The following is a 122,834-nucleotide window of genomic DNA, read 5'->3' as shown; positions in this document are numbered from 1 at the left end:
TTGTTGGTAGGGAATGTTTTGAGTGGAATGTCTCTGATGATAATGACTGCAATAAGCGTGGACAGACTTCTCGCCCTGTTGTTGGGACTGAGATACAGACAAGTTGTAACTTTAAAACGAACTTACGTGATCGTTGTTACCTTATGGGTTGTGTCCGCTGTCTTTTTAGCAGCGCAACTTAGGAATCGCCTGATAACCATATGGTATGGTATTATACTTACATCACTGTGTCTAGTAACCTCGGTCTTTTCTTACACAAAGATTTTCTTTACTCTCTGCCATCATCAACATCAAGTACAAGATCATGTTCAACAACCGAACCAAGCAAATCAACTGAACATAGCGCGATACAAAAAGGCAGTGTCCACTGCATTATGGCTGCAACTGACGCTGGTGGCTTGTTATCACCCTATTGTGTAGTAGCGGCTTTGGTGACAAATGGTGGATTATCTTCAACTCCTTTTTTATGCGCTTGGAGCTATACAACCACTTTAGTTTTCTTAAACTCGTCATTAAACCCGATTCTTTACTGTTGGAAGCTAGAAGAAGTTAGACAAGCAGTGAAGGACACAATCAGGCAAGTGCTTTGCTATTGCTTTCCGACTATAGACCAAAACGGTGAAACGACAAAATAGTCCAAGAACTTAGAACTTTTTCCGGAGGTTGTTATTAATACCAGGTATGTATTTCTAAAGCATTAAGATATCCAAAAGAGAATTTCATTTTTGTAAATTAAAGTTTTGTTCCAAATGACGACTTGTACTTTTACCTTTGTAAATAAAGAGAATAAAAACAAAAGATAAAATTCTTCCACTTGTTAACTGCATGACCTAGTTAAGCACACTTTGATTAATTAAGATAAAAATGTAGTCAGCGCTAGCAGGTTTTGATGTTTCTTTTTGCTCATAACACAGTTATAAAGCCTGGAGCTCTTTTAAGGTGGCTGTGTACTGATTCTGAGACGAAAATGAATACTTTCCTATCGAACTAAGTCGGGAAAAACGATTGCGGCGTATTGTCGGTTGCGAAGAAACAAAATAATTGAGGTCTTGATTTTTTGCAGTCACTGCCTCGAGTTCAGCCCTACGAGAGTTTTTCCATGATTCGTCTTCAGCTTTAGTTTCATAATTCAACGTACATTCACAAATAATAAACTAAGGATATATAGGTTATAGAACAAATTAGGAATTTATAGGATGAATTATCGACACCGAAGCGTAAGTTTTACAAAATTATAAATCATTCCTTGAGGCAGATACTAAAATTTAATTCGTACCATCAAAATGTTTGAATGTTGTGTCCGAGTTCAAGATGGCGCATATGTCTGCAGCTACGAGGGCAAAATGATTTAATTGCTAGCATACAAAAATTCTGAAGCAAACATCGCTCTTTCCGGAGACAGCCCGTCTGTCTTTAATATTAAGTGGCAGTCCCGCTAAAAGCGGTCCACTCGACTTCGGGTCCAAAAATAATTTTCCTTCATTTTTTGTCAGTGAAAACCGTTTGACACATATAGAAAAAAGGCAATTTATTATTTTCCAATTCCTTATTTTTCCTTTGCTACGAGCCAAAATTGAATTTTGGCCGAACTGAGGTTGCCGACCGTGATCAGAAAGGTAAAATTCACCGATTTTGTGAAGCGTGCTACGTCGCCAAAAATGCAGCTCACGGAATTTCGTTTTCATACGAATTTTAAGGTACATTCATTACTTTGACTGACGAAATATGGAAACTTTTCGAAAAATTCTAAGCTTACCAGCGAGGCTGGAAGATACCCTGCTTCGAGGCCTTTGATCACCTACTAAAATTTAGCCAAATTTGACGGGGAAAATCTCAAAAGTTGGGTCTAAATGAAGCCTACAAAGCACATCACAGTAAATTTCATACCTTAATAAGCCGTTCTATAAGTTCAAACCGGTGGGTATCTCCTTGGAGTGCACGCGAGAACAGATTAAAATCTGCCACAGTCAGTGTGTTTACACAGCCATCGCTCGTGTAAAAGCTCATTTGTACAACCTTAGCACCCGGTGAAAATACATCTTCTTCCGTTCAGGTTCGTTTGTTGACTTTCTGAGTAGTGGCAAAAAGCTTCCTTTAATACTTGTGTACACTCTAGATCCAGTTTTGAGGTGAAGGTTGCGTTAAAGTTGATCAATTCTCAAGACTTGCGAGACTCCAAAAGTAAATAATGGCGCCGGTCTGCAGAAATTAACCGTAGCCGTCGTCCTGACCCTTCAATAAATTCTGCAGCAGAGGTAGCACTAGGAGAAGAAGAAAATCGTAAGTTTTCATTTACCGTCTAATGGCAACTGAATCCTGTACTACTGCCAAGACTACTGGGAGCTTGAGGGCTATATGCGGCGTCGACAAAACCTGGATCGGACCGGACCGGATCACGGATCGGATCACGGACCGGATCACGGATCGGATCACGGATCGGATCACGGATCGGATCACGGATCGGATCACGGGGGATACTCCCTTATATGGGCTATATAGGTATCTGTATGTGAGGCCCCAAAGGGTAGAGTTTTTCAGCCGTTTGGGTCATAAATAGGGTATCGATTTTGGCCATTTTGGTTATAAATTGGGTATGGTCTTAGCACTCTAGTCTTGAATTGGATATATTTCTTAGCAGAAGCTACTTTTTCATCATTATCAATAGGACCTTCAACAAAGGCCTTCATAACGTATGTTTATGGCAACTATGTCAGCCGTAACGGTCATAAATAGGCTATCGAATCTTAAGTCAGGTCATATATAGGGTAGCAAAAAACGCAGATTTTGGCCATAAAGAGGGTAAGGGTTTGAGAAGGGGGCCGCACACCCCTACTCAACTTTTCTGGAAGTACCTCCCCCCCCCCATCCTGGGCCAATTACCAGGGGCCGAAGGTAATTCCCTACCCCGCGCGCGCCGATCGTTAGATTTGGCAAGATTTTCTCATTCAATATTGATAATGAAAAAGCCACCCACTAAATTTTTGGACTAGTGCAATCTTTCAGTATGACCGAACGACGACAATCATTGCACCTTTTCAATTTTTGTCATCTTTCCTCGGAAAATATAAGGAGTTGCTAATACATGAGGGCGGAGGAAGCAGACATGGACCTAAAATTCACTTTTCCTTTCCCGTTATCAGCCGTTCGTTTTTCATAGAAAACACAATGGAAGAAAATCAAAAGATGGGACCAAGAAACCTTCCTAAAAACGTCCATATCGAAGTGCGTGCAGACGTTGAGAGGCCGATTTCTCACTTTGTGTTTATAGGACTACTACCCTTCCCATTTTTTCTGACGACACCAGAATTATTGGCCATAAAAATAGTTTGTCTTTGATTTCTCTGCCTCGCGAAACATATGGTTAAGTGATGAGACATGCACTCTTACTGGTATGGGACTCAAGCGAGGATGTGGACTTTGAACGTAATTGTCCTAAAATGCGATAGGCTTCTTATTAAAGGTGTTATATCGCATCCGGCATACATCAGTGTTACATCCTCATGGTGTCTGTAAAAATCATAATAGCCGAGAGAAAATACATATGTGATAACATTTCTACATATATCATGTATCGCGACCATTAACATACTTGAATCAAAAGAATTGTTAGTACGGACTTATATTCATAACCATCACTGAATAGGACCTAGCAGCAATTAAACAAAAGATGCAATTAAACCCTTTCGCCCGTAGTTCAGCCCACACCACTGGCCGTACATTTTTTTTTTACAACAGAGAAGGCTTGTGTGACAGTTACACTGTGACTTGTCGACGCTGCACTGAGATTGACGAGCTACTGAATCTATTTATACCATTCTTTCAACATGTCCTTTAGCTTACAAGTTCATTAAAAAAGACTTCCGCTCTCTGGCTTTGAGGGGAATTTCAAAATGATCTCACATGGCCTTGAGCATCGTGATATTGAATCCCATGGTCGAAGCTTATCGTTTAAAATCAAGGGCCCCTGCTCAGGGATGGAGGAGCGTATTTTGAATCGGGGGAGGGGTGGGGGGGGGGGCTTACAAGCGAGCGCCATAGGCGCTTACTTGTAGAGGGTCTGGAAATATTTGTAAAATTATTATTTCAAGTATTTTTTTGCTTGAAATTGGGGTGGATAAAGCCCCCTCCCAGCTCCCCCGGATCCGACGTCCCTGCTGCTGTTGAAAGAAGTTGATAATTATACCCCATTTATGGCCAAAACGACTGAAAAACCAGACCCTTTGGGACCGCCCATACCTACATAGCCAACATAAGGGAGTACTTCTCTGGCACCAACGCTTGAGTCCCATACCAGTAAGAGTGCATGTCTCATCACTTAACCATATGTTTCGCGAGGCGGAGAAATCAAAGACAAACTATTTTTATGGCCAATAATTCTGGTGTCGTCAGAAAAAATGGGAAGGGTAGTAGTCCTATAAACACAAAGTGAGAAATCGGCCTCTCAACGTCTGCACGCACTTCGATATGGACGTTTTTTGGAAGGTTTCTTGGTCCCATCTTTTGATTTTCTTCCATTGTGTTTTCTATGAAAAACGAACGGCTGATAACGGGAAAGGAAAAGTGAATTTTAGGTCCATGTCTGCTTCCTCCGCCCTCATGTATTAGAAACTCCTTATATTTTCCGAGGAAAGGTAGATAAAAATTGAAAAGGTGCAATGATTGTCGTCGTTCGGTCATACTGAAAAGATTGCACTAGTCCAAAAAATTAATGGGTGGCTTTTTCATTAACAATATTGAAATGAGAAAATCTTGCCAAATCTAATGATCCGCGCGCGCGGGGTAGGAGATTTGCCCTCAGCCCCTGGTAATTGACCCAGGATGGGGGGGGGGGGTACTTCCAGAAAAGTTGAGTAGGGGTGTGCGGCCCCCTTCTCAAACCCTTACCCTCTTTATGACCAAAATCTGCGTTTTTTGCTACCCTATTTATGACCTGACTTAAAATTCGATAGCCTATTTATGACCGTTGCGGCTGACACAGTTGCCGTAAACGTACGTCATGAAGGGCTTTTGTTGAGGGTCCTATTGATAATGATGAAAAAGTAGCTTCTGCTAAGAAACATACCCAATTCAAGACTAGAGTGCTAAAACCATACCCAATTTATAACCAAAATGGCCAAAATCGATACCCTATTTATGACCCAAACGGCTGAAAAACCCTACTCTTTGGGGCCTCACATACAGATACCTATATAGCCCATATAAGGGAGTATCCCCCTCCCGGGTAATTGGTCACGTTACAACTTGTGTGACATTTGCAGCTTTCGTTGTATAAACGGCCCGATAAATGGATCCCGAAGTTTATTTTATGCGGTGTGCAAGATACTAGAAGACAAGCATCAAGCTTAAAACAGAAGTAAAGCCCATCATTCATCGCAAAACATAGTTCCATTCAAGCGTGTCGTGTTCCTTCAGGTTCATTTCCCAGCGGCGATGCAACCGGCAAGTGTTCGTTGTTGTTGTTTTTCAAATTCGGGCATATAGCCCTCAAGCTCCCAGTAGTCTTGGCAGTAGTACAGGATTCAGTTGCCATTAGACGGTAAATGAAAACTTACGATTTTCTTCTTCTCCTAGTGCTACCTCTGCTGCAGAATTTATTGAAGGGTCAGGACGACGGCTACGGTTAATTTCTGCAGACCGGCGCCATTATTTACTTTTGGAGTCTCGCAAGTCTTGAGAATTGATCAACTTTAACGCAACCTTCACCTCAAAACTGGATCTAGAGTGTACACAAGTATTAAAGGAAGCTTTTTGCCACTACTCAGAAAGTCAACAAACGAACCTGAACGGAAGAAGATGTATTTTCACCGGGTGCTAAGGTTGTACAAATGAGCTTTTACACGAGCGATGGCTGTGTAAACACACTGACTGTGGCAGATTTTAATCTGTTCTCGCGTGCACTCCAAGGAGATACCCACCGGTTTGAACTTATAGAACGGCTTATTAAGGTATGAAATTTACTGTGATGTGCTTTGTAGGCTTCATTTAGACCCAACTTTTGAGATTTTCCCCGTCAAATTTGGCTAAATTTTAGTAGGTGATCAAAGGCCTCGAAGCAGGGTATCTTCCAGCCTCGCTGGTAAGCTTAGAATTTTTCGAAAAGTTTCCATATTTCGTCAGTCAAAGTAATGAATGTACCTTAAAATTCGTATGAAAACGAAATTCCGTGAGCTGCATTTTTGGCGACGTAGCACGCTTCACAAAATCGGTGAATTTTACCTTTCTGATCACGGTCGGCAACCTCAGTTCGGCCAAAATTCAATTTTGGCTCGTAGCAAAGGAAAAATAAGGAATTGGAAAATAATAAATTGCTTTTTTCTATGTATGTGTCAAACCCTTTTCACTGACAAAAAATGAAGGAAAATTATTTTTGGACCCGAAGTCGAGTGGACCGCTTTTAGCAGGACAGCCACTTAATTTGTTTGTGAATGCATATTTTATTTCAGTAAAGTACCAGGTGACGCCTTCTAATTTGAATGTTTTCGAAAAGTGGCCTTGATTATCGACATCTTACGTGTGTACTTGTATGTAGCTTCTGCATTAATTGCTTATGCGTTATTCTGTGGTTTAGAACAAGAAAGAGATAAATGTGGAGACAAAATTAAGGGAAAAATGACCCATATTTAATGGTAATGGAAAATAGAGAAATACTTTCTCCGTGAACAAATTTAAACGTATTTTAAAAGGGACAAGTCGTACTGCTTCCTCCTTAGGAATGTCCATATCTTTTACATAATGCGCCTAGGCTTCTTGTAAACAACGCCAGGATTAATTAGCAGTTCTCAACAATAGTTTTTTATTAGTCATTTTTTAAAACTAATGGTTCTGTGAAGTATCGGCCGTTTAGGTTAGGGATGGTGGGCGATTAAAAAATAAAGGTGAACCACCTGATTGAGTAGAATCAAGGCTTTTGGTCAGATACACTTTGGCTTCTATGTTTCCTTTGCATAATTGTTTGGGCGTATATTCAGTTACAAAAGAAATAAAGGAGACTTGTTTGTCAGCTAGAGTGAAATTGTCAGTCGTTTAATTTTAATGAACAAAGGAACGGTAAGGCTAGCGCTGCAAAACGTTTTATCTTCGATAACATAAACAGGTTACTATTTCAATTGACCAAATTTGACTGAAATCGTTCACATCGCTTTTGAGTTGTAACTCTTCAAGGTGTCTCCATCCAGCGAAAACAAAGTTTTGAGAAATAATCAAGTAGCTGTCAATCAACACGAAACTTTCACTTCCGTTAGCAAACGACTGTGTCCATTTCCTCAGTGAATGTGTTTTCTTTCTGAATTTTCACTTTTAAGTTTTTGATCTAAAAGTTCATAGTTCAGAGTTTATTTTCACGGAGAAAAAAGTAAATTGAAAATTTATCGATCAAGGAGGTGGTAACGTTAAATATGTTAAACATGATTTAAACCGAAAAGTATGTTTCTTAACTAAAAGAGACTGTCCCAAGGATAACTGGGAACATGTGAACTGAACTATTTTCGGGAAAAAACAGCTCGATCAATTCATCTTGATCTTTAATGGGAACGTTTGATAGCGGGGTACATGTTTATAGAATTTCACGGCCCTTGTTATTATTTAGACACCAATTCAGTAAGACTGTAAGACTATAATCCAGTACCATAAGCTGATAACGGAATATTGCATTACTGAAAGGACAGTCGCACAATCGAAATGGTAATTACAATCACGTAGATTAGCTTTAAAATTACAACTTGTTTGTATCTCACTCCCAACAACAGGGCGAGAAGACTGTCCACGCTTATTGCAGTCAGTATCCAGAGAGACACTAAGCACAAAATGGAGCCTGCTAACAAAGCTGCGGGTAATACGAAGCGACAAATATTGCTATGTTCATTCACTTCAGACATCCAATAGCTTACAGCGAGAGGCTCTGCAGTAAGACCAACACAGAGATTAGTTGTTACAAGGGTGCGAAGCAAGAGGTTAAACGGTGGATGAAGCGAAGACTCCTTGTGAAGAGCAATTAGGATCAGAACATTCTTAAGAAATGCAGTAACAGACAGAAAAGAGTTTAAATATGATAGAAATGTCAAGTGGCGGTGTAGTCCAGTCGTTAAATCTGACGAACATAATACTTGTTCTGTTATATTAACTTGCACTGTCGAAACTTCTCAGTGTGGCTTCTTACTACAAGGATAGGTGCAGCTTCGAAGCCAGGATGATTTTCAAATACAAAACGTTGCATCCGGGAGGACTTAATACCGACTTTGCCTTCCTATAAACTCGTTCCCAAAATCTACGCGCGCTAGTAACATGGAAATAATGTTTATTTTGAATGTTTACATGCGGGCTCTTTTTGGTGAGCGCGCGCAAATAACTTCAAAGTCAATTTTTCGTTATGTCACGCGCACAATTTACAGTTGTTTTTTATCCGCTGATGAAGAGGCAGCAGCCTTGAAACGTATGGATGTTTACGTACTTTTCGCGCAATAATGAATATTTACTAAGTTTCTTTATCTTACTACAAGGACTGAGGTAACGATGAAAAATTGAATATAAGCGCCTTTAATACGAAAATGGGAGCTGAATTTGGCGAAATTTTAAGAATATTTTACTAATAACTGCCCGAGGCTAAGATTTTGTAAAGAATATAATTTTGGGTGATGACAAGTCTCTAAATGACAAAACTAGCCAAAAACAATAAAAACAACATTAGGCGTGTGTTCTACGTTAATAACAGCAATGCAAGAAGTTTTGCGTGGTCCGAAAATTAATTGAACGCTATCAAAGTCATGATAGGACAGTTAATCTAACGTTGTGTCGACATAATCCACTTCTAAGAATTTTCACAAGAATACTTACTTTCAACCCAAAATCGGCAGAAAAATAGGAATATTCAGCCCTTACGGAAAGAACAATATTATCATATGATCCGTACGGCTCCGCGCGCAATTTCCTTGGAAAACCATAAGGAAAAAAGTCCCGTATAAGGGCCGTACGCGTCGAAGTGATAGGGCAGGAAAAACGCGTAAGGCCCTACTAGAAATGCGTAGGGCCCTACAAGGAACGTGTAGGGCAAAATCGATGCGAGTTATACCTATACGATAAAAAATCTCCCTGATGCGTTAAGATTTTAGAACTTTTCTAGAAAGTTGTCTCAAATTAAAGGTGTTGCTTAACCTTTTTTAAAATATCTCGGTATTGCATGTTTCTGGATCAGTAGGATAGTCCTAAGAGAAAACTTCATCATTGCCTTAATTAAAAATATAATTGTTTCAAATGACTTATCCTTTTACAGCCGTAAATAATAAAGGGATGAAAAAGAATGAATTGCAATTCTTCTCCGCGTGGACTACATTACAAAATTATGACTCAAGTCTTCATTGAAGCACATGCGTAGTTTTTTTTAGAATATGAAAATGTTTGAAACTTTTTTTAAGATGCAGCATATCTGAGATTAAATGAGTTCAATTAGAAGTGATAGGTGAAGTGTGCCTTTATGAGAAGCGGTTATATTTAAATGGCGATAAAGTTGTTGGAATGGAAAACGGAAAATACTTAGCGACAAAAGAATTAATTAAATTAGTTTCAGGTAAAACGGAAGAAGTTTAGGACTTCGTTGCTAGCAAGGTTCGTATTTATGGCACAAATGTGTATTTGGCAAAGGAAGTCAATTCTAAATATAGCGTGGGGAAAAATAACTTTGAATTTTAGTCACATTATGGAGAAAACTAACGAAAACTGAAGCTGTTAGGTTTAAAGATGTGCGAGTGATGAATAAAAAAAAGTCCTACGTTTTTCAAAAATAAACGTTTTTTGAAGATTTGTCCAACCCGGCTAAGTTTCCCCCGGACAAAGTAGCCACTTTCATCCATGTCATTGGTATAAACGGTGGATGCTGTGAATTATCAGCTGTTTAAATTAGCGATGGTGGGCGATCGAAAGATCGAGGTGAGCCACCTTTGAATGAGTAAAATCAACCTATTCGACGTTCGAGATTTATGAACTGCAAAGTTTTTCAAAGACGAAAATACCCTCTTGAATTCGAACACAATAGCCGGATTCAGCCGATGCGCTTGTTGTTCTAAAAAAGGGTATGCATGATCAGGGCATGCATGAGCTGTCTGGCAGGCCTGGCGGATAAATTTGCGGGATAAGAGAGGTCAAACAATAATTGGTTTATTGTTTTTTTTTCTCTCTCGCCTCGTGTTCGTTAAACAAGGTATGTATGTTGTGTATCAACTCCTTGTTTCTTCTCGCGTATTAATTTTTCTGGTTTGCATGCTTTGGCTGGACGAGTCTTCACTCTAAAAAAGTAAAGTTGTATGTGGTGTATATGTGGTGTTTTATTTTTCACCGTCTAGATATTTCGTTGTCTACCTCGTCTCAGTTGTTTTCTTGCCAGTTTGAGGGGTCTGTATTATTTGGCATCAGCCCAAGCGTGTTATTTCGATCCACCGCTCACGTTTACCCGGCATAGTCGATCGAACCTTCGGAAATCGAACTCAATCGAATTCAATTCGGTGATTGAATTCGATTGAGTTCGGCAATCGAACGAAATCGAATACCGAACTTTGTGTGAGTTCGATTTTCGAAACAATTGAACTTAATCGAACCCAACCCATTAGACTGAGTTCAATTAAGTACGGCAACCGATCTCAATCGAACATAATTCAATGGACTGCGTTCGATTGTGTTCAGTAAATAATTTCGCTTGAACAAACGAAGCTCCATAAATAAATGGTAAGCGAAGAGGTGTATTCTGAAAACGTAGCGAGATTCAATCCAATCATTCGTTTTAAAAGACGACGAAATAAAACACTTTTCTGCGCGCTCTCCTGGATCGCGTACATGTTAACTGATTTGGTCACGTGAACAATAACAGTCTATAAAATAGATCGAGGCATGCACTCGCATTATGGGATACCTGACAAATCCTTCTCAGCGGGGAAGCTTAGTTAATATCTGGTATCTTAAGCTTATTTAGCGAGGAAATTACTCGCCTTATACATGACATCAACTTGGAAGTGCTTGGTAATCTCAATGATGAAATATTGATCGAAAAGAAACTAAGAAATGGAAAACAAACTCGACATACCCCCACTGAAAATAGAGCCCATCAAGCACAGAAAATCGCTTCAGTCTTCACGGTTTCTGTCTTTATCTGTAACTGCCGTAGGTGACCTCTCCTGGGAAAGAACAAACGCTAAAAGCTTGAACGTCAGTCAGTCTTTGAAGATACATGGTGAAGGTCAAGATGACTTGTGGATAGTCGACGTTTAGTAAACTGAAATTACAAACGGATAAACAAAGATGTACTACAAACTGCATGAAAAGCGACGAAAATAAAACGGATAATGTAGCAAATAAACCAGGACTCGCACTAACGTTGTTTTGGCTCCGTAGAAAGTCTCTGTACAACAGATAATCTGCACAATGTGTGCTCCTTGCACCAGCGGTGAAAAAAATGACCGAGAATATTTGGAAATATAAATCAAATTCGAAATAAAATGTAAATAAACGGCTAACGTCCGACGTAACATTCCTCGGAGAGCATAATTAACTGACAACCGAGAGTTAGAACCAACTTTATCGACTAAGTAACAATGAGCGTACTTATCAGCGAAAATAACTGCTTTTCTTTAAAGGAGCCCAGCCACGGTATATTGAGTTATTTTTGTCCAGGTACAAAATTACCTTTAAGTGAAAGGAAATTTGAAAATAATCGTTTGCTAAGAAAGAAAAACACCAAAAAGATAGTAATAACCCATAAAGGAGCAAGGATGGTTAAGGATGGAGAAGATTAACACGAATTACAAACGTCGCCGGAACTTGAAAAACTTAATCTAAACTTTACAAGATGCGCAAACCGTGACGTAGCTTCTTTAACATCAGCACACAGACGAGGGTAAGTTTAATGCGGGGAAATGGAATGAACATATTGTAGGTTTTAGTTTAAGAAAGCGGGATTAGTATCCTAAGCATGTGAGACGAAGTTCCCTGCAGCGTCAGTATACAATCAGTGTTCTAAAAGGGAGTGCATCGTAAATGAGTGAACTGGAGTTAAGGGTGCATTTGCTAATACAAAGTTGCACCTCACAGCACTTTGGAGGGTTCAAACGCAAGACCTTCAGATTAGAGACCCGTTGCTCCGCCGACTAAACTACGAGATAGAAGGGGGCAGGTCGTGGGTAATCACAATAGTAGCTCAGTTCTATTGGGTTTTCGATGGTCCAGTGACTACATTTAAATAAACAAATCTGTCGAGCGCAGGTGAAAACAGGCAAATCGGTAAGAAACTTCAAGCAACTTTAATATATTTCTGTGTACCTAATATGAACGTTGTAAGTAAGCTACGTTCGATACATCAATTTTTTTTAACACGACTTTCCGGTTTTCAGGAAAAACATGTGTATTTGGTGGTGTTTTCGTTGTATCCAAGACGAAAAGAAACTTGTAATTTTGTCCTGATAGCGTCGGAGCCATGTAAGAATATTGATACATCGAAGGTTGCTTTTTGGAGACAAAGTACCGACGCATCGTTTGTTGCCCCTAGTACAGCACCTTTGCATAGCATTGTGAAAAAAATAAAACCAAAACTATCCATCTTAGGAGAGGGAACCGATCATTTGCAATGTAAAAAGAACCCCGAGTCACCGAAGAAAATACAAATACATTTGGATTGTCAGTGAATGTAAATCGAGATCAAAACAAATATTTAATTCTATGTTTTCTCTGCATCAATCATTTGCGTGGAAAGTTTTTAAAGGAGACTTGTTTGTCAGCCAGAATGACAAAGAAGGAAGAAAGTCATTTCATTTAAAATAACAAAGAAACACAAAGCTGTCAAGGCTGGAAACACTTTGTCTTGGATAACTTGACCAGCAGTGCTTTGAAGTGTTGGAGGAATCAAACAAACTTGTGTAAACTTTTCATTTTCTTCATCAGAAAACGTAATTGATTTGATAAACCTTGAGTAATACTAAATGGGGCTGATAAGACCCTGTAGCTAAACTACAGATGTCCACATTGCGAAAAACCAGCGAAAAACCAATTAACGCTCGAAAATTAACGAAAACCTCCATCTTTTTAACAATGGCTAACAATAGGCTATTTCTGACTTGCCTTTTGCCTCGGTGTCAAACTAAGTCTTCGTGCGAAATCATTGATATAAAAATGTCTTTCCCCTTCAGGTTCATTTTCATGCAAATCAAACTCATTTTCAAATGAAAGGTTTTTCACGGTGGCTCGTTTTGAAACAGTAGCGCAAGGTAACTAGTTTGATTCCTGATCGAGGAAGAAATTAATTTAGGATAACCCGTAGAGCTTGCATAATTTGCAAAATATTTCTTGCAGCTAAAATATAACCTTCAAAACTAATAGTTAAACTAGACATTTTTTTTTTATTATCACATGAAATAAAATGCGGATAGTTTTAAACCCGTAGTTCTTTTTTTAAACCGAAACAACAACCAGTGACTCTTTGGGCTTAACCCAGCTGCTAAGCTATGGCTTGTTAATTTGTCTTTGCAAAAACTGTCAATCATTCATGTACTGACATATTTAAACAATCTTGAAATTCGGCGTTATAAAAAGCGTCTTGATAGTTCGTCGGATGTCAAGGACCCGCTTTGTAACTTTACGACTCTGAGAAGTTTAGACAGTTTCTAGTAAGCATTTCAGATCAATATGGCAACAGCAAACTTCGCTGGAAATGGACAGCAGAAAAAATTTGAACAACTATTATGTTTGGAAGGACTAACTGATAAACTAAGCGGCCAGTTGACATTTATTTTAGTTTCAAATATTTTTCTGTCCGTTTCTGCATTTGTTGGAAATGCTTTGATCCTGATTGCTCTTCACAAGGAGTCTTCGCTTCATCCGCCGTCCAAACTCTTACTTCGATGCCTTGCAACAACTGATCTTTGTGTTGGTCTTATTGCAGAGCCTCTCAATGTTACTTGTTTGATATCTGCATTGAATGAACATTGGAATATGTGTCGCTACATATCAGTGGCAGCCTTTATAACAGGCAATATTTTGTGTGGAGTGTCTCTGTTGACTCTCTCTGCAATAAGTGTCGACAGACTTCTCGCCCTGTTGTTGGGACTGAGATACAGACAAGTTGTAACATTAAACCGAGTCTATGTGGTCGTTATTACCTTCTGGTTTGTGTCCACTGTTTTTTCAACAATGTTCTTTTGGAATCGCCTTATAACCTTTTGGTATGGCACCGTAGTTATACCACTGGGTCTTATTACCTCGATCTTCTCTTACACAAAGATTTTCTTGACCCTTCGTAATCTTCAAAATCAAGTTCAACAAAATGTTCAACAACCGAACCAAGCAAATCAACTGAACATAGCGCGATACAAAAAGGCAGTGTCCACTGCAATATGGCTGCAAATAACGCTGGTCGCTTGTTATCTACCCTATGGTGTAACGTCGACTTTAGCGACTAGTGGTGGACGATCTTTATTTGTTTATACCGCTTGGTATTATACAGTCACTTCAATTTTCTTAAACTCGTCATTAAACCCGATTCTTTACTGTTGGAAGGTAGACGAAGTAAGACAAGCAGTTAAGGACACAATCAGACAACTGTCTTGCCATTTTATTTGAATTAGCTCTGACTTGTAACGAAGAATGATATTCAAGACTAAGATTTTAAAAGTTCTTGTGAGCATTTCCTTAATTTAAAAGTGGTGCTTACTCATTTTAATATATCAGTAGAAAATGTTTCTTTTGCAATAAGATAGCCGAGGAGAATGTTTTCATCATTGTTGTAAATAAAAATATGTTTCAAATGACGACTGGCCGTTTTACAACTGTAAATAGATATCGAAAACAATGAATTTCTATTTTTCTTCGTGTGGACTTCATCATGTACAGAATACTCTGGCGTTTGAATATAATGATTCAGCTTAAGTTCCAAAACCCAACGAATATTTACAAAATGATTTATTATACATACGCACATGTGGGACACGTATTTAACACTCGGTCTGGCGGTATTTCCGTCAAAATTATGACTCAGTCTTCATTGAGGCTTTAGCTGAAGTTTATTTGTTTGGACCATGCAAATTGAGATGAGTGCGTTATATTCTGACACAAAACGTCGTTTACGAAGTAAAACAGAAATTATGCATTTAATTTTTACAATAACAAACCGTCTCGAGTTCAGTCCTATTCTAGTCTGTGTTTCTACGATTCGTCTTTACAATGTAGTTCCAAAACCCGACGAATATTCAGGAAATGATTTGAGATTTTAAAATCATGCAACAAACCGTCTCGACTTCAGCAATATTCTAGTCTGTGTTTCTATGATTCGTCTTTAGTTCCAAAACTCGACGAATATTCACAAAATGGTTGAAGAAACATTTATAGAAGAAAACATGGGTACAGTGGGATACGTAGTTAACACTCAAGCGGAAATTATTCGAAAATTATGACTCAAGTCTTCATTGAGGTTTGAGCTGAATTATTTTTACTTTGGAACATGCGAATTTTTGCAATTTTGTTTCATAGATTGCGCACATTTCTGCAGCTGCGAGGGCAAAATGAGTTCATTACTAACATACCGAAATTAAAATGGACAGCCGAGATGCGCTTGTATGTGAAGCAGTATTTTAACGAACATAAAATTTCGAAGCTTCGCTATAGTGAGCGATGGAAGTTAGGCCAGTTGAAAATTCGAGAATCGAATTGAGGTAAGCGTGACGGGCATTCTTGTTAAACTTCTCAATCCTTGCCATTTAAAACGATGGTTTCTCATGTAAACATCTTTTCTTTCGAGACAGCTCGTCTGTCTTTAATATAAATCGAGGCGTTTATTGATTGAACGAAGCTCGACTGTTACGTAAATATAGACGTACTGTACGTCTGTGGCGTATTGGACCAAAAAGAAGATAAATGCGTTGTAGAAAAATAGCGATAAAATTGTTGGAATGGAAAACAGAAAATATTTTTGCTACAAATTTGATCATTTCACGAAAAACGGAAAAGGTTTAGACCTTCTACGTTAGTTAGGCTCATATTTCTTGGTATAAATGTTTATTTGGCATGGAAGTTAATTCTAAATGGAAAAAAACAGACTTTTAATATTGATTAGTCATTTTCAAAGAAAAAACTAAAGTTGTTAGGTTTAAACATGTACGAGTGATAAATAAAAAGTCCTATAATTTTCAAAAACATTTTTTTTGAGAGAATGGGCTAAGTTTCGACGGTCAAAGAATCCACTTCCATCCGTGTCATTGGTATAAACAGAAAATGCCGCGAATCATTAGCTGCTTAATTCAGAGCGATGGTGGGCGATCGAAAGATCAAGATGAGCCACCTTCGGCTGAGTAGAATCGAGCCATTTGACGTTCGAAAATCAGAGGCACAGTGTTTCCAAAAGGATATTGACTCATGAATTCAAAATAGGTTATGCGCTCGTTCTTTGCTTATGAGGACTGCCTGTTAGGACTGGCGTATAAATTTGCGGGATAAGAAAGGTCAATCAATATTTGCGTATGGTGTCGTTCTTTCTCGCCTCGTGTTCAGAGAACTAGTTCTATATATTGAACATCCAGTCAGCTCCTTGTTTTTTTTCTTCGCGTTTTAAAATTTCTGAGTTGCATGGCTCGCGTGTTTCCTTACCAGTTCTAGAGAAGTAAACTTTTATCCCGTGTAGACATTTTGGTTGTCTAGTACTTCATCTCGCCTGTTTCCTTACCAGTTTTAGAGGTTTGAATGTACGGTCATAGGACAAGGTAATTTTATACACATGTTTCTGCGTCCGCATTTATAAACTGACACATTAAAAATTATCTTTCAAAAAACTGTTGCTAAGCTTTTACTGGGAAAACAGTTAATTTTGTTTTTTGCTTGGGGTTTCCACGTTTTAATTGAGGCGATAAGATATAAGCACATTTACAAAGCAAGATTTGTCATGGCATTGTAACCGGCATCCATGCGGTCCATTAAAGATAAGACAGAGTATATTAAAGTTCCTGGCTCACAGGAAGCAAGTTTCTTTAGAATTTCATTGACTTGTCAGCAAAATTAAAGTGAGACAGACATTCCCTTATGTGCTTTCTTTGCATTATCGGGTTATATTCATTTGCAAAGTAAATAAAGGAGATATCTTTGTCAGTCATGGTGTTAGGTCACGTAGCTATACTGCAGATCTCCGTATTGTGATGAACCTACGACAAACCACTTCCCTGAAATTGAAAATCAGAAAACACAAGACAATTGTGATTTTGATTTCGCCAGAATGTGCAACTTACACATGACGTTTCTCTCATTTGATATTTGAAAATGTCGAGGAATGCATGGAAGGTCACTTTGCATTTTTAATAGCGAATTTACACGTCCATAGATGTTTATGGCCCCATTCTTGAAAAGCTTGAAAAGCGACGCAATTCGTGCAAACACAACTTGGACCCTCTAAAACAAACAGACAAAATAAGTCCTGATCCACGACTCAAAAAAGTCAAAAATCTCAAGTAAAAAAGCAAAGAACAAGAAAATATAGATAATTTATTCTTGATACACTTCCATCCCGGTAGATCGTGGGAAAAGAGCTACAGATTATTTTCACCTTCAAAATCTTGTTTAATATCGCCACTACTATTTATTTCAATATCACCAATCTAAAAAACTGACAAATTATTAGTTTGATGGGTGATCGAGAAAGAAATTAATTTTGGATCTGACTGCTAGATTTAAGAATTTGTGAAATATTTCCTGAGGTCAAAACATACACTTCAAAACCAATGGCAGAACAATAAATTATTACCTTTCTCATTATTTCCATGTTAACTATCAAATGAAAGAGAATGCAGATGCCTCTACCTCGTATTTTTTTGCAACGCAAAAATAGAAAAAAGTCAGTCTTCAGAATCTTTGGCAATAAACCAGCTGCATGGCTATTTAAGTTGTCTTTCCAAACTGTCAATGATATGTATTGACATGTTTGGGGAATTACTGACAAGCGCTATAAAAAGCGCTTATATTCAGTTTTTCATCCATATATCAGTTCTTGTAGTAAAAACAACACTGAGAAGTTTCAACAGCGCACGTTAACGGATTCTAGCTCACAATTTTTACAAATAGCTACGTTGCAGATCGATGTGACGACAGCAAACTTTACTGGAGATGGACAGCAGAAAACAGTTGAACAACTAGATAGTTATTCAGGTTTATCTACTGGACTGCACGGTCACCTGACATTTCTTTCAGATTTAAACTCGTTCCTTTCCGTCACTGCACTTCTTGGGAATTTTCTGATCCTAATTGCTCTTCACAAGGAGTCTTCCCTCCATCCGCCGTCCAAACTCTTGCTGCGTAGCCTTGCAACAACTGATCTCTGCGTCTGCCTGCTTTCAGAACCACTCGCTGTTATCTACTGGATATTGATGTCTTCAAAAAATGAGGATTGGAATATACATTTGTCACTACATATTAACCGTAGGCTTGTTGGCAGGCAATGTTTTGTGTGGAGTGTCTCTGATGACAATGACTGCAATAAGCGTGGACAGACTTCTCGCCCTGTTGTTGAGACTGAGATACAGAGAAGTTGTAACTTTGGAAAGAACTTACGCGACCGTAATTACCTTATGGTTGTGTCCGCTGTCTTTTCAGCAATGCAATATGGTATGGTATCATACATCACTGTGTCTGGTAACCTCGGTCTTCTCTTACACGAAGATTTTCTTCACCCTCCGTCATCATCAACTTCAAGTACAAGGCCATGTTCAACAACCGAACCAAACAAATCACCTAAACATAGCGCGATACAAAAAGGCAGTGTCCACTGCATTATGGCTGCAACTGACGCTGGTGACTTGTTATCTACCCTATGGTGTAGTAGCGGCTTTGGTGACAAATGGTGGATTATCTTCAACTCCTTTTTTATGCGCTTGGACTTATACAACCACTTTAGTTTTCGTAAACTCGTCATTAAACCCGATTCTTTACTGATGGAAGCTAGAAGAAGTTAGACAGCAGTGAAGGACACAATCAGGCAAGTGCTTTGCTATTGTTTTTCGACTTAAAAACTATAGACCAAAACGATGAAACGACAAAATAGTCCAAGAACTTAGAACTTTTTCTGAAGGTCGTGTTATTAATACCAGACATGTGTTTCTAAAGCATTAAGATATCCAAAAGAGAATTTCATTTTTGTAAATTAAAACTTTCTTCCAAATGATGACTTGTACTTTTACCTTTGTAAATAAAGAGAATAAAAACAAAAGATGAAATTCTTCCACGTGTGAACTGCATGACCTAGTTAAGCACACTTTAATTAATGAAGATAAAAATGTAGTTAGCGCTAGCAGGTTTTGATGTTTCTTTTTGCTCATAACACAGTTATAAAGCCTGGAGATCTTTTAGGGTGGCTGTGTACTGATTCTGAGACGAAAATGAATACTTTCCTATCGAACTGAGTCGGGAAAAACGATTGCGGCGTATTGTCGGTTGCGACGAAACAAACCAATTGAGGTCTTGATTTTTGCAGTCACTGCCTCGAGCTCAGCCCTATTAGAGTTTTACGTGATTCGTCTTCAGCTTTAGTTTCATAATTCAACGTACATTCACAAATAATAAATTAAGGATATATAGGTTATAGAACAAATTAGGAATTTCTAGGATGAATTATCGACACCGAAGCGGTAAGTTTTACAAAATTATGAATTATTCTTTGAGGCTTCAAGATGGCTCATATGTCTGCAGCTGCGAGGGCAAAATGAGTTAAGACCGAGTTTACCAGAGGACCAGGCAGGGGTGATACATGCCATCTCTCCTTTTTTCTCCAGATTAAAGGTACTACCCAACAACTCTAAAATACCAAGTGGGCCGGCTTTGTGATTTTTTCCTTAGGAGTTAGACCATCCCCCACCCCCTGGTTTTTTGCCCAAAATCCCCAAAATGTTACTAAAATAAGCATCAAATTTAAACACCGCTCCTGCTTACAGAATACATTGCATTTTATTGGTATTTCACACAAATAAAGATTGGACCTGTCTTAGTTCACACCAGGAATCTCAAGTCATTTGAAGTGACAGGTGCCAATCAAGAAATGTCATTTCCTACCCATGTCACGCAGCATTTAGCTATAAGGCAAATTAGCTGAAATTCTGACTCAAATATTGCTTAAGTCCAACTTTCTAAATCAAAACTAATTTCATCATAGTTTAGAGTCACCCTTAGCCTGATGAAATCAAGAATAAAGCTGTTCAAACAACATGACAAGAGGCTAGTTTTAACAAAGAGACTAGGGCGAAATCTAATAATATCAGATATTATAGCATCAGTTTATCAAAGTTATTTCTATGTTAATGTCATTAACAAAGTCTTTGAATATTATTTTGGGCAGTGGAAGATCAATGAATGCAAAACTCTTTGCAATATCCCTTAACCATCGGACGTACAAGGCGGGGGGAGGGTGGATGCCATCCATCCCAAGGAGGTATTCTCAAAATTTTGAAAAGACGATTTACTCTAAGGGGCTGAAACTTTCATTAGCTGTTCATTCATCCTTCGCGGATATTTTGAAATGTCAGTTGTGTGTCCATCATTTTTTATGTTTCCATAGCAACCACTAGTTTCATGTAGGTTTGGCCAAAAATCAACTTTTTTTGACATAATTCTGTATTTTTTCCAGTTTTCTTCATCAAATTCCAGAAATTCACCAATGTGTACATTTCATAAGCATTCTGGCTTGATTTTGTATCAATTTCCATTATTTCTTGACTTTTTAAGAAAAAAAGTAAAATCCAAGATGGCGGATCCACGATGGCGGGTCTAATGACGCCATTTGAGATTGAATATGGTATCATTTTGTAGAACAAGCTCAGGGCTATCTAATCAATGTAAGTTTAGTACGCTGTGCACTAACAGAACAAAAACCAGAGGGGGTTCCATCCATATCCCCCTTATACGATGGTGAGGGTACGAGTTAGCTTGTACGTCCAAGGGTTAAATAACAATGCAAAACACCTACATTCTATTCGTAAAATCTAAATATGGGAATGAACGGCCATGATGTTTGAATTCTAAAAAATTGACTAGTTAGATGAGAGTTTTTCCCGGCATATCTTGCTTTTTAGATTACTCTTGAAACCCTGCTCAATCATGACAGGTCAAATACTTAATCTTGCAATTGATTATTGTCAACTCTTACTTTACACTCAGCAAACAAACTTATCAATCCCGAGAAGTATTATTCGCTGAAATTATTGTTTGCCCTCATTCCGAGTTCAAAAACCCCTTGAAATTTTCATTTTTCTGCATCAGGCATGCAAGTAAATCTTGGTAAACACGTACAGTTTGTATATAATACTTCAACTGTGAGATTGAGCTTTAGCTAGCTTTTATGAAAATGAAAGTTCCTATACTGAATTAACCGCAGATAAAGGTTATACCTCAAAGATGTTAGCACAACACATTGTAAATGATTGCATGTCTGCGAGTAAGATGTCTGAAAAAATTGCAATTCTGAGGAAAAATTGAGCCTCGAGAAGATCTAGTAGCTGAAATCATCTGAAACCTAGCGTCCAAGCGAGCACACATGACAACATACACGGCACCAGTGTCTTAGGTTTACCAAGGTTTGGCCCAGTTGAACTTTTTTAATTTTTCTAGGCACTCGACAAGCTTTAGTGGCTCTTGGCTATCGTTTTCTTTTCTGCTCAGTAACCTCCTGAGTATATCCATAGCTCCATGGCACTGTGAAATAAGTGATTTGTTTTTTTCTGGTCAAAAGACTATGTTACATATTCTATATGGTGGATGGTAAAGTAGCTGGCAAGTAGTACTGTCTTCGTGCTGCAAGCCTGGTCAAGATCTCTTCTGCTTCATCTTGAGACGGATTCAGATCAGTCTGGTGTATGGCTAGTCGGCCACGTCTGTACATTACAGACAACATGCTGAAGTACTGGGCTATTTGGTCTGCAGCAAGCTACTCTTCTTTGCTGAACATTTTCCTGCCACTAGTGTCTTGCACAGTCTCATCTGACTGCACTCATTCACTACACTTTCGTCCTGTCCCCTCACCTTCCAAGAATGTTCTTTTCGGGTTCCTCTTCGTGATGTTTTCAGACCCATCCCTTTGAGATTTCTCACGTGGATCATGATCACTAAAGGACGTTTGGGATTTCAACCCATTTTATCTTGATGCTGTCTATGCCGTTTCCCTCTCTAACTTCATTACGTGTTTGCCCGAATCCAAGTGTCTCTGCAGAATGCAAAAGACTGCTATGCTTTTATGAATCCCTCTTCAGGGTAGGAGGAATATACTCTTGTAGCCTTAACAACTTGGGACTCCTCTTCAATAGATTGCAAGGTCTTAGACCATAGTTAAGAGAGGGGAATGGTTATGAAGCCCGACAAACAAGGATGCCAAGATTTGTGTTGGAAGGTCCACGACTGTGCAAAATCTTTTTTTGCACTCATACACTATGCATGAATTACAAAACCAAAACGTTTCTAATGGTCAGTTACTCGGTCAGTAGTATACAACAATTGTGTTTTGCGCATGGTCAAGGCCAAAAAAGAGAACAAAAACATACAACAAAGAACTTTGTTGAGTTTCATAATAATCCCCTTCTAATAACTATGCCTAGACTGAGGCTGTTGGAGCAGACACTTGTCAAACTCCTGGCTGTAAAAGTTGCAGTCTCTCTTGCAGTACATTTGAGGGCTGCTCTATGCCCTCTGTAGGCCCTTGAGGTCTTTCAAATCCATTCCTCATGTGCAGGTGTGAAACGTTTACCAGGGCCCGTATCATAAGCCTTCTACGCTTTCAAACCGCCGGACTTGAAGCTAAAAAATTTTAGAGACAGGATTCCGAACATTGTGTGCTTCAAGGTCTGGCCTGACTCTTGAGTCTTAACAATAGTATTGATGCCTGACACCCCTTAACCCGCCATAGGATATCACTAACACTTTTAATGTCGTGGCCTTCATTTATGTTACAACGCACACGGCTCTGCGCTGTGGCAATTTCTGTGTCACAGAGGTCCTTTCCAGCCTGTGGATCACTGAAATCATATTTGACGATCTTAACGCCTGTGCACTCTCTAAGGCTGGGAAGTGAGTGGATGAGATGAGAACAAAGGTAACATCCGGTATTGTGGAGCTTTTCTTTCAAAAAAGTTACAATTGAGCTAAACATCGAAGCCATTCTTATCATTGGAGTGTGCACATCTATAAACAGAGATTGAAATTCCTTACGTAGTGGGAATAAATAATAAATAATAACAACAATAAATATAAATAAATATAATAAATAAAACAATAACAACAACAAACTATTAATTATCACTTAGTGATATCATTTGCTGCTGATCAAGGTCTTTGGTTCTTGTTCCCATGCTTTGAAAATTATATGCACAATGTTTATCTTTATACTAATTAAGATTTACTTGCCTGCCTGATGCGGCAAAGTAAAAAAATCATAGATGTTTTTTTAACTCGATTCGCATGAAATGGATATTCATCGGGTGAGCTCAAGAGTTAATATATGAGGGCAAAGAATACCTCTCAGGATTGATGAGTTTGTATGCCAAGTGTAAAGCAAGAGTTGACAATAATCAATTGCAACATCAAGCATGTGACCCGCCCATGATGCTCGAGCAGGGTTTGAAGGGTAATCTAAAAAGTGAGATTTGCCCAGAAAAACTCTCATCTAACTATTCAATTTTTTAGAATGTAAACATCACGGCCCTTTATTCCCATATTTAAATTGTACAAATAGAATTTAGGTGTTTTGCACTGATATTTTAACCCTCGGATTTACAAGCTAACTAGTACTCCCACCGTTGTATAAGGGAGAAATGGATGGAACCCTCTTGGGTTTACGCTCTGTTTAGGCACAGTGAAATAAATTTACATTGATTAGATAGCCCTGAGCTTGTTCTACAAAATGATACCATATTTGTTGGTTGTGACGTCATATGATGCCAAATGACGTCGTTTGACCCGGAATCGTGGATCCGCCATCTTGGATTTTACTTTTTTCTTAAAAAGTCAAGAAATAATGGAAATTGATACAAAATCAAGCCAGAATGCTTATGAAATGTACACATTGGTGAATTTCTGGAATTTGATGAAGAAAACTGCCAAAAAATACAGAATTATGTCAAAAAAAGTTGATTTTTGGCCAAACCTACATGAAACTAGTGGTTGTTATGGAAACATAAAAAATGATGGACACACAATTGACATGTCAAAATATCCGCGAAGGATGAATGAACAGCTAATGAAAGTTTCAGCCCCTTAGAGTAAATCGTCTTTTCATCCACCCCACCCCCCGCCTTGTACGTCCGAGGGTTAAGGGATATTGCGAAGAGTTTTGCATTCATTGATCTTCCACTGCCCAAAATAATATTCAAAGACTTTGTTAATGACATTAACATAGAAATAACTTTGATAAACTGATTCTATAATATCTGATATTTTTAGATTTCGCCCTAGTCTCTTTGTTAAAACTAGCCTCTTGTCATGTTGTTTGAACAGCTTTTGTTACCAAAAAATAACAGATGCCAAAAATTTTATTCTTGATTTCATCAGGCCAAGGGTGACTCTAAACTGTGATGAAATTAGTTTTGATTTAGAAAGTTGGACTTAAGCAATATTTGAGTCAGAATTTCAGCTAATTTGCCTTATAGCTAAATGCTGCGTGACATGGGTAGGAAATGACATTTCTTGATTGGCACCTGTCACTTCAAATGACTTGAAATTCCTGGTGTGAACTAAGACAGGTCCAATCTTTATTTGTGTGAAATACCAATAAAATGCAATGTATTCTGTAAGCAGGAGCGGTGTTTAAATTTGATGCTTATTTTAGTAACATTTTGGGGATTTTGGGCAAAAAACCAGGGGGTGGGGGATGGTCTAACTCCTAAGGAAAAAATCGCAAAGCCGGCCCACTTGGTATTTTAGAGTTGTTGGGTAGTACCTTTAATCTGGAGAAAAAAGGAGAGATGGCATGTATCACCCCTGCCTGGTCCTCTGGTAAACTCGGTCTTAATTGCTAGTATACAAAAATTAAAATTGACAAGTAGCGTTTGCTTAAATGTGATTAGAAGCAGTAATTAATTATAAACGTAAACTTTCCAAGCTTCGCTACTGAGCAATTGAATTTTAGTCTATGTATATAGATTCTGAGAATCGACTTGAGTGCTTATATATGCTAATTGCTAAATCTTTCGAGGTTAGGGTGGCGGTCATTCTTGTTAAACTAATCAACCCGTGCTATTATTTTCTGAAGCAAACATCGCTCTTTCCGGAGACAGCCCGTCTGTCTTGAATATGAAATGGGTGAATGCATATTTATATCAGTAAAGTACTAGGTGGCGCCTTCTAATTTGAATGTTTTTGAACAGTGGCCTTGATTATCAACATCTTACGTGTGTACTTGTATGTAGCTTGTGCATTGATTGCTTATGCGTTATTCTGTGGTTTAGAACAAGAAAGAGATAAATGTGGAGGCCAAATTGAGGAAAAAATGACCCATATTTAATGGCAATGGAAAATAGGAAAATACTTTCTCCGTGGACAATTTCAAACATATGTTAAAAGGGACAAGTTGTGCTACTTCCTCCTTAGAAATGTCCATATCTTTTACGTAATGTGCGTGGGCCTCTTGTCAACAACGCTAGGATTACAGTGTAAAATGACTTTTAATTGGTCCGATTTTTAATAGTAGTTTTTTATTAGTCATTTTTTTAAACTAAGAGATTCCGTGAAGTATCGGCCGTTTAGATTAGGGATGGTGGGCGCTTAAAAGATAAAGGTGAACGACCTGATTGAGTAGAATCAAGGCATTTGCACAGATCCACTTTGGCTTCTATGTTTCCTTTGCATCAGTTTTTGGGCGTATATTCATTTACAAAAGAAATAAAGGAGACTTGTTTGTCAGCTAGAGTGAAATTGTCAGTCGTTTAATTTTAATTAACAAAGGAACGGTACGGTAAGGCTAGCGCTGCAAAACGTTTTATCTTCGATAACATAAACAGGTAGTTACTATTTCAATTGACCAAATTTGACTGAAATTGGTCACATCGCTTTTGAGTTTTAACTCTTCAAAGTGTCTCCATCCAGCGAAAACAAAGTTTTGAGAAATAATCAAGTAGCTGTCAATCAATACGAAACTTTCACTTCTGTTAGCAAACAACTGTGTCCATTTCCTCAGTGAATGTGTTTTCTTTCTGAATTTTCACTTTTAAGTTTTCGGTCTAAAAGTTCATTGCTCAGAGTTTATTTTCACGGAGAAAAAAGTAAATTGAAAATTTATCGATCAAGGAGGTGGTAACGTTAAATATGTTAAACATGATTTAAACCGAAAAGTATGTTTCTTAACTAAAAGAGACTGTCCCAGGGATAACTGGGAACATGTGAACTGAACTATTTTCGGGAAAAAAAACAGCTCGATCAATTCATCTTGATCTTTAATGGGAACGTTTGATAGCGGGATACATGTTGATAGAATTTCATGGCCCTTGTTATTATTTAGACACCTGTTATTATTTAGACACCAATTCAGTAAGACTGTAAGACTATAATCCAGTACCATAAGCTGATAACGGAATACTGCGTTGCTGAAAGGACACTGGCACAATCGAGATGGTAATTACAATCACGTAGATTAGCTTTAAAGTTACAACTTGTTTGTATCTCACTCCCAACAACAGGGCGAGAGGACTGTCCACGCTTATTGCAGTCAGTGTCCAGGGAGACAATAAACACAGAATAGAGCCTGTTAACAAAGCTGCGGGTAATACGAAACGACAAATATTCCTATGTTCATTCACTTCAGACATCCAACAGCTTAGAGCAAGAGGCTCTGCAGTAAGACCAACACACAGATTAGTTGTTACAAGGGTGCGAAGCAAAAGGTTGGACGGTGGACGAAGCGAAGACTCCTTGTGAAGAGCAATTAGGATCAGAACATTCTTAAGAAATGCAGTAACAGAAAGAAAGGAGTTTAAATATGATAGAGATGTCAAGTGGCGGTATAGTCCAGTCGTTAAATCTGACGAACATAATACTTGTTCTATTATATTAACTTGCACTGTCGAAACTTCTCAGTGTGGCTTCTTACTGGAAGGATAGGCGCCGCTTCGAAGCCAGGATGATTTTCAAATACAAAACGTTGCATCCGGGAGGACTTAATACCGACTTTGTTTTCCTATAAACTTGTTCCCAAAATCTACGCGCACTAGTAACATGGAAATAATGTTTATTTTGAATGTTTACATGCGCGCTCTTTTTGGTGAGCGCGCGCAAATAACTTCAAATTCAAATTTTTCGTTATGTCACGCGCACAATTTAGAGTTGCTTTTATCCACTGATGAAGAGGCAGCAGCCTTGAAACGTATGGACCTTACGTACTTTTCGCGCAATAATGAATATTTACTAAGTTTCTTTATCTTACTACAAGGACTGAGGTAACGATGAAAAATTGAATATAAGCGCCTTTAATACGAAAATAGGAGCTGAATTTGGCGAAATTTTAAGAATATTTTACTAATAACTGCCCAAGGCTAAGATTTTGTAAAGAATATAATTTTGGGTGATGACATTTCTCTAAATGACAAAACTAGCCAAAAACAATAAAAACAAAATTAGCCGTGTGTTCTACGTTAATAACAGTAATGCAAGAAGTTTTGCGTGGCCCGATAATTACTTGAACGCTATCAAAGTCATGATAGGACAGTTAATCTAACGTTGTGTCGACATAATCCACTTCTAAGAATTTTCACAAGAATACTTACTTTCAACCCAAAATCGGCAGAAAAATAGGAATATTCAGCCCTTACGGAAAGAACAATATTATCATATGATCCGTACGACTACGCGCGCAATTTCCTTGGAAAACCATAAGGAAAAACGTCCCGTGTATGGGCCGTACGCGTCGAAGTGATAGGGCAGGAAAAACGCGTATGGCCCTACTAGAAATGCGTACGGCCCTACAAGGAACGTGTAGGGCAAAATCGATGCGAGTTATACCTATACGATAAAAAACCTCCCTGATGCGTTAAGATTTTAGGACTTTTCTAAAAAGTTGTCTTAAATTAAAGGTGGTGCTTAAACTTTTTTAAAATATCTCGGTATTGCATGTTTCTGGATCAGTAAGATAGTCCTAAGAGAAAACTTCATCATTGTCTTAATTAAAAAGAACATTGTTTCAAATGACTTATCATTTTACAGCCGTAAATAATAAAGGGATGAAAAAGAATGAATTGCAATTCTTCTCCGCGTGGACTACATTACAAAATTATGACTCAAGTCTTCATTGAGGCACATGCGTAGTTTTTTTGGAATATGAAAATGTTTGAAACTTTCTTTAAGATGCAGCATATCTGAGATTAAATGAGTTCAATTAGAAGTGATAGGTGAACTGTGCCTTTATGAGAAGCAGTTATATTTGAATATTAAATATAAAATTGTGAAGCTTCGCTCTATTGAGTGTTTAAAGTTATGTCTCTTTGGAATTGCAATAATGGATATTGGATAGTAATTGTTAAATCGTTGTCGATACTTGCGTGGGAACAGTGTTAAACTTTTCGCATCATGCAATTAACACAGGGCTTTTTGAGGCAAACATTTTTCCTTCAAAAAAGGCTCTTCCGTCTTTAAAATAAATAGGAAGTTCCACTGTTAGACATTCGTCTGTGGCATATTAGACCAAAGATGAGATTAATGCGTTGTAGAAAATGGCGATAAAGTTGTTGGAATGGAAAACGGAAAAACTTAGCGACAAAAGAATTAATTTAATTAGTTTCAGGTAAAACGGAAGAAGTTTAGGACTTCCTTGCTAGTAAGGTTCGTATTCTTGGCACAAATGTGTATTTGGGAAAGGAAGTCAATTCTAAATATAGCGTGGGGAAAAAATAACTTTGAATTTTAATCACATTATGGAGAAAACTAACTAAAACTGAAGCTGTTAGGTTTAAAGATGTGCGAGTGATGAATGAAAAAGTCCTACATTTTTCAAAAATAAACGTTTTTTGAAGATTTGTCCAACCCGGCTAAGTTTCCCCCGGACAAAGTAGCCACTTTCATCCATGTCATTGGTATAAACGGTGGATGCTGTGAATCATCAGCTGTTTAAATTAGCTATGGTGGGCGATCGAAAGATCGAGGTGAGCCACCTTTGAATGAGTAAAATCAACCTATTCGACGTTCGAGATTTATGGACCGCAAAGTTTTTCAAAGACGAAAATACCCTCTTGAATTCGAACACAATAGCCGGATTCAGCCGATGCGCTTGTTGTTCTAAAAAAGGTATGCATGAACAGGGCATGCATGGGCTGTCTGGCAGGCCTGGCGGATAAATTTGCGGGATAAGAGAGGTCAAACAATAATTGGTTTATTGTTTTTTTTCTCTCTCGCCTCGTGTTCCTTAAACGAGGTATGTATATTATGTATCAACTCCTTGTTTCTTCTCGCGTGTTAATTTTTCTGGGTTGCATGCTTTGGCTGGACGAGTCTTCACGCTAAAAAAGTAAAGTTGTATTTGGTGTATATGTGGTGTTTCATTTTTCACCGTCTAGATATTTCGTTGTCTACCTCGTCTCAGTTGTTTTCTTGCCAGTTTGAGGGGTCTGTATTATTTGGTATCAGCCCAAGCGTGTTATTTCGATCCACCGCTCACGTTTACCCGGCATAGTCGATCGAACCTTCGGAAATCGAACTCAATCGAATTCAATTCGGTGATTGAATTCGATTGAGCTTGGCAATCGAACGAAATCGAATACCGAACTTTGTGTGAATTCGATTTTCGAAACAATTGAACTTAATCGAACCCAACCCATTAGACTGAGTTCAATTAAGTACGGCAACTGATCTCAATCGAACATAATTCAATGGACTGCGTTCGATTGTGTTCGGTAAATAATTTCGCTTGAACAAACGAAGCTCCATAAATAAATGGTAAGCGAAGAAGTGTATTCTGAAAACGTAGCGAGATTCAATCCAATCATTCGTTTTAAAAGACGACGAAATAAAACACTTTTCTCCGCGCTCTCCTGGATCGCGTACATGTTAACTGATTTGGTCACGTGAACAATAACAGTCGATCTATAAAATAGATCGAGGCATGCACTCGCATTATGGGATACCTGAAAAGTCCTTCTCAGCGTGGAAGCTTAGTTAATATCTGGTATCTAAAGCTTATTTAGCGAGGAAATTACTCGCCTTATACATGACATCAACTTGGAAGTGCTCGGTAATCTCAATGATGAAATATTGATCGAAAAGAAACTACGAAATGGAAAACAAACTCGACATACACCCACTGAAAATAGAGCCCATCAAGCACAGAAAGTCGCTTCAGTCTTCACGGTTTCTGTCTTTATCTGTAACTGCCGTAGGTGACTTCTCTCCTGGGAAAGAACAAACGCTAAAAGCTTGAACGTCAGTCAGTCTTTGAAGATACATGGTGAAGGTCAAGATGACTTGTGGATAGACGACATTTAGTAAACTGAAATTACAAACGGATAAACAAAGATGTACAAACTGCACGAAAAGCGACGAAAATAAAACGGATAATGTAGCAAATAAACCAGGACTCGCACTAACGTTACGGCGCCGTAGATAGTCTCCTTACTACAGGTAATCTGCAAAATGTGTGCTCTTTGAACCAGCGGTGAAAAAAATGACCGAGAATATTTGGAAATATAAATCAAATTCGAAATAAAATGTAAATAAACGGCTAACGTCCGACGTAACATTTCTCGGGGAGCCTAATTAACTGACAACCGGGAGTTAGAACCAACTTTATCGACTAACAATGAGCGAACTTATCAGCGAAAATAACTGCTTTTCTTTAAAGGAGCCCAGCCACAGTATACTGAGTTATTTTTGTTCAGGTACAAAACTACCTTTAAGTCAAAGGAAATTTGAAAATAATAGTGTACTAAGAAAGAAAAACACCAAAAAGATAGTAATAACCCATTAAGGAGCAAGGATGGTTAAGGATGGAGAAGATTAACACGGATTAAAAACAACGCCGGAACTTGAAAATTTTAGTCTAAACTTAATTTACAAGATGCGCAAGCCGTGACGTAGCTTCTTTAACATCAGCACACAGACGAGGGTAAGTTTAATGCGGGGAAATGGAATTAACATATTGTAGGTTTTAGTTTAAGAAAACGGGATTAGTATCCTAAGCATGTGAGACGAAGTTCCCCGCAGTGTCAGTATACAATCAGTGTTCTAAAAGGGAGTGCATCGTAAATGAGTGAACTGGAGTTAAGGGTGCATTTGCTAATACAAAGTTGCACCTCACAGCACTTTGGAGGGTTCAAACTCAAGACCTCCAGATTAGAGACCCGTTGCTCCGCCGACTAAGCTACGAGATAGAAGGGGGCAGGCCGTGGGTAATCACAATAGTAGCTCAGTTCTATTGGGTTTTCGATGGTCCAGTGACTACATTTAAATAAACAAATCTGTCGAGCGCAGGTGAAAACAGGCAAATCGGTAAGAAACTTCAAGCAACTTTAATATATTTCTGTGTACCTAATATGAACGTTGTAAGTGAGCTACGTTCGATATATCAATTTTTTTTAACACGGCTTTGCGGTTTTCAGGAAAAACATCTGTATTTGGTGGTGTTTTCGTTGTATCCAAGACGAAAAGAAACTTGTAATTTTGTCCTGATAGCGTCGGAGCCATGTCAGAATATTGATACATCGAAGGCTGCTTTTTGGAGACAAAGTACCGACGCATCGTTTGTTACTCCTAGTACAGCACCTTTGCATAGCATTGTGAAAAAAATAAAACCAAAACTATCCATCTTAGGAGAGGGAACCTATAATTTGCAATGCAAAAAGAACCCCGAGTTTGGAGTCACCGAAGAAAATACAAATACATTTAGATTGTCAGTGAATGTAAATCGAGATCAAAACAAATATTTAATTCTATGTTTTCTCTGCATCAATCATTTGCGTGGAAAGTTTTTGAAGGAGACTTGTTTGTCAGTCAGAATGACAAAGAAGGAAGGAAATCATTTCATTTAAAATAACAAAGAAACAGTAAAGCTGTCAAGGCTGGAAACACTTTGTCTTGGATAACTTGACCAGCAGTGCTTTGAAGTGTTGGAGGAATCAAACAAACTTGTGTAAACTTTTCATTTTCTTCATCAGAAAACGTGATTAATTTGATAAACCATGAGTAATACTAAATGGGGCTGATAAGACCCTGTAGCTAAACTACAGATCTCCACACTGCGAAAAACCAGCGAAAAACCAATTAACGCTGGAAAATTAACGAAAACCTCCATCTTTGTAACAATGGCTAACAATAGGCCATTTCTGAGTTGCCTTTTGCCTCAGTGTCAAAACGAGTCTTCGTCCGAAATCATTGATATACGAATGTGTTTCCCCTTCAGGTTCATTTTCATGCAAATCAAACTCATTTTCAAATGAAAGGTTTTGCATGGGGACTCATTTTGAGACAGAAGCACAAGGTAACTAGTTGATTCCTGATCGAGGAAAAAATTAATTTAACCCGTAAAGTTTGCATAATTTGCGAAATATTTCTTGCAGCTAAAATATAACCTTCAAAACTAATAGTTAAACTAGACATTTTTTTTATTATCACATGAAATAAAATGCGGATAGTTTTAAACCCGTAGTTCTTTTTTTTAATCGGAAACAACAACCAGTGACTCTTTGGGCTTAACCCAGCTGCTGAGCTATAGCTAGTTAATTTGTCTTTCCAGAAACTGTCAATCATACATGTACTGACATATTGAAGCAATCTTGAAATTTGGCGTTATAAAAAGCGTCTTGGTAGTTCGTCAGATGTTAAGGAACCGCTTTGTAACTTTACGACTCTGAGAAGTTTAGACAGTTTCTAGTAAGCATTTCAGATCAATATGACAACAGCAAACTTCGCTGGAAATGGACAGCAGAAAACATTTGAACAACTATTATGTTTGGAAGGACTAACTGATAAACTAAGCGGCCAGTTGACATTTATTTTAGTTTTAAATTCTTTTCTGTCCGTTTCTGCATTTGTTGGAAATGCTTTGATCCTGATTGCTCTTCACAAGGAGTCTTCGCTTCATCCGCCGTCCAAACTCTTGCTTCGATGCCTTGCAACAACTGATCTTTGTGTTGGTCTATTTGCAGAGCCTCTTTGTGTTGGCTGTTGGATGTCTGTGGTGAATGAACATTGGAATATGTGCCGCTACATATCAGTGGCAGGTCTTGTAACAAGCAATATTTTGTGTGGGGTGTCTTTGGGGACAATGACTGCAATAAGTGTGGACAGACTTCTCGCCCTGTTGTTGGGACTGAGATACAGACAAGTTGTAACATTAAACCGAGTCTATGTGGTCGTTATTACCTTCTGGTTTGTGTCCACTGTTTTTTCAGCAATGTACTTTTGGAATCCCCTTATAATCTTTTTGTATGGCACCGTAGGTATACCACTGGTTCTTATTATCTCGATCTTCTCCTACACAAAGATTTTCTTGACCCTCCGTAATCTTCAAAATCAAGTTCAACAAAATGTTCAACAATCGAACCAAACAAATCAACTGAACATAGAGCGATATAAAAAGGCAGTGTCCACTGCAATATGGCTGCAACTGACGCTGGTCGCTTGTTATCTACCCTATGGTGTAGCGTCGGCTTTGGCGACTAGTGGTGGACGATCTTTATCTGTTTATACCGCTTGGTATTATACAGTCACTTCAGTTTTCTTAAACTCTTCATTAAACCCGATTCTTTACTGTTGGAAGATAGAAGAAGTAAGACAAGCAGTTAAGAACACAATTAGACAACTGTCTTGCCATTTTATTTGAATTAGCTCTGACTTGTAACGAAGAATGATATTCAAGACTAAGATTTTAAAAGTTCTTGTGAGCATTGCCTTAATTTAAAAGTGGTGCTTACTCATTTTAATACATCAGTATGAAATGTTTCTTTTGCAAGAAGAGAGCCGTGGGAAAGTTTTCATCATTGTTGTAATTTAAAAAAAAAATGTTTCAAATGACGACTTATCATTTTACAGCTGTAAATAGATATCGAAAACAATAAATTTCCATTTTTCTTCGTGTGGACTACATCATGTATAGAATACTCTGGTGTTTGAAGGATTCATCTTAAGTTCCAAAAGCCAACAAATATTCTCAAAATGACTTATCATACATTCAGTTATAGAATAAAAGACACTCGGTCTGGCGGTATTTCCTTGAAAATTATGACTCAGTCTTCATTGGGGTTTTAGCTGAATTTTATATGTCTAGAACATACAAACTGAGATGAGTGCGTTATTCTGACACGAACGTCGTTTACGAAGTAAATCAGAAACTATGCATTTAATTTTTACAATCATGTAACAAACCGTCTCGACTTCAGCAATATTCTTAGTCTGTGCTTCTATGATTCGTATTTAGTTCCAAAACTTGACGAATATTCACAAAATGGTTGCTGAAACATTTATAGAAGAAAACATGGGTACAGTGGGATACGAAGTTATCACTCAGGCGAAAATTATTCGAAAATTATGACTCAACTCTTCATTGAGGTTTGAGCTGAATTATTTTAAATTTGGAGCAAGCAAATTTTTGCAATTTTGTTGTTTAGATGGCGTATGTTTCTGCAGCTGCGAGGGCAAAATGAAATTAAAATGGACAGCTGGGATGTGCTTTATGTGAAGCAGTACTTTATAATGAACATAAAATTTCGAAGTTCGCTTTAGTGAGTGATTGAACTTATGCCAGTTGAAAATTCGAGAATCGATTTGAGGTAAGCGTGACGGGCATTCTTGTTACACTTCTCAAACCGTGCCATTTAAAACAATGATTTCTCATGTAAATATCTTTCTTTCGAGACAGCTCGTCTGTCTTTAACATAAATTGAAGCGTTTATTGATTGAACGAAGCTCGACTGTTGGCTAAATATAGACTTACCATACGTCTGTGGTGTATTGGACCAAAAAGAAGATAAATGCATTGTAGAAAAATGGCGATAAAGTTAATTGTTGGAATGGAAAACAAAAAATACTTTTGCCACAAATTCGGTCATTTCACGAAAAACGGAAAAGGTTTAGAACTTCTACGGTAGTTATGCTCATATTTCCTGGTATAAATGTTTATTTGGCATGGAAGTTAATTCTAAACAACGCGAGGAAAAAAAAAGACTTAATATTAATAAGTCATTTTCAAAGAGAAAACTGAAGTTATTAGGTTTAAACATGTACGAGTGATAAATAAAAAGTCCTATATTTTTCCCAAACATTTTTACGAGAGACACGGCTATAAGTTTCGCTAGTCAAAGAATCCACTTCCATCCGTGTCATTGGTATAAACAGAAAATGCCGCGAATCATCAACTGTTTAATTCAGAACGATGGTGGGCGATCGAAAGATCGAGATGAGCCACCTTCGGCTGAGTAGAATCGAGCCATTTGATGTTCGAAAATCAAAGGCACAGTGTTTCAAAGAGGATATTGACTCATGAATTCAAAATAGGTTATGCGCGCGTTCTTTGCTTATGAGGGCTGCGGAATAAAAAAGGTCAATTAATATTTGGGCATGGTGCTGTTCTTCCTCGCCTCGTGTTCATGGAACGAGTTCTATATATTGAACATCCAGTCAGCTCCTTTTTTTGTTTTTCGCGTGTTACAATTTCTGAGTTGCATGGCTCGCGTGCTTCTTTACCAGTTTTAGAGAAGTAAACGTTTATAAGCGTAGATATTTTGGCTGTCTACTTCATCTCGGTTGTTTCCTTACCAGCTTTAGAGGTTTGTATGTACGGTTATAGGACAAGGTAATTTAATGCACATGTTTCTGCGTCCGTATTTATAAACTGACAAAATGAAAATTATCTTTCAAAACATTGCTGCTTAGCTTTTCCTTGGAAAACAGATAATTTTATTTTTTGCTTGGGTTTTCCACGTTTTAATTGAGGCGATAAGATATTAGCACATTTACAAAGCAAGATTTGTCATGGCATTGTAGCCGGCATCCATGCAGTCCATTAAAGATAAGACAGAGTATATTAAAGTTCCTGGCTCACAGGAAGCAAGTTTCTTTAGAATTTCATTGACCCGTCAGTAAAACTAAAGTGAGACAGATATTCGCTTATGTGTTTTCTTTGCATCATCGGGCTATATTCATTTGCAAAGTAAATAAAGGAGATATCTTTGTCAGTCAGAGTGATAGGTCATGTAGCTACAATGCAGATCTCCGTATTGTGATGAACCCACGACAAACCACTTCCCTGAAATTGAAAATCAGAAAACACAAGACAATTGTGATTTTAATTTCGCCAGAGTGTGCATCTTACACATGACGTTTCTCTCATTTGATATTTGGAAATGTCGAGCAATGTATGGAAGGTAACTTTGTATTTTTAAAAGCGAATTTACAAGTCCATAGATGATTGTGGCCCCATTCTTGAAAAGCTTGTAAAGCGACGCACTTCGTGCAAACACAACTTGAACCCCCTAAAACAAACAGACAAAATAAGTCCTGATCCACGACTCAAAAAAGTCAAAAATCTCATGGAAAAAAGCAAAGAACAAGAAAATTAAGATAAATCATTCTTGATACATTTCCATCCCGGTAGATCCTGAGAAAAGAGCCACAGATTATTTTCACCTTCAAAATCTTGTTTAATATCGCCACCATTATTTATTTCAATATCACCAATCTAAAAAACTGACAAATTATTAGTTCGATAGGTGATCGAGAAAGAAATTAATTTTGGATCTGACTGCTAGATTTGGGAATTTGTGAAATATTTCCTGAGGTCAAAACATACACTTCAAAACCAATGGCAGGACCTTAAATTGTTACCTTTCTCATTATTCCCATGTTTACTATCAAATAAAAGTGCATGTAGATGCTTTTACCTCGTAGGTTTTTTGCAACGCAAAAATGAAAAAAAAGTCAGTCTTCAGAATCTTTGGCAATAAACCAGCTGCACGGCTATTTAAGTTGTCTTTCCAAACTGTCAATGATATGTATTGACATGTTTGGGGAATTACTAACAAGCGCTCTAAAAAGCGCTTATATTCAATTTTTCATCCATATATCAGTTCTTGTAGTAATAAACCAGACTGAGAAGTTTCAACAGCGCACGTTAACAGATTCTAGCTCACAGTTTAGCTGCAAATAGCTACGTTGCAGATCAATATGGCAACAGAAAACTTTACTGGAGATGGACAGCAGAAAACAGTTGAACAACTAGATTGTTATTCAGGTTTATCTGCTAGACTACACGGCCACCTGACATTTCTTTCAGTTTTAAACTCGTTCCTTTCCGTTACTGCATTTTTTGGGAATGTTCTGATCCTAATTGCTCTTCACAAGGAGTCTTCCCTCCATCCGCCGTCCAAACTCTTGCTGCGTAGCCTTGCAACAACTGATCTCTGCGTTAGCCTGCTTTCAGAACCGCTTGCTGTTATTTACTGGATATCGATGTCTTCTGAAAATGAGGATTGGAATACTTGTCACTACGTATTAACCGTGGGCTTGTTGGTAGGCAATGTTTTGAGTGGAGTGTCTCTGATGACAATGACTGTAATAAGCGTGGACAGACTTCTCGCCCTGTTGTTGGGACTGAGATACAGACAAGTTGTAAATTTAAAACGAACTTACGTGATCGTTATTACCTTATGGTTTGTGTCCGCTGCCTTTTCAGCAATGCAACTTAGGAATCGCCTGATAACCTTATGGTATGGTATCATACTTACATCTCTGTGTCTAGTAACCTCGGTCTTCTCTTACACGAAGATTTTCTTTACTCTCCGCCATCATCAACATCAAGTACAAGGCCATGTTCAACAACCGAACCAAACAAATCAACTGAACATAGCGCGATACAAAAAGGCAGTGTCCACTGCATTATGGCTGCAACTGGCGCTGGTGGCTTGTTATCTACCCTATGGTGTAGTAGCGGCTTTGGTGACGAATGGTGGATTATCTTCAACTCCTTTTTTATGCGCCTGGAGTTATACAACCACTTTAGTTTTCCTAAACTCGTCATTAAACCCAATTCTTTACTGTTTGAAGCTAGAAGAAGTTAGACAAGCAGTGAAGGACACAATCAGGCAAGTGCTTTGCTATTGCTTTCCGACTTAAAAGCTATAGACCAAAACGATGAAACGACCAAATAGTCCAAGAACTTAGAACTTTTTCCGGAGGTCGTGTTATTAATGCCAGGCATGTGTTTCTAAAGCATTAAGATATCCAAAAGAGAATTTCATTTTTGTAAATTAAAGTTTAGTTGCAAATGACGACTTGTACTTTTACCTTTGTAAATAAAGAGAATAAAAACAAAAGGTGAAATTCTTCCACGTGTGAACTGCATGACCTAGTGAAGCGCATTTTAATTAATGAAGATAAAAATGTGGTTAGCGCTAGCAGGTTTTGATGTTTCTTTTTGTTCATAACACAGTTATAAAGCCTGGAGCTCTTTTAAGGTGGCTGTGTACTGATTCTGAGACGAAAATGAATACTTTCCTATCGAACTAAGTCGGGAAAAACGATTGCGGCGTATTGTCGGTTACGAAGAAACAAAACAATTAAGGTCTTGATTTTTGCAGTCACTGCCTCGAGTTCAGCCCTATTAGAGTTTTGCCGTGATTCGTCTTCAGCTTTAGTTTCATAATTCAACGTACATTCACAAATAATAAACTAAGGATATATAGGTTATAGAACAAATTAGGAATTTATAGGATGAATTATCGACACCGAAGCGGTAAGTTTTACAAAATTATTCCTTGAGGCAGATACTAAAATTTAATTCGTACCATCAAAATGTTTGAATGTTGTGTCCAAGTTCAAGATGGCGCATATGTCTGAAGCTGCGAGGGCAAAATGAGTTAATTGCTAGTATACAAAAATTAAAATTGACAGGTAGCGTTTGCTTAAATGTGAAGCAGTAATTAATAATAAACATACACTTCCTAAGCTTCGCTATTGAGCAATTGAATTTTTAGTCTATCTATATAGATTTTGAGAATCGACTTGAGTGCTTATATATGTGAGTTGCTAAATCTTTTGAGGTTAGGGTGGCGGTCATTCTTGTTAAGCTAATCAACCCGTGCTATTAATTTCTGAAGCAAACATCGCTCTTTCCGGAGACAGCCCGTCTGTCTTTAATATTAATTTATTTGTGCATGCATATTTATTTCAGTAAAGTACCAGGTGGCGCCTTCTAATTTGAATGTTTTCGAGAAGTGGCCTTGATTATCGACATCTTACGTGTGTACTTGTATGTAGCTTCTACATTAATTGCTTATGCGTTATTCTGTGGTTTAGAACAAGAAAGAGATAAATGTGGAGTCAAAATTAAGGGAAAAATGACCCATATTTAATGGCGATGGAAAATAGGGAAATACTTTCTCCGTGAACAAATTTAAACGTGTTTTAAAAGGGACAAGTTGTACTACTTCCTCCTTAGAAATGTCCATATCTTTTACATAATGCGCCTAGGCTTCTTGTAAACAACGCCAGGATTAAAATGACTTTTAATTAGTTATTCTCAACAGTAGTTTTTTTATTAGTCATTTTTTAAAACTAATGGTTCTAGATCTGTGAAGTATCGGCCGTTTAGATTAGGGATGGTGGGCGCTTAAAAGATAAAGGTAATCCACCTGATCGAGTGGAATCAACGCATTTTGAACAGATCCACTTTGACTTCTATGTTTCCTTCCTATAATTGTTTGGGCGTATATTCATTTACAAAATAAATAAGGGAGACTTGCTTGTCAGCTAGAGTGAAGTTGTCAGTCGTTTAATTTTAATTAACAAAGGAACGGGAAGGCTAGCGCTGCAAAACGTTTTATCTTCGATAACATGAACAGGTTACTATTTCAATTGACCAAATTTGACTGAAATCGGTCACATCGCTTTTGAGTTGTAACTCTTCAAAGTGTCTCCATCCAGCGAAAACAAAGTTTTGAGAAATAATCAAGTAGCTGTCAGTCAATACGAAACTTTCACTTCCGTTAGCAAACGACTGTGTCCATTTCCTCAGTGAATGTGTTTTCTTTCTGAATTTTCACTTTTAAAGTGCACCTAACCCCCAATTTTTTTTCTCTAAAATAAATCTATATGTTATTTGAAATACTTCTACGAAAAAAATTTTTGGATTCGGTTAAATCCTCGATTTTCTGTGCCTCGACGAAATCTCGAAAATAGCCCCAAAACACCGCCATTTTATTTCACGACCGAATTTGAGGAGAATGGGTCCAGCGGCTGTTGTGACGTCTACCCAGGAAGGTCGAATATGTCACGTCCCCTCATTTCCTTCAGGATGGTGCAATACACATTCGAAAAGTGCGCAGAAATGCCTTCCAGAAGTGCTATCGGCTGTTGCAGCAATATCCTGTACAATTTACTGGCGATGATCGGTCAATGGAACAATAAAGACAAACGATGGTTGATTTTGTCGAACCGAAACAAGCGAACTGAGTCTGTGAGAACCATTGGAGAACTCTCACTGGAATTTGTTCCGCAGACTTTCAAACGCTATTTTCAAAATTTTCTGCTTAAAGCCAACCAGCAATTTGTCGAAATACTACCGACAACCTATATCTTCCAGTCCCGCAGTATCTATAAAATAGCCGGCAAAGTTGAGTGATCAATCAACAAGAGTTACGACCAAGTATACTGATGTGTAAATAGGTCGCAACTGTACGCCGCCAACCAGCACTTATTTCTCTTGCGATTTAGATAAAAGTCGAAGATTAATCCTTTAGAATTAAATGATAACAAAATTGTTACACTCACAGAGTTTTTCGAAGGTTTGGAAATCAGCAGTGCGATAAACATTCTATACAATATAGTGTCGAAAATATGACCGCGTAACATTATCTGCGGACCGCTTAGGGAACACATCCTTTTCGCCTTTTTTACATTGGTTATTTGGAGTTACGACTTAAAACGTGTGACAATGTGAAATCGGTAATTGTTTGAAATTTTTCCTTCCGCCTTTGCTTCCCACAGCTTCAAAAATATAGTTCCAAACAATTCTACGATTTTTAATCGATCGAAGCCAGTGTTTTGGAGGTCATCAAGTCTCGAAAACTGCAACACTTACGTCGCTCTTATAAACATGAAGTATTCCAGAAAGTAAAATACAAACTGGATTTAAAAGAGCAACCATGCCTTGACAAAATATATTCTCGCTAAGGACAAATGTAAACGGGCTATAAACACGCGTGGGAGTCTTGTGTTTAGGTGACGAAAGAACCATCCAAAGCAGTCCTTGAGTTTTCTTTCCTGCATTTTGTTTGCCTGCTCCTCCACTTCGTATCTAGCTTTCCATTCCTAATATACAAGCAGCTCGTCCGCAAAGAGGTCTTCCCCGTCGTCGCTTGAAATATTGCAAATTGTTCTCAAAGCTCTAAGTAGTGGGTTTCACAGTTGTCGAACGTGCTCGATCGAAGTTTATTTCGGTATCTTCCGAATCGAAACCTAACTCTGACTCCAGTGACGAAAAAGAAATGATTCTGAAACAAAACTTGGACGTTTTAGTCCCAAAATATATTGGAACGATTAGTTTTGTTTTCCATTTTCTCGACGAAATACAGAGAGCTGACTGAGGCGCCATTGTGTTTGGTTCCTGGGTAGACGTCATCAGCAACCGCCGCCCCAGACTCCCTGAAACGCGGTCGTGTAACACTTCAGACGTGACTTTGAAAGGGCATAGAAAATCGAGGATTCAACTAAATTCAAAAATTTTTTCGCCCAAATGCTTCAAATAACAAGTGAATTCGTTTTAGCCAAAAAAAATTTTTGGGGTTAGCTGCACTTTAACTTTGCAAATGAATAAAACCCAAGGATGCAAAGAAAACAGAAGTTAACATCTGCTTCAATTGTCCCACTTTACAGTTGCTGATGGTTTAATTAAATTTTAAAGAAACTTGCTTCCTGTGAGCCACGAACTTTAATATACATGATCTTTTCCTTAGAGTACTGCATGGATGCATGTTACAATGCCATGAAAAGTCTTGTTTTGTAAATTTGATAACTCTACGCCTGAAAACTTGGAAAGCCCAGCGAAAAAAATCAAATTAACTATTTTCCCCGGAAAAGTTAAGAAGCAGAGTCTTGAAAGATAATTTTTACTTCAGTTGTCACTGAATTTATCATAGCGATGACGAGTGTTGGTTTACAGTTTGCTAAACTTAAGGTGGCTTGTAATAGTTTCCAGCATTTTTTCAGCCTTTCTACTTTGATGGGTTAATCGTACCATACATATATTTTAGTTTATACTGCAATAATGATCTGGACTCTTTCTTAGTGTTGAACTCACTGTTGAGGGACAACAAAAGAACGAGGAAAACAGTGAAAACAGCAGGTTTGTGGGGGCGGTGTTCTATTGTAACCTGTTCTGTGTCTTCTACACCAAGATGGAGCCAAAAACACCAAAACATTAGTAACTAAGTTAAGGTTACGAGTTGTAGTGGGTGATCACATTGCATAAATGATATGTAAATGAACGGTTGGTCACCAAACTGTTAAGTTCCGCTGTTGATTTAATTTAATTTAAGACATTTGTGCTCAAATGTCTCGAATTCCACGTAAATTTCTGCCTGCTTGACACTTTAAGCCGTGTAATTTCTCTCTACTCGGATCGGGCGTTCCCAATTGGGAATTGCAGCCTTGTCACAGAGTGGGAAACCTAGGAAGCGAGAACTCGCTAAAACAGCTTCAAATAAGCAGAAAAAGCGAACAGCAACATGCAAAACAGTGTGGAAGTAAGTTAAGGCATTTTTATTAGGAGCTTTTAAATACTTCTACCATTCCTATGCAAAGTCTTGTATCTCTTTATTATTTACACCTGTATAATGATAAGCCGTCATTTAAAGCATTTTTAGTCACAGCAATGATGAAATTCTCTCTCACGATTATCTTACTGCTTCAGAAGGTCGGCATATAATACCGAAAAATTAAATGTTTAATCACCACTTAATGTTTCGACATCATGAACCTGTCATCTTTTTTTTCGTATAGTTCTACAGATTCTAAGTCGAAAAACAATAGCAAAGCACTGCTATGATTGTGTTTTTGCACTGCTTGTCTGACTTCTTCTAGCTTCCAACAGTAAAGAATCGGGTTTAATGACGAGTTTAAGTAAACTAAAGCTTGTGAATAAATCCAAGCCTGATAAACAGATGAAGATACTCCACTGTTAGTCCACAAAGCTAGAACTACACCATAGGGAAGATAACTAGCGACCAGCGTCAGTTGCAGCCATATTGCACTGGTCACTGCCCTTCTGTATCGTGCTATGTTCAGCTGATTTGTTTGGTTCTGTTGTTGACCATGGCTTTGAACTTGATTTTGATGATGACGGAGGGTGAAGAATATCTTTGCGTAAGAGAAGATCGAGGTTACTAGAGACAGAGGTGTAACTATAACCCAGTACCATAAGGTGATATTGCAATATTGCCTCCCAGTTGCTGTAAAGACAGTAGAAACAATCCAAATGGTAATAACCATCAGGTAGGTTCGCTTTAAAGTTACAACCTGTCTGTATTGAAGTCTCAACAACAGGGCGAGAAGTCTGTCCACGCATATTGCAGTAAGCGTCAACAGAGAGACTGAACACAAAATAGAGGCTGTTCGCATACTTGCGAGTAACACGACGCGACAAATATTCCAGTGCTCATTCATTTCAGACATCCGATAGATGACAGTTAGAGGCTCCGAAATAAGACCAAAACAGAGATCATTTGTTGCAAGGTTACGAAGCAAGAGTTTGGACGGCGGATGAAGTGAAGACTCCTTGTGAAGAGCGACTAGGATCAGAGTGTTTCCAAGAAATGCAGTAATGGACAGAAAACAGTTTAAGATTGAAATAAAGGTCAAGTGGCCGTGTAGTCCAGTAGTTAAACCCGACGAACATAATGTTTGTTCACCTATTTTCTGCTGTCCATCTCCAGTTAAGTTTGCTGTTGTCATATTTATTGGCATGATAGCTATTCGTGGCTGAACCGTAATCCGGAATCTGTTAAACTGCCGTCGAAACTTCTCAGTGTGGTTTCTTACTACAAGAAATGATATATCAATGAAAATTGGATACGTGGGCCTTTAATAGCGCTTGTCAGTAATTCCTCAAATACGTCAATCCATATCATTGACGGTTTTGAAAGATAACTTGCCAAGCAGCTGGTTTACTGACAAAGACTCTGAACACTAACTGATTTTAATTTTGCCTTTTTTAAAGAAGCTACGAGTTAGAAGTATTTGCATTCTCTTGCATTTGATTAAAGACATGAAAATAAGAAAATCTATAGACAGATCCTAAATTAATTTCAATTACGCATCAAACTAATTATTTGTCAGTTTCTTAGAAACATGATATGTACATAAACACTATTGTTGATATTAGGAAAGAACATCTTGAAGGTAAATGGAATCTGCAGTCTTTTTTTTCACAGGATCTACCGGCATGGAAATGTATCCGGAAAATGATTTACCTCAATTTTCTTGTTCTTTGCTCTTTTCCTTGAGATTTTTGGATGGATGACACCTTATTTTCTCTGTGCCTTTACGGGTTATCCGCACGCATTGTGTCGCTTTTCAAGCGTTTTAAGTGCACGGCCTGGAGCTAAAACATCTTATCAACTTGTATCGCCGCTATTAAAAATGCAAATGACCATAAATACATTGCTCGACACTTGCGACTGCCAATTGAGAGAAACTTCATGTGTAATTAAAATCACGATTGTCGTATGCTTTCTGATTTTTAATTTGAAGTGGTTTGCCGAAGGTTTGTCATAAAAGGGAGATCTGTTGTTTTAGCTACAGTGTCCTATCACTCTGACTGACAAACGGATCTCCTTTATTAACTTTGAAAAATTAAAATAACCCGATTATGCAAAGAAACACAGAAGTGAACATCTGCTTTAATTGTCGCACTTAAAATTTACCGATGGTTTAATTGAATGAGTGACAATGGCGAAAGGCGAGCTTCCAGAGCCTTTAAATATCTGGTACCCGTGGCTAGGGGAAGGACACCCCGACAGAAAATCCCTGGTCCTCCAGGTTGGGGGTTGGGCATGGGGCCAATCACCCCATCCCGTAAAAGCAAGGTGATTACGGAAACCGGAAATTGATGTCAAGGCCACTCTTTGGAGTGTACCGATAACTAGCAAGGAGCGAGATCAGCAGCCTGCTGTCTTACGGGAGACCACTCCATCATCCTGATGGACAGCAGTATGAGGAATGTAGGTGAAAACCGAAAGGAGACTTGCATGCGTATAAGGGCGTTGACTCACCCTAAGAAGAAAGTGAGAGTGAGATGTTGGAACGTGCGTACCATGTGCAGCACCGGAAAGACTGCCCCGGTTTATAGAGAGATGGCAAACTACAAGGTGGACATCCGAGGGATCAGTGAGTGTCGATGGACAGGGTCTGGGCAGGTTATCACACAAACAGGAGTGAATATAATATTCGCTGGCAGAAACGATAACTAACACCAAAGCCATTATGATGAGCAAGGAGGCATTTAGGGCCTTGGAGAGCTGGAACCCTGTGAGCGACAGAATAATAACAGCCAAGTTCAAATCCAAGCACATAAAAACAACTATTATTCAAGTCTATGCACCGACCAATGACGCTGACACCAATGAAAAAGACGGATTCTATGAACTACTGCAACAGGTGTATGACAGGACATCTCGACATGACATCATAATATAACCATGGGCGACTGGAATGCAAACTTAGGGCACCAAATGGAGGGCGAAAACGGAGTGGTTGGTAAGCATGGTTTAGGACGCGACAGATCTGATAATGGTGAAAGGTTCATAGAGTTCTGTGCGGCCAACAGCATGATCATCATAACGACCATGTTCCCCCACAAAGACATCCATAAGTACACCTGGACCTCTCCAGATGGAAGAACAAGGAATCAAATCGACCACATAGCTGTTAATGGAGAGATCGGTACAGGACGCCAGGGCTTTCAGGGGAGCCGACGTAGGAAGTGATCACAACCTGGTTGTTGGAAATATTCGATTGAAGCTAAGTGGGGTGGTTAGAAAGCAAGGCGAAACGACTGCACGGAAATATGAGCCGAGCAAGGTAAAGGTGCCTGATATTAAACAAAGGTTTGTCTTAGAGCTTAAGAACAGATCTAGCTACTTGACAGAAACTGAGTCAGATGAAACAGGAAACGATGACACCCAGAATGCCGAAAGCGTCGAGGAGAAATGGTCGAACATCAAGAAGGCCTACTGCGAAACGGCAAAGTCAGTTCTTGGTCATAGACAAAGGAAGAGCAAGACTTGGATAAGTGCAACAAGTTGGAGAAAAATTGAAGAAAGAAGGAAATTGAAGAAGAAGATGGAAGAGACAAGATCAGAGAGGAGAAGAGAAAGAAGGAGAATAGAATACAGTGAGAAAAACAAGGAAGTAAAGAGAAGCTTGAGAGCAGACAAGAGGGAATGGGCAAATGCGCTTGCAAGGGAAGCAGAGGAGGCTGTAAGGAATGGCAACCCAAAAGAGGTGTATAAGGTAACGAAGACGTTATGCAACGACCGGCCACGAAGAATGAACATGGTGAAAGACCAGGATCACGGGAAAGCTATTAACAACAGAAGAAGAGATCAGACATAGATGGCAAGAACATTTCGACAATGTCCTGAACCGGCCTGATCCAGTAGCCCCCCGCAGTTGTCGACGATAGGCAGCCAAACGAAATAGATGTCAGCGACGAATGTATCACCCGACAGGAAATAAAGCAGGCTCTGAAGAACACGAAGAATGGCAAAGCAGCTGGAATGGATTCAATCAAAACAGAGCTACTGAAGGCTGACATAGAGACAACTGCGTGCCTGCTAGAAGACCTATTTCGCACGGTGTGGGAGACAGAGGAAATCCCGGAGGACTGGAATTGTGGTCTGATCGTTAAGCTTCCCAAAAAGGGGAACCTTACTGACTGTGGCAACTGGCGTGGAATAACGTTGTTATCTGTACCAGGGAAAGTTATTGGAAGAGTAATTATTACTAGACTGCATGATGCAGTGGATGGGATGCTAAGGGAAGAACAAGCAGGTTTCAGAACTGGGCGAAGCACGACTGAACACATCTTTGTGCTGCGAAATGTCATCGAGCAATCGCTGGAATGGAATGCAAGTCTGTATACCTGTTTTGTAGATTACGAGAAAGCATTTGATAGTGTCCACCGTGAAATACTGTGGAGGATAATGCCGTCTTATGGAATACCATCAAAATTCATAAGAATGGTCAAATTGTTTTACAGTAACACCAAGTGTGCAGTGATCGATGGAGCAGGCAAATCGGATTGGTTTACCGTGAAAGCAGGAGTGAAAAAGGTTGTGTAATGTCAGGGTTTCTCTTCCTCCTGGTAATAGATTGGATTATGTGTAGGACTACAGAGCAAGGTAATACAGGGATTCGATAGTAGATGATGAGACAGCTTGAAGACCTAGACTATGCCGATGACATTGCGCTCATTTCCAGCACATGGACGCAAGCACAAACGAAGTTAGAAAGACTGGGGAGCAACAGTGAAGGTACGGGTTTGAAGATAAACGTCAACAAAACGAAGGTGCTCAGACTCAATGCTAGGAGACAAGATCCTATGAAGATAAACGGCACTGATGTAGAGGATACAGACAACTTTGTCTATCTAGGGGCCACTGTTAACAACTTGGGTGGTGCCGAACAGGACATTCGGAGTAGGTTAGGTAAAGCTAGAAGTGTTTTTCATCGACTTTCAAAGGTGTGGAGAGCAGGTGAATTCCGCCGAGAAACTAAGATGAGGATCTTCAAGTCAAACATCATTGCTGTCCTGTTGTATGGATGCGAGACTTGGAGAATGACAAAAGCGAATGAAAAAAGGCTTGACAACTTTCTTCACAAATGCCTAAGGAGAATCTTGAAAGTCCATTAGCCCATGCGTGTGCCCAATGATGAAATTCGGAGAAGAGCGGGAATCGAAAAGATCAGTACATAAGTACGACGCAGGCGATGGAAGTGGATAGGTCATGTTCTGCGTATGGCACCAAACCGAAACCCACACGTGGCATTATCCTGGGCACCAAGTGGAAAAAGAAGTAGAGGATGGCCAAGGGAAACATGACGGAGAACTGTGGAGAAGGAACGCGCTGAGCTGGGACTTACATCGTGGGCCGCAGCAGCAGCTGTGGCCAAGAATAGGGACAGATGGCGAGCATTGATCTCCGGCCCTATCCCCCACTCGGGGGCAAGGAACTAAGCATTAATTGAATTTTAAAGAAACTTGCTTCCTGTGAGCCACGAAATTTAATACACTCGATGTTATCCGTAATGGACTGCATGGATACAGGTTACAATACCATGAAATATCGTGTTTTGTAAGTTTGCAAATATACTTAACGCCTCAAAACGTGGAAAACCACGCTTCCCACACCAAATAAAACTAATTATCATTCGATGCATTTTTCCTCTTTCTTTTCATTGGCCTAAAGCGCACCACCTGACCTGCAAATAACGTAAATATACGAAATTGAAACCACGCTCGTGTGAAAAATGGCAGATTGCTTGCCTGAGCTGTCAGGAAGTAATTTAATTAGGAAAACAAACTTGGTGATTAATAACTCGGGCTTCCGTAGGAAAGCCCGAGTCATAAAATGCAAGCCGTTCTTGGTCCCAGGCGTTCGCGGAAGAGCACGAAACTGGGGAGGAGACAGCGACAGAGGAGACAGCGACAGCTTGTGTTATCATATTTGCTCGCTCTTCATGAACAACATGATTTACAGAATGCTGTGTTTTGTGAAGAAAGTTTTGGAAAGAATCACGCCTTATACGGTCATCTCATGTCACATTCAAAGATGTCAATCGTTTTCGGAACGGGTCGGTCCTCAAATTATATTGTCTGAAAGCCTGCCAAATGAGCAAAGTACGAGATAACAAATAAACCATGTACATGTACGAGTTCAAACTACGAAAACACGGGCAAAAACCTATGACTACTGACTAAAAAACAAAATATGATGCTGACTTGAACACCTCAGATATTAAAGAATCAACAATCGTCGCAAACAGAACTTCGAACATGAAGCAAACAACATGCAATTGGATAAAGAGGATACTCAACGAAACAACTTGAATGGTAAATATTTGAGCGTAACTCTTGTGTTGAAATATCCTGATTCTTTTATTTGTTTTTATTGTGTTCGATATGAGCTTACTTGTAAAGTAAAACTCGCCTGGCTAAGAAGAAGCTCTTAAAATGTTACGTTTTAAAACGGCATAAATTTGTCGAAAAAATATTTTCAGTTTTTCATTACAATAACCTTATCGCCATTTCTCTAGCAACACATATTTCTCATCTTTGATCTACAGACATATGATAAGTCTCACAGTCAAACTTTGTTCAATAAGTGCTCACTTCAATTTACATTTAAGACAGATGAGGTCTTTCGATCATAAAAAAAGATGTTTGCAACAGAAAGCTGATTGTGTTTAATAGCACGTACGGTTTGAGAAGTTTAACTTCTCGCTTCGCTTACCTCGAACGATTTAAAGCCCCGGCCAAACGATTGGAACATTTCTGCGCAACATATCGCAATATTGTTGGCCGTAACATGTTGCGCACATTTGGGCACCTTGATGCGACGCGTTGAGACATGTTCGGTTTTGTTGGGTCAAGTTTTGGGTCAAATTTTTCATGCAACATTTTTGGAATTTGCATGATGCCCTACTCGCTTGGCCAGGTTCGTGCAAAATCGTTGCGCCAGGGCATACGCACTAGTTCGATTTGGAACACACCACATGTTACAACACGTCTCAACAGGGTGGCCAAACGCCCGCAATATGTTGCGTCCAATAATGTTGCTATATGCCGTACGTGTCGAAATATTGGGGAGTTTAAGAGGCTGTCTCTGTAAGAACCGACCACTGATTTTACTTCGGAAATTCGATTTTTCTCATAAGCTGGGATTTCAAAGCCCTTACCTAGTCAATCACTGAAATGAGTTTTATTTCATTAAAAATTCCAATTGAAGTTTTCTAGGATTGATGGAAGTTCGGTCCACTCGACACAAGTTTCATGCCCGCCGAAACTGGAAAAATAGCACATATTGCCGGCGCTCTAAAAAAAATAATATTCGCTCAAAAGTCCCAATTCTTTTTTTCAACTATAGATATATCATAGCAGTTTGTTTAGCCATGTCGCAATTATAATTCAATGTTGTTCCTTCAACGGTTAAAAGGAGATTTTCTACCCGTTAAATCGAGTTTTGAACCAAACGCGAAAATAGCTCTACTTTGAAGGCACGTTTTAAAAATGTGGCACCTGTTTGAAACTGCTGAACTACATGAATAGAAAGTATAAATGTCCCTTAATTTAAAACAATAATAAAATTTGTCTGCCCACTAGGTTTTCAAAACTAACGACCGCTCAAAGTGCAGGAAATTTTGAAAATATTCCGGTGAGTAACTAACACACTCGCCTTCGTAAAGTGCTCCGATAAATTCCCGTAAATTTCTTACCTGGCTTCAAGATTAAAGTTTTGGTCCTTTGTAGCGATCCTTGAAACCTATGTAGCATTAAAACTGCCAGCTTTTCCTTCCAACTGTAGGTTTGTATATAAAGTAGATTTATGTGCTCCTCATCTGTGTCGAGCGTGACCATCACACACTTCGATGTTCTTTGTATTTCTGACCATTGTTTTCCTCGAAGCCGGTTTAATCATGTAGACTCCTCTTGAAAGGTTTGTAGAAACACTCTTTTGGACAACTCTCGGCACACATACATGTATGAACAGTAAACGGTGATTCGGGAAGCCAAGGAAGGATTGATAAATGTCACGGCCATTTTGTGTTTACAACAGGTGATTTAGTTCCCAATCTTCCGGTGAGTATAACGGGAAGATTGGGACCTAAATCACTCGTTGTAAACACAAAATGGCCGTGGCATTTATCAATCCTTCCTCGGCTTCCCGAATCACTGTTTACTGTTCATACAGGCATGTATGCCGAGAGTTGTCCAAAAGAGTGCTTCTACAAACCTTTCAAGAGGAGTCTACATGATTAAACCGGCTTCGAGGAAAGCAATGGTCAGTAATACAAAGAACATCGAAGTATGTGACGGTCACGCTCGACACAGATGAGGAACGCATAAATCTACTTTATATACAAACCTACAGTTGGAAGGAAAAGCTGGCAGTTTTAATGCTACATAGGTTTCAAGGATCGCTACAAAGGACCAAAACTTTCATCTTGGAGTCAGGTAAGAAATTTACGGAAATTTATCGGAGCACTTTACGAAGGCGAGTGTGTTAGCTACTCACCGGAATATTTTCAAAATTTCCTGCACTTTGAGCGGTCGTTAGTTTTGAAAACCTTGTGGGCAGACAAATTTTATTATTGTTTTAAATTAAGGGACATTTATACTTTCTATTCATGTAGTTCAGCAGTTTCAAACAGGTGCCACATTTTTAAAACGTGCCTTCAAAGTAGAGCTATTTTCGCGTTTGGTTCCAAACCTCGATTTAACGGGTAGAAAATCTCCTTTTAACCGTTGAAGGAACAACATTGAATTATAATTGCAACATGGCTAAACAAACTGCTATGATATATCTATAGTTGAAAAAAAGAATTGGGACTTTTGAGCGAATATTATTTTTTTTAGAGCGCCGGCAATATGTGCTATTTTTCCAGTTTCGGCGGGCATGAAACTTGTGTCGAGCGGACCGAACTTCAATCAGTCCTAGAAAACTTCAATTGGAATTTTTAATGAAATAAAACTCATTTTAGTGATTGACTAGGTAAGGGCTTTGAAATCCCAGCTTATGAGAAAAATCGAATTTTCGAAGTAAAATCAGTGGTCGGTTCTTACAGAGACAGCCTCTTAAGTAACCACGACGACGACGCAAAAGACAACGTCGATTAAAAAATGACTTTATATTTTACCTACGAATCTTGCGATACTCTGAAGTCATTTATTTTGTTTATCACTGACAAAACTTTCACGAAACTGAATTTGGGACACAGCGATTAACTTGAAATAAAAATTTAAAAAATTAGCGGTCGTGGTTCACGTTCTCCAGACAAAGCAGAATTTGGTCATTTCACATTGTTGCTTTACCGAGGACGGTAAAGAAATGTACCAAGAATTATAACGCACGTGAACAGCCATTGTTCTCCTGATTAAATCCTCTGTTTAGCGGCGTTCCCGTTCCCGTTCCCGTTGTGGTTTTCTTAAACTCCCTGTTGTGATCGTTTGGCCGGGGCTTGCAAACGCTGGGCCAATAATGTTGCGATATGTGGCGTTGAAGTGTTGCGATCGTTTGGCTGGGCCTTAACATTCAACGGTTTAATTCTCTTATTCTTATTAGTATAAACCTACTAGCGTTCTATCACGAATGCCGTTCTCTGATTGGCTACTCTACTGACTATCTATTTAACAAATAGATTCCATGTTGCCGTGCGTCTGTTCAGTAATAGATCACAGATGACGTCAAAATGTGGTAAGAACAAAAAAGTGGCATACGAGGCGATAGTCGAGTGTGTCACTGATGTCCTTACGGGTTGCTCGTATTAATTGCGTCGCTTTCCAAGCTTTTAAAGTGCATGGAGCTATAAACATCTACCAACGTGTACCGCCGCTATTAAAAATGCAAATGACCATCCATACATTGCTCGACATTTGCGACTGTCAAATGAGAGAAACGTCATGTGTAAGTTGCACATTCTGACGAAAATTAAAATCACAATCAGCAGAAAAGCGAACAGGAACTTGCAAAACACTGTGGAAATATGACAAGGCATTTATTAAGAGCTTTTAATCACTTCTACTGCCTAAAACTGATAATAAATATTCCTATGCAAAGTCTTTCATTTACAACAATGATGAAATTCTCTCTTACTTACGACTATCTTACTGCTCCAGAGTTCAAAATATATAATACGGAAAAATCAACTGTTTAAGCGCCACTTTTAATTTACCAGAGGAGTTCTAAAATCTTAATCTTCAGACATCATGAACCATTTCAGAGTCCCTGTCCATAAATATGGAAAATAACTCGGCAAGGGTCGAAAATTCGATTTCGCTCATATTATTACTGTAGATAGGCTAGGGCATGACAAAAACTACTGGATATTTTATTTGGCAAAATATCCTTTTATTTCAAAGAAATATGCAAATTACCAAATTCCGTTAAAATCGTCATTTGACGTACCATTTTATTAAGCAAGTTTGAGAGCCTCGCATGCAAAACCACATCATTCTTCTGTCTTGAAAACGCTCAAATATTTTTGTGCAATGTTTAATTGTGTACTGGGTTGATTTTAGGGAATGTTGCCGTTTTTGCTGGGTGCAAAATAATTAAATTTCGAAGACATGTATTTGATTCACTTAAAAGTACTTCGTAAAAATAATTGATTTTCACCATGTGCAAAACCTTCAAATGGATTAAGCTTCTGGTGGTTGAATCGCAGAAGGATGGTCTACAGATTCCTGTAAAAATTTCTTTGGGCAAATGATTGTGAGCGACGTGAGAGCTTTTCAAGGTACGTTAAAAGTGCAGATATTTGACCATCCGTCGTCAAATTTCGATTTACGGGTTAGACATATATTTTAGCACGCGCCACATATCTTGAGCTATATTAAGTTGAAATAGACACAGAGCTGATAATTTTGAAATGTTCTAACCTTATTTGCTGTAAAAGGCAGGTCCAAAAACCGATTTGACGTGTTTCTGTCACCATTCGTCGCACATAAAGTAGAACTTTGCTTTTGTTTACACAACGTCCGATGTACATCGCCAACTGTCAACTTATTTAATGGTCGAATACCTTGAATCTATGACCCTCTTTCGACACATATGATCACCACTGCATCTAAGTCAAAAACGGCTAAGTGATTTGTAGATAGTTGCTTGCTTTGCATTACACCAAAATATTACGTTTGATCATCGTTTGATCTATTGCTGCTTGAATCCTTGCTTGCAGCGGTTCCCTTTTTTGTTCGTCACGCAATGCTGTCATCCCATTTTAGGGGGCAGGGGTAGGACAATTTCTATCCTAATACGTAAGGGTCCGTAAGGCTTGGAACCACAGGGAGCACACAGTCTTGTTGAGTAGGAAGAGATTAAATTAAGCAATGAAAAGAATCAATAGTTAACCATTGCCCGTGTTGTCATCTTTTACTAGACCACCGCTACCTACACGCCCTACGTAAATACTGTAACGCTAAACTCGTACCTAGGTCCTTTCGCGCTGTGTAATTATTTTTGGTTTACATATAATACAGTGGGCTACCCTCGGGGAAATGGGAGGTGGCTGCTCAATAGGGGTTGGCCGCTTAATAGAGGTTGGTGTACCTTGAATATTTTTTCACTATCGGGTTGTAAATTTAGCTAAATTTCTTACTAAACATGGAGTCAATTCATCATCCTCGGAGGGCAGGGGCAGTTATTGGGAGCCTAAAGTCTAAACGGGTGAGAGAAAAGTTCGGGCGAAGACCCTTTTAGACTTTTTCCCCGCCCCCACTAACTGCCCCTAGGTCTCCGAGAATGCCGTCTTGAATTGACTGCATGTTTACTAAGAAATTTAACTAAATTTACCACCCGATAGTGAAAAATTATTCAAGGTACACCAACTTCTATTAAGCGGCCAACCCCTATTGAGCAGCCACCTCCCATTTCCCCGAGGGTGGCCCACTGTATTATATGTAAACCAAAAATAATTGCACAGCGCGAAAAGACCTCGGTACGAGTTTAGTGTTACAGTATTTACGCAGGGCGTATAGGTAGCGGTGGTCTAGTAAAAGATGACAACACGGGCAATGGTTAACTATTGATTCTTTTCATTGCTTAATTTAATCTCTTCCTACTCAACAAGACTGTGTGCTCCCTGTGGTTCCAAGCCTTACGGACCCTTACGTATTAGGATAGAAATTGTCCTACCCCTGCCCCCTAAAATGAGATGACAGCATTGCGTGACTTAATATAGACTTAATCAACTTAATATAGCTCAAGACATGTGGCGCGTGGTAAAATATATGTCTAACCCGTAAATTGAAATTTGACGACGGATGGTCAAATATCTGCATTTTTAACGTACTTTGAAAAGCTCTCACGTCGCTCACAATCATTTGCCCAAAGAAATTTTTACAGGAATCTGTAGACCATCCTTCTGCGATTCAACCACCAGAAGCTTAATCCATTTGAAGGTTTTGCACATGGTGAAAATCAATTATTTTTACGAAGTACTTTTAAGTGAATCAAATACATGTCTTCGAAATTTAATTATTTTGCACCCAGCAAAAACCGCAACATTCCCTAAAATCAACCCAGTACACAATTAAGCATTGCACAAAAATATTTGAGCGTTTTCAAGACAGAAGAATGATGTGGTTTTGCATGTGAGGCTCTCAAATTTGCTTAATAAAATGGTACGTCAAATGACGATTTTAACGGAATTTGGTAATTTGCATATTTCTTTGAAATAAAAGGATATTTTGCCAAATAAAATGTCCAGTAGTTTTTTTTCATGCCCTAGCCTGTCTACCATAGGAATATGAGCGAAATCGAATTTTCGACCCTTGCCGCGAAATTAAGAATTTGTCTGATTTTTACAGGCAGGCACTCCTAAGGTTTTTCTTCTAATTATATAGGTCTACGTATTCTAAGTCGAAAAACAATAGCTAAGCGCTTGTCTGATTGTGTCCTTCACTACTTGTCTGACTTGAACTAGCTTCCAACAGTAAAGAATCGTGTTTAATGATGAGTTTAGGTAAACTAAAGTGGTTGAATAAATCGAAGCCTGATAAACAGATGAAGATACTCCTCTGATAGTCCACAAAGTCAAAGCTACAAAATAGGGAAAATAACAAGCGACCAGTGTCAGTTGTAGCCATATTGCACTGTTCAATGCCTTTTTGTATCGCGCTATGTTCAGTTGATTTGTTTGGTTCGGTTGTGGAACATGGCCTTGTACTTGATTTTGATGATGACGGAGGGTGGAGAAAATCTTTGTGTAAGATAGGATCGAGGTTACTAGACAAAATTGTATAACTATAATCCAATACTATGAGCTGATTAGAGGATTCCAATATTGCATTGCCGTAAAGACAGTGGAAACAATCCAAATGATAATAACCATCACGTAGGTTCGCTTCAAAGTTACAACCTGTCTGTATTGAAGTCTCAACAACAGGGCTAGTCTGTCCATGCACATTGCAGAAAGCGTCAACAGAGAGACTGAACACAAAATAGAGGCTGTTAACATGCCTGCAGATAACACGAAGCGACAAATATTTCAATGTTCATTCATTTCAGACATCCAATAAATTACAGTTAGGGGCTCCGAAATAAGACCAACACAGAGATCAGTTGTTGCAAGAGTGCGAAGCAAGAGTTTGGACGGTGGATGAAGCGAAGACTCCTTGTGAAGAGCAACTAGGATCAGAGTGTTTCCAAAAAATGTAGCAATGGACAGAAAGGAGTTTAAAACTGAAAGAAATGTCAAGTGGCTGTGTATTCCAGCAGTTAAATATGACGAACACGATATCTGTTGAACTGCTTTCCGCTGTCCATCTCCAGTTATGTTTCCTGTCGTCATATTTATCTGTGACATGACTGTTTATGTCTCAAGAATGATTTATCTCGTTTTTCTTGTTCTTTGCTCTTTTACTTGAGGTTTTCGGCCTTTTTTTAGGTCATGGATGAGGACTTACTTATCTGTGCATTTATGCGTTGTTGGCACGAATTGCGTCGCTTTTCAAGCTTTTTAAGTGCATGGGGCCATAACGATCTATCAACGGTATTAAAAATGCAAATGATCATCTATACATTGCTTGACACTTGCGACTGTCAATTGAGAGAAACTTCACGTGTAATTAAAATCACGATTGTCTTATGTTATTTGATTTTCAATTTCAAGTGCTTTGTCCTAGGTTTATGACAATACGAAGATCTGTCGTCCTAGCCAGAGGGCCCTATCACTCTGGCTGACAAACAGATCTCCTTTATTTATTTTGCAAGTGAATTTTACCCAAAGATGCAAAGAAAACACAGAAGTGAAACATCTGCTTCAATTGTCTCACTTTACATTTTCTGAAGTTTCAATTAAATTATAACGAAACTTGCTTCCTGTGAGCCAGGAACTTTGATATACTTAGTCTTATCCTTTACTGAACTGCATAGATGTACAATGCAATGAAAAAACTTGTTGTGAAAATTGGCTAATATTCTGTGCCTGAAAACTTGGAGAGGCCAACGAAAAAAAATCAAATTAACTGTGTATGGTGGCCCGGGACTGCCATAACAAAAAACCCATTGTCTTAACAAGTTTCTTGTAAATTTAGGTTTTATTTGCTTTTTCAATTGTATTTTTTCTGTTTCTTTTAATGCCATTTTGTTTTGTTTTTTAATCACAAAAATATTTTAATTTAAAATCAAAAGTAAATAAATCAAGAAATAAATTTAAATCGAAGAAAATATCTCAAGAAACAAAATAAGAACAAATGATTTTAAAAATGAAAGTAATTTCAAACGTAACCAAAATTTGCTGCGAAATAAATTTAAAAAAAAATTAAAAAAATAGTTTGAAAAAAATAGGCGTTTTAAATATGACACCCGTGATAAGAAGCAGCATAACTTGCGACAGTTAATCAAACAGCAGGGCCCGGCGTAGCATCACAAAATGCAAGTAACATGTTCACGGAATATTCCAAACTTTGTCCCTCCAGAGCTAATACTTAGAGAGCTTAAAACATATCTTGCAATAAAAATGAGTCAAAGACAACTAGCACCTGGCAAGATACAGAGGTGTCAAACTCTACAAATTACACGCAGAAAACAGCGGAAACCACACAGACCTATCAACTCTAACGGCTCTACTCTGGTGAAATGTCCTCCCCATAAAACTTAAACTTCCGAAGAAATTCAGCACTATCGAGACATTAGTTATCCAATCCAAGGTCGGAAGACACAATACCTTACTCTTAGGGCTGTACAGACCGCCAAAAGCAACTGGAAAGGATAATTATGTAAGATTGGAAAATGAGCTTCATGATACTATTACCTTGGCCACCTTGCAAAAGGAATTACTCATTGTTACGGGAGATTTGAACTTGAACAAGCTAAAAACTGACGGTAGAGAGTGTAAAATACTATGTGATGTGGAAGACGTACACGGGCTGTCGTGTTTAACTGATAAGCCAAGAAGAACGACCGAGAAGAGTCAAACATTATTGGATATTATCCTAGCCAATTAACAGACCAGAGCTCTTCGTTGACTGTGATATTCACGACCCTGGAATAAGCGATCTTGCTGCAGTGTATGATGTTATGACTATCAGAGCAACATACCAACCAACCTAAGTCATCTCTTACAGAAGTTTTAAAAATCTAAATGAGAAGGCGTTCATGTTTGATGTTGACTCTGCGCCTTGGCATGTTGCTGACATCTTTGATAGTCTGGATGATCAATACAGTTACTGGAATACATTATTGAGTCAGGTCCTAGATGACCACGCGCCCGTAAAGAGGATGAGGGTGAGATCAAAAGATGTCCCGTATATGAATAGTGACTGGAAAAGAGCTATTAGAATGAAAGAATGATACACAAAAAGGGCATGGCGTGCCAGACGGAGGAAACTCTTCAACAGATAAAAAAGTGGAGAAATGAAGCTAAAACTAAACTTCGGAGAAAAGCACTGAAAGAGTATTGGAAAAAGAAGGCGGACAACAAGGCTAAGCCCACGGAATGCTATAAAGTTTTCAAGCCTTCTCTTGATGCAAAGGCCAAGGGCACCGACAGCAGGTGTGTGTTAATTAGTTCCTTTTGTTGTGTACTTCTGTGATCGAATCTTATTTAGTATCTTAGCGTAGTATTTACGCTGACTACTTTTTGATGTATTGTTATTCAGTTTCGTTATGTTATCGATTCCAAATCGTTAGTTTGTCTCGTGTAAGTTTTGACTATTTGTTACGCAACTTTTCCGCTAAATTGATAGAAATTCGTTATATATCGTTATTTCAGTTTACGATCGTTTATGTTGATGCAATAAATCGCCGATAACCGTCAACTTTGGTTTTCCGTGGTTTTTACTTGTCTACCCTTAAAGACGACCTGTAAAGTAGTCCCACCCACTAGTTTGTCGCGACACGCCTAGAGTTCGTTTTGTTTCGTCTCGTTTTGGGATTTGCCAGTCGCTGCAGACGTTACAGCACTCTATAAGTCGTAAAAGAGTTAGCCCAAATGTCTTAATATTACCATATGCTAATGAGGCAACATTTTGACCCAATATGCAGTTCTAAGCTCTCGTAAGCGACCACCTCCTGTAAGCGACCACATAGGCTTGACATTTTGGGTGGTCGCTTACGGGAGGTTCGACTGTAGTTTCGCCAGTTATTTTCGGTTACGTAACGTTGCATATTTTCGTATACATTTTTTCATCCGTTGTTTCTATTGTTTGGTATAGTTTCTTCTGCCGTTAGTTTTCTTGTTGTCGTTGTCATTATGTTTTAGTCGTCGTAGTGGCCACACAAATCTTGTAAGTTTCGTTATTTTTCCGCCATTTTTGCTTGCCTTATTTGTATTTCGTTTTGGTTTCCTGCTCTGTATATTTAGCTTGTTTATACGCGTTTCTTTTCAGCGAATCGCTAGTAAAAGTGGGAATTTCTTAGACGCATGGATTTTGATTACATTTCATTCGAAGATTTATGCGACCTCGTTATGGATGTGTTTGGAAGTCGAGATAGAAGGAGAGTCCATTCTACAGATCTAGAAGCTCTCGGAAGTCGTCGATTTAAGAATTCAAGATCGGGATGTTTGGCGAGAGTCACAACGTTGTGTCGAGCTACTGAGGCCCTCCTAGAAGATGCGAGAAACGTCGAAGAAGTCCCAAAGAAACTGTTGGAAGTTAATGAAGCATTTGGTCGTTTTGAGGAAGCTCACTACGACGATCGACATCACAGCGCTAACTGGAGATCACTGATGGGCCGATGAATGGGCTAAGCCGAGGACGACGAAGCCGTCAAAAAGTAAATATAAGGAGAGGAAATCACTGATATTGGCAGGGAGAATGAGAAAGTATAAGAACAGGAAAGAAAATAGAACCCGCAATACAGAGATTTTATTACTTGGTCACGCGTCCGGTACTAGCTTTGATAATCGGACAGGAAGAGGTACTCTATTTGTAGCATTTTGTCGGAGAAGCTTCATGGATGTTTTCTACGGTGTCACATATCCTTATGTAAGTTCCTAATCGTTGAGTTTAACAATATTTCCTAACAATACCAGTGGGCTTTAACTTAATTTGCCGTTTCTCTCGCTCGAAACATAAATGATATATGATTAAAGCCTCAGTTCCGTAGCATCAAAACGACCACTGTTTAAAGACGATCCATTTTCCAAGTTGAGTCGCTCATAGCTACTTTGAGTTAAAAGCTATGACCTGCTGACGAGATGGCGTGGACTGCAATAACAGATTCTTCAAAAACAACAAACATATATTAAACGCGTGTATATTTAAAAAGAAAATCCAAAACAATGAAAACGGTACGTAACTATATGAACATGATTAAACTCTGCTAAGTAATTTTGATTTCTTTTGATTCATTAGTATGGAGTCTTCTTTGCTGTGAAATTACTGATCACGTTTAGAACAAATGTCCAATTGCCCTTTGGCCAACGGCGCGAAGTAAGCAGCACCAAGCATGAAAAGAAGAAAGAAAGCTAACGCAGTACGGGAAGTCATTGTTTTACGGCCTCAGTTACGAAATTTGCTTCTTGTTCAGTTGCGAGCTTGCTTTATACGCAGACGCTCTTTGGGCTTGTCACGCAATGCTCCTCCCCCTTCCTTACCCTTTGTTTAAAACGATCAGCCGGAGAGCACGTGAAGATCACCTAAGAGCCAATCGACGCTAGGGTATCGTTCCTTTTTTTTTTTCTTCACGAAATGTTTCATAGCTTCACCATCCCTAAAATATTAACAGCTCATTCTATGCTATTTCAACTTCTTCAAATAAGAATTAAATTCCTTGGTGAACGATACGCTGTTACTCCTGGAATGGTGATTTCAAACAGTTATTGTCTCCATCGCAAGGAAATATAACCAATATAACCAATAGTGACTATACCTTATCAATGTTTATACGTGACAACTAATGATTAAACGACAGAAGACCGTATTCAGTCACAGCTCAATTGTGACAACTTCCGTCCTTCAGAAACGGTACATTAAAATTATTAAATTCCATGGTGGACAATTTGTTGTTATCCCCAAAGAGTTTTAAAGAAAAACTTTTGTTAACACTGCAGTAGAAAGTATATGTATCAAGAGGACAACTTCATGCCACTTTACTTTACTTCTAAGAACCAAACATTCTAGTAATGAAAGTAGTTATTTTAGGTAACCAATAATGATACCATATTGTGGGAAGATTTAATTATTAAGCATTGTACGAACACACAAGCTAAAACCAGATTTTATGTCTATCTAACGCCAAATCCAGCGAACAGTTTGGATTAAATTCCTTGGTGGAAGGTTCGTTGTTCAGAGTTTTGAAACGGGACTTATTGTCACCATTGCACGCAACGTGACATATGTGAAAAGGGCAATTAGTTCATGGCAGTATTCCATCTATTTCTGTCAATTAGTCTTTCATTAAGCGGAAAATGTTAAAATACCACTAAACAATGGACGAAAATTAAAGACAGCATTCAATTTTATGTTGATTAGTTACAAGGTTACCAGCGCCGTTATAGTAAACGAACGCATTGTGGTCCTAGTATTAGTACATGAATGCCTTACAGCGCACAAAATAATGAACGAAATCTGTTTTTCAAGGCGGATGGAGCCGACTGCTTTTACAAAACCGCCCTCTGAGAATTAGTATGATACAGAAGACTTTTGAATTTCTCTGGCTCGAAGAGACTTTTGATTGAGCAATTTTAAGAGGAGTACCGAAGACAAAAGCAGAGTAAACGGTAGCTATAGATGACGATTGTCTTGGCAGTTCTGGTCTAAGCTTCAATAATACTTGTCCACTACACAGATTTCAATTTAGAAAAATAGTAACAGCTCAGTCCGATGTCTTTCCAACTTCTTCAAACAAGAATAATTAAATTTCTCGGTGAACGATATGTTGTTTGTCCCGAAATGGTGATTTTAAACAGTTATTACTGATAGATAAGGTATTTCAAAAGGCGAATTTCACGCCTGGTGTATTTTTATCTCAGTGAGCGATCTCTTCTAAGCGCGAAGGAGGTTATCTTAGGTAACCAATAGTGACACCTTATCATTAATTGCCCGTACGCGAGAAGTTATGACTAAAATACAGAAGAGCGTATGAATTGTGACAACGTAAGTCCTTCAAAAGCTGCGAATAAAAATAATTGAATTCCTCGGTAGACGATATGTTGTTATCTTATCCCCAAATAGGTTTACTTGAAAAAAGCGTTTCCCGCAATTGCAACAGAAAGTAGTCGTTTTCAGAGGACATTTCCGTGCCAGTTTACTTTACTTTCAAGAACCAAACATTCTTGTATTGAAAGTGGTTATTTTAGGTAACTATTAGTGATACCTTGTCATTTCATGTGGGAATATTTATTCTTTTAACACTGGAAGAACACTCAAGCTTACAACTGGAAATTATGTCTTTCTAATGTCAAATCCAGCAAAACAAAATAATTAAATTCCTTGGTGGAAGACTCTTTGTTCAGATTTTTGAAACCGGACTTATTGTCACCATTGCACGGAAGGTGATACTGCGAATTATTTCATGGCAGTTTTCAATTTCCATCAATCAATCAATCCAATATTAGTTGGAGACTGAAAAATACCACTAAACAATGGACGAAAATTAAACACAGTTTCAATAACATTTTGAGTCCCAATCAGACGACGATCGAATAGCATCCCATGATGCATCTGGTTTAGGCTTATATTATCACTGCGTACGTGACGTCATCATTTATTCCACGCTCTCGGGATGAAGCCATGGCGTGCTTTCACACTTGTCTGGATTCCGTGGCTTCTGCTTTTAAGAGTACCGAGTTAGTTTATATTCAATGCGTTTCAAAGGAGAATTTTGCCGTTTCAGTGAAGGGTTTTACTTGTGTTTCGTTGGTCTGTCGAGAAACACATGTAAGCTATGTGGAAAGCATGGACGAACGAAGAAGAGCTCTCGTTCCTGTGGTTATTGTGAATTAGCCTACGGACGAATTATTCGCTGGGGTAAGAAGCCCTGTGCTGATACGAATAAGTTTCAACAGGTACATTCTCCGAACAGAAGTTCAGGTGATTTTTCTTTTGACATCTCTTGTCCGCTTCTTAGCAGGCTTGTTCCGTGTTGTGCCGTTTGCTGCATGACATCTCTTGATTACGGCTCCATTGAACTATTGAAATTTACGAAGTTAAACACTCCGTTATTAAGGCTAGTTATTACTGCTGAGCACTTTGCAGTTTCGGAAAGAATAGTAACCAAAACACCTTCGAAAATAATCATTTTGACTCTAAAAAATGACCAAGCTCGGGAATAAAGCGCCAAACGAACTGAGACTTGAAGCAGACATTCACACACGCAACACTCGTAATTGCACTGGTATGTTACGAAATTTCAGTCCACTTCGATCGCTTGAAAGGTCATAAAAATGTGGGTACTTCTCGGTACTTCTTTGCCAAAAATCATTACTATGTCTATATTTTGTGGCGTGATGCCCAAAAATCGAAGACATCAACATACTGTGCAAAGAAAAGCGAATATTCATGACCTTGTTACGGGTCAACGAACACTTTTGTGATGCGAATAGTCACATAACACGATCAACGACAAGAATACTATAATAAGGCCGCGCTTTTAAACACCTACAAATCATTATAATCGCGTAAAAGATTTAAAGAATGCACTTTTCTAACCTTTTAGTGCAATAAAAATAAGAAATAGACCGTAGAGATAACCACATTATTTCACGCTGAAATCCATGATAACTTCGATGTTGCGTCACGTACGTAGAAAATTGTATCATGGGATACTATTCGATCGTCGTCTGAGTCCCAGTTTAAACAAGCTGATTAAACTCTTCAGGGCTCCCAAGGATATTGAGATACCTGTGATTCATCTGTAAACTGCCAAAACGATGGACTGATCTTTCGTGTTTAGATTCCAACAAATTAAAAGCTATTTGGTACATAACAAAGCTGAGTGTATAATTTGATCCATCGATAGCTTTGATAGCCTTTAGCCGAAGCGTTGCCAAAATACACGTTCCAGGGTTTCTCGCTCAAAAGTGTTTTAATTCTTCCGCGAATTTTTTCTGTCTCAGTTTCTTATATAATTACATAAATTTTATGGCTTGAACCTTCTTACTTCCCAATGCCTATATAATTGCAAACATCCATTAGTAGTTCGGGAGAAAAAAAAAAGTTCGCATCCTCGACCTTCAGCAGTGTGATCACTTTGCCAGCCTTGAACTGATGAATTATTCATGGATAACTCACACAAAAACGTTGATGAATGACCAACCCGGGCTCAAGTGATTCGCATAGCGGGTTACAGATTCAAATTGCAGTTGTTTTGAGCTGCAAATCACTCAATTTACGCAGTAAAATGACTTATTATACTTAACTGTTGGGAATCACACAATTTGTTCTGGAAATGACTTTTTTTACTGGCCATGTTAGCTGTGATGGATATCACGAGTTAAAAGATAAACACGAAGGAAGAAACTAGGAGCTGACTCATAACATATATACCTCGTTCAATGAACACAAGGCGAGAAAGAACAAAACGATACAAAAACATTGCTTGACCTCTCTTATCCTGAAAATTTATAGGCCAGTCCTAACAGATAGCCCTGACAAACAAAGAACGCGCTCATGCCCGCCTAGCCTGAATTATCAATCATCCCCCGCCCTCAGCCTAATACCCGCTAATTAGGCTAAGGGCCGGAGGTGATTGATGTTTCAGGCTAATTCCCGCCCTGTTTTAGAACAGGTGTATATGTTTCTTCGGACCACTTTGCATTTGATTTTCGAGTGTCAAATGGCTCGATTCTAGTTAATCGAAGGTGCCTCACCTCGATCTTTCGATCGCCCACCATCGCTAATTTAAACAGCTGATGATTCACGACATCCACCGTTTATACCAATGACACGCATGAAAGTGACTACTTTGACAGGCGAAACTTAACCGTGTTGACAACTCTCCAAAAGATGTTTTTGAAAATATACGACCTTTTTTTCATTCATAACCTGCAACTGTTGTAACTTAACAACTTTCGTTTTCTCCACGAAAAAGACCAATTGAAAAGTGTTTTTTCCTCACGCTATTTGGAGTAAACTTCCCATGCCAAATAAACAATTATGCCAAGAAATATACGCCTTGCTAACAAGGAAGTCCTGAACGTTTTCCGTTTTACCTGAAAATGACTAAACTTGTCACAAAAATATTTTTTGCTTACCGTTCGAATAACATCACGGCCATTTGTCTACAATATTTTTATCTCATCTTTGGTCTACTACGCCACTGACGAATTTTGAGTCTGACAGTCGAGCTTCGTTCAATAAACAAACGCTTCAATTTACATTAAATACAGAAGAGCCGTCTCGAAAGAAAGATGTTTGCAAAACAAACTATTGTTTTTAATAGCACGGTATGAAAAGTTTAACAGGAATGTCGCTTATCTCAATTCAATTCTCAAATTCTAAACAGACATAAGTTCAATCACTCAAAGGATTGTAGCTTCCAAATTTTATGTTCATTATAAAATACTGCTTCGTATAAAATGACATCCCGCCTGTCGATTTTAATTTCGGCTTGTCAGTAGTTAAGTTGTTTTGCCCTCACAGCTGCAGCAATATGCGCCATCTATAAAACAAAATTGTAAAAATTTGCATGTTTCAATAAAATGAAAATTCAGCTTAAGCCTCAACGAAGACTTGTGTCATAATTTTCTAATAAGTCTAACCAGAGAGTTCACTACGTATTCCACAGTATCCTTGTTTTATTCCGCGGTAAATGTATAATAAATAATTTTGTGGATATTCATTGGGTGTTGGAACTAAAGACGAATCATGGAACTGCGTGTATTGGGTCGGTAGCCAGGGAACCCTAATAAACATGGACGGAGAAACATGTGGATGCCTTGCTCTTGTAAGCGTGAGCTGCCGATCAAAATAACACGCCAATACTGATACCAAATCATGCGAAGTATGAGACGAGGTAGACAACAGAAATATCTACACGGTGAAAAATAAACATCATGCATATATACACCAGTTACAATTTCTTTAGAATTGGCAAAGAAGCACCCGTTCAAAAACATGCAACCCAGAAAAATTAACGCGCGAGAAGAAACAAGGAGCTGCCTACAGACTTTTAAAAATATATATCTGATTCCATGAACAAGAAGCGAGAAAGAACAAAACAATACGAAAATATTGTTTGACCCCTCTTATCCTGCAAATTTATGCGCCAGTCCAAACAGGCACCCAAGGTAAACAAAAAACGCGTGTATACCCCGTTTTAGAACTAGCTTATGTTGAATACGGCTATTGTATTCCAATTCGCGAGTGTATTTTCTTCTTTGAAGCGCTTTACATTTCGAACGTAAAATGATCGATTCTACTCAGTCAAAGGTGGCCATGGCCCACCTCGATCTTTCGATCGCCCGCCATCCCTAATTTAAACAGCTTATAATTCAGAGAATCCACCGTTTGTAACAATGACATACACGAGTGAAAGTGATTACTTTGTCCAAAGAAACTTAGCCGTGTTGAACAACTCTCCAAAATTAATTTTAAAAAATCTAGGCCTTTTTTATTCATCACTCGCACATGTTTAAACCTAACAACTGCGGTTTTCTCCAGGAAAGTGACTAATTAAAAGTCGTGTCTTTCCCTCAGGCTATTTAGAATTAACTTCCAATGCCAAATAAACAATGATGGTAAGAAATATGAAACTTGCTTACAAGATAGTCCTCTACCTTTTTCCGTTTTACCTGAAAATGACTAGAAAAATATATTCTGCTTTCCATTCCAATAATTTTATCGCCATTTTTCTACAACAAAGAAGTATGTTAAGTGTAACAGTTGGCGGGCTTCGTGCAATAAATAAACGCTTAAATTTATATTAAAGACGGAAGAGCTGTCTCCCAAAAAAGATGTCTGCATCACAAACCATTGTTTTTAATGTTCGGTTTGAGAAGTTTAACAAGAATGCCCGCCATGCACGCTTACTTCAATTCAGCTCTCAAATTCTAAACATGATGTAAGTCCAAGCACTCCAGAGTGTATCTTCAAAATTTTATGTTCACTATAAGATACTGCTTTACACAAAGAAGCACAGTCCAGCTGTACATATTAATTTCAAGATGTTAGTAGTTAACTCGTTTTTCCCTCGCCGCTGCTGAAATATGCGCCATTAATAAAACAAAATTGTAAAACAATTGCAGTCCCAAAAACATAAAAATTAATTCACCTTAAACCTTATTGAAGACTGATTCATAATTTTAGAGGAAATACCGCCTGACCGAACGTTAATATAAGTACGTATCCCACAGCATCTTTGTTCTATTCTTTAAATGTTTAATAAAACGTTTCGTGAAAGTTGGGGGACCAAAGACGAATAATGGAAACACCAGAGAAGGGCTGAACTCGAGGCGGTTATTGTAAACATTAAGTGCACAATTTCTAAGTTATTCCGTAACGGACTGCACGCTATCGATCTTTCTTCCCGACTAATTGCGCATCTCATAAAAAAATTCCGAGCCTTCCGTGTGTTCTTTAAACTAAAGGAAACATCAAAACCTACTACATGCTAACTCTAATAAAACCGTATTCTGTGCAAGATGTAGTCCACACGGAGAAAAATGGAAATTTATTGTTTTGATCTCTATTTACAGCTGTTAAATGGAAAGTCGCCATTTAAAACAAATTGTCTATTTACTACAGTGATTAAATCTTTCTCCATGGCTTTCTTATTCCTAGAGAAACATTTCATACTGATATATTAAAATGCGTTTTAAAATCTTAACTCTGCACATCATCACCTTTTCATGGCATAGGTCTACAAGTCTACCTAAAGAAAGCTAGCTAAGAAAAATGACAAAGCACCTGTCTAATTGTGTCCTTCACAGCTTTTCTGACTTCATCTAGCTTCCAACAGCAAAGAATCGGGTTTAAAGACGAGTTTAAGTAAACTAAAGTGGCTGTATAAATCAAAGCGTGATAAGCAGATGCAGATAGTCCAATATTAGCCCACAGTGTCTCCACTATACCAAAGGGTAGATAACAAACGACCAGCGTCAATTGCAGCCATATTGCAGCGGACACTGCCTTTTTGTATCGCGCTATGTTCATTTGATTTGTTTGGTTAGGTTGTTGAACGTGATTTTGAATTTGAGTTTTATGATGACGGAGGGTGAGGAAAATCTTTGTGTAAGAGACGAGCGAGATTACTAGACACAGAAATGTACCTATGATACCACACCATATGGTTATAAGGGGATTCCAAAAGCGCATTGCTGAAAAGACAGCGGGAAAAACCCACAAGGTAAACAAGATCACGTAGGTTCGCTTTAAAGTTACAACTTGTCTGTATCTCAGTCCCAATAACAGGGCGAGAAGTCTGTCCACGCTTATTGTGGTCAGAGTTGCGACCGACACTCCACACAAAACATAACTTGTCATAAACCCTACCACCGATAAGTGAGGACATATATTCCAATGTTCATTCGCTACAGACATATAATAGGTAACAGTAAGAGGCTCTGCAATAAGACCAACACAGAGATCAGTTGTTGCAAGGCTACGAAGCAAGAGTTTGGACGGTGGATGAAGTGAAGACTCCTTGTGAAGAGCAATTAGGATCAGAGCATTTCCAAGAAATGCAGTAAAGGACAGAAAAGAGTTTAAAACTGAAAGAAATGTGAAGTGGCCATGTAGTCTAGCAGTTATATGTGGCGAACAAGTTAAGTCTTCGAATGTTTTCTGATGTCCATTTCCAGTAAAGTTTAGTAGTGCCATACCGATCTGCAAGATAGCTATGTGTATTTGAATCACCAACGAAACTTCTCAGTGCAGTAAAGTTACGAAGTTGCTTGTTACCACAGTAACTAATGAACAATCCAAATGCTCTTTATGGCGTTTGTTGTTTTATCAGACAGATCAATAAAGGGATCACTGACAGTTTGAAAAGACAACTTAACTTGCCAAGCAGCTGGTTTACTACAAAAGACTCTGAAGACTGGCTAGTTTTGTTTTCGAACGTCAAACGAGATAAACGACAAATGTAAATTAAAAACAAATTTAGCTTTAGCCGCAATGAAGACTTATGCCATAACAACTCTGCTCTTTTCTATAAATGTGCATAAATCATTTTGTGGGAAGGGGGAGGAATGATGACTCAGCGCGCATCTTATAAGAAACTTCGGTCTTTCCGCTTGTGCTCTGAACTAAAATCACGAAAAAAAAACTTACTAAATTCTTACCTTAGTGAAACCGTATTTTGTGCATGATGTAGTCCACACGGAGAAAAATGGAAATTTATGGTTTTTCATTTCCGTTTACAGCTGCTAAATGGCAAGTCGTCATTTAAAACAATTTTCTATTCACATCAAATGATGAAAACTTTGTCGATAGCTCTCTTATTATTAGACAAACGTTTCGTACTGATATGCATTGTACAGCTTCAAAACGGAAAAACATTGGGACTTCTTGTTAGATAGGCCCATCTGTTTCTTTTACAGTTAACAATTCTCGGACGTGGTTAAGCAAAATATCGCAATTTGTCAGTGGCGAGCAGATTAATTATTTGCTGAAGCCGAAGGCTTTAGATGGTAATTGATCTGCGAGAGAAATCATGATATTTTGCGATCACCAGTTCAATAATTGTTCTGTCCTCAGATCACCAAGTTTGTTTTCAAATTTAAGTCACTGTCTGACATCTTTGTGAAGCGATCTACAATTATTCACATAAGAGCGTCGTTACAATTACGTATGACCAGAATATTGTTTGCAGTAAAACACATTTAGACTGTATTAGACCGTTATTTGTAAGCAGTTATTCAGGTTATTTGCCGGTCACGTGGTAGGCTCTTTCATCTCATGAAAGGGGAGAAAAATGCATCGAATGATAATAACTACTTAAGAGGCGCCCTCTGTAAATATCGACTATGGTCATTTGGACCAGAAAAAATCAAATTCCTCAAACTTTGTCAGATGACTGGTCTAGATAGGTGATTCACAAAAATATATCTTTCAGTTCAATTCGATTCGTATTTTAGCGCTGGGGCCACCATCTTGGTTTTGCCCCTCTGAGAGGGCTTTCAGCGGCCATTTTAGGGCACATTTTTAACAATTTGCCATAAAAATAAAACGATATAAATCCGGGTAAAAACCCTTTATTCGAGACAAGCAAATTTTTCTTGTTACGCTGAGAGGTTGTTTTGGCAATTTGATCATCATCTGATTTTTTTACAGAATTTTAAATTTCTTCCCTTTCGGACTACTCATAAAGCGCCATAAAAAAGGCGAAATTTCAAGGAAAATATCGCCAAAAGTACATCACTTGAGATCCCAAAACTACCCTCCACTTAAAGAGCAATGTCTCACCGGTAAAAATGTGTAATAAAAGTTTGGGGCAGTTAAAACTGTAAAATACTAGAAGAAGAAGTTTAAGCTGTGCTTTTGTCAACAAATACCGCCGTCCTAATTAGCATGATAGGGACCTTAAGATACGAGGACGGGAAGGCCAGGACGGCAACGGCAGTGGACGCGGGAAACTTACGCGGGTCTCGTCGTGTCGCCAAAAACAAAATTCTTGAGATGTGTACATTCGCAAAGGACGGCGACGTCAATAATTCGAACCTCGTACAAGCTATTCACAGAGGCAATGACATCCATTAGACTATAAAAGAGATGGTAGAAATCTTATCCTATTAGGCTTAAACGATAGTGAACAGCGATGCTTAATTTCTTTTTTTTATATAAGCGAAGCAAACATCTGTCAATATTTTAATAGAGAAACCATTTCCGTATTAAAAAAATTTCCGTATTAAAAAAATTAAACGAACAATCTGATCGACCTGCTCCAGATGGCTTTTTACCACTAAAGCGTTTGAGAATTCTGTCGCCGAAATATCCTGACTTTTGGTGAACGTTTCAATGTCCATCTGTAATTGTAAAAGCATTATAAAAATCAGACAAACGTTGCATCAAGTTCCGGGTAGTGTAAAAAAAAAAAACAACTAAACATCAGTTTGAAAATATGTATTTTATTTGTTCGATAGATGCTCCATGGCACGCATTCTTACGACATTTTATCGACTGTACTTACACTGATGTACTCTCAATGCATACAGTTTGTATTGAGCTTGCACACTCGTGATAGCGTCTGAACAGTGACTGTAGAAACACAAACGATCAGACGAGGAGTATTTTTATTCACATTTTCGCATCTCAGCGTAGTATTCTACACTACAATTACGAAAACTGTGAACCTTATAAACATTCTTATCAATATAACTGAAAATGAACGTCTAAAACTTCCTGCAGTTATCAGAAACACTGCTACCGGCAGAAACCGCCCGATTGTTTACATCTGATGATCCTGGAAGCTGATATACACTTGCTTGTGTTAAAGCGAGGGAATCTATTCGATGAGAACTGTGACGGAGTCCAATATTTCGGTAATTGTTGTGACTAAGATGATAACTTATACGTTTCTTCATGGTGCTCTACTCAGAATGCATGACAGATCTGCCGATGGTGTTTTTCACTTTGCGATTTTAGCTTTACTTAAGACTTGGCAAACTTTGATTGTTTTTCAATAGTGTCCGCCAAAGTTTCTAAAGGTTACCGGCTGGTAAGTCAAAAACAACTTCTATATTAATTTTTTAAAGGAAAAATATCTAAACTTTTAGCTACTTACTTTCTCTTACTGTTTTTAATCGGCTTTCATCGTTTCAATGCGCTTGGATTTTCAGAGGCGGGCTCTTTCTAATTTGCATAATCCGTAATCGGCCCTTGGGCATTACGGCTGTATAATGACCGCTCAGATTTCAGCCAATCAGAGCGCGCGTTATATTGGCCACAAGCCAAAGCCATATAATAATTAACAATTATTGGATGAGGTATAGCAAAATATCGTGATTTGTCAGTGGCGAGCAGAGGTTATTCTGCAATGCAGTATTTACACTTAATATGGAAATGTTCCTCAAAAGTGAGATAGTACTAATGAGAAAAAAAAAAAATGTGAAGAGCTTTACTCGGTAAATTGAACAGTGTAAATGACATTTACATACTTAGAAAAAACTTAGAGCGTAGAAGTTCTTGCCCTGACCATTTCTCGGTAATAGAAATAACTTTTACATATATATATATATATATACACAATTTAGTTGGTGAAAGCGCTCTCCTCTCTCCACTCTCTCTCTCTCTGCTCTTTTTCTTCACGCTAATTTTGTTATTAACTATTAACTCATTAACCGAATGTGACTGACTGTTTTCTTTGTTGTGCATGCATACTTTTTTGTTTGTCGAAGAAAGTTTCAGTTTCTTCCTGGCTGTTTCCTTTGTCCTGTCCGGTACCAATTCGTTTGTGATATAACTTTGTGAATTCTCTATTCTCCTTAAATTTTATCTCGTCAGGGTGATACAATGCTCTCTCAGAGTGTTCAATCATTGTTTTCAGTCGCTATAATTTTCAGGAAAAAGCGATAGTTTTCCTAATTTCCTTTTACTTTGTGTCAGGACCTTTTAGCATGCTCGTAATTGGCGCATGGGCATTACGGGAGAATAATTTTCAAGTAAAGAATTAGATCCGTTTTAGTATTAAGTATTTATAAATTATTATGAATTAGGCGTTTTTTTTAATTTTAATTTTTTATTTTAGTCGCAAATGATGTTTTATTATTTTAGCGACGTATACCACGTAAATGTAAATAATGCACTAGAATTAGCCAATCAGAGTGTGCATTATATCAGCTTTAAACACAAACCATGTGTAATAAATGTATGTAAATGATATTTTTGTAACAGAGAACTGGACAGGGCAAGAACTTCTCTTTCTTTTGTAAATTTTTATATTCATTCCTCTCAGCGCTGTCAAAATGTCTCAGGAACCTTCATTTTTGATATTCCATTATTTTGCACCATACCTAGCACAGAAGCTCACAAAATCTTAACTAATAACCAACATGTGTGTATCTCTGGCCTTTGCTGTGTACTACGCGTATGTTCTGTTATCCTGCCTTAACCGCTAGAAGCAATTTTGACAGAGCTGTTTCAACAGTTTCACTTGAATTAATTCCTAGTAACAGTGCTACATGTAGCAGTGCTATTGAGTATGAACTTTATGGAGGGTTTTAATTTTTATTTTTTATGACTACAGGAGACAACAAAATATACATGTGTATACGTAACCTGATGTTGGTGTTGGTTATTATTATTATTGGTTGCGAATCGTAGTTCATAATAGTCATCCTATTACAGGTAAGGGGGAAAAGTTCAGAAAGTTTAGAACATCTCTTCCCCCAACACACCTTCTGTCTACAGGTGCAATAATTGACAGGTTATATATATATACGAAGAGTCATGAAAAGTTGTAAACTTAACATTAAAATCTGACATTTGAATGCCTCCTTTGCTAAAATTAGTCACGATTTAATTGTTATCACTCCCTGTGAATTCATAGAGATTCCAGAGGCAAATTATCACCTAATGTGGACGTCCTGTCTTCAAGTTAGGGAAAATGACGCAAAAAAGTTACAATGAAACTAAAAAAGAATTGTGAATGTTGATGTGATGTACATTGTACATCATGTAAAGGTATTTGATGAGTGCCAAAGGCATAACATTTCATGTATTGCTTTGTCAGGACAAATTATGTAACAGTGACGTTTTAAAAGGTGTGATCAGAGAAATAATGGGTACATTGTCAAGGCAGTGCCAGTATATGGACGGCGTATGCAGACAGTAAGAGGAACTGTAGGCATTGCCGGCTAAGTTTTTTTTATGCTTTTGACTTCTTGTACTTGGATTTTGTGTCATTTCATCACAAGAATAGGTGATGAAAGATGCAATAGTTGTTGCAATTTATTTTTGAAGGCAAACTTATAAGTCTGCCTATGCTGGATAACAGCCATGTGTAAACTGAATGTAAAGCAAACACACTGTTAAAGATGGGGCAACCCTAAAACCCAGAAACCGGAATCCGGAATCCAGAACCAAAAACCGGAATCCAGAAATCGGAAACCAGAATCCACAAATCAAAGAAAACAAGTTCTTCAAATACTCGAAAATTGTTTTGCTTAGGTTTTTGCCTGTATAAAGTAAGCGGCCAAGTAAAAAGGAACTCAAACTGAAACAAAAATTCCCCATCTGTTGAAATTCGTGCAACCGTAATTTCTAGTGAGGGCCATGATTATGAGAATCTTAGTAAAGAGCGTCGTAATTATATTCCAAGCACCCTGAGAGCGTCTACAATAAGCTTGCTGGTAATTAACCACGCGGCCATGGTTCGAGCGTAGTTAATGTTCTACTTGTGTGTTTTTTAACCGCGCGGCCATGGGCCGAGCGCGGTTGATGGTATACCCGTGGTTTGTTTGTTTGTTTTTTTTTTAACCGCGCGGCCGTGGGCCGAGCGCGGTTGATCGTTTACCCGTGGTTTATTTTATTTTATTTTAACCGCGCGGCCATGGGCCGAGCGCGGTTCATGGTTTACCCGTGGTTTATTTTATTTTATTTTTTTTTTAGTTTTGTCGGTGACAAGACCCAAACTTCCACTCGGCCAAATTTTGAATGACGCAACCTGTGATGTTTACTCGCCGAAAGCTGTTGAAATATTAATACAAGGACAATGTTACGGATATTGTTTTCTTTACTTTGCGTAAAATATATTTTCTTTTGGTCTTATCGAAGCGTTGGATTCGAAGGGAAATAATAATAAATACGCTAAAAAGAAGGTATTACGTCAGCCGTGGAATGCGCTGACGTAGCAGCTTTCACTTTCGTTACGTGACAAATAAAATCGTGTTTACTTTGCAAGTTTATTTCGGCAGAAGCGACGGTCATTAATTTATGTGCAATTTTTCGAGCATTTCTTGTGGTTTTAGGCCAATGAAGTAAATTCTTTGGCTGTGTTATCGCAGCGAGTTCGGTGATCAGAAGGAAAATTAAATATTTGCAAGCCAAGCAAAGAACATGTTAGAACATGCAAGGATTACGTCGTTGGTAGGGAAATAACCACCGTACTAAAGGTAGCCGTGGATAACGGAAGTCTTGAATTATGTGACTCGTGTGACTACTTTGCTAGCCCTTTACTCGCGGAAAACACCAATTAAATTTAATCATGACTTTTAAGAGAGAAAGCTATTGTTAATAGTGTTATTATAGTATCGTTCATATCGTTCATGTCCATACATATCCCGAAGAAAGTTCCAGATTGAGACCATTACGTCGTCGGAGATTTCACAACGGTTACGACTGATGGTGAAATAATAGAGTTTGTGTTGATCAAGTGATGTGATGTCTACAGTAACAAAATTAACAATCATCAAGGACTGCTTTGGAATGTGCACTGCGTTGCGACTGTAGTGGTAAGCAAACAGCTAAATTTTAAAAGCGCGGTTATAAGATCTAACAGATCTTCTTGTTAACCGCGCGGCCATGGGCCGAGCGTGGTTCATGGTTTACCCGTGGTTTATTTTTTAACCGCGCGGCATGGGCCGAGCGCGGTTCATGGTTTACCCGTGGTTTATTTTTTAATTTTTTTTGTCGGTGACCAGACGCAGACCTCCGCTCGGCCAAATTTCGAGGCACGCAACGTGTGTTGTTTGTTCGCCAAAAGCTGTTGAAACATTAATACACGGACAATTTTACGGATATTGTTTTCTTTGTTGTGGGTAAAATATATTTTCTTATGGTTTCATCCAAGCGTTGGATTCAAAGGGAATAATAAATACGCTAAAAGAAGGTGTTACGTCAGCCGTGGAATGCGTTGACGTTGTAGTTTTCACTTTACATGACAAATAAGATCGGGTTTACTTTCCAAGTTTATTTCGCCGGAAGCGACGGTCATAAACGGAATTTATTTGCAATTTTGCGATTATTTCTTCTAGTTTAAGGCAAATGAAGTAAATTCTTTGGCTGTTTCATTGCAACGAGTTCATAGATCGGAAGGAAAATTGAATATTTGCAAACCAAGCAAAGAACATGCCAGAACATGCAAGGATTACGTCATTGGTAGGGAAATAACCACTGTACTAAAGATAGCCGTGGATAACGCAATTATTGAATTATTTGACTCGTGTGACTTCTTTGCTAGCCCTTTACTCAAGGGAAAAAAACAATTAAATTTAATCTTGACTTTTAGGAAAGAAAGCTGTTGTTATTAGTGTTCGTATCTTCATGCCCATACATATCCCGAAGAAAGTTCCAGATTAAGGTTATTACGTCATCGGAGATTTCACAACGGCTACGACTGATGGTGCAATAATACGGTTTGTGTTGATCAAGTGATGTGGTGTCTACAGTAATCAATGAATCATCAAGGATTACTTTGGAATGTGCACTACGTTGCGACTGTAGTGCTAAGAAAACAGTTAAATTTTAAAAGCGCGGTTATAAGATCTAACAGATCTTCTTGTTTTTTGTCGCTGACCAGACCCAAATTTCCTCTCTACCAAATTTTGAATCACGCAACCTGTGATGTTTATTTGCCAAAAGCTGTTGAAACATTAATACAAGGACAATGTTACGGATATTGTTTTCTTTATTTGTGCATAATATATATATTTTCGTTTGGTTTTATCGAAGCGTTGGATTCGAAGGAAAACAATAAATACGCTTAAAATGCTAAAAAAGGTATTATGTCAGCCATGGAATACGCTGACGTTGCAACTTTCATTTTCGCTACGTGACAAATAAGATCGTGTTTACTTTGCAAGTTTATTTCGCCAGAAGCGACGGTCATTAATTTCTGCGCAATACTGCGAGTATTTCTTTTGGGTTTCGGCAAATGAAGCAAATTCTTTGGCTATGTCATCGCAGCGAGCTAAGATATTTGAAGAAAAATTAAGAATTTGCTGAGGTAAACAAGAGCTTGCCAGAACTTGCAACGTTTAAGTCAGTGCTAGGAGAATTATTTGGCATGGCATAAATTAATATTTTGCCAACACGAAATGGAGAACTGGGTCTTAAGCAAAGTTGCAGGATTAGTCTTTTTGTAGAAAGAAAGGGTTGACAAATTTGTGACATTCTACAGACAGCCTTGCCATTCGCAACGTCCAATAAGGTTAATTTGTTCCCTACTGTTGCACAAATAGTGATCTCTAATTTATAAATTATCTCAATCTGTTGTTTAAATGATTGCCTTATAACCCCATGTCCGGTTTGGTGCATCAAAACATATCTTGGATACGCTGGGCTCTTCTGACAAATGTACCTATGCCTCATAACCTTTGAGTGCGTTTGGTTGTGTAGTGCAGACAAAATACATGTGCATAATATAACTTACTCTTAGCTTACTTATAATTCTTGGTATAACTTAATCATAGCAAAATTAATTAATGGAATCCAATAACAGCTCCTGTAGTGCACAATCTCAGTCGAGAAGAAGAACAAATCACATTGAAATTGAATAATAAAATTATTATTAGAAGCCTATGCAAGTATTCATGATCAGTAAAAAAAAATATCATAATTACCATTCATGCGAGAGTGATTTTACTTATTGCAAACCCTTCGAGCAGGAGAAGACTCCATACAAAAGTGAAGATGGCCAAATGTATCTTTGGGGACAAGTTAGAAAACAAAACTTTCCAACTTTTCACATATGTATACCATTTTGGTATTTTTGCGAGATTTCATTTGGTAGAAATTTAGGGACTGAGTATTGTAACCACTGCATTTCAATCAGTCCCCAAAACAAAAAAATGTGTGAACTTCTTTTGTGTGTGAGTCCCCATGTTAAGTAAGAAATAATATAATGATTAATAACAATGTGTTGTCTTTCTGAATAAGGTAGGAAAGAACAAGAAATGCCACCAAAAAGTACAGAAGACAGTTCTGTTATGTGATCAAGATTTTTGGTGGCTTCCCAGAAATCCTTGAAATCATAGCTCTATATTTCATAATCACACCATCTTACACCTCAATCTGCTGACGTAATCCTATTTCCGGCTGAAACTATTAAATCGCTTGCAATTTACCTCGCATACATGTTCGATTATTTTCATTAGTAACAACATTCCAAAACATAACTGACGAGCTCCGCTTTTAGGCTTGGCTAAATATATACATTAGTATTTTGTCGGACAAGCTTCATGGATGTTTTCTACGGTGTCACATATCCTTATGTAAGTTCCTAACCGTTGCGTTTAAGGTAATTCCTCTGAAATAAAAGTGACAATAGATTTTTGTTCAAACTTTGTGTACTGAATATTTGTCATATGATAACTTCAATTTTGAAATAAAAAAGGGGGGTGGGGGGGGGGGGCCCATGCTCATTAAGGAGCAGTGAGGCGTTGAAAATGCCCCATTTTGGCATTATTTAATGCTTATTATAAGAACGCATTCCCAGTAATTGTAAACTCTTTGTGAACCCAGACTCATAAGAACACGCATTAAACTACAGTCGATACATTGTGTCGGACAAAAATAAACATTTTAAGTTTGATTCAGACAGAAAGCTTAATCCTTGCTTAAAAATTTGAACCAAATTTCTTGACGTGGTTACCGACTGCAAAATAGAAAAGACCACAGTGTATCTGCTATTTTTCTTATTTATTCAATTTTCAACAATAGAAATTAGATCAGTCTTTTCTCATGCAAAGCTTATGATTAGTTGATCACAATGACTGGAAAAAAAAATTGGGGTGCCCGTGCTCGTTGGTGAGCTAGAGCCATTTTTCGGCTGACAGAGCTCAATATCAAGGCAAATCCGTCATGTTTTCAATATGCGCGTGCACGAGCGCGCGTTAATGACGCCATAAATTATGCGCAGTAAGGATGCGCAATGCAAATGTGAGGAATGACCTTAACAATATTTCCTAACAATACCAGTGGGTTTTAACTTAATTTGCCGTTTCTCTAGCTCGAAACATAAATGATATATGATTAAAGCCTCAGTTCCGTAGCATCAAAACGACCACTGTTTAAAGACGATCCATTTTCCAAGTTGAGTCGCTGATAGCCACTTTGAGTCAAAAGCTATGGCCTGCTGACGTGATGGCGTAGACTGCAATAACAGATGCTTCAAAAACAGCAAACATATATTGAACGCGTGTATATTTAAAAAGAAAATCCAAAACAATGAAAACGGTACGTAACTATATGAACATGATTAAACTCTGCTAAGTAATTTTGATTTCTTTTGATTCATTTGTATGGAGTCTTCTTTGCTGTGAAATTACTGATCACGTTTAGAAGAGGCAAGGAGGGAAAGAGAATTTAGAAATAAGTTGGCTTTGAAAACCTTCCTTTTCCCAGTAGGGGTATACAGTATTTACAAATGTCCAATTGTCCTTTGGCCAACGGCGCGAAGTAAGCAGCACCAAGCATGAATTCGAAGAGAAGAAAGAACGCCAACGCAGTACGGGAAGTCATTGTTTCTTCGGCCTCAGTTACGAAATTTGCTTCTTGTTCAGTTGCGAGCTTGCTTTATACGCAGACGCTCTTTGGGCTTGTCACGCAATGCTGCTCCCCCTCCCTTCCCCTTTGTTTAAAACGATCAGCCGGAGAGCACGTGAAGATCACCTAAGAGCCAATCGACGCTAGGGTATCGTTCCTTTTTTTTGTCTTCTTCACGAAATGTTTCATAGCTTCACCATCCCTAAAATAGTAACAGCTCATTCTATGCTATTTCAACTTCTTCAAATAAGAAGAATTAAATTCCTTGGTGAAAGATATGTTGTTACTCTTGGAATGGTGATTTCAAAGTTATTGTCTCCATCGCAGGGAAATATATAAAAGGTGTTTTAATAGGCGAGTTTATTGCCAGTTTTATTTCATCTCGGTAACTGATCAATTTCAAGCTGGAAAGTTGGCTTTTCAGGTAACCAATAGTGATACCTTATCAACTGATGCTTATATGTGACAACTAATGATTAAACAACAGAAGACCGTATGCAGTCAATTGTGAGAACTTCCGTCCTTCAGAAATGGCAAATTAAAATGATTAAATTCCATGGTGGACAATTTGTTGTTATCTCCAAAGAGCTTCAGTTTTAAAGAGAAACCTTTTGTTACCACTGCAGAAGAAAGAATTTGTATCAAGAGGACAACTTCATGCCAGTTTACTTTACTTTTGAGAGCCAAATATTCTTGTAATGAAAGTGGTTATTTTAGGTAACCAATAGTGATACCACATTGTGAGAAGATTGAATTATTAAACATTGTACGGACACTCAAGCTAAAACCAGATTTTATGTCTTTCCCACGTCAAATCCAGCAAACTTCTATAATTAAATTCCTTGGTGGAAGGTTCGTTGTTCAGAGTTTTGAAACGGGACTTATTGTTACCATTGCACGGAACATGACATATGTAAAATACCAATTAGTTCATGTCAGTTTGCCGTCTATTGTTGTCAATTAGTCTTTCATTAACTGGAATCTGTTAAAATACCACTAAACAATGTGCGACAATTAAAGACAGCATTCAATTTTATGTTGATTAGGTACAAAGCTAGCAGCGCTGTTAGAGTAAATGAACGCATCGTGGTCCTAGTATCATGAGTACGTGAATGCCTTAAGGCACAAAAAAAATGAACGAAATCTATTTTTCAAGGCAGATGGAGCCGACCGCTTTTACAAAACCGCCCTCTGAGAATTAGTATTGATTGAGCAATTTTAAGAGGAGTACCGAAGACAAAAGCAGAGCAAACGGTAGCTATAGATGACGATTGTCTTGGCAGTTCTGGTCTAAGCTTCAATAATACTTGTCCACTACACAGCTGTCAGGTTAGAAAAATAGTAACAGCTCAATCCGATGTCTTTCCAACTTCTTAAAATAAGAATAATGAAATTTCTCGATGAACGATATGTTTTTTGTCCCGAAATGGTGATTTAAACTGTTATTACTGATAGATAAGGTATTTCAAAAGGCGAATTTCACGCCTGGTGTATTTTTATGTCAGTGAGCGATCTCTTCTAAGCGCGAAGGAGGTTATCGTAGGTAACCAATAGTGACACCTTATCATTAATTGCCTGTAGCGAGAAGTTATGACTAAAAAACAGAAGAGCGTATGAATTGTGACAACGTAAGTCCTTCAAATGCCGCAAATGAAAATAATTGAATTCCTTGGTAGACGATATGTTGTTATCTTATCCCCAAATAGGTTTACTTGAAAAAAGCGTTTTTCGCAATTGCAACAGAAAGTAGTCGTTTGAAGACGTCAATTCCGTGCTAGTTTTCTTTACTTTCAAGAACCAAACATTCTTGTATTGAAAGTGGTTGTTTTAGGTAACTATTAGTGATACCTTATCATTTCATGTGGGAATATTTATTCTTTTAACACTGGAAGAACACTCAAGCTTACAACTGGAAGTTGTCTTTCTAATGTCAAATCCAGCAAAACAAAATAATCAAATTCCTTGTTGGTAGATTGGTTGTTCAGATTTTTGAAACCGGACTTATTGTCACCATTGCACGGAAGGTGATACTGCGAATTATTTCATGGCAGTTTTCAATTTCCATCAATCAATCAATCCAATATTAGCTGGAAGCTGAAAAATACCACTAAACAATGGAAGAAAATTAAACACAGTTTCAATAACATTTTGAGTCCCAATTTAAACAAGCTGATTAAAGTCTTCAGGGCTCCCAAGGATATTGGGAGACCTGTGATTCATCCGTAAACTGCCAAAACGATGGACTGATCTTTCGTGATTGGATTCGAGGAAATTAAAGGCTATTTGGTACATAACAAAGTTGGGTGTATAATTCGATCCATCGATAGCTTTGATAGCCTTAAGCCGAAGCGTTGCCAAAATACATTTTCCTGGGTTTCTCGCTCAAAAGTGTTTTAATTCTTCCGCGAATTTTTTCTGTCTCAGTTTCTTATATAATTACATAACTTTAATGGCTTGAACCTTCTTACTTCCCAATGCCTATATAATCGCAAACACCATTAGTAGTTCGGGAGAAAAAAAAAAGTTCGCACCCTCGACCTTCAGCAGTGTGATCACTTTGCCAGCCTTGAACTGATGAATTATTCATGAATAACTCACACAAAAACGTTGATGGATGACCAACCCGGGATCAAGTGATTCGCATAGCGGGTTACGGATTCAAATCGCAGTTGTTTTGTGCTGCAAATCACTCAGTTTACGCAGCAAAATGACTTGTTATACTTAACTGCTGGGAGTGACACAATTTGTTATGGAAATGACTTGTTTTACTGGCCATGTTAACTGTGATGGATATCACGAGTTGAAATATAGACACGAAGGAAGAAACTAGGAGCTGACACAATATATATACCTCGTTCAATGAACACGGGGCGAGAAAGAACAAAACAATAAACCAAATATTGCTTGAACTCTTTTATCGCGCAGATGTATACGCCAGTCCTTAACAAGCAGCCCTGATAAACAAAGAACGCGCTCATGTCGGCCTGGCCTAAAATATCAGTCATCGCCCGCCGTCAGCCTAATACCCGGTGATTAGGCTCAACGCGGGAGATGATTGATGCTTCAGGCTAATGCCCGCCCTGTTTAAAAACAGGTGTATGTGTTTCTTCGAAACAATTTGCATTTGATTTTCGAGTGTCAAATGGCTCGATTCTATGATTGAAAAACGTTACTCTGGTTTAAAAATGTAAAAATGTTAGTAAAAATTATTTTTGTAAAAGTCCCAACGTTCCGGCTAAAACTTCAGCCTTCATCAGGGGAAAGTGACAAGGAATTTGTTGAAAAGGCACGTTCTTATACTATGCAAATCGGCAAATCGGAGCTAATTATGTTCTGTCCCTTAGGGCTAAATTTAAAAATTCGTGCGGCAAGTGCATACCATCATCACGGTTCAGCGGATTCCTACAAGTGTTAATTTCCCATGCTTCTAAAATACGTCTGTTGCGCCAATTTGTGCTTGTACGTAAGATCTTTGAAGATTCCTAGGAGATGGTGTGGCCAGAGTGTAAACAATGTTCCGCTAAAGCTGACTTGTGCGATTGTTTGTTTACAACCGCTTTTTGATGTTCTTTGAGCCGGGTGGAAAATTTTCGTTTCATTTCTCCGATGTAGCTTTTGCCACAACCTTGACAGGGAATTGAATAAACTGCGCCACGAGTCTGATCTTTCGGGACTGGGTCTTTTGGTTTGGGAAATAAATTGCCGATGGTATGGTGTGGTTTTAAAGCAACTTTGATATTGTAATTGCTTAGGATTCCCTTAATCGGTTCTGTAGTGCCCTTGACATACGGTCAAATGCAGAAACCCTTTTTGTCATCCGGTGGAGTTGCAGGCGTTTGTTGAGAAGGCCGTTCCGGTTTACTTGCATGAATAACAAAGCGTTTCGGGTAGCCATTCGCCCTGAGTGCCGCGATCACATGTTTCATTTCCTTTGATTGTTGGTCAACAGGAGACGGGATAGCTCCTGCGCGATCAGTCAGAGACTTCGCCACAGCCCTTTTGTGAGCAGCCGGATGGTGAGAGTCAAACGAGAGATATCTTTCTGTGTGTGTCGGTTTGCGATAGACTTTAGTGGAGAGTTGGACAAAAGGCTCGATTCTAGTTAATCGAAGGTGACTCGCTACGATCTTCCGATCGCCCACCATCCCTAATTTAAACAGCTGATGATTCACGGCATCCAACGCTTAAACCAATGACACGGATGAAAGTGACTCTTTGACAGGCGAAACTTAACCGTGTTGACAAGTCTCCAAAAAATGTTTTGAAAATATATGACCTTCTTTTCAGTCAACCTGTAAATGTTGTAACCTGACAACTTTTGTTTTCTCAATGAAAAAGACCAATTAAAAAGTGTTTTTTCCTCACGCTATTTGGAATAACTTCCCATGCCAAATAAACAATTATACCAAGAAAAATAAGTCTTAAACGTTTTCCGTTTTACCTGAAAACGATTGAATTGGTCACAAAAATATTTTTTGCTTACCATTCCAATAACTTTACGGCCATTTTTCTACAATAATTTTATCTCTGGTCATAATCTTTATCGTCTTTGGTCTACTGCCACTGACGAATGTTGAGTCTGCTTAGTATAAAAGCACATCCCACCTGTTTAATTTCGGCACGTCAGTAGTTAACTTGTTTTGCTATCGCAGCTGCTGAAATACGCGTCATCTATAATACAAAATTGTAAAAATTGGCATGTTTCAATAAAATAAAAATTCAGCTAAAGCCTCAATGAAGACTTGGGTCATAATTTTCTAATAATTCCAGCCAGAGAGTTCACTACGTATTCCACAGTATCCTTACTTTATTCTTTAAATGTATAATAAATCATTTTGTGAATATTTATTGAGTTTTGGAACTAAGGACGAGTCATGGAACTAGACTCGATGCGGTTTGTTATTGAAAAAATTAAGGGCATAATTTCTGTGTTCCTTCGTAAACGATTTTTCGTGTCTGAATAACTCCCTCATCTCATAAAAATTCCGAACTTTCTGCCTGTGTTATGAACGAAAAAAACCCATCAAAACCCACCAACCATTTAATTTAATGATTTTATTTTGTGTCATGTAGTCCACGCGGAGAAAAAAAAAACAATTCATTTTTCATCTCTATTTACGGTTTCAAACTTTTAAACGTACAATTTGAAACAAATTTTTAAAAATTTAATTACAGCAATGATCAAAACTTTCTCGACGGCAATTTTATTGCAAGAGAAACATTTCATACTGATATATTTAAATGAGTAAGTACCACTATTATTTTCAGGCAATGTCCACTAAAACTTCTAAAATCTTAGTCCCAAAACATTATTAACGATCTTTTCACCGTATTGGTCTACAAAAGCTAACTCGAAAAACAATGGCAAAGCACTTGTCTGATTGTGTCCTTCACTGCTTGTCTAATTTCTTCTAGCTTCCAACAGTAAAGAATCGGGTTTAATGATGAGTTTAAGTAAACTAAAGTGGTTGCATAACTCCAAGCGCAAAAATAAGGAGTTGAAGATAATCCACCATTTGTTACCAAAGCCTCCACTACACCAAAAGGTAGATAACAAGCCACAAGCGTCAGTTGCAGCCATAATGCAGTGGACACTGCCTTTTTGTATCGTACTATGTTCAGTTGATTTGTTTGATTCGGTTGTTGAGCATGACCTTGTACTTGATTTTGATGATGACGGAGGGTGAAGAAAATCTTTGTGTAAGAGAAAACCGAGGTTACTAGACACAGTGATGTAATTATGATACCAAACCACATGGTTATCAGGCGATTCCTGAGTTGCATTGCTGAAAAGACAGCGGACACAACCCATAAAGTAATAACAATCACGTAAGTTCGCTTTAAGGTTACAACTTGTCTGTATCTCAGTTTCAACAACAGGGCGAGAAGTCTGTCCATGCTTATTACTGTCATTGTCATCAGAGAAACTCCACACAAAACATTGCCTGTTAACAAGCCTACAGCGAATATGTAGTGACAAATATTCCAATCCTCATTTTCTGTAGACATCAATATCCAGTAGATAACAGCGAGCGGTTCTGAAAGCAGGCCGACGCAGAGATCAGTTGTTGCAAGGCTACGAAGCAAGAGTTTGGACGGCGGATGGAGGGAAGACTCCTTGTGAAGAGCAATTAGGATCAGAGCATTTCCAAGAAATGCAGTAACGGAAAGGAACGAGTTTAAAAGTGAAAGAAATGTCAGGTGGCCGTGTAGTCCAGCAGATAAACCTGAATAGCAACCTAGTTGTTCAACTGCTTTCTGCTGTCCATCTCCAGGAAAGCTTGCTGTTGCCATATTGATCAGCAAGGTAGCTATTTGTATCCAAACTGTGAGCTAGAATCTGTTAACTTGCACTTTTGAAACTTCTCAGTGTGGTTTCTTACCACAAGAACTGATGTATCGATGAAAAACTGAGCATAAGCGCCTTTTGTAGCGCTTGTCAGTTATTCCTCAAACATGTCAATATATATCATTGACAGTTTGGAAAGATAACTCAAATAGCCATGCAGCTGGTTTACAGCCTAAGACTCTGAAGAATGACTAGTTTTATTTCTTTTCGTTGACAGAAAGCTACGAGATAGAAGTATCTGCATTCTCTTTCATTTGATACTAAACATGGAAAAAGGAGAAAGGTAGCAATTTATTGTCCTGCCATTGATTTTGAAGTGCATGTTTTGGCCTCAGGAAATATTCCACAAATTCCCAAATCTACCAGTCAGATCCAAAATTAATTGCTTTCTCGGTTACCCATCAAACTAATAATTGGTCAGTTTTTTTAGATTGGTGATACTGAGATAAATAATAGTGGCGATATTAATATCTGGAATCTGCTGGGGTTTTTTTCCATGGGATCTACCGGGATAGAAATGTATCAGTCAAGAATGATTGATTGCAGTTTTCTTGTTCTGAAGCCGAAGTCTAAGGCAAGTAATTGATCCACGAGATATGGACAGATCAGGATATGCACCAGTGATCAGATATTCATTTATCCTGCGCAATATAAATGTAAATTATTATTATTATTATTATTATTATTATCATGATGATGATGATGATGATGATTATTACTACTACTACTACCACTATTGATGTTTTGCGATAACCGATTCAATAAATTATTTCATTATTCGATCACCAAAGCTTGTTTACATCTTTAAATTATTCTCTGACATATTAGGTAAGCGGTCCGCCTTTTTTCACACAAAAGCGTGGTTACAATTACGCGTGAGCGAAATATTATTTGCAGGATAACGCATTTGGACGGTATTACGCATAAGTAGACCATTATTTGTAGCCAGTTATTTGCAGGTCACATGTTGGGCTCTTTCATCTAATGAAAAGTGAGAAACATGCATCGAATGACAATTAACAGTTATTGGATGAGGTGTAGCAAAATATCGGGATTTGTCAGTGGCGAGCAGGTCAATTATTTGCTGATACCGAAAGCTGAGGCAAACAATTGATCTGCGAGACAAATCATTATATTTTGCGATAACAGAGTACAATAAATGTTTTATCGCTCGATCACCAAGTTTGTCACATGTCACGCGGCGGGTTTTGGGCCAATGGTAAGGAAAAAAAAATGCATTGAATGATAGTACCACAGATTTTAGTTTATGATACAATAATGGCCTGAGAAAAGGGCTCAGTTGAAAACAAGAGACATCAAAAGAGCCGAGAAACGGGTGAAAACAATGGGTTTGTGGAGCGGTGCTCAACTGTTGCATATCCAGTGTCTTCTAAACCAAGAAGAAGCCAAACAAACCAAAACATTGATCAACAAGTTATGATCATTTTTAACTCGTGTTTGCGGTAGCAAGTTACGCTTTGAAACGGCCCCAAAGCGCCACGGATACACAAGTAGCACACAGAAGAGTCGAAGTAATCGTTTAAATTGAATTTCTTTCCCACAGTTCGACTGTTATATAAGATCGTTACATGCCCATACAAACACTTATATTTAATACGCTTTGTTAGGCAACTGATTAAATTAGTCACGGCTCCCAAGGAGATTGGGATACCTGTGATTCATCTGTAAACTGCCAAATCGATGGACTGATCTTTCGTGTTTGGAGTCGAACAAATTAAAGATTATTTGGTATACAAAAACGATGGTTGCATAATTCGATCCTTCGAAAGCTTTAACGGTCTTTAACTGAAGCGTTGCCAAAATACATGTTCCAGGGTTTCTCGCTCAAAAGTGTTTTAATTCTGTCTCAGTTTTGTATATAATTACATAACATTTATGGCTTGAACATTGTTACCTTCCAATGCCTATATAATCGCAACCATCCATTAAAAGTTCGGGAGAAAAAAAAAAGTTTGCACCCTTAACGTTCAGCAGTTTAACCACTTTGCCAGCCTTGAACTGATAAATAAGTCATAAATTACTCACGGAGAAACGTTGATTCATGACCAACGCGGGCTCAAGTGATTCGCACAGCGGGTTACGGTTGTTTTTAATGCAAATCACTCAATTTGCTCTGCAAGTGACTTGTTTTACTGGCCATATTAACTATGATGGATATCACGAGGTGAAAAACAGACACGGGAGAAGAAACTAGGAGCTGATACATAATATATATACCTCGTTCAATGAACACGAGACGAGAAAGAATAAAACAATACACCAAGTATTGTTTGACCTCTCTTATCCCGCAAATTTATACGCCAGTCCTAAGAGAAAGCCCTGATAAACAAAGAGCCTAGCCTGAAATCATGATCAGTGATCTCCGATTTCGCCTTCAGACTAATACCCGGTGATTAGGCTGAGGGCTGGATATGTACATGTTTGATATTTCAGGCTAATGCCCGACCCGTTTTAGAACAGGTGTATGTGTTTCTTGGAAACACTTTGATTTTGATTTTCGAGTGTCAAATGGCTCGATTCTAGTTAATCGAAGGTGGTTCGCTACGATCTTTCGATCGCCCACCATCCCTAATTTAAACAGCTGATGATTCACGGCATCCACCGTTTATACCAATGACACGGATAAAAGTGACTACTTTAACTTCCCTGCCAAAAAAACAGTTATGCCAAGAAATATACGCCTTGCTAACAAAGGGAGTCCTAAACGTTTTCTGTTTTACCTGAAAATGTTAAATTTTTGACAAAAATATTTTACGTTTACCATTCCAATAATCTTAACGCTATTTTTCTACAAGATTTTGGTCTCATCTTTGGTCTAGTACGCCACTGAAGAATGTTAAGTCTGACAGTCGAGCTTCGATCAATAAATACACGCTTCAATTTATATTAAATACGGAAAAGCTGTCTCTAAAGAAAGATGTTTGCAAACCATTATTTTAATAGCACGGTTTGAAAAGTTTAACAAGAATGCCGCTTATCTCGTTTCAATGTTCCCAAATTCTAAACAGACATAACTGAGTTCAATCCCTCATGGAGGGTAACTTCTAAATTTTATGTTCATTGTAAAAATACTGCTTCATATAAAAGCACATTCTGCCTTTTGATTTTAATTTCGGTATGTTAGTAATTAACTCGTTTTGCCCTCGCGGCTGCAGAAATATGCGCCATCTCTAAAATAAATTTGTAAAAATTTGCATGTTTCAATAAAATGAAAAATTCAGCTTAAGCCTCAATGAAGACTTGAGTCATAATTTTCGAATAATTCTAGCCAGAGAGTTCACTACGTATTCCACAGTATCCTTGTTTTATTCCGCGGTAAATGTATAATAAACAATTTTGTGAATATCCATTGAGTTTTGGAACTAAAGACGAATCATGGAACTAAACTCGATGCTGTTTGTTATTGAAAAAATTAAGCGCATAATTTTTATGTTCCTTCGTGTCAGAATTACTCACCCATCTCATAAAAATTCCGAACTTTCTACTTGTGTTATGAACAAAAAAACAACAACAAAACCTACCAACTCTTTCACTTAATGATTTCATTTTGTGTGATGTAGTCCACGCGGAGAAAAAAAAATTCATTTCTCGTCTCTCTTTACAGTCTCAAACTTTTAAACTTACAATTTGAAACATTTTTTTTTTAGAAATTTAATTACATCAATGATGAAAACTCTCTCGACGGCTATCTTACTGTAAGAGAAACATTTCATGCTGATATGTTTAAATGAGTAAGTACCACTATTATTTTCAGGCAATGTCCACTAAAACTTTTAAAATCTTAGTCGTAGGACATCATTAATGATCTTTTCATCGTATTGGTCTACAAAAGCTAACTCGAAAAACAAAAACAAAACATTTGTCCGATTTTCTCCTTCACTGCTTGTCTGACTTCATATAACTTTCAACAGTAAAGAATCGGGTTTGAAGACGAGTTTAAGAAAATTAAAGTTATAGCATAAATCTTAGCGTGATAAAAAGATGCAGATAGTCCACTATTAGCCATCAAGGCCGTCACTACACCACAGGGAGGATAACATGCGACCAGCGTCAGTTGCACGCGTATTGGAGTGGATATTGCTTTGTTGTATCGCGCTATGTTCGATGATTAAGTGACGTAGAAGGAAATCCATGCCTATCTTGATTTATTAAATACGCTTAACTTGCAGTTAAGCGTAGTTCACACGTGGAATGATTTTTTTTTGTTTTGTTCTCTTTATTTATAACGGAAAAAGCACAAGTCGTCATTTGAAACAAAGTTTTAATTTATCGGAATGAAATTCAGACAGATATCTTATGCTTTAGAAACGCAAGTGTGGTATCAACACGGAACCCTCAGAAAAAGTTCTGAAATCTTGGACCATTTTTTTTTTTATCGTTTTGGTCCGTAGGATTTAAGTAGAAAAACAATGGCAAAGCGCTTGTCTGATTGTGTCCTTTACAGCTCGTCTAACTTCTTCTAGCTTCCAAAAGTAAACAATCGGGTTAAATGATGAGTTTAAGAAAACTAAAGTGGTTGCATAACTCCAAGCGCAAAAATAAGAGGTTGAAGATAGTCCACCATTTGTCACCAAAGCCTCCACCACACCATGGGGTAGATAGCAAGCAACCAGCGTCAGTTGCAGCCATAATGCAGTGAACACTGCCTTTTTGTATCGTGCTATGTTCAGTTGATTTGTTTGGTTTGGTTGTTGAACATGACCTTGTACTTGAAGTTGATGATGACGGAGGGTGAAGAAAATCTTTGTGTAACAGAAGACAGAGGTTACAAGACACAGTGATGAAACTATGACTTCATACCATATGGTTATCAGGCGATTCCTAAGCTGCACTGCTGAAAAGACAGCGGACACAACCCATAAAGTAATAACGATCACGTAGGTTCGTTTTAAAGTTACCACTTGCCTGTATCTCAGTCCCAACAACAGGGCGAGAAGTCTGTCCACGCTTATTACAGTCATTGTCATCAGAGACACTCCACTCAAAACATTGCCTGCCAACAAGCCTACGGCGAATATGTAGTGACAAATATTCCAATCCTCATTTTCTGCAGACATTGATATCCAGTAGATAACAGCGAGCGGTTCTGAAAGTAGGCCGACGCAGAGATCAGTTGTTGCAAGGCTACGCAGCAAGAGTTTGGACGGCGGATGGAGGGAAGACTCCTTGTGAAGAGCAATTAGGATCAGAGCATTTCCAAGAAATGCAGTAACGGAAAGGAACGAGTTTAAAAGTGAAAGAAATGTCAGGTGGCCGTGTAGTCCAGCAGATAAACCTGAATAACAGCCTAGTTGTTCAACTGTGTTTTGCTGTCGATCTCCAGGAAAGTTTGCTGTTGCCATATTGATCAGCAAGGCGGCTATTTGTAGCTAAACTGTGAGCTAGAATCTGTTAACTTGCACTGTTAAAACTTCTCAGTGTGGTTTCTTACCACAAGAACTGATGTATCGATGAAAAACTGAGCGTAAGCGCCTTTTGTAGCGTTTGTCAGTTATTCCTCAAACATGTCAATACATATCATTGACAGTTTGGAGAGACAAGTTAAAAAGCCATGCAGCTGGTTTACAGCCTAAGACTCTGAAGACTGACTTGTTTTATTAGATTGGATAATAGTAGCGATATTAGACAAGAAGTTAGGAATCGGTAGTTTTCTTCACAGGATCTATCGGGATGGCAATGTATCAAGAATGATTTATCTCCTGCAATTTTCTTGTTCTTGGCTCTTTTCCTTGAGATTTTCTACCTTTTTGAGTCGTGGATTAGGACTTATTTAGCCTGTGCATTTTCGGATTGTTTGCACGAATTGCGTCGTTTTTCAAGCTTTTCAGATGCATGGGGCTATAAGCATCTATCAACATGTAAATTCGCTATTAAAAATGCAAAGTGACCTTCCATACATTACTCGACATTTTCGAATGTCAAATGAAAGAAACGTAATGTGTAAGTTGGACATTCTGGTGTAGTTACATTCAAAATTGTCTTTTGTTTTCTGATTTTTTCAATTTCAGGCAGTGGATTGTCGTAGGTTTACCACAATACGGAGATCTGTAGTAGCTACAGGGACCTATCGCTCTGACTGACAGAGAAGTCTCCTCTATTTATTTTGCAAATGAATATAACTCGATTATGCAAAGAAAACACATAAGGGAACATCTGTCTCTCTCAGTTTCCATTTACTGACGGGTCAATTAAATTCTAAAGAAACTTGCTTACTGTGAGCCAGGAACTTTTTTATACTTAGTCTTATCCTTAATGGGCTGTATGGATGCAGGTTACAATGCCATGACAAATCTTTTTTTGTTATAAATTTGCTAATATTCTACGCCACACTTAAAATGTGGATAACCTAAGCAAAAAAATGAAATTAATCATTTTCCCAGTAAAAGCCAAGGAGCAGTGTTTTGAAAGACAATCTAGCTTCCAACAGTAAAGAATCGGGTTTAATGACGAGTTTAAGTAAACTTAAGTAACTGTGTAACTCCAAGCGTGATAAATGGATGCAGATAGTCCACCCTTAGCCCGCAAAGCCTCCACAATACCATAGGGAAGATAACAAGCGACTAGCGTCAGTTGCAGCCATATTGCACGGGATACTGCCTTTTTATATCGCGCTATGTGCAGTTGATTTGTTCGGTTCGGTTCTTGAACATGGCCTTGTACTTGATTTTGATGATGATGGGAGATGAGGAATATCTTTGTGTAAGAGATTGACTGAAAATCGAGATTAGAAGACACAGTGATATATAGATGATCCCATATCAAAAGGTTATACGGGGATTCCAAAAGTGCATTGCTGAAAAGACAACGGGCAAAAGTCATAAGGTAAAAACGATCACGTAAACTCGATTTAAAGTTACAACTTGTCTGTATCTCAGTCCCAACAACAGGCCACAGAGATTGAGAGTTTTCCAATACACACAAACGGAGTTCAGTGGAATGGCACTCCATCCATTGGTATTCCATTGGTGAAATGCATCTCATTATGGGGAGTTTAGAAATTTCGGATGGCTTCAGGCTAAGTAGGGGTGCACTCATCTCTACTATTGGTACCAATGGAATGACACTCGATCCATTGGTATTCCATAGGTGAAGTGCATCTCATTATAAAGACTTCCAATATTTCCAACAGCTTTAGGCTGATTAGGGGTGCATTCTACTCGTCCATTGGCTTCCAATGGTACAATTGATACCAAAGGAATTGCACTCAATCCACTGGTATTCCATTGGTGAAAGGTATCTCATTATGACGTGCGAATCATTTGGGTATCCAATTACAAAAATATGAAATTTTAAACCTGTAATTGGACACCCACGTGATCACTCTTCAATTACGTGACAAATAGGCACGGGGAGAACTAATCACGATCGAAAATAATGTGATAGATGCGATTAATCGTAAAATATAAACGTCTAAAGCAAATTACACATTCTGCGATTGTCGCAATTTCTACTTACGTGCGAGGCTAATTTTGACCGTTCACGGGAACTAAAACCCTTACCGTTAAACGAGCGAAACGGTTATTCATCCCTTAATTACCTGTTAGAAAGTTTTCTCGTAAACGTCACGTGACTTGACGTTTCTTGACGCATGTTTCTAAACAGTGTGTTACCTAAATTTAATGGTGTTTTAAGCTCAAGTTTCTGTTCTTATTTCAATTAGCATCTTATGATGACTTTGTTCCAGATTTCTTGTGGTAATTTGTTGTTTTTCTTGATTCCTTGTAAAACGTTTGAACTGAACTGATTTATTTCAAGAAAAATGTTTGAAGTCTTAGATAGCTTGTCCAAGATGGCGGACAGTTTAAATATGTGAAGCCCCGACCAAACGATCGCAACATTTCAACACAACATATCGCGACATTGTTGGGCACAGCATGTTGTGCGCGTTTGGTCACCCTGTTGCGACGTGTTGCGACATGCTGGGTGTTGTTGGCTCAAATTTGAAAATGGTCAAAATTTTCATGCAACATTTGTGGATGATGCATAATGTTATAGTCGTTTGGCCAAGTTCGTTCTGCAATGTTGCGCTCGGGCATGCACACTAGCTCAATTGTCAATACCCAACATGTCGCAACACGTCACATGCTGCACCCAACAATGTTGCGATATGTTGCTTTCAAATGCTGCGATCGTTTGCCGGATCTTGTGAATGCTGGACCAACAATGTTGCGATATGTTGTGTTGCGATCGTCTGAACGGGGCTCGACGTCAGCTTGGTGTTTTCTGACGCCGTAAATGACACGTGTTTATCATTAATCTAAACAAGTGTAGACGCCTTACACACCATAAGCTGAGAGAATACTTTTGGAGATACATGTGGGTGTACATAAATTGCAACCTCCCCAGCATCCTCAGACGAAGACTAATGAAGGAAAAAAATTCCTAGGCTTAATTAATCCATAGAGTTAAGAGCAAGTGAGAATGAAGGGTAAAACAATCTATTCCCTATACAGGCCATGTTTTTAAGGTAATCCCTGTCAAGCTATGTTTGGATCACTCTTGCGGTGCTTATTATCTGTCAGAATGAACCGGCTGGGATGACGGTAACGGGTTTTCCAAAATCAGCAAACCAACCAAATGAGATGGCGCCTGCCATTTACAATTCGATTTAATTGTAATTGTATTCGGCTGATGAGATACTGGAGACTGGAACATTTACCAAATGGTAAGGAAATTTCAGTCATTCCGTTCTGAACGGAAACAGAGGACCACCTCTGGAGGTAGTCTAAATTTACGAACGGATTTTCCGGAAAATTACTGTTCCATTTGACTTTCAACCGAAATTTCCGGGATTTTTTTGGCTCAATGGAAAAGCTCAAGAAGTTGTAGAAATAATTAATCCCGTGACGCAAATTTTACTCGTGTGGACAGTCCAAGCGGCTTTACATGCATTATCATATATCATTCTCCAAGGGAACATCCCCACAACACTCGTGGAAACATTGTTGGAAAAACTGGATATCATATCTAAATATAACTTAAGAAAGATTATCTTGAGAATAAGGACTGTATGTAACTGTCTTACCCTTCATATTCTCTTGGTTAATTAAGGTTCTTTCCTTGTTTTGTCCATAGATGTGGAACAATTGCATACTTTTATCTCTGAGACGTTCAAGTCATTTTCAATTCAATTTGAGCCACATCCTGCTGCTAAAGATTATCACCCCGATAAGCTTCTGACTGATGTTAATATGTGCGTACACCATGTTAAACTGCCTTGGTCTGGTTGTCCCCTCCCTCGAGCAAAAGGCTTGGAGGTAGACTCTGTGAGCTATCCAAAAGGTTAAAATTATTCAGCTTTTGAACAATCGAAATTTTATTTCAAAATTTTTAGGCCAGAAAAGATATCAGCGTGTTTTCGCTAATTTATTCACTATGTGTATTACATCGAGAGGACTGGGTCTTAACTTCTTTTACTTCCTTTTACTTCAATGCCTAATTATGATAACAATACAGCATAACGAGGATTTACTTGAAGTGGTTCAATAACAAACCAAAAGTGAATCCCATCAATGACCTGTAAATTGCGCCTCATCGAGGAGACATTTCAGCCAAGTGAGTCCGCCATCTTCTTTTGTTGTAACTAGTGGAAACTAGGGAAAGTGACGAATTTGACTGAGATTTGTCGATTAGTTACTCTCCTTAGTCGGATGGGTTTAACAGGAAGCTTATTGGAAATGTTTCAATACATACTCCATCGGGAACCCTCACATCAAATCAGTGGAAGTCGGGTGAAAGAGGCCACGCGTATTTTATTTCGTGGTGGGGAAGCTGTTCGGAAAATGTCACATGACAAAGGAGATCGATGAAGCTCTCGTCAAGTTCCCCTCTCGCTGGGACTTAAATGCCACAACTGTGACAAGCTGTAGAGATTGAACACAACTGCCAAACAAATGTTAAATACAATATACGCTAAATAACAAATACCATAACAAATACAAAATATCAAACAACAAATAAATGTCAAACATGATCTGTTACCTGCTGAATACCACCTGAAATACACCAAGGTCAGGAGCAATTGATTATCGAAGGTAATCCTACAATACCCGAGCAGTTTGAAAATCAAAATAAAATACCAGCTCAGTTGTCAAGTAATTGTCACTACAGAAATGCAGATAAAAATGTGAATGTATAGAATTCTGAGCTACCATTGTCTCCCATTCTCAGTTTAGAATGACACGTGAAAGAGAACCCTCCATAATTTCTTACAAAATGGTTATTAGACTTTCTAATGGCAAGAAAAAAAAAAAAATGTCGGTGAAATTATACATTAGAAATTAATGTCACGAAATCCTCCAAGCTGAAGGCTATGTTGTGTGGATACCATGGTTGTCATTTCTTAGAGTGATATAGAGGTTTAAAATTCATGATTTTCTCAAAGAAGTATTTCATTAGACAAAGTTTAAGTTTGTGTATTTTTTGAACAAGGACTCCAAAGCATAAAAACTTGCCTCTGTTTTGTATGATAGCTGAAGGTAATATTTTCAGAAAATTAAGGCAGCTCCAAATGAAAACGTATCATTTTTTGAGCAGAATCATATCATTGAGTGGAGATATGGAGTCCAAATGAGTACCGGTGTTGCATATCAGTACCTTTTATATCACCCACAAATTCTGTCTGTTTATTAGAATTCAGATTGTCTCAGTTAGGCAGAACTGCACTTGATGTTGAAGGAGGTGGTGATTGCTTTTTTAGGGCTGTATCACATCAACTCTATGGAAATATAGTCATTTCTATGTGCGCAGTGTGGGCATTCAGTATTTAGTGAATCACCCTGAACAATTTTATAGAGAGTAAAACTGAGCATTCTTGGCAAGGTTATTTGGAAAGAAAGTCATGCCAAGGAACATGGGCTGATGCTATCATAATTCAAGCTGTTGCCAATTGTCTTAACTTATCAATTCATATTGCTGAATCAAATCCAACTTTTTCTCCAGTTACTGTTGTTAAACCAGTGAATGTTACAAATGCCCTAAACATTTACATTGGACACCTAGATGAATTTCATTATGTTTCCATAGTAGAAAACAGAACAATGGAGATAAGTGACAACAGCAAACAAACAAAGAAATGCAAATGAAAACAAACCAGTTAATAACAGTGAAAAACGTAAAGCTTACAGAAGAAAATACATGAGAGAATACATGAAAGACAGAAGAGCTGATGACAACTTTAGAATAAATGAGAATCAAAAACGAGTACAAGGCTGCAACATTAATAGCAAAACATCTGGGAACAAGAAACACCAGGCTGCTAAAAGAACAAAATTGAACCCAGAGAAATTGAGCAGCGCTCCTTCAGAAAACGAAAATCAGATAACCCATAGCACATAAGGCAAATAACCAAACAGTTGGTAAGAAAAAGACAAGAGGCTGAGGTTCTGGAAGGTGTATCACTACTAACATGTAGCAGTCATGAGTTGCAGCCACAAGAAAACAAGTACGATGCAATTTCTATGATAAATTTGTTTTACAAAAAACAGTGCATGTGGCCTAGAATATGTATGCACTTGTTGTGACCAATTGTGGTTCAAGTGCTCTGTAGTGAAATGTGATCCAAACAAATATAGGGCATGTTCACTAGACATTGTTGAGTCCTGTCTTACTGGTTTTAAAACTGTCAATGACACTGAATGGATCTGCAGGACCTGCAATAAAAAAAAAGTCTAAAAAAAGTCTGAAAAAGCAATTGTCTAACTTGCAATACAAAAGGTCTAAAACAAGGCAGGTTACCCATCTGTTTTAAAGCCAATAAGATGGGTTTTCCTTGTAAGCCTAATGTATTGAATTTCACATCACTAGAAGAGTGACTAATATCACCTCTTATACCTTTTATGCAACTCCGTGAACTATCTAGGGTTGGTCAATTGTCTATTCATGGAAACATTGTCAATGTGCCGAGTGATGTAAATTCGACTGTTCATTGTCTCCCAAGGCCAAGAAGCAAATCACAGACCATTCCAATGAAACTTAAAAGGCGTCTTGGTTACAAGCATCACTATCAGTTTCAGATTGTCAGACCTGAGAAAGTATTAGATGCAGCCAAATATCTTGTAGACACTAGTGAACTATTTAAAACTGAAGGCATAAAAGTGCAAAATGCATGGCTAGATGGCATAACTTCGCAACCAATGAAGAGTGGGGTGAGTTTGTTCAAAACCCTAACACATCCAGTGCTGATGTGCAAACTAATGAAATCTTCACAAATTGTCAAAACAATATTTGCACTGTTGATGTTCATAATCCAGACAGAGAAAAAGACACTAAAAGGATTACCAGTGTTTCCTGTCAAAATGTTATATATATTAGATGAAGACCTTATTTCTATGAACATGCTCAACTAATGGCTGCTTATTAACATGATGCACTTTTCAACTTAACACCTTACAAATGCAACACTTCTTAGTTTCAAAAGAGGCAAAGGACAGTACTTCATAGATTAATTACCACATACCATGAGGTAGCTCGAAGGAGCCTTTGATTGTATCGCGCTATGTTCAGTTGATTTGTTTGGTTCGGTTGTTGAACATGGCCTTGTACTTGACGATGACGGAGGATGAAGCTCGCAGCGATCATTATCTCGAACATTCATCCAGAAACGTTTGCCTATGGGTCTTATCTCTAGTACAATTGTCTTTATAGGTCTCTGAGATCAGTTATTGTAATTGAAATAGGGTATCAGGCTGCAAGTGAGCATTTTAAGGTAATTCCTCTGAAATAAAAGTGACAATAGATTTTTGTTCAAACTTTGTCCACTGACTATTTTGTCATTTGTCACTTTAATTTTGAAATAAAAAAGGGGGGTGCCCATGCTCATTAAGGAGCAGTGAGGCATTGAAAATGCCCCATTTTGGCATTCTTTAATGCTTATTATAAGAACGCATTCCCAGTAATTGTAACATCTTTGTGAGCCCGGACTCATAAGAACACGTATTAAACTACAGTCAATACAATGTGTCGGACACAAATAAACGTTTTAAGTTTGATTCAAACAGAAAGCTAAATCCTTGATTAAAAATTTGAACCAAATTTCTTGACGTGGTTACCGACTGCAAAATAGAAAAGACCACAGTGTATCTGCTATTTTTCTTATTTATTCAATTTTCAGCAATAGAAATCAGTCTTTTCTCACGCAAAGCTTATAATTAGTTGATTACAATGACTGGAAAAAACATTGGGGTGCCCGTGCTCGTTGGTGAGCTAGAGCCATTTTTCAACTGACGGAGCTCAATATCAAGGCAAATCCGTCATGTTTTCAATGTGCGCGTGCACGAGCGCGCGCTAATGACGCCATAAATTATGCGCAGTAAGGATGCGCAATGCAAATGTGAGGAATGACCTTAAGCAGACGTTTATTTTGAATAATACATCGTACATGGGGTCGAACATCAGGCGATTGGCAAGGCCAGACAACGCACGCAACAAAGAATCAAATAATAAATCAGTATCGAGAAATATCTTTGAGAAAGCTAGTAGAATGCGTAGCTGACGAAATACTTGGAGTAATTTCTTACCTTAACTTAGCCTATTTCAACAAAAACAAAATGGACTGAAATGGTAACATCGCTTTCTTGCTGCTCCCTTCTGCTACAGAAATATCTGATGCCGATTGATAAATTGAAATGAGTAAGCACCGCTTGAATTTAAGACAACCTTTGGGAAACTTTAATAAAGCCTAATCTGTAAACATCATTAAAAGTTTTTCTTCTTTCATAATTTGCCTACGTAAACAAGAGCTAATTAAGTCGAAAAAAAACTGCATAGCACTTGTCTGACTGTGTCCTTCACTGCTTGTCTGACGTCTTCTATCTTCCAGCAGTAAAAAATCGGGTTTAATGACGAGTTTAAGAAAACTAAAGTGAATGCGTAACGCCAAGCGTAATAAACAGACGAAATTTGTCCACTATTAGGCGCCAATACCGTCACTATGCCATAAGGTAGATAACAAGCGACCAGCGTCAGTTGCAGCCATATTTCAGTGGACACTGCCTTTCTGTATCGCGCTAAGTTCAGTTGATTTGTTTGGTCTGGTTGTTGAGCATGATCTTGTACTTGATTTTGATGATGACGGAGGGTGAGGAATATCCTTGTGTAAGAAAAGACTGAGGTTACCAGACACAGAGATGTCACTATGATACCACACCACAAGGTTATCAGGGGACTCCAAAACCACATTGCTCAACAGACAGTGCACACAACCCAAAAGGTAATAACGATCACGTAGGTTCGCTTTAAAGTTAGAACTTGTCTGTATCTCAGTCCCAACAACAGGGCGAGAAGTCTGTCCACGCTTATTGCAGTCAGTGTCAGCAAAGACACTCCACAGAAAATATTGGCTGTTGTAAAGCCTACGGCTGATGCGTAGCGACAAATATTCCAATATTCATTCACTACAGACATGCAATTGGTAACAAAGAGAGGCTGTGAAATAATACCAACACAGAGATCAGTTGTTGCAAGGCAACGAAGCAAGAGTTTGGACGGCGGATGAAGTGAAGACTCCTTGTGAAGAGCAATTAGAATCAGAGCATTCCCAAGAAATGCAATAATGGACAGAAACGAATTTAAAACTAAAATAAATGTCAAGTGGCCGCCACCAGGTAATCCTGCGGAACATAATAGTTGTTCAACCGTTTTCTGCTGTCCATTTCCAGCAGGGTTTGCTGTTGCCATATTCATGTGCAAGATAGCTATTTGAACCTTAACTGCAAGCTGGAATCGGTTTACTATCAATGTGTAAACTTCTCAGTATGTAACGCAGCAAAGTTACGAAGCACCTTTTTGGCAACAATCAAAACCCTATTTTATGATCGGCGTCCTATTAGCATGTCAATACACAAATCATTGATCATGACAGTTTGGTTTAAGCAGCTGCTTTAAGTCCAAACGCCGCTTCAGTAATGCGTCGAACCTACCTCGATAATTATAAGTTCGACTTTGGAGCGAAGGTTGATTCAGACGGCGTACTTGCGTCGAACTTAACTCGAGAAGCCCGTAGTAAATTATTTTCGTGTGGAGTGGAGTGAAGAGGCGTTTGGATCGGGCCTCAGTAAGCAATTAATGTATAGTCAAAGGCCTCAAACAGTCTATTTGCAAATGTGTCATTAACAACTAATCACAAGATTACTCGCGAGCAATTTGCAATAAACAAGCAGTTCTACAGCCACGTGTAATTTTGTTAACATTCGAAAAATTTATTCGTGCTTATTTATTCTAAAGACGTAGCCTTATGTGACAACTGTCAATAAAAATGAAAAAAAAGAAACAAAAAAAAAAAACTAGATTTTTATTTAAAGTGAGATCATTCATGCAATTTCCTTTTTCTGAACGTAACAGCTCAGTTTTTTTCAATACAGATGACTTATGGAACTTTTTGAGGATGTCGATCACGCTTCTCCAATTTTTTCATTCCATCAAAACTAGCCTCACCGCCAGATTTATTACACCGAATTTAGCAAATATGCAAATTTCATGAGAATTCGTTGGAAACTCATGAATATATGGAGCCCAAAATTACTAATTTTTACAAAGAAATGTATGACAAGGGGTAACAAGTGCCTTTTGGCATGATGAAGTGGTCTCTGGAGATGTTTTTGGGTTAATAGAAAAAAAAAATTGGAAAAACTATCGATTTACGTGGAATCGTAAAAAGCTCAATTTTCTAAAAGCCGTTTCATTCCCAGTACGTTGATAACAAAAAATTACGTGCATTATGCAAAACTTCTGAGCCTTTCTACCGATCAAGGAAATGGCAAAATTTGTCCGTTTTAAAACTGTTTGAATCTATCGACGGGGAAAATCATTTCCTGTTTTCAGTCTGCATTCAAAATGTTTATCTTCATTTTTCCAAAATACATTTATCTCATTCCAGTTCAGACAAGCGCATAAGCAGTTTTAAAATGCACAAGCTACCTATACGAATGCAGTAAGATGATGATAATGAACGTTTTTGTTTTGAAACGTTTCAAAGGCGCTATTTAACAGCACTTATACCAAAGACAGGGGGACTGCCTGGAAAGAAAGATGCTTACTTCAGAAACCTTTGTTTTTAATATATTGCACCGTTTGGGCCGTTTAACGAATACCCGCCGCGTTTACATCAAACAGTTTAACATTGAAAAGTTCAATTTTTCTCAAATTCTAAACAGATTTAAGGTTATAGGCCATCAATAGCAAAGCTTCAAGGTCGAAATTTTATGTTCATCATAAATTACTGCCTCACATTAAGGCACACTTCACCTGTCAAATTTAATCGTTAGATGCTGATTCAAATCTCATTTCACCACAAAAAATGCGGTACATATGCGCCATCTCGAACAACAGTTTAGGGCGTTGCTATTCCGTGTGAATGAATCGACGAAGAATTCTTAATTTTCTCGAACTTACGGCCGTAGTGTCGATTACATCTCCTACATATCCCTATTTTATTCCATAAATATTCAACAAATCATAGTTTTGTGAATACGTGTTATTTGCTCATTGTGATAATAGGTTTCTGGCCTGGGAAAGCACTTTTCTTCAAACCTGGGGAAACTCTCTCGCTGGAGGGAGGCCGGGATCTGCTATAGGGATGTTATCCTCAGAGATATCAACAGCACACAGAACTGGTCAGTATTAATTAAAATATAGCTTAAGGCTGCTAATTTTTGTCCATAGATCAGATGTGAGGTTCATTCACTCATCTCTGAGACGATCCCATCATTTTCAAGCAAATTGGCCTCATCTCATGTTCACTGATAACGTCTATCAAAAAACTGAAAATGTTCATACAGCATGTTAAACTGGTTTGGCTTGTTTAGTCAGGTTGTCTTGTCTCTTCACTGGAGTAAAGATTCCACTGGAGATCATTTTATAAAACTCTCCAGAGAGCTAGTCAATGCTGAGAACAAGTCGGTGTGCCTCACATAAAAGTGAAATTCTTCAGCCTTTTAAATATTTTCTTGCCGGCTCTGTAACGATGTTAATTTATGCATGTGAAGCTAATTCCTACAGTTTAGTTTACATCTGGGATCCCGGATGTTTTCGCTTGCTTCAATTGATGTGTACCCTCGGCTTACAAGATTAAATGTTGTGTTTAGAGGCTCTGGTGCTTCGTTGTCTGTCTTACCCAATACGTTAGAGGTTCCATAGAGTGTTTTTTTTTTCACAATGCAATTCATAGTTCCTGTATAAGGAGCAACAAACGGTGCATCTGTAAATTGTTTCCAAAAAGTAACGTTCGATATATAAACATTCTAACTTGGCTCCAAAGCTTTCGGAACAAAATCGCAATTTTCTTTTGTCCCTCAATTCTCAAAAGAGTCCTGGATGCAAAAAAACAAAACAAAACAAAAAGAAAACCAAATACAGATGTTTTTCCTGAAAGCCTCGAGGCCGTGTTAAAATGTTGATAAATCGAACGTAGCTTATTTAAAATGTTGTTATTAGGCACACAGAAATATATTAAAGTTGTATGAAGTTTCTTCCCGATTTGCCTGTTTCCGCCTCTGCTCGACAGATTTGTTTGTTAAAATATAGTCACTAAACCACGTAATACCAAGTAGAATTGAAATTCCGCTGTGATTACCCAGGGCCTGCTACCGTCTACACTCGTAGCTTAGCCGGCGGAGAAACGGGTCTCTAATCAGCAGGTCCTGGGTTTGAACCCGCCAAAGTGCTGCGAGGTGCAACTTTGTGTTAGTAAACGCGCACTTAACTCCAGTTCACTCATTTACGATGCACTCTGTTTTAAAACACTGACAGGACATTGCCACTGCAGGCAACTTCGTTTCACATGCTCAGGATGCTCTGACGCATGCGAAACATTCTTCAACATGGTAGTTCCCATTGCCCACTTTAAATTTACCCTCTTCTGTGGCCTGACACTCAAAAGCAGTTATTTTTGCTGATTAATGCGTTCATTAATCCGTTGGTCGATAATAATGGATCTAATTGTTGGATCTTATAACACCCAGTTGTTAGTTAATTACGCTCCCTGAGGAATGTTTCGTAGGCGTTAGCCGTTTGTTTGCACTTTTAATTCGAACTTAATTTATATTTCCAAATATTCTCGGTCGTTTTTTCACCGCTGGTTCATGGAACGCACATTTCTCAGGGTAACTGTTGCACAGAGTATTTCTACAGTGCCATAACAAGTGCTAGTCCCGATTTATTTGCTCGATTTTCTGTTACATTTTCGTCGCTTTTCATGCAGTGTTGTACATCTCGTTTTGTTTATCCTTTTGTAATTTCTGTTTAAACGTCGTCTATCCTCAATTGATCTTGACCTTCACCATGTATCTTCAAAGACTGACTGACGTTCACGTTTTTAGCGTTTATTGTTTGCCAGGAGAGAAGTCACCTACGGAAGTTACAGATAAAGACAGAACACTTAAAGACTAAAGCGACATTCTGTCTGCGATGGGCGTTATTTTCAGTGGGGGTGAGTGGAGTTTTCGATTTCGTAGTTTCTTGTGGATAATCATCGAGTGATATTACCAAGGAGGACTTCCCCTCCCCTCCTTCCCTGGCCCGAAACACAATGGAAGTAGAACCCCGCATAGCTGCAAGTCTCAACTAATACTTCTTGACACGAGACGATGAGACGATGATCATCGTCTCCTGTTCTCGTTGTTCTCTTTAATGAAGGTTCGTTCTTAGTGATGCTGCAGATTCAACTGTCGTCCTCACGGTTCTGGGAACTGTTTTCTTCAGGCAAACGGTGGGACTCGAAAACCTTATCATATAGCTGTCTTTACTTCAAAGTGAACTAGAATTCAAGGAATAAAACCCAAGTTATTTGATTTAAAATTAAGTTAGTGCTCTGTCCCCCAAGTGAGATCAGGTCACGATGAGGGGAGCAATTTCCTCGCTGAATAAGCTTAGGATACCAGATATTAAGGAGTTTAAGCAAATCGCTACGGCTGGCGCTGATACGGCTGCCGGAAGTACATTTCTCCCAAAATGAGACACTACGCATGTACGTCGGTTGCATCCAGCCGTAGCGCGAAATCTGACTACGTGGGTCGGGATGTTTTGCCGTAGTGGCTACTACGTCGGGTTTATTTCGCTTCTCTGGCCCTTTTCAACGGACGTCTCGGCATTTTAAGGATTCCATTGGATACTATATCCTTTAAACTCAATTTAAGTCAAAGATTGTGTCAAGGTTGCCTTTCATAAGCTTGTAAATCCGTATCCTGAATTTACGATAAGTTTTGGTAAAGGTGTTGGAATGGCGAAGCGAGTCAAGTGAAATATTCGTGTTGAGCACGAGGTTGTTTTTCTTCGGTTAAGTTTACTTTGAGGGTTTAGTGAAGATGTTTTATATCTGGATAACTATACGATGCTATTTTGCTTCTTTGAGTCTTGATATATTTGTGTTCTTCACTCGATATTCTTTGAGACATTTGTCTCTGAAATTATATATTTCATCCATCAAATTGTTATGGTACAAAGTGTATGGCATTCGCTTTCGCTCAGAAATAATCTGTTCATCCTACCGAATGACGGCCATCGTCCTTTGAGCGAAGCCATTTGGCTGTGAGAAATTAAATAAAAGAGGTTTTAAACTCCTTAGCCGATGTTTCTTTCATCTTTGTATTTCGCTTTACTCGCTACATGTAAACCTAAAATTTGGCAGACCACCGAGATGTACTCTCCCCAGACCTTTTTTTCAGTCACGGCAGCCGTAGTAGCACCAGCCGTAGTGATTTACTTACACTCCCTATTAACTATGCTTCCACTCTGAGTAAAATTAGTCAGGTATCCCATACCTCGATTTATATTAATAACTGTTATTGATCACATGACCAAATTAGTTAACATGGTCACGATCCAGGATGTGTTTGGTTTCGTCTTCTGCTGTAACGAATGATTGGATTGATACTGGCCATGTTTTCAGAATACACCTCCACGCTTACCGTTTGTTCATGGGAGTTTCGTAACACTGTTCGTCCAAACAAATTATTTACCGAACACGATCGAACGTAGTCCATTGGGTTATGTTCGATTGAGATCGGTCGCCCTACTAAATCGAACTCACAGTTCGATTGGGCTGGATTAAGTTTAATACAATCAACGAATTTAGTTGGATTGAGTTCGATTTCCGAACGTTCGATTGACAGTGCCGGGTAAACGTGAGCGGCGGATCGAAGTAACGCGGCAGTGCTGATACCAAATCACACAGAACCCTCAAACTGGCAAGGAAACATTCGAGACGAAGTAGACAATCAAAACATCTACACAGTGAAAAATGAAACATCATAGATACTCCAGATGCAACATTGTTTCTCTAGAACTGTTAAAGAAGCGCGCGATCCAAAGCATTCAATTACGCGAGAAGAAACAAAGAGCTGATATACAATATATACACCTCGTTCTATAAACATGCTGTTGTTGTTTACGAGCTGATATCATGTTCCATGAACACGCGGCGAGAAAGAAATAAAACAATACACCAAACATTGTTCACAATTGTTATCCCGCAAATTTATAGCGGAGCTCCGGCGGCCTGAAGGGCGGCTGAGCGGAGCCCCATACTCATATAGGAAGGAAGAGGAAACCCATGAGTTGATTTTCTCATAGCGGAATTGCTGGTGGGCGCGTTCGCACGACGGAGGCGGCGGACTCGCGCAAGACGGCGGCCATACTCCAGCTAATAGGTTGACCGGGACATACAACCATGGTTTATAGCGTCCTTCTCCAATATTGGACATCCATGTTATGGTTAATTGACACTTGTCAAAACAAGGTATCTGCTGACCAGTATGATCAGTATTTTGTGACCATATCGCGGGTTCATGTGTAGAGCTCATCGAGATCACGTGTTTCTTGGAAGTTGACCGCTGACCGAGTTCTGGTTTTCGATAGGATCGCAGGCTCACGTAAGGTTAACTTTCTGTTATCAGGGCCGGAATGTTCTGAAGCCGGTTAACGCTAACTAAGGATTAAAAGTTAACCGAAGTAGAATTTTTTCTTGAGATTATGTAAACCTTCTTGAGATTATTTTAAACAACAATGTGGATTCCCCAGATAAGTTCTGGTCGGCAATTAAAGAATTGTATCCCACGAAATCACCCTCAGAGCTAGGCTCAGCGTTGTTAGTAAATGGAACAAAAACAACAGATAAAAAGCTTATTGCTAACACCTTCTGCAATTATTTCACAAATGTGGCTCGATTACTAAAGTCAAGTTCCTTCTTGCTTCGTGACTTTATCTGGAGCCGTCCTACGCAACAAAATTACCTACAGCCAGTGAAAACAAACTTTTTGTTCAAGGAGGTTCACGAATCGCAAATCTACAAAGAGCTGAGAAATCTCAAAAGGAAAAAAGCTACTGGCTTAGATAACTTTCCGTCTGGCTTGCTGAAAGATGCTGCTTCAGTGATAGCAAAGCCGCTGACCTACATTATCAATTTATCACTTAGATCTGGAACTGTTCCGGCTGAATGGAAAGAAGCCAAAGTATTACCACTCTTTAAGTCTGGCTCCTCATCTGAGATAGGCAATTACAGACCAATATCACTTCTTCCCATCCTATCAAAGATCCTAGAGAAAGTGGTGTATAGTCAACTGGTGTCCTATCTAGAAAGTAATAACCTCCTTCCTGATAATCAATTTGGTTTTCGTTCTAAACGCTCTACTGAACTGGCTGTTACATACTTCACAGACATAATAAGGAAAGAAGCTGATAATGGCAAGGTATCGGGAGCAGTTTTTATTGATCTGTCTAAAGCTTTTGATACCATTAGTCATTCAGGCCTACTAAACAAACTGCCCTTTTATGGGGTTTGTGACAATGAGCTGAAGTGGTTCACAGATTACCTGTTTTTACGAAAGCCGACTGTGCAATACAACGGTGTTCTCTCAGAACCCAATCCCGTTTTTACTGGGGTTCCACAAGGAAGCATTCTTGGGCCGCTGCTGTTCAATATATATTTTGCTGATGTTCACAAACCTCTTCAATCATCCAGAATCATCACGTATGCCGACGACACGGTAATCTTTACTTCTTCAAGCAATTTTGATGTTATCGAAAGGAATCTAAATGATGACATCAACAATCTGGCTACCTGGTTTCGCAAGAATGAACTCATCATAAATCTCAAAAAAGGGAAGTCAGAGGCGATGATCTTCGGAACTGCACAAAGGTTGAGTCGTCTCCAAGGTAAACAGCTCAATCTGACGGTAAATGGATTACCTATAAACAGCACAACAACCTACAAGTACTTGGGTGTTCATTTAGATCCTACATTGAGTTTTGAAACCCATTTCAACAAAACCTACAAGAAAGCGGCCGGGAGAGTCACTCTACTGCGGAAAATTCGTTCTTCCATTACTTGTGCAGCTGCAGAAAGCATTTACAGGGCTATGATTATGCCTGTTTTTACCTATTGTAGTCTAATCACACTTAGCTACTCAAATACGCGCAGGCAACTAATTCGCAACCTCGAACATCGTGGACTAAGCTGCATTTCCTCAGGTCTGCAAAACAAGACTGACATTCGTATTCCATCAGTTGACAGTTATTTGAAAAGAAAAGTCTGTCTGTATGTTTTTGATTGTCTAATTGGAAATGTATGCACGCCTTTTAAGAACTATTTTACAAGGGTAAGTCACAATGTCAACACAAGAAATAGATTTTCCTCGATCGAACTGCCGAAAATGAACTTGGAGTTTGGCCGTCGGAGTTTTTCCTTTTTAGGGGCTTCAATTTTTAACAGTTTACCGGCGGACATAAGAACTCTGAACTCTAGGCTTTTATTTAGGCAAAAGGCCAACGAACATTTTTATTTGTAATTTTTAATCGTGAGTTTTTATATGTTTCCCAACGTACTAGTTTTGCCTTTTTAACCTTTTACCTTTTTTAAATTTTTAAATCTTACAGGACCCCTTTGATAACAGTACTTTATAGTACTGATGGGTTAATCCTGTCTAAAGATTCGTTATTATTATTATTATTATTAAACCAAAACAGAAGGCCGAAACAATATAAACACAAAATCTCACCGCAAGGTTAAAGAACTCAAATCAAAATTCTCGCTTATCCTGAGACAGCTTAATCAAGCTTTCAACAACCCGGCCCAGGAGCTCCGCTGTTAGGCTTGGCTAAAGCTATATATCAAACCAGTCCTAACGGGCAGATAAAGTAATCAAAGAGCACGTGCACACCCTGTTTTAGAACAAGCGAATTTTTAATCTACTGGTCATTGTAATGCATTCGCGAGTGTATATCCGGTTCAAGACCCTTTTTTGCATTTAATTTCAAGTGGCTCGATTCTACTCAGTCTAAGGGGGCTCACCTCGATCTTTCGATCGCCCACCATGCCAAATTTAAACAGCTGACGATTCAAGGCATCCACCGTTTATACCAATGACACAGATGAAAGTGGCTGCTTTGACCGGCGAAACGTAACCGTGTTGGACAACTATCCAAAAATATTTGTGTACAATAAACGACTTCGTTAAATAAATAAGTCGATCTCCGTTCAATAAATAAACGCTTCAATTCATATTAAACACGGAAGAGCTGTCTCGAAAGAAAGACGTTTGCAACACAAACCTTGTTTTTAATAGCACGGTTTGAAAAGTTTAACAACAATGCCGCTCACCTCAATTCAGTTCTCAAATTCTAAACAGATATATGTTCAATCACTGAATAGAGTGTACCTTCCAAATTTTATGTTCATTGTAAAATACTGCTTCACCTAAAAGCACATCCCATCTGTCGATTTTAATTTCTGTTTACTAGTAGTGAACTCATTTTGCACTCGCAGCTGAAGATATATGCGCCATCCATAGAAAAAAATTCAAAAAATTAGCATATTCCAAACAATGAAATTTATCTTAAGCTTCAATGAAGACTTAAGTCTCAGTTTTCGGAAAATGCCCGCCTGAGTGTTCATTACGTATCCCACAGTATCCTTGTTTTATTCGATAAATCTATAATAAATTATTTTGTGAATATTCCTTAGGTTTTAGAACTAAAGACGAATCATGGAAACACCAGAGCAGGGCTGAACTCGAGACGGTCATTGTAAAAATTAAGTGCATAATTTTTGTTTTACGTCGTACAAGACGTTTCGTGTCGGAATATCTCACTTATCTCGTAAGAACTCCGCGCTTTCTGCCTGTGTTACGAACAAAAAAAAAAACCATCAAAAAACACCAAATTTCTAACTTTATGACTGTATTAATTGTAATCAATCTCCTGCTAAAATCATAGATAATAATTCTGAAATAACTGATACAAAGTCAATTGCTAATGCTTTTTGCAAGTATTTTGCTGATATAAGAGACCGGCTTGCAAGTTCCATTCCAAATGTGATCAAGTCACCACTAGAATATCTCAATACATTAAATCCGGATAGTTTCTTTATTTTTCCTTAACAGCTACAGAAATTGAAATTGAAATCGCAAGCTTTAAAGCTGGTAAGGCCTGTGGACCCTCCAGCATACCAATTACAGCAATGAAGCTTATAAAGCAAGTAATAACTAAACCATTAGAAATATTATTTAATGCCTCTTTTTCATCAGGGATAGTACCAAGTAGCTTCAAGATAGCTAGAGTTATTCCAGTATTTAAAAAAGGTTCACATACTAGTTTGAATAATTATCGACCAATTTCCCTTTTTATCAATATTTAATAAGCTATTAGAAAAACTAATGTACAATAGACTTATCAATTTTATACAAAAGAAAAATATCCTCTATGACAAACAATTTGGATTTCGTGCACATTATTCAACAGATCATGCAATATTAAGTATCATTGATAAAATCCAATTACCAGTCGAGGAAAGGAGCTATTCTTGTGGGATATTTCTTGATTTTAGTAAAGCCTTTGACACTGTTAATCATAATATCCTAGTTAAAAAGCTAGAACAGTATGGAATCCGAGGAATTGCTAAAGAGTGGTTTGCTTCGTACCTTAGCAATAGACAACAATTTGTTTCATTGAATAACATAAAATCAGACTTGCATCCAATATCCTGTGGAATCCCTCAAGGCTCAGTCCTCGGGCCATTACTTCTTCTTTTGTATATAAATGATTTCAATAAATGCTCAAAATTTCTAGACTTCCACCTTTTTGCGGATGATTCTAACTTGCTTTATAAGCATAAAAATCTTCTCACCCTCCAGTCTAATATAAACATGGAGTTAAATAACATTTATATACGGCTATGCGCTAATAAACTTTCTTTAAATATAGATAAGTCAAATTTTGTTATATTTCATCCTCCACAAAAGAAATTAATACAGGATGTTAAGTTCACAATTAATAGAAAAGAATTGACAAGAGAATACTCAATCAAATATCTTGGTATTTTTATTGATTCCCATCTAAATTGGAAAGGTCATGTGAATTACATTGCTAAAAAGCTCAAAAGAAATATAGGTATTCTGTCCAAAATCCGTTATTTTACAAATCTAAATGTTTTAATTAATCTATACTATACCTTAATTTATCCTTTCCTTATCTATGGCATCATCGCCTGGGGCAGTTCTTATCCAACCTCCCAGAAACCTTTACATATTCTACAGAAAAAAGCCATGCGCATAATAACCTTCTCTAAATTTGATGCTCACTCTAGTCCAATTTTTAAATATCTTACTATAATCAAACTCCCTGATCTTTATGTCTTAAATATTGCAATCTTTATGCATAAATTCCATCATAAAAAATTGCCATCTGCTTTTAATCACTATTTTACTACAGTTAATGAAATTCACGCCTACAATACGAGACTTGTTTCTAAACAATCCTATTCATTGCCCAAAACCAGGACTAATTTCGGAATCTTTAACATTAGATATCAGGGACCTAAAATTTGGAATTCTCTTGATGAGTCTGACAAAAAATTACTTGATTTTCAATTAAAGAAGAAATTAAAAATACACTTTATTGATTCATATTAAATATTACAATTATTTGAATTAATTCATAAGGATATATTCTGTTCCGCTGTAAGTTTCCATTCTGTTTGTATCTTTATATTTGTGTGTGTGTGTGTAAGTGTGTTACTTGAAAGCTTGCGTAAATCAAAATTTTTTCCGTCTGTACTCTTATTGATGATAAAAATGAGCCAATCAGCGCGCGAGAAATTAGACAGTTATTGTAAAAATCCTATTCGAGACCCTTAAGTTTTGCATTTAATTTCGTGCGTCAGATGGCTCGATTCTACTCAGTCAAAGGTGGCTCACCTCGATCTTTCGATCGCCCATCATCGCTAATTTAAACTGCTGGTGGTTCACGTCATTCGCCGTTTATACCAATGACACGGATGAAAGTGGCTGCTTTGACCGGCGAAACTTAACCGTGTTGGACAACTATCCAAAAATGTTTGTGTAAAATAAACGATTTTTTTAGGTTCATCACTCACACATCTCTCAACCTTACTAATAACTTCTGTTTTCTCCATAATGTAGCTAATTAAAAGTCATTTTTTCCTCACGCAATATTTAAAACTAACTTCCCGCGCCAAATAAACATTTTGTGATCATTATAAAATACTGCTTCTCATAAAAACACATGCCACCTGTCGATTTTAATTTCTGTATTCTATTAGTGAACTCATTTTGCACCTGCAGCTGCAGAAATTTGCGCCATCTATAAAACAAAATTTCAAAAATTTTGGCTGTTCCAAAAAATGAAACTTATCTTAAGCTTCAATGAAAACTTAAGTCATAATTTTTCCCCACGCTATATTTAGAATTAACTTCCGATGCCAAATAAACGTTAACATTTATACCAAGAAATATGAGCCTTGCTAACAAAGGAAGTCCTAACCTTTTTTTTTCCGTTTTTCCTGAAAGTGATTAAATTTGACGCTAAATATTTTTTGTTTTCTATTCCAACAACTTTATCGACATTATTTTTACGACACATTTATCTCATCTGTGGTATAATCCGCCAAGAACGTTTGTTAAGTCTGGAAGTCGATCTTCGTTCAATAAACAAACGCTTCAATTCATATTAAAGACGGAAAAGCTGTCTCGAAAGAAAGACGTTTGCAACACAAACTATGGTTTTTAATAGCACGGTTTGAAAAGTTTAACAAGAATGTAGCTCACCTCAATTCAATTCTCAAATTCTAAACAGACATCAGTTCAATCGCTCACTAAAGCGTAGCTTCCAAATTTTATTTTCATTATAAAATACTGCTTCTCATAAACACACATGCCACTTGTCGATTTTAGTTTCTGTATTCTAGTAGTGAACTCATTTTGCACTCGCAGCTGCAGAAATATGCGCCATCTATAAAACAAAATAATTAAAAAATTTCCATGCTCCAAAAAATGAAATTTATCTTAAGCCTCAATGAAGAATTAAGTCACAGTTTTCGAATAACGCCCGCCTGAGTGTTCATTGCGTATCTCACAGTGTCCTTGTTTTATTCGATAAATCTATAATAAATTATTTTGTAAACTTAGATTTTAGAACTAATGACGAATCATGGAAACACTAGAGCCGGGCTGAAGTCGAGACGGTCATTCTAAATATTCAGTACACTTGAATTTTTTACTTAAGTCCTACCCGACATTTCCTGTCGGAATAACTCACTTATCTCGTAAGAACTCCGTGCTTTCTGCCTGTGTTATGAACGAGAAATAAAAAACATCAAAAAACACCAAATGTCTAACTTTATGACTGTATTTTGTGTGATGTAGTCCAAGCGGTAAAAAATGGCAGTTTATTAATGTTTTTCATCTCTATTCGCAGTTGCAAAGTTACAGTTTGAAACAATTTTTTTATTTACAGCAATGATGAAAACTCTCTCCTTGGCTATCTAACTGCTGGAGAAACATTTCATACTGACACATCAAAACGAGTAAGCACCACTTTTAATTTCAGACAATGCTCATGAGAACTTTTCAAATCCCAGTCTTAAAACATCATTAACTTTTCACTATGATATTGGTCTACAAGAGCTAACTCGAAAAACAAAGGCAAAGCACTTGTCTGATTGTGTCCTTCACCGCTTGTCTGACTTCATCTAGCTTCCAACAGTAAAGAATCGGGTTTAATGACGAGTTGAAGTAAACTAAAGTGGCTGCATAATTCCCAGCATGATAAAGAGATGCAGATAGTCCACTCTTAGCCAGCAAAGCCTGCACTATACAATTGGGAAGCTGACAAGCGACCAGAGTCAGTTGCAGCCATATTGCACTGGACACTGCCCTTTTGTATCGCGCTATGTTAAGTTGATTTGTTTGGTTCGGTTGTTGAACATGGTCTTGTACTTGATTTTGATGATGACGGAGGGTGAGGAAAATCTTTGTGTAACAGGAAATAGAGGTTATAAGACACAGTGGTGTATTGATGATGCCATACCGTAAGGTTATGAGGGGATTCCAAAACCACATTGCTGAAAAGACAGCGGGCAAAAGCCATAAGGTAATAACGATCACGTAGGCTCGATTTAAAGTTACAACTTGTCTGTATCTCAGTCCCAACAACAGGGCGAGAAGTCTGTCCACGCTTATTGCAGTCAGAGTCTCGATCGACACTCCACACAGAATATAACCTGTTATGAAATTTGCCGCTATAAGGTAAGGACAAGCATTCCAATGTTGATTCACCACAGATATCCAATAAGTAACATTCAGAGGCTCTGCAATAAGACCAACACAGAGATCAGTTGTTGCAAGGCAACGAAGCAAGAGTTTGGACGGCGGATGAAGCGAAGATTCCTTCTGGAGAGCAATTAGGATCAGAGCATTCCCAAGAAATGCAGTAACGGACAAGAAAGAGTTTAAAACTGATAGAAATGTCAACCGGCCGTGCGGTCCAGCAGTTAATTCGGGCGAACAAAATAAGTCTTCGAACGTTTTCTGATGTCCATCTCCAGTGAAGTTTGGTGCTGCCATACCGATCTGCAAAATAGCTATTTGTAGTTTATCTTGAGTCAATAGCGAAACTTCTCAATGTAGTAAAGTTACGGCGCAGTTACCTGCCACCACAGTAACTGATCTGGCATGAGGAACAATCCAAAAGCCTTTTTTATTTATTTCCCCAAAGGTCAATATGTGGATCATTGACAGTTTGGGAAGAAGACCTCAAAGCATCTTTTGTTGTATTGTTGTAATATATTCTTGGATTGTATTGTTTACAAAATTAGTATGTAAATTATTCAAAGCTGGCCTGGTCGTGAATTTTTTTTAAAGTCATTTTCGCATGTGCTTGTGAGAGATGGATGCAAGTACAACTAACTCCCGTTTTAGAGTTTCAAGAACAGTCGAAAATGGTCAAAATTATCATGCAACATCTGTGGATGTTGCATGATGTTATAGTCGTTTGGCCAAGTTCGTTCTACAATGTTGCGCCCGGGCATGCGCACTAGTTCAATTTTCACTACCCAACATGTCGCAATAGGGTGGCCAAACGCGCGCAACATGTTGCACCCAACAATGTTGCGATATGTTGCTTTCAAATGTTGCGATCGTTTGGCCGGAGCTTGTGAATGTTGTGTTGACATGTTGCGATCGTTTGCCGGAGCTTGACGTCAGTTTGGTGTTTTCTGACGCCGTAATTGACACGTGTTTATCACTAGTCTAAACAAGTTCAGACGCCTTACACACCATAAGCTGCGAGAATACTTTTGGAGATACATGTGGATGTACATAAATTGCAACCTCCCCAGCCTCCTCAGACGAAGACTAATGAAGGAAAAAAATACCTAGGCTTAATTAATCCACAGAGTTAAGAGCAAGTGAGAATGAAGGGTAAAACAATCTATTCCCTATACAGGCCATATTTTTAAGGCAATCCCTGTCAAGCTATGTTTAGATCACTCTTGGGGTGTTTACCATTTGTCAGAATGAACCAAATGAGATGGCGCTTGCCATTTACAATTCGATTTCCCGTAATTGTTTTCGGCTGATGAGATACTGGAGACTGGAACATTTACCAAATGGTAAGGAAATTTCAGTCATTCCGTTCTGAACAGAAACAGAAGAAGACTACCGCTGGAGGTAGTCTACAATTTACGAACGGATTTTCCGGAAAATTACTGTTCCATTTGACTTTCAACCTAAATTTCCGGATTTTTTTTGCTAAATGGAAAATCTCAAGAAGTTGTAGAAATAATTAATGCATTATCATATATCATATATTTACATGCATTATCATATATCATCCTCCAAGGGAACTTCCACACAACACTCGTGGAAACATCGTTAGAAAACTGGATATCATATCTAAATATAACTTAAGAATGAGGACTGTATGTAACTGTCTTACCCTTAATATGTGCGTACACCATGTTAAACTGCTTTGGTCTGGTTGTCCCCTCCCTCGAGCAAAAGGCTTGGAGGTAGACTCTGTGAGGTATCCAAAAGGTTGAAATTATTCAGCTTTTGAACAATCGAAATTTTATTTCAAAATTTTTAGGCCAGAAAAGATATCAGCGTGTTTTGGCTAATTTATTCACTATGTATATTACATCGAGAGGACTGGGTCTTAACTTCTTTTACTTCCTTTTACTTCAATGCCTAATTATGATAACAATACAGCATAACGAGGACTTACTTAAAATGGTTGAATAACAAAGCAAAGTGAATCCATCAATGACCCGTAAATTGCGCCTTATTGAGGAGACGTTTCAGCTAAGTGAGTCCGCCATCTTCTTTGTTATAACTAATGGAAGCTAGGGAAAGTACAAATTTGATTGAGATTTGTCGATTAGTTACTCTCCTCAGTCGGATGGGTTTAACAGGGCGCGTATTGGGAATGTTTCAATACATACTCCACCGGGAACCCTCACTTCAAATTAGTGGAAGTCGGGTGAAAGAGGCCACGTGTATTTTAAATCGTGGTGGGCATTTTGAATTTCAAATACGAGGGTTGTCGCCGTTCTAATGCGTGGTTTGAAGCCGTAAATGTATGGAGTGTGGGTTCGGAAATTCTTCGGACATCCGATTGCATCTGAGTGACTTTCGATTTGGAGTTCCGAGAGGTGTCAGTTTACTTCTCCTTTCCAAAACTCACATCAGATAACCGAGTGTTAAAATTCAAAATGTCCGCTGCACCGCAGGTCCAGATTTATCATTCATTCGTCCTCTGATTTGATTTGTTTAAAGCTTAGCTGATCGAGCTTTCAAACGATTACTCATTTACTGTGTGACTGAGCGATAAAATCACGAACACCCGCGCGTTCATTTACACAGCAGTGCAAATTAAAGAGTAACGATGAATTTGGCTTCTCCCAGCCAATCACTGTAAAGTATTTTTCTCAGTCATTTAATGAACATGAGTAAGCACCAGGAGAAATTCTAAAATCTTAATCTTTAAACATAATGAAATTATTCTTCTTTCATTGTTCACTGAGGTCTATAAGATCTACGTCGAAAAACAGTGACAAAGCAATTGTCTGATTGTGTCCTTCACTGCTTGCCTTATTTCTTCTATCTTCCAACAGTAAAGTATCGGGTTTAATGACGAGTTTAAGTAAACTAAAGTTACTGTATAACTGGAGGCATGAAGAAAAGGTGAAGATAGTCCATTACTAGTCACCGAAGCCACTACTATACCATGGGGAAGATAACAAGCGACCACCGCCAGTTGCAGCCATATTGCAGTGGACATTGCCTTTTTGTATCGCGCTATGTTCAGTTGATTTGTTTCGTTCGGTTGTTGAACATGGCCTTGTACTTGGCGATGACGGAGGGTAAAGCTCGCAGCGATCATTATCTCGAACATTCATCCAGATACGTTTGCCTTTGGGTCTTATCTCTTTTAAAATTGTCTTTATAGGTCTCTGAGATCAGTTTTTGCAATTGAAATAGGGTATCAGGCTGCAAATGAGCATTTAAAGCAGATGTTTATTTTGAATAATACATCGTACATCGGGTTGAACATCAGGCGTTTGGCAAGCACAGACAACGCACGCAACAAAAAATCAAATAATAAATCAGTATCGAAAAATATCTTTGAGAAAGCTAGTAGAATGCGTAGCTGACGAAATACTTGGAGTAATTACTTACCTTAACTTAGCCTATCTCAACAAAAACAAAATGGACTGAAATGGCACATCGCTTTCTTGCTGCTCCCTTCTGCTACAGAACTATGTGATACCGATCGATAAATTGAAATGAGTACGCACCGCTTGAATTTAAGACAAGCTTTAGGAAACCTTAAAAAAGCCTAATCTGTAAACATCATTAAAAGTTTTTTTTCTTTCATAATTTGCCTAGGTAAACAAGAGCTAAGTCGAAAAACAACGTCATAGCACTTGTCTTACTGTGTCCTTCGCTGCTTGTCTGACGTCTTCTATCTTCCAGCAGTAGAAAATCGGGTTTAATGACGAGTTTACGAAAACTAAAGTGAATGCGTAACGCCAAGCGAAATAAACAGACGAAATCTGTCCACTATTAGGCGCCAATACCGTCACTACGCCATAAGGTAGATAACAAGCGACCAGCGTCAGTTGCAGCCATATTGCAGTGGACACCGCCTTTCTGTATCGCGCTAAGTTCAGTTGATTTGTTTGGTCTGGTTGTTGAGCATGATCTTGTACTTGATTTTGATGATGACGGAGGGCGAGGGATATCTTTGTATAAGAAAAGACCGAGGTTACCAGACACAGAGATGTCACTATGATACCACACCACAAGGTTATCACGGGACTCCAAAACCACATTGCTGAACAGACAGTGCACACAACCCAAAAGGTAATAACGATCACGTAAGTTCGCTTTAAAGTTACAACTTGTCTGTATCTCAGTCCCAACAACAAGGCGAGAAGTCTGTCCACGCTTATTGCAGTCAGTGTCAGCACAGACACTCCACAGAAAATATTAGCTGTTGTAAAGCCTGCGGCTGATGTGTAGCGACAAATATTCCAATATTCATTCACTACAGACATGCAATTGGTAACAAAGAGAGGCTCTGAAATAATACCAACACAGAGATCAGTTGTTGCAAGGCAACGAAGCAAGAATTTGGACGGCGGATGAAATGAAGACTCCTTGTGAAGAGCAATTAGAATCAGAGCATTCCCAAGAAATGCAATAATGGACCGAAACGAATTTAAAACTAAAATAAATGTCAAGTGGCCGCCACCAGGTAATCCTGGGGAACATAATAGTTGTTCAACCGTTTTCTGCTGTCCATTTTCAGCAGGGTTTGCTATTGCCATATTGATGTGCAAGATAGCTATTTGAACCTTAACTGCAAGCTGGAATCGGTTTACTATCAATGTGTAAACTTCTCAGTATGTAACGCAGCAAAGTGACGAGGCACCTTTTAGGCAACAATCAAAACCCTATTTTATGATCGGCGTCCTATTAGCATGTTAATACACAAATCATTGATCATTACAATTTGGTTTAAGCAGCTGCTTTAAGTCCAAACGCCGCTTCAGTAATGCGTCGAACCTAACTCGATAATTATAGGTTCGACCTTTGGAGCGAAGGTTGATTCAGACGGCGTACTTGCGTCGAACTTAACTCGAGAAGCCCGTAGTAAATTATTTTCGTGTGGAGTGGAGTGAAGAGGCGTTTGGATCGGGCCTCAGTAAACAATTAATGTATAGTCAAAGGCCTCAAACAGTCTATTTGCAAATGTGTCATTAACGACTAATCACAAGATTACTCGCGAGCAATTTGCAATAAACAAGCATTTCTACAGCCTCGTGTAATTTTGTTAACCTTTGAAAAATTTATGCGTGCTTATTTATTCTAAAAACGTAGCCTTAGGTGACAACTGTCATTAAGCATTTAAACTGAGATCATTCATGGAATTTCCTTTTTCTGAACGTAACAGCTCAGTTTTTTCAATGCAAATGACTTACGGAACTTTTTGAGGATGTCGATCACGCTTCTCCAATTTTTTCATTCCATCAAAACTAAGCCTCACCGCTAGATTTATTACGCCGAATTTAGCAAATATGCAAATTTCATGAGAATTCGTTGGAAACTCATGAATATATGAAGCCCAAACTTACTAATTTTTACAAAGAAATGTATGACAGGGGGTAACAAGTGCCTTTTGGCAAGATGAATTGATCTAGGGAGATGTTTTTGGGTTAAATATTGGAAAATATAATAAATTGGAAACACTATCGATATTACGTGGAATCGTAAAAAGCTCAATTTTCTAAAACCCGCTTCATTCCCTGTACGTTGATAACAAAGAATTACACGCATTATGCAAAACCTCCGAGCCTTGCTACCGATCAAGGAAATGGTAAAATTTGTCCGTTTTAAAACTGTTTGAATCTATCGACGGGGAAAATCATTTCCTGTTTTCAGTCTCCATTCAAAATGTTTATCTTCATTTTTCCAAAATACATTTATCTCATTCCAGTTCAGACAAGCGCATAAGTAGTTTTAAAATGCACAAGCTACCTATACGAATGCAGTAAGATGATGATAATGAGCGTTTTTGTTTTGAAAACGTTTCAAAGGCGCTATTTAACAGCACTTGTACCAAAGACAGGGGGACTGCCTGGAAAGAAAGATGCTTACTTCAAAACCCTTTGTTTTTAATATATTGCACAGTTTGGGGCGTTTAACGAATACCCGCCGCGTTTACATCAAATAGCTTAACATTTAAAAATTCAATTATTCTCAAATTCTAAACAGATTTAAGGTTGTAGGCCCTCAATAACAAAGCTTCGAAAATTTATGTTCATCATAGATTACTGCCTCACATTAAGGCACACTTCACCTGTCAAATTTAATTGTTGGATGCTGATTCAAATCTCATTTCACCACAAAATATGCGGTACATATGCGCCATCTTGAACAACAGTTTAAAGCGTTGATATTCCGTTTGAATGAATCGAATTCTTAATTTTCTCGAACTTACGGCCGTAGTGTCGATTACATCTCCTACACATCCCTATTTTATTTCATAAATATTCAACAAATCATAGCTTTGTGAATACGTGTTATTTGCTCATTGTGATAATAGGTTTCTGGCCCGGGAAAGCACTTTTCTTCAAACATGGGGAAACTGTCTCGCTGGAGGGAGGTCGGGATCTGCTATAGGGATGTTATCCTCAGAGATATCAACAGCACACAGAACTGGTCAGTATTAATTAAAATATAGCTTAAGGCTGCTAATTTTTGTCCATAGATCAAATGTGAGGTTCATTCACTCATCTCTGAGATGTTGCCATCATTTTCAAGCAAATTGGCCTCATCTCACGTTTACTGATAACGTCTATCAAAAACTGAAAATGTTCATACAGCATGTTAAACTGGTCTGGCTTGTTTAGTCAGGTTGTTTTGTCTCTTCACTCGAGTAAACATTCCTCTGAGGATCATGTTATAAAACTCTCCAGAGAGCTAGTCAATGCTGAGAGCAAGTCGGTGTGCCTCACATAAAAGCGAAATTCTACAGCTTTTTAAATATTTTCTTGCCGGTTCTGCAACGATGTTAATTTATGCATGTGAAGTTAATTTATACAGTTAAGTTTACATCTGTGATTCCAGATGTGTTCGCTCGTTTCACTTGATGTGTACCCTCGGCTTACAAGATTAAATGTTGTGTTTAGAGGCTCTGGTGCTTCGTTGTCTGTCTTAGCGAATACGTTAGGAGGTGTCAGAAGTTAAAACCGGTTTCTACATTTGTTGCCATCGAGGAATTACCCCTCAGTGTACGGGAAAGTGTTCTGGAGAGAGATTTGTTCGCAAGCACGTGGTCGAGCAACTCTGATCTGCGAACTGTTATTCTCGAGGATAGTCTCCAATCTCGGCTGTGTTCTGCAATAGCCACTCGACAGCTTCTTCACAAAGAATAGCGGAAGAAAACGGTGAGTGGAATTGTCTTGTGTTTTCGGAAGGAAATCTCTGCTGAAGAAATCTAGCTAACTTCTAATACTAAGTATGCCACCGAAACCCTAGCGCTGCAGCGAATCTGTGCAAGTACAAGAAGCCGTCGCACAACCAAATCTGGTAGAAATCCCGATAAACATCCCATCGCCCTGAAAATTAGAGCTCACAGGGGATTTGGCGACGAACTGGAAGAAATTCCGCCGTGCTTGGAACAACTATGAAATAGCTGCACGTCTAAAAGATCCTGAAAACCTAATGTAAATAAATCGCTGAGAACTGCCACACTGTTAACCTGCATTGGCTCAGATGCTCCAGATGTGTACGAAGGCTTAACTCGAGAATGAAAACGATAAGAAGGACATTGATATTGTTCTCCAAAAGCTACTGCGTCAGTGCATCGGAAAGACAAACGAAATCTACGAGAGATATCGATTCAACAAGAGAGACTAAGAGCCAAACGAATCTCTGGAAGCTTACGTCATGGCACTGCGCACGTTGGCTAAGACATGTCACTTCGGAGAGTTAGAGAACAGTCTAATTAGAGACAGGAATTTCATTGGAGTAAGAGACAATCATGCACACAAGAAGCTCCTACAAGTCTCCAAACTCACACTGAAGGAATGCATTGATATCTGTAGATCAAATGAGACCACAATCCAACAATTGAAAGAAATTAATCAGGAGGAAGTCAGCACCGTTAGTCAGTCCAATGAAAAGAAACCTCTGCCCTCCAGAGGAGAGAGAGAAATCCGCTGCAAGTTCTGCGCCAAAACGCATGTCTGGAACAAGCTTAAATGTCCTGCGTGGGGTAAGACTTGCTCTAACTGTGGAATTCAAAGCCACTTCACGGTGGTCTGCAAAACCAAACCGCCTCCACCCGGTTCGGCCACATCCTCTAAACCTCCCATACCGAGACATGCCCGCAAGCCAGTGCATGCAGTGGAGGATTCCGGATTTGATGAATATGTTGCTTGTGTCGATGTCAAGGAACAAATCTGTGCTGTAAAAAATCCTGATCGCAAAGAGAAACTGCTTATGGTAATGCTGTTAAATGGTCATTTTACAGTAAATATCTTAGCTGAAGAGTCTTTCAAAGAAGTATATGATGAAGACAGTCTACCCCTGCTGGACAATGCAGAAGTAACTCTTGTTATGTACAACAAAACTG

At 38.3% G+C, this 122,834-nt stretch overlaps 9 protein-coding genes and 3 pseudogenes across 9 annotated transcripts; 4 read left to right on the top strand and 8 right to left on the bottom strand.

Annotated features, from left to right (window-relative positions):
- The first annotated feature begins 13,656 nt into the window (after window positions 1-13,656).
- Window positions 13,657-14,589, top strand: LOC145482498 (adenosine receptor A3-like). Its single transcript, XM_081461100.1, has one exon. It carries the CDS (start codon window positions 13,657-13,659, stop codon window positions 14,587-14,589), a length of 933 nt encoding a protein of 310 aa, XP_081317226.1.
- A 22,405-nt stretch (window positions 14,590-36,994) lies between these two features.
- LOC145481793 (melanocortin receptor 4-like) lies at window positions 36,995-38,090 on the top strand. Its single transcript, XM_081460326.1, has one exon. It carries the CDS (start codon window positions 37,114-37,116, stop codon window positions 38,059-38,061), a length of 948 nt encoding a protein of 315 aa, XP_081316452.1. The 5' UTR covers window positions 36,995-37,113; the 3' UTR covers window positions 38,062-38,090.
- A 4,866-nt stretch (window positions 38,091-42,956) lies between these two features.
- On the bottom strand, window positions 42,957-44,289 carry LOC145481792 (melanocyte-stimulating hormone receptor-like; annotated as a pseudogene).
- An 854-nt stretch (window positions 44,290-45,143) lies between these two features.
- Window positions 45,144-45,639, top strand: LOC145482497 (protein CFDP2-like). Its single transcript, XM_081461099.1, has 2 exons — window positions 45,144-45,330; window positions 45,401-45,639. Exons 1-2 carry the CDS (start codon window positions 45,144-45,146, stop codon window positions 45,637-45,639), a joined length of 426 nt encoding a protein of 141 aa, XP_081317225.1.
- A 234-nt stretch (window positions 45,640-45,873) lies between these two features.
- On the top strand, window positions 45,874-46,557 carry LOC145482496 (uncharacterized). Its single transcript, XM_081461097.1, has one exon. The coding sequence runs from the start codon at window positions 45,874-45,876 to the stop codon at window positions 46,555-46,557; it is 684 nt and encodes a 227-aa protein (XP_081317223.1).
- An 8,358-nt stretch (window positions 46,558-54,915) lies between these two features.
- Window positions 54,916-56,804, bottom strand: LOC145480322 (histamine H2 receptor-like; annotated as a pseudogene).
- An 11,144-nt stretch (window positions 56,805-67,948) lies between these two features.
- LOC145483181 (melanocortin receptor 5-like) lies at window positions 67,949-69,054 on the bottom strand. Its single transcript, XM_081461768.1, has one exon. It carries the CDS (start codon window positions 68,927-68,929, stop codon window positions 67,997-67,999), a length of 933 nt encoding a protein of 310 aa, XP_081317894.1. The 5' UTR covers window positions 68,930-69,054; the 3' UTR covers window positions 67,949-67,996.
- Window positions 69,055-84,746: 15,692 nt separating this feature from the next.
- On the bottom strand, window positions 84,747-85,846 carry LOC145483180 (beta-2 adrenergic receptor-like). Its single transcript, XM_081461767.1, has one exon. The coding sequence runs from the start codon at window positions 85,826-85,828 to the stop codon at window positions 84,881-84,883; it is 948 nt and encodes a 315-aa protein (XP_081317893.1). The 5' UTR covers window positions 85,829-85,846; the 3' UTR covers window positions 84,747-84,880.
- A 4,452-nt stretch (window positions 85,847-90,298) lies between these two features.
- Window positions 90,299-91,246, bottom strand: LOC145482495 (melanocortin receptor 5-like). Its single transcript, XM_081461096.1, has one exon. It carries the CDS (start codon window positions 91,244-91,246, stop codon window positions 90,299-90,301), a length of 948 nt encoding a protein of 315 aa, XP_081317222.1.
- An 8,401-nt stretch (window positions 91,247-99,647) lies between these two features.
- Window positions 99,648-100,580, bottom strand: LOC145482494 (melanocortin receptor 5-like; annotated as a pseudogene).
- Window positions 100,581-113,815: 13,235 nt separating this feature from the next.
- LOC145483178 (melanocyte-stimulating hormone receptor-like) lies at window positions 113,816-114,754 on the bottom strand. Its single transcript, XM_081461766.1, has one exon. The coding sequence runs from the start codon at window positions 114,752-114,754 to the stop codon at window positions 113,816-113,818; it is 939 nt and encodes a 312-aa protein (XP_081317892.1).
- Window positions 114,755-117,133: 2,379 nt separating this feature from the next.
- LOC145482493 (melanocyte-stimulating hormone receptor-like) lies at window positions 117,134-119,022 on the bottom strand. Its single transcript, XM_081461094.1, has 2 exons — window positions 118,117-119,022; window positions 117,134-117,575 (listed from the first exon to the last, which is right to left on the bottom strand). Exons 1-2 carry the CDS (start codon window positions 119,020-119,022, stop codon window positions 117,225-117,227), a joined length of 1,257 nt encoding a protein of 418 aa, XP_081317220.1. The 3' UTR covers window positions 117,134-117,224.
- Window positions 119,023-122,834: the final 3,812 nt, after the last annotated feature.

Source organism: Orbicella franksi, chromosome 3 (assembly GCF_964199315.1).
Source record: "Orbicella franksi chromosome 3, jaOrbFran1.1, whole genome shotgun sequence".
Taxonomy (NCBI): Eukaryota; Metazoa; Cnidaria; class Anthozoa; order Scleractinia; family Merulinidae; genus Orbicella; species Orbicella franksi.
This window is presented reverse-complemented; position numbering and strand designations above follow the sequence as displayed.

Bases quoted from the DNA above. Each gene is read 5' to 3' on its own strand.
- LOC145482498 (XM_081461100.1), top strand. From the start codon at position 13,657: ATGGCAACAGCAAACTTCGCTGGAAATGGACAGCAGAAAAAATTTGAA.
- LOC145482495 (XM_081461096.1), bottom strand. From the start codon at position 91,246: ATGGCAACAGCAAACTTTCCTGGAGATCGACAGCAAAACACAGTTGAA.
- LOC145483178 (XM_081461766.1), bottom strand. From the start codon at position 114,754: ATGGCAGCACCAAACTTCACTGGAGATGGACATCAGAAAACGTTCGAA.
- LOC145481793 (XM_081460326.1), top strand. From the start codon at position 37,114: ATGGCAACAGAAAACTTTACTGGAGATGGACAGCAGAAAACAGTTGAA.
- LOC145483181 (XM_081461768.1), bottom strand. From the start codon at position 68,929: ATGGCACTACTAAACTTTACTGGAAATGGACATCAGAAAACATTCGAA.
- LOC145482497 (XM_081461099.1), top strand. From the start codon at position 45,144: ATGGACAGCAGTATGAGGAATGTAGGTGAAAACCGAAAGGAGACTTGC. The intron at 45,331-45,400 runs GTGAGTGTCGAT...ATTCGCTGGCAG, and splicing joins GGTGGACATCCGAGGGATCA to AAACGATAACTAACACCAAA.
- LOC145482496 (XM_081461097.1), top strand. From the start codon at position 45,874: ATGGAGAGATCGGTACAGGACGCCAGGGCTTTCAGGGGAGCCGACGTA.
- LOC145483180 (XM_081461767.1), bottom strand. From the start codon at position 85,828: ATGGCAACAGCAAGCTTTCCTGGAGATGGACAGCAGAAAGCAGTTGAA.
- LOC145482493 (XM_081461094.1), bottom strand. From the start codon at position 119,022: ATGGCAATAGCAAACCCTGCTGAAAATGGACAGCAGAAAACGGTTGAA. The intron at 117,576-118,116 runs GTGCTATGACGT...TGAATGTTCGAG, and splicing joins CGAAGGACACAGTAAGACAA to ATAATGATCGCTGCGAGCTT.